The sequence below is a fragment of the Argiope bruennichi genome, chromosome 1 (assembly GCF_947563725.1).
Source record: "Argiope bruennichi chromosome 1, qqArgBrue1.1, whole genome shotgun sequence".
Classification (NCBI taxonomy): Eukaryota; Metazoa; Arthropoda; class Arachnida; order Araneae; family Araneidae; genus Argiope; species Argiope bruennichi.
The window spans coordinates 63,118,165-63,248,184 of record NC_079151.1 but is presented as its reverse complement, the minus strand read 5'-3'; the positions used below and the strand labels follow the sequence as shown (position 1 = coordinate 63,248,184).

Here is a 130,020-nt window from a genome sequence, read left to right as displayed (position 1 = left end):
CTCTAAAAAGCTGAAAATCTTGCGAAATTCATTCTTTCAAGCCAATAATGGTACGGCTTGGCGAATTTAAATTTTAATGGTTGTTGTATTAGAACAGAGAGATTTGGTTCCAGATGGTTGATGGTCTGTGAATTTTATACGCGCAGCTGACTTTTATCGCATTTGTTGCGTTGAGTAAGAACGTTGTTTCTACAAAGAAATTACCAGAAATAGTAGCAAGTCTATTTTTGATAGCTTGAGTTGAAACGGTTTATAATTTCGGATAAATGATTGGAAGAAAATTATTGCAGCTGGAATTTTCAGTGCTGGTGAAAATATTTTTGTGAAAGAAGCTGTCGATGAATATCCATGCGAACATGAGAACTTCTGTTATAAACAAAAATGACAAGTTATGCTTGATTCAAGGAAAAGACATGAAGCTTTCTTGTTTTGAGTAAGTATTCGTTATATTTTGTAATAAAATTGATTCAATCTAGATAAAATGCCTGAAGTTTTTAGTTTGTCGTAATGGGATTTCTGAATGGCTGAAATTTTCAAATAAATGCAATATATTTTTTCATATTTTTTTAAAAATTTTGTTGGTTTATTAATATTTAATCAAAACATATCACAGTTTATAAAGTTAAAAAGTTATCACATTGATTGGATTAAGATTTATAAATTAAAATGCGTAATTAAAAATGAAAATGCTTATTTTTTTATAAAAGCATAACAAAAGACAAATTTATGTTTTTTAATGTTAAGTGATTGTTTTTTTTTTAATTCAGCTTTGAGCTTTCAAACAGTATTAGTATCTTTTTTTATTAACTTATTCTTAGTTGACTTCAAGAGTACGAAATTAAACACAATGAAAGAATATTTTAGTCAAATTATGATAAAGATTAATAACATTAAACTCTTTCACTCGCTCTCAGTATGTTTTTATCATAATTATGAGAAATTTACTTCTTTTTTACGTTCTTATATACGAAGAATAGAGAAAGGAAAATTTTGCAATTGTCAAAAAATTCGAAAACGAGCTTTGCCGAATCTCTATGTTTCTGATATCCCTAAGAACAAAAGTCTGATTTTGGAAACATATATGAATGTTGCTCTGTCTGTCTGTCTATCTGTGAACACAATTACTTAAAAACGTTGTAAGCTTGGATAATAAATATTAGCTAAAAGTGGGTTTTATACCGAATTTGTAGTTTCTACCAAATTTTGAAAGAAATTTATGCTCAGGAAGTCTGTCCGGCTGCCCGGTTTCAAGTCAACATGATAATTACAAAAGATATATAGCTAGATAGATAAAATTTTAGTTCACAAGTTGAGCATGTAAAATATATATTCGTATCAAATTTGGAATGAAACCTATCTGTGGATTGACAATCTGTCTGTCTGCACTGTTATACAGTACTGTGCAAATTAATTGGACAAACAGATTTTTTAAAGAAAATTGTTCCTTTCTCAGGGATTTTCTGCCTCAAACCGTTTTCAACTGCATTTTCTTAGAACGTGTGACTGCCCTTGACTAGTCTAAACCGATTTGACCACGTGATCATGACATGTCGAAAATTTTCCCCTTCAGTTGCTGTAAAAAGTGGCCGCTTGTGTGAATTGTCTCCTTCTGACATGTATTAAAAAAATGGATATCACTCCCAGGAAAAGGACTAGAATTGTTACCCTTAGTTAGCATACTTCTATGGCTGTGAGGGATATTGCTGCAGTAATTGGAGTTGGAAAATCCAGTGTTTCTAGGATTATTAATCAGCGAAAGAATTTTGGGACAGTGTCTCCAAAATGAAAGAGTAAATGTGGACGCAAACGCACGACTACATTTCGAACAGACAAATTTCTTGTACGAAATGGTACAATGCATCCTTGCAAAACAAGTATAGATCTTCAGAGAGAATTATTAGCTACTGGTGTGAGCGTGGATTCATCTACAGTTCGATGAAGGCTTAGTGAAGCTGGGGGAATTGCAAGAAAACTAATTGAAAAACAGTTATTAACACCTGCAATGAAGAAAAACATTTGGATCGGGATAGGAAATATAAATCCTGAACTGCACAAGATTGGAAGAAGGTTGTATTCAGCGACAAAACGCATTTTCTTGTGCAAGAGTTTCGGTCAAGATTTGTCAGGCGAAGTGGTGAAGAACCCATCAGGGAACAACATCTCATTCAAACAGTTAAGCACCCTCAGAAACAGATGTTTTGCAGTTATTTTACTTCTGAAAGACCTGGCAGCTTAGTTGAAGGGATGATGAACTCTAAACAATACATTTCTGTAATAGAAAGTAAAATTGAGCCTATGATGCAAACGTTCGCTGGTAGGGTTGGTATCTTTCAACAAGATTTTGTTCCATGCCATCCTTCTAAGCTACTAACAAATTTTACTAACAAGGTTTTGGATTGGCCTGGTAATTCTCCTGATGTAAAGCTAATAATTCTCCTTCTAAGCTAATAACAAATTTTTTTCAAAAACAGAAAATAATGGTTTTGGATTGGCCTGGTAATTCTCCTGATGTAAATCCCATCGAAAATTTGTAGAGCATTGTAAAGAGACATCTGAGAAAAATGGACTGCTCAACAAAAAATACAATGATTGAGAATGCTATAAAAGTTTGGTTTCGTGATGACGAGATCAAAAATTTATGTTCTAATTTAGTGGAATCCATGCCAAACCGTGTGCAGGATCTCATTCAAGCTAGAGGAGGACATATTTTGTACTAGATTGCTATACCGTGCATATAAGTTGACCTATACTAATTAAACAACATTTGTGAAAATTTTTGTGTTTGTCCCAATTAATTTGCACAGTACTGTATGTATGTAAACGTGATCATTCAAAAACTCAACAGCTAAGTTTACAATCTTTAGCATACAAAGTATAGATCTTTTTCGAAGTTTAAATCAAATCTGTGAAAGGACTGGTTATCTATACTTTCGCAAAGCATGTAAATGAGATAGCTGGGAAAAAATGATTTAAATAAATGAATTTTGATGTGTGAACTTGTGACTACAATTGTAATTTTGTAACAAAATTTAATCTCAATCGATTAAAAAAAACACTTTCGAAATGCATATTTTCAATCGATTTCGTGTTAGCGTAATAACTATAAGCTCGTGATTAATCGCCAAAAAATATTAAAAATCACTTGTAAATAGACACTTTTGTATAACTATTGTTTGCCAATGCCATGCGGTTATTACACAAGTGCCTATTTTGTTTACTATACTAAAATAAGCATATAACTCTCATATATGGAACTCTGAAAATAAAAATCTGAACCTTCGTGACGTTCAGGGTTTGCCCAAGGTCCACAATTAATAAAACTGAAAAATACGGGGCAGATTTTTTGCGAAATCATGCTAAACAGTAGTAAATTGACCAAATCAGAACATTAAAGTTTAGAATATTGAGAGATCAGAAATTTATTAATATTAGTCAGTTTTTTTTTTTTTTTCTTCTTAAAAATGACATCTATATTTGATTATGTTTTCCTCTGTTTTGTTAAAATTTTTAGTTGCCCAAACATTCAAGATACTATACAGTAAGCTGATAGTATGATAAAAAATTATATTTTTTGCTATTAATTAGTTAAAAATAAGATTTAAAAGAAACGTTTTTTTTATTGACTTAACACTGATTGAGTTCTAAACCCTCTATATTTGTGCAAAATAGATATTTTAATTTGTTTAAACTAAATCAAAATAGATCTTCCAAATTATTATTATTTCATTCTTTTTAATGGCAACGAATTCAAGTGCAGCTTTTTGTCATTTTTCGGTTGAACCGGAGTTTAACCCTCTTTTTCGCCATGATGCAATAACGCGCCAAAGCTGGCAACCTCCGTTTTCTCTAGATTGGCAAACCTATTATCTTTCGCCTTTATTATGATGATTGGACATCTGCTTCCTCGCTTTTGAACATTTCGCAAAACGCGGTGCAAGACCGTTGTTGTCGAGTTGGTGATTTTTGAAAATTGCGCCAAGCAAGGGGTTAAACTCCGGTCGTACCCATTTTTCTTCATTCGATTGGGAAAAACGAGTCTGAAACACAAATTCAATTTTTGGATGCTATTGTATTAGCCGCATGCAAGGGATTAATCGCCAAAAAACAAACTCTCCAAGGATGACATGATAGATTCAGTAAAAATAGTAAATTCAGGCCAAAGATTAATATTTTCGTAATTATTGTACGACATACGCCATTGTCGTGCAAGCCTTTCTCTGGGATAACAACTTTATCAGTGAGTGTGCGATAAAAGTTTGCTGAGATTATTCCCGCTAGGTTGAAATTGAATAGGCTTTTATTTAAAGTATGTTTTTAATAAAAAAAAAATTTTTATTACTGTAAAATGTTTATTTTCAGAAGTAATCCAGTGGGAGTAGTTTCACCAAAACTGTCTCGCATACTCTCTGATTAAGGTGTTATCCCAGGGAACGCCTTACTTGACAGCTACGAAATATTTACCTTTGGCATGAATTTAACATTTTTAGTTAATCCATTGTGTCATCCTTGGCGAGGTTTTTGGTGGTTATTGTCTGGCATGACGATAATAGTATACGAAAATCGAAATGTTTTAGAGCCGTTTTTTCCTCCAACCGATTAAAATTAAAATTTGGCATAGAACTACACATGTAGTTACAAAATCCCATACCAAATTTGACATATTTAAGTCATTGTGTTTTTGAATTAAATCCTTTTATATGATTCTGAAAGTACTGATCGACAGACAGTCAGCCCCTTATTGGATTTCGCTCAAAATTTGATAGGTGGCTACATCATAGATGTTAAATCAGTGCACCAATTTTTATTCATCTAGCTCTGTTTGTTTTGTAGTTATCGTGTTGACGTGTATCCAAATAACCGGAAAAACCAACTTGCTCTGAACGGATTTTCCCTAAAATTTGGAAGAAATCTACAAATTTGGTATAAAGACCGTATCCCAAATTTTGTCAGTCTTGCTCTTGCTTGCATTTTCGAGTTATCTTTCCCACAGACAATCGGACATTTTTTTAAAAAAAAAAATGTGTTTTTCGTAGTGAGGGAGGTCTAAAACGTGGAGATTCGTCAAAATCTCGAGTTCGAATTTTTCGACCGATTATTAAACTTTCTCTAAGTTACGCATACGAGAAAGTAAAAAATAAAACGTATCTTCGTTTCCTGATCATCAACAATTGAAATAAAACCCAGGATCAAATATTAGAAGTAACATTGAAAACGATTTAAATTAGTAAGAAATAATATTGCACTTTTCTAAATCAGTGAAAAAATTTTGAATGCAGTAAGATGTAAATAGAAGTTAAATATTTAGGGAAAAGTTATTTATTTACTTTTTCTTTAAGTTCCACCAAAGAAAAATTTGATTGAAATCCCTACTAATTTGTAATGAAATCGTGAAGAGATTTTTTTCTGAAAATGAAAAAACATCAAGAACTGCTTGCAGAATAGATTTTATTATGAATAGCATTTAAATAAACTTTCACTCTTATTTATTGAAATCGACGTAGTACAGAAATTAAATAAGGAAAAAATTTATAAACAAATTGTACCAGGTAAAAGTAAAAAAAGTTATATTTTAGTATTTTGATGCCTTTTAATATCTGTTTCTGTACTCACAAAATTTTACTATCATTTTTTTTTTCATTTCTTATATTACCATTTTATTATCATTTTTGTGCTACTTAATATATACTTTTGTGCCCTCTGTAAAATTTAATTTTATTATTATCATTTAATATTATAATTTCTGTCCTTATCGTGAACAAATTCTATAGATCTTTAGTTTTTTTTATCAAAAAATATGCTAATATATCGAATTTAGGATATTAGTACATTTTATTCTATACATCAAATTAGTAAAAAGAGATAAGATAAGATAAACTAATTAGTTTCTAAAGTTAGTTTAAACTAGTTTCACAGAAATAAACAATAAATTATAACTTCCGAAGCAGAGATTTGGTCTCCGAAGGCCTCAATTTCAGGGGATTTTCAGGTCACGCGGAGTCAATATTTTTGGACGAAGGTCAGACTCCTCATAAAAAAATCCTTTGTTTGAATCCCTGCCTGAGGGTGACCCCTGAGAAAGTCTTCAGGCCATATTTCTTTCTTTCTTTTTTTTTTTTTTATTCCCTTTGCTTAACTTAATATTTTTACTAATTTGGTTAAGTTCATCTGTGTTTTAGTAGTAGCAGCATTAGTGCTCTCTAAATACGTTTGCATCTTTGTTTTGATTCAGACATAATTTTTTAAATTGAAATTTCATAATATTTGTATTTTTGATTCATTTCTGATTCTATACATCTATTTAAATATATTGTATTAATAAGAACCAGTTTTATTTTACAATTTATATTAAATAATATAATTACATTTTATTTCATTTTTAATAATTTTAAAAGAGAAAAGTTGTCTTACGGTTAATCAAAAAGATTTTTTAAAAATTTTCCTTCATTTTAATGCTTTGCATAAAAAGGATGATGGATGCCTCGACTTTCCTGATTCTTGACCAAATTCTCATCTTAAAATAATCTTTAAAAACCCTACTAATCAAAACAGTGGCAGGTTTCAAATAAGGCAAGACCACTGAACTACTGGGGAGGATTAAGATAAGTCGATAAAAAATGTTATGAGCATAGTTGTGGAATAAATTCATTTGTAAAAAGTACATATTCTATGAAAAAAAAAAAAATTCACTTGGTCAAGTATAATTGGTCAGGTTTCTATGTTTTTTCTTTCATTTTGTTATAGTAGTATTTATAATAAAAACCGAATGTCTGCTTGAATTAAATTATGTACAGACGAGGATACGCCATAAAAAACCAAAACACATACATTTACACTAAGTTACTAAAATAAAAAAATTAATCTAATAAGAATCTTAATTTATCGATTGAGTTGAAAATGTATTGTAATAGTTAAATTAGCCAGCTTATTTAAAAGGGATGACGTAATCTGTTCTTTCTAAGACTTGTCACTAGGACTCAATTTGTCACTTATTTAAAATTATTAAGGATAATTCCATTACAAAGTATTCATTAAAGTTAAAAAAGAGTGACACAGTGTTTAACCAAGAAAATTCGGCCCTTGTAGTGTGTCTCAGATTTCGAACACGCTTTCAACATCGCTTTTTACGACCTTAACACTCTAATATCATTTCAAATTTCTAAATCCAGCAATGGGTATTTTTACTTTCTCTTATGCGAACTATAACCGTCACAATCCACACATTTTTTCCCCTCACAATTTAGATTATCCGCGGAACAACCAGGAAGGTATAATACTTGTCATTTGATCAGTATACCAAAATTGTAGATTTCTGTCAAATTTTAAATGAAACCCGTGAATGGGAATTCTGTCTACCTACTCGCCTATAAGCATTAAAACTCAAGATAAATTTGAATTATTAAATATTTGAAATTTGCTATATGATTTTATCACAATTTTATTTTTCAGCTAATTTTTTCACTAAGTATGTGCTATACAAGAGGGTAAAATCTTCAGATCGATATTCCCATTATTTTCCAAAAAATTAACTGATTCCAGGAGGAATGGATTATTTTGACTGAAAATGACTACAAATACGTTTCTATTTTAATTCCCGAATTTAAAAAATCCTATTATAATAGTGTATCTTTACAACTTCAAATAAATTATATAGGATAGCTATTTTTAAAAAAAGTAAAGAAAATGAATTTTCGAATATCTCATGAGCACGAGCCATTACGCTTGCGAGCAGTGCTTTTAATATTTTCTAGAAATAATTGTCACAAGAGTAAATGCCCCCCCCCCCATCCTCGAATTTAGTTTATTGTAACCATATGACCCAAATTTTTAGAACAGAATTTTTTTTGAGACAGATAGAAAGTATTTTTTTCTTCCGATTAATCTTTGCATTATTTTTCAAAAATAAATAAATAAATAAAAAATAAAATAAAAAAGATTTGAAGTTTTTGCTAAATATTGATTCTAATATATATTTCATTGGTTTTGTAAAAAAAAAATGGTTTGCATTTAAAAAATGCACTTTCAAGAACCCTACATATCACATATGAAATATAAAGTGGTTTCAGTGATTATAGAACAGTATTTTTTATGACACATACTTTAAGAATTGTAAAATATATTATGTTCTGAAAATTGAGGGGAAATAAAGTAACGAATTAAATTAAAAAAAAATTAAATAAAAATAAAGTAAAAAATATTACAAAATAAGCATTAGAATTAAAAGCGCAAATAAGTTTAGTTCACTTTATTTTCATGTCGTATTTGCCTTGGAGTAAACCTCAAAATTTACCTCAGACTTTGCCTTGGAGTAAACCTCAAAATAATTTAGTTCTTATACGTTCTTATTGTTAAAATCCGTCCCTGTTTTCTCCGTCCAGGAAACTTTTATCCTTTCTATCTAAGCAGAACTAGATTAAAAAATGGATACAGTTCAATTGATAATCATAAGCAGTATAATGACATGTTTGGACTTAAATGAATGAAGTTTAATAATTCAGTACAATATCTGGCATATTCTGCCTTGATACTTCTCCCAGATATTATGTCTGAAAACTTTGTATACAATATCTCACTGACACTAGCTAAAATCTTGTGCGTATGTTTTTGTGTTTTCCATATCATATCTGTTGCATGATGGATGTTGCTGCTGTAATTGCTTAAGATATATTTGAAATTCTCCAGATTGTTACAGATTAAGCACAGTTGAAGATAGAACTCGAGGAAGCAAGTCTGTATTCTGTGATTTTCTTTTTGTACATTTTGTATACATGTATTTGTTTGTGATTGATCTATCGCATGCTGATGATATCCAAAGCGTTTACTTCTCATTTTCTCTTCACACTTCTCTATTAGCATAAAATGCCCAACAATACTGTTATAGTTTCTTCATAATATTGGACAGGATTCATAATATCAAATAGCATCATGAAGTTATAGTACAATATATTTTTGGAGTACGAAAGCCAAGACCAATTACTTTTTAAACTTTGTGCTGCAACATAGAACAAGTAGATAGAATAATCTCAGATAGAGCTCTTTATATACAGCTGAAAGTAGTTATGCAAATAAGAACAATTACCATTTTGGTTCACTGCATGATTAGAAACTGAAAAGTGGAGAAAATTTCTTATCCAAAATTGAAGCATAGCTTCCAATAGATTCTACAATAGATTACTTATAATAAAATAATGATATTTAAAAAAATGTAGCAATAAAATTTTCACGTAATTATGGGTTGAAACAGCTATATCCCAAAATACATTTTGGAATTACTTCACTGGGTTTAATTAGTTTGCATATTCGCTTTCAATTATAGTAAATATTCTAAACATTTGCGCAAGTTGAGGTTCGAACTCGCAACGTTAGGGTTCATAGCCGAGTAACAAAGCCATTAGACAAAAGTGTATACTCGTGTACGGAAGTTGTTATTTGGCTTATAAAGTTACCACCACACATTTTTGAGTTTTCTCACCCTTTAAATACTTTACACCTAGCTTTCTTCTAATCATAAAATTAAATATAACCCAGAATATCGTTTTAAAGATTTTACAATAACTTTTATTCAATGAATATGTTGTGGAATTGAATTTCAAAACAGTGACCTTTCTGATGGCTAAAATTGCCATAAGGCCATTGTGGTATCCCAATGATTCTGGAGTTCAAGACTACGAATTGTTAATTCTCAAATGCAATCCACTCATTATCAGTTCGGCAGTCCTCTCTCCAGACTTTCCATCTCACCAGTAACAAAGATATTTTGTCGTTTTCCACCATGGAGCCGCCATCTATATCAAGTAGTTGCAGAACATTTCAGATTTTCGCAAGATAAAAAGTGTGCATTTGAAAATGGGACACAGTTGAAAATATTGAAGCGAATACCTAAGTTTCGTTTACTTCAAGAGATCTTGCTGTATAAAGAACTAATTTAATTTAAATCCATCAAATTATCTCCTTGCTATAGTGTGATTGATACTCAATATGAAAAAATTCTCGTCTTTAAATAATATTTATAAGAATTCTCTATTCATGATTAAAATTAATAAGACGTTCATTTTGTGAATAAAAGCTGATTATTGAGCTTATAGATTTAACTGGAATATTTTTCATATCTCATTCAAAGTAAATTCATCGTTTTTTTCGATCTGTCATGAGAAGTTGTATGACACTTGTAAACAAAAACTTATCTCTCCTGAGTATTGTGTGAGGCATATCGTAACTACCGGATAACAAGGTTTTGATATCAGAGAAACCTGCATTCTAATCCAGAATTTACTGAAAGCTTCCTTCAGTTTAAAATTTCTCCAGTGTTCTTTGTTTTTGGAAGTTCAAAATAATTTTTAAAGATGCTCAAGCTTTCCTTAATCAATAGACTAATTAAAAATCCGTTGTTAGTGGCAAAATGCTGTTATTCGGCGTCTGCTACCGGTCCGATTACGCAACCAGATATTCGTTGTACCAAGGTGAGAGTTGACAATTTTCAGAAGCAGCATTAACAACTCTGACAGTATTTGTAGAGCTGTTTGAATTTGTTCTTGGCAGAAAAAAAGTATTTAATGTAGTATTTTATAAAATTGCATAAAGTTTCGAATTATTTTTTACAGTTCTTTTAAATCAAATTACTGTGAGAAATTAAATAATTATTTTAATTTTTATTTCCTAAGAACTAAATGATTTTATCAACATTTATTATTATTATATGCATGAATTTTTGTAATAAAAAATATTGTTTATTTTATTGTTGCATTGTTTAAAAATGTGAAAAATATATTGTTAGCAAAAAAAAAAAAAAAAAAAAAAACCCATTCCACAAGGATTTGCATGTACAAAAAAATGATATGACCTTATTTGCTGTAATCCTAAGTATGAATAGCAAATAAACCTTTATAACATGATTTTGTGTAATTTAAAACTGGAAATGTGTAGTCTAATTTGTTCATCTAATGACACACACACACACACACACACACACACACACACACACACACACACACATATATATATATAATATAGGCTATTCAAACAAAATCAACATTAAAATAAGTATAATGTTGAAATCCAAACATCATGCATATAGATTATATGAAGAGATAGACAAATCTGTTAGAAAAATAAATAAAAGAATTAGGAAACTTGATATATACATTTTGTTACAGTGATATGAATTTGATCATTATATATATTTCAATAAACATATTTTGAAGGAAAAAAAAAGGAAAAAAAAAAAAACTTGCTCTATTATTGTATTGTATATTGTATATGATACTGCTGTCAGTGATCATAAAATGACTTGAAGGTTATATAATATCTTTGAGAAGTTTAATAAATTTGTTAAAATTTAGGGTATGCAGCTCAAGAGTAATGTTTTAGCAATTGATGCCAGTTCCAAATTGTATCACATATAAAAAATGTGGTGCACAAATTATACTTCTTTAATACAAATAAATAAAAGTAATTTAAAAAAATTGAATAAAAAATGTATTAAAATTTTCCAGATAAATGTACTAAAATTTTATTTTATGTTTTTAAAGTCATGATTGATTATATACGCACATTTTGGTTTGGGAAAATAATTTCATACATAGAGCTTAAAGATTTTTTCTTTTCCAACCAAATAAAAGTTTCTAAGAGGATTCACAAAAGTTAAAGAAACTTTGACATTGAATGGTTTAAGGTGTTTATCATACTTCAAGTGATTGGTAATTATCTAAATTAATTTTCTTGAAGAAAAAAAAAATGCAATTTTGGATGTTATGCTAATTACATTCAAGAAATATTTAATTTCATTACATAAAAACTTTGTCAGTGACATTTTGCTATGATTCATTACTCTTGTTTTTGATGCAAAGATTTTGTCACTGAAAAAATTTATTGTTCATTTCTCGTGTGCGAGTAAAAATACATAAAACATGTTTTTCTTTTGATTACGGAAATTGATACTTATGCATCCAAAGTTATGTGTTTTCAGAATTATTTAGTTTTCTGTGTGCAAAAATTTCTTAAGCTATATATATATATATATATATATATATATATGACCTGTTCTCCTTCAAGTATGCAGACAGTTTATTTCCTCCTATTGTTCATTTAGTTAGTTTTAATAGCAATAATGAATATGGTTTTTAACTGCATAAAAAATTCTTAATTTTCAGATTTTTATCAATAATGAATGGCAGAAGTCTATCTCTGGAAAATCATTCCCGACAGTTAATCCTGCTACAGGGGAAACTATTACTCATGTACAAGAAGGAAATGCTGTAAGACTTTACTTAATTCTAAAAAAAAAAAGAGTGTTATTATGAAGATGCATTCCTAATTCATTTCACTTTGAAATGAAGTAAAAAATATAAAGCTATACTTTTCTAGTTAATTTGGAAGGCATATTTTTATGGAAATTTGTTAAGACAGCTCTGCTTGATAGTAGAAAGACTGCCTTTTTTTTCCTTTTGTGATTGATGTAAACAATGTAATTTTCTTTTAAAAAAGTAATAAAATAAAATATTTAAAAATGTCTTTAAAGTATTTTTGTGCTGAATGAAAAATAATTGTTAAATATATCAGTGCTAAAAAATATAATTTGATAATTATATATATATATATATATATATAGTAGTAAATAATTCATTATTTTATTCCATTTATAGGAGGATGTTGATAAAGCTGTAAAGGCTGCTCAACAAGCTTTCCAGTTTGGATCACCATGGCGAAGATTGGATGCTTCAGAGAGAGGAAGATTATTGAATCGCCTTGCTGATCTCATTGAGAGAGATAGAGTTTACCTTGCAGTAAGTCCTCTCTATAGTTTGATATGTAATTTGTTTTTAAAATTAGTTTTTGGAAAAAAAAAAGAAATTAAATTGAAAGAAAGGTTTAAGTTTTGAATTTAGTGATGAAGGCAAAGTAAGACATTCTTAGAAACTTGGTTAAGTCTTTAGTATCAAACTGCTATTAGCAGTAGAGAATTACAGAGAATAATTATTTATCTTTGCACTCATATTAATAAAGATAAATAAATCACTAAAAGATCGATATAACCTTATATTATTTTTGTTCATTTTTATTTTTTTCTTTTGTTTATTTTGTATTAAAAAAAAAAAGAAGTAAAGTATAGTTCGTCAATGGATTCTGAGACGACCACATTTCGATGACACCATCTCATTAAAAGATAAGACGCGGAACGATGAGTGCATTTTCGGTATTCTCTTTGACCTTGGATTTCCCCTATTAGATACTAGCAAATGTAAACATCTCATCCTTTCATCTTTCCTTTCACCCTATTTTGATAAATTAAACCTATCCTAAAAGCACAGAAAGTTTTTCAATCCGTTGCTGAACTGTAATATAGTCCTGTTTTCAAAACTTATTAGAGAGAAATAGATACACATGTGGCCTTTTCTTAAATAGCTTAATAGTCTCAAAAATTGTATTAGATTCCTGTTTTTTCATTATAATTTAGACTTTTGCCAATATTTTTTAAGTCAATAAGAATTTTTTTAGAGTTAAGTTTTTACTTGTTTAGAATAGCTTAGCTCTCTATTTGACTATCTAGTCTTCGAACATTAAATCTCATGCTCTTCATACAACATATTATTTTTGAGCATTATTATAAATATTTTTTTCCAGCCAAGTAAGTCTATTTCAAAATATTTGACTAATAAATAGCAATTTTTTTACTTGTCAACAATTTCTGGGAATAGCTTAATTTGTTTCGAGTTTTATAACCTATTTTTTTCCAGTAAAACCTAATTCTCTACTTAAATTAATATAGTTATTATATTTCTTTCCGTTTCACACATATATGCAAAATGATTGAAAAAAAAGGAACTATGTAAGACTGAATCATAGTATTATTATTAATTAATTTGAATGAATTATTCTGAATCTATTACCAAATATATGTATGTATTACTAGCAACTAAAATAAATAAATAAAACATTTGCTTCTACCTTGAAATTAGCTTTTAAATTGAATAATATTTCCAGATAGTAAGAAAAAAATCCTCTGTATTGTTTTTAAATTTGAGTTGAAGTAGATATAACATTAAATTCAGGTGTAGGAAATGGCTATTTGTGATTATATATATTAGTTTAATGAACATTAGCAAAATGATTGAAAAAAAAGAAGAACTATGTAAGACTGAATCATAGTATTATTATTAATTAATTTGAATGAATTATTCTGAATCTATTACCAAATATATGTATGTATTACTAGCAACTAAAATAAATAAATAAAACATTTGCTTCTACCTTGAAATTAGCTTTTAAATTGAATAATATTTCCAGATAGTAAGAAAAAAATCCTCTGTATTGTTTTTAAATTTGAGTTGAAGTAGATATAACATTAAATTCAGGTGTAGGAAATGGCTATTTGTGATTATATATATTAGTTTTATACATAAAGAGATGTTTCATTTCAAGAAGTTTTATATATAAATTTAAAGGCCAAAATTATTACAAGAGTTTAAAGAAAAAAAATCATAGTTAATAAAATTTTTAAGATGAAAATGAACTTGTGATGCTGTAAAATTCCCTCTAATCACCTTATCTTGCTTTCTTAAATCTCAACCTTTTTTTTTATTATTGTTTTTTAACTAAGTTTTTGTTAGCACCTCCAATAAAGGTTTTAAAATTAGAATTGAAATTAATTTTACTTAATTTAAAAATAATTATGTAAACTTTACGATTTTTACATAATTGTTTTTTACGTTTGAAAGTGAAAAAAAGAATCAAAATGAAACAATTTTTTATAAAAAATAATATAATATACGATTTTGATTGAAACTTGTTTTAATTTTTTATGAAAAATTTTAATATACTAACTGCATGGCAGTTTAATATACTAAATTGTTATTTTAAACTAAATTTTTTTGTAGAGCCTGGAAACTTTGGATAATGGAAAACCTTATTCTGATTCTTTTAACATAGATCTTGATCTGGTTCTTAAAGTTTACAGGTAATATCAATTCATTGTTTGATCCTTTTTGTTAAAAATAATTCTTATTAATAATTATTATTCATAGTAATTAATTAATTATTCATATTAAAATATAAAAATTCTCCACTCTCAATTTATGTATCATTCTTATTTAACAATTTTATGTAATATTAAACTTTTCAATTAGTTCAAAAATTCAGTTACATTTTGTATATTATAGTTTTAATTTTGAGATAAAAGAGTAACAACAACAACAACAACAAAAAAAAAATTATTGAAAGTGACTTCAGATACCTTATTTGAATTATATACAGATGTAATTTCCATAAATTTTTTATTCTGTGTTCTTTCCTTTTTTTATACAAAATATATGAAAGCTATAACTCATTAGATTAGGCAGCATTTTTAGATTACTATGACTTTATAGATGAATTCATCAATGTAATTACATAAATGTTGTAGAAAAAGTCTTCATGTGGTTTCTTAAATGATACACTTTTTATGATATTTATTATGTATCACATGAATTATTTACCAATTAAATTAGAAACGAAAGAAGAAACTAATTATTGGCTGTAATTTATTATATATTTTCTTAGAAAGATTTTTATAACCCTTTATTAATATTCATTATCTTTCCATTTAAAATTTTTTTACAATCCTAATAAATGCATTTTGTTATTCCTTCAGGTATTATGCTGGTTTTTCTGATAAAATTTATGGCAAAACATTATCAGTTGATGGAAACTACTTTTCTTATACCAGACATGAACCTGTAGGGGTTTGTGGACAAGTAATTCCTGTAAGTTAAATTCAGACTTTGTTTTTTGAATGAGCAAAATGTATTCTATGAGTGATGCAATTTAATATAGTGTATCTTTGATATATATATATCTTGTAGAATTTGTTTAGTATTAGGATCTTTATCTACCCATTTTCTTTTTGAATGCATAATGCTTCTGAATTGCCTTAGAATTCACATACAGACAGTATACTTTTTCAGTAAAATCTAGTTATCTCAATTATAAATGAGATTTTATTTTTGTGATATAGTGATATTTCAAATCTATTGTAATAAAAGTCTGAGGCAGTATGTTTTGTCATATATGTTTTTGATGTATCATATGTTATACCCAAACAAGATATTATATGAAAAGATGAAATTAGATTTCTAGATGTGATTTTAGTTCTTTTTAATTTATTTGTTTATTAGTCAATGTATGAAATAAAAATAATTTCGCTTGGTTTTATAATAATGATCAATTTAAATTTTGCTTCTTTTCCTCTAATCAAATGCTAATATCAGTTACAATATAAGTCATTTTGGTAATATTATCAATATTTTTTTGGTAAATATCTGAAATTGTGGGAACAATAATGTAGTCTTTTTTCCTGTATTCCATTTTTTACAATTTTTTAATATGAGTCATTTTTTGCTAGGAACTTAGAGGAAGAGCATTATGATTGAAGTTTTATTTCAAATTGTCTTTCTTATAAGAATTAATGTTATATAAAGAAAATACTTGTGTACCATATAAATAAGAAATATATAATTATATAAGTATTAAATTTATGTATTTATTCCAAATTGCATCTGATAATGTAATCTTTTACTGTAATTTTGTCCTGGAAATTTTTAGACAATAATTGCAGTTATAAAAATTACTATTAGAAATAATAAAATATAAAACAAATAAATAGTAAGGTTCTCAAATAACAATTCTTTATTTCTCTCTCTCACTTTTTTTAAACTCAGTAATTTTTAATTTTTCTGTCTAATTTTTTTTAAATCTCAGAAGAACATATTCTGCAGAAACCAGATTACTTATGTACTGATGTGCAAACCAAAAAAAATTTTGGTTTCTCCACAAATTTTTATAAAAGAATAATTAAATAATAAATAAATTTTTCAGTTAAAAATAAGATGAGTTTTGATCTTTTATGGTATTGTATTAAAATTGTTTCTTTCTGTGTTTGTCCTCTGAAATGAATGTCTTATCTCATTTTTCATGGTGCTTAAAAATAGTGGAATTTCCCTTTGCTGATGCAAGCCTGGAAACTGGCACCTGCTCTTGCTGCTGGAAACACTATTGTTCTCAAACCTGCAGAACAAACTCCTCTATCTGCTTTATATGTTGGAGAATTGATTAAAGAAGCTGGTTTTCCTCCAGGGGTTGTCAACATTGTGCCTGGTTTTGGTCCAACTGCAGGAGGGGCTATTGCTTCTCATAAAGGAGTTGATAAACTAGCTTTCACAGGTTCAACTGAAGTAAGCATTTGGAGTTAATTTCTTTTTATTCACTTTTTTTAGGAATAAATTATGATAACTGAGTGCTTACTTACTGAAATTAAATACAGAATTTTTAAATACATATGCATAAAAGTTAGCTTATGTATTAAGGAAGAATATGAAGTCAAATGAACTGAATTATTGTAAATGAATTCCACTAAGTTTAATTAAAAGATTAATACACACTTGCTTAGTTTGGAATTTTTATGGTACTTCTTGTTAAGATCATAATTTATAAAATCATGTATAATCATAAATGAAAGAATGATCTTGATTTATTTTACAGTACTATCATTTATGTGCATTTATTTTTATCAGGTTGGCCAAATTGTTATGGAAGCTGCAGCAAAATCAAATTTGAAAAGAGTAACTTTAGAACTTGGTGGCAAGAGTCCAAATATCATATTTAAAGATGCGGACAGTAAGTATTGAATGTTTTTAATGGGGAAAATATATAATTTTTAAATGCTATTAAGTTATTTCTTAAAAACTTTTTTAATTTGTTGAAATTAGAAGAAAAAAAAATCAGACTCTTTAGAATGTGTACTTTAATTTTACATCTATCTAATCAAACACTGCTTTACTATTAAATTACTACCTATTTTGTATTAAACCTTTTTATTTTGGAAAATGTCATTTGTTAGAAGATGGAATTTAGTCTGTCCTAAGTAAAAAAATATTTTAAACAATCTGAGATTCAAACTGGCTTTTCCATTTATTTCAAATTATAAAGATGTTTTTATATAATATGCTAACTCTTGTTCTTGCAATAAAAATGAATTAGAAACATTATACATTTTTGACTTCAAAAGTGCTCTAAAAATATTTCTATCTGAACAATTTATTTTTTAAATATAATAAAAATCTGAAAAAGTATTTTCATATTATGTAAAGCCGTATTATTCAATTCCAGTGATTTGAAATCAAATGTTTTTTGTACTGTTGCATACATATGAGAATAATTTATTAATTTGTTTTCTGGAGAATCTTTTCCTATTACATGAAAGTTCTGCTCAGCATGTCTATTTCAAAAGCTTAACAAAAAAGCATGTCTATTTAAAAATTTCGAAAAGATGTGACTACTTCTCCAATTTCAATAAAATCCACTCTTTTTATATACTTAAACATAGTTTTTCATAAGAAAAAAAAAGGGAACAAAAAAAATCATTCCCTCAAAAATAACACTAGAAAAGAAATTAAAATTAATCGTCTGTTTTCCAATGTGGGAAAAAAAGGAATTTCAAAGGAAAAACTTTCTGCCTAAAGCAGAAATAAATTTTATGTTTCACAGTCTCTAATTTGAACTCTATTTAAGAAGTTGCTGAATTAAATTGCTACCATGAGCAAATAAATAAATTAATTAAATTGAAATTAATAGACTTGGAAGAAGTAGATATAATTATTGCTAAGTCCTCAACATTTACCGATGAAGCATTTCACTGTTTTATTTTGCAATAAAAAATAAATAAAATTGCATAGTCATCACCAGAAAATAAATTGATATACCAAAGCAAATACAAATTGTTTCATACCTCAGAAAAAAAAAAGTCTTGTTTTCATTTTTTTTTCTCTCTATTAGATAAGTTTATTGTGTCTGAAATAATAAATTGGAGCTTGTAGTTTCATTACTTAATTTGCTTTTATAAATAAATACCCTTAGGAGTAGTCAATTTTGCTTAAAACAGAGGTGGACCACTTTAGGAAGAGTGGAATAGCCATTTTAAGTACTTCCTTTTTATTTCATTATATAAAAAAGTAATTGTGTTTATCTTATTAATTAAAAAGGATGTGGAAAACAGATGTTTTAGCTACATTAATTTTATTTTCTACTGTAACAAAGCTAAAATTTTGTGGATTAATTTTGCTATGGGAAGTATGTTTTTAATTGATAGTAAGTACAAATATTTGGAATTTTGATCCTTGAAATTTTGCGATTATTTGAGGAATATATTTATGATTAATTTCCATGATGTTGGATATTCAAATTTCATAGAAATTCTTTTACTTGCAAGCCGTGTGTTTACATAAATGAGTTGATGCTTTAAAAATTAATCAATTCTGATTTTTGATAATGTGGCTTGCATCTTTTTGATACCATGCTTAATTTTTCTAGTGGATAATGCCATCCAGTCTTCACATGTAGGATTATTTTTTAATCAAGGCCAGTGTTGTTGTGCTGGCTCTAGAATTTTTGTTGAAGAAGACATCTATGATAAATTTGTTGAAAAGAGTGTTGAAAGTGCCAAAAAGCGCAAGCTTGGAAACCCTTTTGATTCAAAAACAGATCAAGGACCACAGGTGTTTGAAGAAATTATTCAACTTAATGTCTAGTTTCAGATTTTTTTAATTTCATGCAAATTAAACTTTTTCATATTTGTAATGATAATTATAAATGCTTGTGGGAAAAAAATATTGCTTTTAATCAATCAAAACAAAAATTTAAACTTTTTTCAGAATACATTTATTTCAAGAAATTAGTAGAATTACAGTTTCGATATTTTATGATTTATTGCTCGATTTAAAAATGTAAAATGTTATCTGCTTGAATTAGATCTTGTTAGATCTGCAAACATACAGATTCTATTAATTAATAAAATCTGCTAGCACAGTACACTCAATTGAATTAGTTTTCCTTGACACCTAATAAAACTCTTTTTGTAATTAAAAGAATAAAATAAATTTTCATTGGAATTTGAGTCATTTTAATTTTTATCATAATTAAAATTGACATATCTTATTTAAATATGTTTGTTTCCACTTTTACATTTTTATCATTATTTTTTTTTTATTTCAACTATATATAATTGTGAACATATTTTATATTTCATGTTACCATTAACATTATTCCAAAAAATTATATTAGATAAAATATCAATTACAAATTTATTCAAATGTTATCTTATTTTATATACTCTTATTGTGTCTACAAGATATTTATAAGTGTTATTGCTACTGAAAACTCATTAAATTCTAATATGTAAAATAATTTTTTAAAGTAAATAAATATTTTATGATAAAAATATAATTATTTTTCTTTACGTTTTTAATAAAAGTTATTTTGAAGTATTTAATATTTTGCAAATTTTGTAGATTGATGATACTCAAATGAATAAAATATTAGACTTAATCAAAAGTGGTAAAGATCAAGGAGCTAAAATGCTTTGTGGTGGTGGAAGATATGGGGATAAAGGTTATTTTGTAGAACCAACAGTATTTGCTGATGTTCAAGATAACATGAGAATTGCAAATGAAGAAGTAAGTATATTTTAATAAAATAAACTAATAGCTAGTAATTCAGGTATACCTATCTACTTATTCTCATGCACTTTAACTAAATAGGATAAATAACTGTACATACCTACTGTGGTACATTTAGTTATTTTGCAGTAGTACACATTATAAGGAACCTCTTTTTGATAAGATGGTTGATTTGGTTACAAATTTGAACACATTTTCAACATATTACTCAAATTGGATTAATTATTTTTATTGTAATAACCTTATAAACATGTATTTATTTTATTCATGTATTTTGATTCCAAATTGCCTAACATCCACATTTAATAGACAATATTATTGAAACAGATTATTTTATTAATATTCTAATAGCTAAGTGTATGCAATGAAATTTATAGGAACAATTATTTATACTTGATAAAATGTTAATACTATTCTAATATTTTATCATGAATAGAATTGGTATTTTTTTCAAACTTATTTATTTGGAACTAGTAAAATAAAATTCATTAATAGCATGCTTGTGGCCCCTTCTCAGCCTAGCGTTTCTGGGCAGTCATCTAGTTGAAAATCTGCCCTACCTGAAAATATATAAAGAAAGATGTTAAAAACTACAGTATTTTCCTGCTTTTAATTCTCACTTTCCATTCCTCATTGATTAAAATGCCATTTATTGCTTTCTCGTGTAAGTATAAGTGGTAATTAATATAAATGATTTTACTTAGTTTACAGTATTTTTCTTCTAGTTCCTTGAAAAATGTGAAACTCGGGTTATATTGTAACTTGAATTACTTTGTGCAAGGCAAGTCTTGTCATATTAAATTACATTGTGTCAAACTTCTTATGAATTTTTTTTTAATTGTATCTATCTGTCACATAATTTGTCCTTAATGTGTCTTGAATAAAAGAACTATAATATCTAGAATAAGAATTCTTTTTAAAATTTCTGTAATTTTGTGCTGTGAATTAAGAAACTTTTTCTGATCAGAGGATGTATATTCTCCAATTATGTAGGTCCTTCATTAGAGATTTTGAACCTAATGAAACTGTCAAAGAGAGCTGATTTTGTCAGTTCTGGTTTTTAATAAAATAAAAAATTCTGTCACTGTAAAAATGTTGGAATAATTTAAGTTTTATTTATTTAATTAGTGAAGTGCAGAATTATTAGTGTTTAGATAAGTATTGATTAATGTAATTATTCCCAACTAACATGGAAAAATGTTAACTTTAAGTATTATTTTATAAGCTATTAATGTTTGCATATAAAATAACTTACAAGTATTATTTTATAAGCAAACATTAATAGCATAATAACATTCAAAATTATTTTTTAGATTTTTGGCCCTGTTATGCAAATCCTAAAATTTAAGACAATTGACGAGTTGTTGGAAAGAGCCAATAAAACTATGTATGGTTTAGCAGCAAGTGTCTTCACTAAAGATATTGAAAAAGCTATGTACTTTTCAAGTGGTCTTCGAGCAGGCACAGTATGGTTAGTATACAACTTTTATGAATTTCTTTAAAATGGGTTCTTATACATATAAAATGTTAGTGAAATAGTTCATGCTTCATTGTCATTAATCCGATATTTAAATATTTCTCTATACATCTTTATCTTACTTTTATATTTTTTGTTTAATTTTCCAGGATAAATTGTTATGATGTATTTTCTGCTCAAGCACCATTTGGTGGATTTAAGATGTCTGGTATTGGAAGAGAACTTGGAGAATATGGACTTCAAGCATACAGTGAAATCAAAACTGTAAGTCTTATTCCAGCATTAATACTCTATAATTTGAAAAATAAAACAAAATATAAATTATAATAAGAAATTATATGAAAATGATCAGAATATCAACACAATTTTTAAATCTATGTTAGGACTAATTATCTTTGGCTGTCAGTTGTTTCCTAGGAATATTGGTTGAGTTTCTATTAAATATCTTCTTACACTTAACTTGATATTCACGATTTTCTCACATCAAATTATGATAGACTTTAAAGCTTGCTATAATTATTCTGTTTATTGTATAACTGAATCTTCCTAATGGTGTCAAATCTCATGTAAAATGTAACATCTAATTAATTGCATGTTGCCTTTTGTAAGTTTGTATCTTTGTCTTCATTTTCTTATTTTTCACATAAACTACATAGATAAATAGAATCTAGTTTTCAGCAATGGCAGAAAAACACATGATGAAACAATGAAAAGTATCACCGAAAATTATACTTTAAAAAAATTGAAGGGGGGGGGTGACCTTATATAATTAAATTGATATCATTCAAAAAAACAATTTTTGTAGACTATAATTTTTTTGAAGTTATTCCAGAAAAATGCTATTATTTAAAAAAAAAATTCAAATCACTCTTAGATACATCAGATTGACAGACACATGTTCTCCTTTATTATTAGTAGAGATTTGTTATGAAAATTGAATGCTGGTAATTAAGTCAATTTTAAGTGATTAGACTATAAATAGTTTAAAAATTAAAATATTAACACCAAATCTTTTATTTTATTAATATTTAGATGAGTGAAAAATTATGTGGGTTGCTTTTTGAAATTTTAAAATGTATTCATGACACCTATCAGAATTCCTGTATTGTTATATCACAAAAATGTGAGACAGTTTCACCCATGATAGTAAATTTAACATTTCAATGGTCAATATACACAATAGATCTTTAGTAGAAACTGATCATCCTCTTGGCTTCACGATGAAAGTTTACCAAGCACTTATTTCCTACTTCCTGTAGTGGGAATGACAGTTTCATTCATAGTGCAAGAGATCAAATTGCAAAATATTATTTACTGAATGTTAATAAAGGAAATTAGCATGAATGGAGAACATTTTTATCAACCTGACATAAAAAAAATAGAATAATTACCTTTAGATTTAAAAAAAAATATATGTAAGATCATTCTCATTAGATATTTATCAAAGCATTGCTTTTTTTTAAATTGTAACATGGCTTTTGGAGTATTATTTGAAATCAAATCTCAGTCTGGAATAACACTCAACATTTAATGATATAATTCCATTGTGAATTAATAGGTAATGCTACTATCAGTAACAAAAAGAAATGCATTACAGACCAAACTGTTGGACTGATAGATAGAGATAAATGCAAATTAATTTAAATATATTTTGAAATATGAAAATGTGTATCTAGAGGCAAATTTTAATAATTAAAAAATGATAGCATACTTAAACATTACCATTGCAGGGAATAATTTGTCTATTTTTTAATACTTTTCATTGTTGTATGAAATTATTTTTTTAAAAAATGAACCAATTCTAAGCTTTTACTTATTGTCTTGAAAGCAAATTATTTTATCGTGATGCTAATATTTTGAAAATGTTTTTTTTTCCCTATAGACTATACATTTTTTTAACATTTAAATTCCAGTATAAGATAATAGTTAATTAATATTTATTTCTTTTGCAGGTGACAATGAAAATTCCCCAGAAAAACAGTTAAAATTGTTTTAGAACATTTATTTTATAAATAGTATATCAAGTCTTCCAAGTATAAATCATATGTAAATGTGTAAGTTACACTGTATGTACAAGTTCTTTAATACTGCTATTTTTATCATCAAAAAAATGTTAATAATAAATATTTTTTCAATGAAAAATTTAAAATAACTTATTATTTTGCACTGAATTAAGTCTTCCTGTAATTACCTGCCATCCATATACTTTCTTCATTTTAAACCCAAAATGATATAGCATATGATTTTTGTACTTGAAATAACATCACAATCACTATATTATGAATTTGGAAAAAAGCAACTAGAATTGATATGTAGTTTTCAAGATTTGAATCACTGCTTAAATTTGTAAATTTCATGGTATAATCATTCCTTACTGAAAATATATATATATATATATATATATAAATAGTTTTAAATATTGCTTATTGAAATTTGTTAACAATAATGATTTCTTTCAGTGCCTTAATTGGAACTAAATATGCAAAATAATATTTATTTACATAAGTGGTAATATGTACATAGATTAATGTTCTAAAACTTCAAACTGAAACCAGCTCCTTTAGCTGAATGTCCTTCCTGGGCTCCAGCCATATGAAAACCAGCAGCGGCCATCAATCCTTCATCATCTGCTTCTCCCTGTGTTATAATAAGAAATTTTTTTATTGTAGAAAATATGTATAATTTTATAATTTGAACAACTTCTAATTTACAGAATAGGCTTTGACTATTTTATGCTAATTTGAAAGAAATCCTTTCAGAACCTATCAACATGAAATTTTACAGTAATTCTGCTAACAGAAAAATATTCATTTGGAATAACAGTGTTATTTAATTAAGATATCTTAGTTATATCTTTTAATTTGATAAAATAATACTCAAAACAGGTTTGTTACTAACCATTTGTCTGGCATACTGTTTACCACCTGAAGGTGGTTTAGGACTGCTCTGCGCTTTACGATGGCCCTGCTCACTCTTGGCAGGCCATGTGGGAAACATGTTCGGTGAAACAGGTTTTGGTTTCTCATTAAAGAATTCATGTTTACTTGCATCTTCAGCTGTAATTCTCCTTGATGGATTGTATGTTAAAAATCTGAAATGATAAAAATAGCTTACAGAAATCAATAATTAGAACATATGCTGCATGGCAGATTAAAAGATACATTGGATATTTTAATCAATACAAACAATTGAATAACAAGAACTTTATGCAATAAAAAACTTTTCTTCATAATTAGGATTAAAAAAAATTATACCTAAATTAGAAAATATGTAAATGACTGACTCATATAATATAAGTTTTAATAGCGAAACTCATATTACATGTATTGCTTATAAAAGTGTCAATGATTTTGAACATTTTAAAACATATGCTATTTTTCTATTTATTAAAATAAATATACATATACCTATTCAAAAGGTCGAATCCTAAATCTGTGAAGTTATGACCAAAACGACTTCTTAAATTGTTGTATGGATATTCAGTGAATGTTACTTTTTTAACTAATGGCAATTCACTGTAGCCATGCCATATTTTCTCACTGGGTGTTCCCAAGTCCTAAAATTTGTATATCATAATTAATAAATTATACTACATAAAACTGAGCACATTTTGATAACATTTTAATAATTATACAATTCATATAATTACAGCATTAGAAATAACAGATTGTCTAGCATGTATTATCTGATGTGAAACACATGCAAAAATGTGCAATATGTAATTGGATTTACTATTTTCCCTAAATATGCATATATGGACAACAACACAATGTTAAGAGTGAAGAACAGTTTCACTTCTAAAGTCTATTGCATAATACTATTTCTCTGAGAAGAGTTGATTAAATTGAATAAGATTCCTTGCTTCACATTTATGTTATATTCAAAATTAACTCATAATAAATAATCATTCTTTCTAAGATAATTAATTTGAGCATAGCATAACTGACCTATTGTTCTAATAGTCAGTTATGCTATGCTTAAATTAATTATCTTGTAAAGAATGAATACTTATACCATCTACTTCTCAATCTTTTACTGCCGCAAGAACCAGTGAAAAAGGATAACAAAAAGAAAAAAGCTATGCAAGTTAGATTAAAGCAAGGTAGATGATAATAAACACATATTTAAGAATTAAAATTAGGATGTTAAAATTTATAATCCTTTTAGAAAGTGTATGTATAGCAGTATTTAATAAAAAATGGTAAAAGGGAAGAAATATTTACATATTTGAATAACTCACTTTGAAAATCCTATTAAGTTGATCAATTTCGGATTTTCCAGGGAAAAGAGGCTTCATTGTAAGTAGTTCCCCAAATATACAACCCACTGACCACATATCAATTGGTGTTGAATATTGCTATAATAGATAAAACAAATTATTTTAAAAAAAGCATTGCAATAAATACAATTGATTCATTTTTAAATTTTTCATTCATAACATTAAAAAGGAAACATTCAATAAAAACTACTTACTTTTGCACCAAGTAATAATTCAGGCGCTCTATACCAGAGTGTCACAACAACAGGAGTATAAGGTTTAAGAGGGGAGCCATATTCACGAGCTAAACCAAAATCTCCAACCTAAAAATACATATTTGCTTAAGTAATAATATAGTTAATAATATTGAAATTACTCAATGTTTTCAATTTCTTCATTTACTGGGTCTTAAGAAATTGGTATATATTTGCTGCATATAATGATAATTACATTAAAAAATAAGACACGAAAAAACTGAAATCTTCTTAGTATCTTTTTACTTTCATTTAGTATAGGAAGATAAATTATTTCTCTAAATTCAAACAAAAGAAAGTTCTCCAAAAATAATTACAAAAAAAGTTACCTTTAAAACACCTTTATGACTCAATAATAAATTGGAAGTCTTCAGATCTCTATGCAATATCCAATTATCATGCAGATGAGCAACAGCACACAGTAACTGCAACATTAGAGTTTTCACTTCTCCTAGAAAGAGAAAAATAAAATATGCCATTATCTATACTAATAATAAAAATAAATGTATGTGTGTTGGTGCTCTACAGGCTAGACTGTTTGACCTACAGCTACCAAATTTGGCACATGCATACTTTGGAGGGTAAGTATGTGCACTTCAAAGTGATTTTTAATATTTTTTAATTAATTAAAAATTACGCTATTAGAATTTTTCTGCTATAACTTATTATTTTTTAAAGTTAAATATTGAAATGGTACAAAAATAATTTTAACATCATTCCAAAATTAATAACTCTAATTAAATTCCAAAAATTAATTACATTCCAAAAAAAATTAACTTTTTTATTTTTAAATATAAGTTGCATTATTTTAAATAAAAAAAAAATTCTTTTCAATATATTTAGCACTGAGAATTTCCTACTCTTTTCTAGAAAATTCAGGAATCTATAAAAAACTAGCTGCAATCACTGGTAAGAGGACTTGATATTGAGCTTTTACTAAGTAAGGTTAGCACATAACGATTGTTTCTGATTGTGAAATAAAAGTTGAACTTAGCAAAGAATCTGAGCCAAATTTCCATGTAACATTTTGAATTTCCTCTACATTTGTAGTTTTTAAATACATGGGTTCTTCATCAAATGCAATGGATTTCTAAGATTCTGCAAATAATAAGCATCCCTAATGTAGGATCCCTACATTAGGGATGCATGAAACACTTCATGTAGTAAACGTGAAGAAAAAATTTTAAATACAGAAATTAACAAAATTTTACATTTTGTATGCTATTTTTATTTATAAACAGCATAAAATGAAAGATAACCCTATATTATATTAATATAAATAGATAAAGGAAGAAAAACTCACCCACTAAAAATGGCTGCTTCATAGTTTCCATTAAACTTTTTAAATCATGTTCAACGTAATCCATCACTATATATATTTTATCCATATTACTTCCAACAACAATTTCCTGAAATTAATTTTTTAAAGAAATTTGAACTACTCAATACAAACAATGTTCAATACATACATATATTTAAGGTTAAAAATTTTTTAATGAACACCAGGGTACTTAATGATACCTAATTTTGAGGAGGAGATAAATTTAAAGAAGTCGCAATATATATTACATACAAGATATACAAGATACATAAATAAACTCCGAACTTTAAGTTATTGTTTTAAAAAAAGCAACTATTGCATCAGTTAATAGGTTCTAAAGAATGCCATATACAGCAAATAAAACATTTAATAAATTACTTAAATAGTGGTGTCGTGCAGCAGTGATAAAAAAAAAAATATATTTATTGAACATGCCATAAACCTACATACATTCAAAAATATAAAATTTTATTTAAGAATCATAAAATTCTTAATCTGTTGCATTGTTGTTAAGTTAAATATTCAATCAGTTTATTTTAAATAGAAAATTTGAAGTATTTTGTATCAAGAATTTAAATATTTTTAAAAACATAACTAGACTAAGCACTATATATTTGATATTAGTTTTTAGCAAGCGGACATAAGCTAATTATGGAGAAAATGGGACAAAAATAGAAAACAAATTGCACTGCAGTATATTAAAATTACAATATTTTTTTTTATTCAAAACAATATTGATAACTTAAACATTTCATAAGTTTTAGAGTTCCAAATAACTTCTCATAAGATACAGCAAAAAAAAAAAAAAAGCAGTGTGCTGTTTACACCATACCAATTACAAATATATGTATAAGCAACAACTCGGAACAAATTCAAATTCATACAGCAGCATATGACTACTATGCCAAATGTTTAAATTCGAAAAGTAAATGAATTATTCTAATGTAATGTTGTAATCTTCCTGATATGCTTTTATATTACTTTTCCACAATTTATGAATACACAAGAAATAAAATATAGATTGAATAATTCAAGCAAACAAAAAGATTGCAGCATCCATTCAATTTAAATTAGTGTTATAGCATTAGCATCAAACAATTTGTTAAACTTAACCTGAATTTTTCTTCAGAACAGTAATAGTAATCATATTATCATTTGGAATATATATATTGCTTGTTTTCAAGAATGATTTTTGTTAGATTACTGAATAAATAATTTTTAATATGTAATTTCAGGTTTTGAATCACATCATATCTGATTCATCAAATTTTTAAGCATTCATTTAATTTCATTTATTATTTAAATATCTAATTCTGAAGATAAAGAGATGGATTTCTTAAAATTCAACAAAGCAAAATGAATTAATTTTATATAATTTAGTTTTCTTGTGGTGTCCCCCCCCCCCCAATTCTGAATTTGTTAAGTGAAAGATATAAAAATTCACTACCAATTAAAAATGCAAATGACAATTCTTGTTAATTATTAGCAATTAAATTAGTTAATTTCATTTTTTATCACTAAATTTGTTATACTTTATAAATTTGCTAAAAATTATTAAATGATTTTTCATAATCCTAAAATAACCTCACTTTTTTGAAACATTTAAATTAATGATAAAATAAATGATATTTTTATAAGAATATTTTAATTTGCAAAAGAATAACAATGTAAAATCATATTTATATAAATTTTATATTGCTTACAAAATTAAAAAGAAAAAAAAAGCAATGAATAAATGCTTACTCGCACTGTTACAATATTAGGATGCTGTGCTTTTAATAAAGTATTTATTTCTCTCAGAGATGTTATAGGAAAACCTTCCTTCTCCTTTTCCATTTTCAAACGTTTTAGAGCAACAATTTCATCTAGAATAATAATGATATCTCAGTTAAAAAATATTTTATCAAAAATATAAAAGATTGCTCACTTTTTACAATTTTGAAATTCTATTAAAAACAAAATTGTATTTAAAACTAAACAAAATTACACCAATTAATAAGTAATAGATATTTTGAATATTTATGAAACAATAAAAACCCCATACATATTGAATATTAATTAGGAATTTTATAACTAAACAGAGTAGAAGTCTGCATTGTCTAAATATCTTTCTTTATATAATTTTCAACTTTTTTTTTAAATTTACTGAATTAAAATATATTTTTAATTTAGAGCTATTCCTGTTTAAGGATCCATTTTTCACTACAGGAATGGAATTTAAAATATTCGTCAGAGGACTGAGAGTTAAGCGGAAGATTCATATTTTCATTAGGTTAGAAAAATCATAGCACCATATCTAAGTACAAATGTAAAAAAACTGGAATGAGATGTTTATGAAGATCTTAAATAAATCATATATCTTGTCTCAACCAACAAATGCAATTTTGTAATTTAAAACTCTCATGAACTAAATAAAAGTATTAAAGAATGTAATAAAATTGGCAGGTAATAGCTCATTATCACATACAGAAGCTATATAAACTGTACAAATGTAAGTTATGATACAAACATATAAAATACTGATACAAATATATTCATAAATAATTAGATAATTTGACATAAGTTATGGCATAATAAACAAACAATTTACAAATTAATGAGCCTATATACTGTTATATAGAATGAAAATATACAAGCCTTCAAGTTATTCTAATCATTGATTAAAAATGGAATACAATAATTGACAATAAATCATATTCTAAAAACTAAAAATTGTTTTTTGACACATTAGTTCACGGCAAATATATAGGGAGATCGTTCTTAATTATTTTTCGATATCATACTTAAACAAAATAGCTTTCTTCTGAAGTCGTACCTCCAAAATAAACTTTTACTTTAATCAGTTGAAAATTATACTCTTTTCAAAATATATTTTTCAACCCAACCTAACAAATCATAAGATTTTTATTTCATTTAAGAAATTTTTCACTATGAACTATTTTTTGCATTTGTTTTAAATTATATTTTTCATAATTTTAGCACAAATGCAGATAATTAACTCAATGTACTTAATATTAAAATATTTAATGAAAAAGCATGCCGGAAAATAAACAATTCAGACAAAACAAAACACACAATAAATTTCAACTTCCATTAATTTTTTTAAAAGTTTTATCAAACAACAAAGGTAAAATTTTAATAGTTATGCTCTTTGTATTAAAAGCTTAGCAAACAGAAAAATCTATATTATGGATGAACAAGTTGGACACAAAACACAATTAATATTGATATGAAACAAAGTATAGGGTGACAGAAAGAAAAGAAAAATGTTATTTAGAACAAAAATTTTACCTGTTCTCTTATCTCTAGCTCTATAAACAACTCCATATGTTCCTTCCTCAATCCTGTTCAAACAATGGAACTCTTCTACACTTCGACAACCTTGTATTGCTGGTTTGTAAGGGGCAGGTTCAGGAGCTGGAGTAGGAACTTCTTCTTTCACAGGGGATGTACTCTTCTCTGGTTCTGCCTCCTTTTTAACTTCACCCTCTTCTTCTAAAAAAAATGTTTATGCAGTTACATTCAAATTATTTACTATTAATTAAAACAAAAACTTAAAAGGCAATAATATAGATAAAATTAATAATAAAGAGAAAAATGCAAAGAATTCACTTAAAGGGTATAATATTTAAGAAAAATAATGATATACTTTAGCTTCATATAAAAGCAGAATGAAAAAAAAATAATTTCTTGCTACATTCAAATGAAAATGCATTCTAGAGGTAAAATTAAATTTATTTTTGAGAAATAGTAATTGAAATTATAAGAAGCTTAAGTTTATAAAACTTTTAAGATCTTAGCACAGAATTTCTACAAAAATTGGATTCTTGCTTAATTATAATTAAAAATAATACACAATACAAAATTTTCATACAAAAGCAATTCACTGTAATGCTTAAATGAAAAAAAAAAAAAAAAAAAAAAAAAAACATGAATTTTCTAGTGAATAAAATTTATAACAAAAAATTAAAATTAATGCAATAAAACTCCTACATGGATCTTATATAAATTTTAAATAATATAAGAAGATATAAGAAGCACTTTTTTTCCTATACCAGAAGTTTCTTCTACTGCAGCTTCTTCCTCCTCCTCTTCCTCTTCTTCTTCTCCTTTCGAATTATGACTGGAACCTGTAAAATTAAAATGAAATTTATGGTGAAATTACAACAAAATTTAAATAATAAAAATTTATAAATATTAATGCATCATAAATTATTTCAAAATTAATTATGGTTATTCAAATCTTTATTTCTGATCTATTCAATGTTTATGAATATTTCAACTGAAAAGTAGATTAATATAAAATCAGAATAGAATATTTTTTTTTAAAAATAATCTCTTCTCCTTTCAGCATAAATAAATCTATGTTATTATTTTCTTTCAAATAACCTAATAAGTTTAGCATTTGTGTCTTTTGCTTCAGTCATTTATGGGAAATATGGGACACAAAATTCATTATTTATATATATATATATTTAAATTATAATTTGGTAGAAAATATAGAATTTGTTTGTAATAAAAAATCAATAATTTACAATAAAAATAATAATCTTGATAAAAATATTGATTACAATCCAAATTAACTTTTCATTTGGTCTGTAACTCCAGTGATATTTTAAATTCAAATTTATATAAATATGTCATTCAATCTGCATATCTAGGTAAACTGTTTATCACACAAGGAAATATTTTGTGTTTTCTAGGGGGAAGGGGAATCTACATTTGCTTTTGGTTCTGTACATGCTTTCCTTCTCATATTAATAATTCCATACATTTTTTCAAATAGATAATATAATTTAAAGAAAAGTATTTTCAACTAATCTTGTGTATTATTGCCAAACATTAGTGAACTCAATAATTAAATACTATAATGTTATATACAAACATAAAATTTCTCTAGTGAATGTGTAACAGAAGAAATTTCAAAAGTGAAATTTGTTTTATCAAAATACATTTTAGAATTTTGAAAATAGGAATAGGGATTTTCTGCTGCAGAAAAATAGTAGAAGCTCTTCCTTTCTCGCTGCTTATCTATTCACACCCTATCAGACAAAGCCGTAAATTATAAAGAAACCTTCATCAGAAGAAGAAAAATGTGGTCCCAGCATTTCCCATTGTGGTCTCAAACATTTCTTCCACATCTGAATCTTGTATACAGAATGAAATTGTCTGTTGCAACAATATGGCTGATGTACTAAAGTGAACTATAAAATGCCAATTGAATCATGCCAATGAAAAACCAATAAAAAAACCCAGTAATGTTTCCAAGATAAACTGCAAAGATCCATTGATCATTAAAGAAATATTTAGCATGAAAAGAAATATTCTAGTAAGATATACTTACAATAATGCAGCAGCATTCTTTTCATATTTGTTGTTCTATACACATACATTTAAATTTGTCCTGACAATATACTTGTAAAAATGTCTAGTTAAATGTTTCTTATTAGTATAAATATTTTGAAATCAATAGAAAAGCTACTTGGGTTGCAGTTTTCATAATTTTTTTTCTGCACATTAACCATTTATTTCATACTTTTTGCATGTTTTCACTATGTGCATTGTTTTGTGTTGCAATTTTGAATTTCCTCTTTTTTTCCAATGGTCAATCACTTGGTCATTCCTGCCTCTTTTTTGCCTATAGGCTTCTACAGTGATTCAGTGCTGGAACCTCTTTTTTCAACTACCAAGCCTTTTTGATTAAATACTTCTGAAATTTTTAATAATTTCTCTTGTTTAATATATATATATATATACAGTACACTCCCGATTATCCGCGGAATTGGGTGGCGCGGCCGCCGCGGATAACAAAAATCGCGGATAATCCGAAAAAAGCTAAAAACGGATATAGCAAAAGAGAAAACATTCCAACTTTGAAACATCGTTTTATGTACAATAAAAGGTAAAATAAACAACAAGAAATGTTTAACTAATGCTTAATATTTTAGTATATCACTCAAAACTAACTTAAAATGCATTTTGTTAATAAAAACAGAAAAGTGCATTGTACTAACAAGAGGCGTCAAGGATACACAGAAAAATTAATACATATGTACTGTTTTAATACTGTAATGTATTATATAATTACAAAAGCATAACTGTAAATTTGCACCTTTTTGAAGAAATCAGTCATTTGTGTTTGCTTCTTGCTTTGGTAGCATTTTCTCTTTGCTTGGAAGCAAAAAAAAAAAAAAAAAAAAAAACTTAGTGCGGCAGGCGCGGATAATCGGGAGTCTACTGTATATATATATATATATATATATATATATATATATATATATATATATATATATATATATATATATGCTTGTATTTAAAAATTATATTTGTTGGACTGCAGCTTGGCATTATAAGATAGGAATCGTTTCAATATAACAATAGTATAGTTGTAGTTTTTCTTCATATTTCTCACTGATTTCTTAGCAATTATTTCTACTAACACTTTAAAAAATTAATGCAAAATTCAGCATTTATTGGTGATGTATATTTTCAATGGACCCATAAAACAATGAGGATGTCTTTTAAAAGTGTCATCTTCTGTCAAAGCTCAACTATATTTAACATTTTTATTCTATTTAAGAATGTCGGCAATGATATAAATATATTCTTAGAAGTTTGACTTTTAGATCTTGAGTTTCTTTTTTCAAGTTTACACAGAATTTAATTTAAATTCGTATTTTTTTAATACAAAAATACCTGCAGCAGTAAAGTATAGTCTAGCTGCATTTATTGGCAGCAATTATTTACATGAGTTAGGAAATACTTAAGTAACATGTAACTTTTGAATATGACAAGAAAAAATATCAATTCAGGAATTTATTGATTACATCATAAAATAACCTTTCACCCATCCACACAGTAAATCATATTAATAAAATATGCATACCTTCAGTATCACTTCCACTGCTTTCTGTATCACTTTCAGTATCATCTTTTTCATTTTCTTCTTCCTTTTCTTCACTTTGTTGATCACTCTCCTCTTCTTCCTCTACTTCTTTGTCTTCTTCATAATCCATAGGTTCTTCTTCTAAAATGGAAATTAACAAAACAAAATACTTTTTAGAACAATTATTCATTATCTTTTTATATAATTTTTTCTAGCATTTTTCTAAGCCATTTGTTTTTTTCTTTTACAAAATTTTTACTTTTAATTTTATAATTTAAAGAAAATTTTATTTGACACTACTAAACAATAATATAAACCTAATAACACTTTAATGGCAAATACCTATAGTATCTTTAAAAAAATATTCTATTTATGTAACACAGAATAGCTTGAAAACCATGGATAAACTTAGCTATAAAAATATTTTCTTGAAAAAAAAAAAAAAAAACTCTTGCCCTTAATTGCAAAAATTAAAATTAAATATTTCCTTTAACCAGTGATGTTCTAACACATTAATATTTATTATTCCTTAACCATATTGATTAAGTTCCCTTTTTTTTACAATAAAATTACTAATTGTAAGTAATAAAACCTATCAATTAAAAATAATGATATCTTAAAATAAAATAATTTTTCTGATTATGCTTTTAATAAGTTTAAAAAAACTGCAAATGTCCTCTTTTGACTGAGTTTTCAGTTCCGTACTTTCCCTCACCCTTTAAAAAAGTGTTATTTTTGTCAATAAATGTGTGAAAAATTTATGCATTTAAAATATTAATGCAATCAAGAGAAAAATATTTTAATAGTAGGATCTACTGAATTATTCAGTATGATAATAAAATATATCATCATTATATATAAAAAAAAAAAGGAAATGAGAAGGGGGGGGGGAGATTTGCAGAATTACAAACCCATAAATGCAAGTGGGAGAGCTTTTTTATCCTTTTCTATATTTTCAGAAGGAATTTCATCTTGTTCTTTCGGAGATGTACGAAATCTTTCTAATCTCCGTTCTTTCTCTTGCTGTATGCGTTCTTTTTCCCGTAATTTTTCTCTCAAGTCTCTGCCAGAAGACTGGCTATCTAAAAATGAAAAAATTCAAAATTTATATATTTATTGAGCATACAGCAATAATTATTTAATATTAATTCATTAATTTCTCAGAATTTAAAATATTTGAATGTCAATTTTTTAATATAATCCAGATGCAATTAAGACCTTTTCCAAAGTTATTGTTTCACATTTTTTATTTGATTTAATATAGTAATATAAATACAATGCAGAGAAAAACTTTTTAAAGTGAAAATTTCATCCCAAATTATATCTTTCTTACAATTTTTACAACAGAACCACCAAAATTAATTCTTTATTGACAGTTATTTTACAAACATTTATCTTTGTATATTCAGAATGGGTTAAAAAAAATCTGAAGTTGTTTAAAAGAAGAAAAGTCACAAATTAATAATATTAAAAAAAATATAAGAAAACTAATATGAATTACACATCACACAAATCAAATGACTTTTTTTTTTTTTTTTTTTGAATTTTTAACCATGTTCCTACATGTTCAACATTTAATTGCAGATGTTAAATATTCAGCATACTACAGATAAAAATAAAATGTAATGGTCAAAAGCATTGTGTATTCACAAATTACTTTCAAGTGAATTTTAGATTTTCATTATCAACAACTCACAATTCACTTGCAACTTATCTTTGAGCTGCCAACAATTTTATCGTCCTTAATCCTTTAAGAATTTATTTAAATCAGATTTGTAATAGTATATTCTATTTTCTGTACACATACACTTTTTTCTTCCAATACTTGCACATTTATACAAACAGCTCTAAATCTAATACTTCTACTGGTTGCATTTTTGTTTATAAGAATGTTATTTCTAAATAGCAAGCCTCATGACTTCATCTCTTCTATTTCAATGTCAGAATTAACAGCATTTTATATAGAGATATATTTCAAAGGAGGGAAAAGAACCAATAAAAGGTATTATTTATTCTCAATCTTTTAAGAGTATTAGGATCTCTCAGAAGTGCAAATAATTCACATAAGCTTATCTGGAAACAATTGCAATCCCATTTGTATAAGAATGATTTTAATGAATTATTCTTTTGAATTCCTGCCCATGGCAGCACAAAGATAATTAACAGGCCTAGAAGTAGATGACTAACTACATGAAGTAAAACTTCACTTTCAGAGACTTCTGTATTCAGCCGGAAAAAGAAAGTGAATTTAAATATGTAATTGTCTTCACATCTTATGCAAAAATATTTGCTTTTTGTTGAATTTCAAACAATTAGTAGTCTATGGAATATCCTTCAGATTATCAACTGAATGCTTAGTTTTTATAAAGGCAGTATAAAAGTTTAAATCTCTGATTATAACTTCTTTTCTAGTTAGAGACAAACTTCAAGGTAAATCATTCATGATTCTGAAAAACAGTGATATTTTAAAGCAATTTAAATTTATTTTCCCCTTATTCTATATTATTTCAACAAGAATTTCATAGATATTAAATTTCATTTTCATATTTAAATCTTTTTGATGCAGCACATCCTAGGAAAGAATCTTGTACCAGGAAAAATGCACAACCATGCATCTATCAATGCCATCATATTTTATTCTTAAAATTTCAGAATAGACAAAGAAAACAGATGCTGATACAAGAATTACATTATTAAAAAGCCAAACCAGAAATAATCAACAACCTTAATTTTAATTATATAGAAGTAGAATAAAAATTGAATCAAAAGATGAATCCAACCTGAAGATTTTATCAAGGATCAAACAGGGATTCAAAGTAGGAATTTTTTTTTTCAGTATGGGGTCTGACTTTAATCCAAATATTGACCCCTCGTGACCCAAAAAATGGAGGTTTTTGGAAGACAACAATTAGTATGCACAATATAGATTCAAAGGTTATTACTTCTGATTTAGATAGTTGGATAGGATATAATTTGAAAGAAGAAAGACACAGTATAATGAAATAAATATGAGTTAATGAGATCTGGCTTCACTCTTTCTGTTAGTAAACAATGAGAAAGCTACATTCTTAAGTCAAATGGAGAATAATTCTTGTATGAAGTATGCATTTAAATTAAAAGTAGCTTGATGACCTTTCAGTAGCTCCAAAAAGTCTTTCAGATTTTGCAATTAATTTATAAAAATTCAATTATATTTTAGATACTTAATTTTATTAATATAAGCAAAAAAAAAAAAAAAAATTAATAATAAAAGTAAACAAAATAAAAACAGGATAAATAGATTGATAAAAATAAAATTATATTTATACCTTCTCTGTAAGCCCAAGACCTATCCATAGGTTCTCTATCTTGTTCTCTTTGTTTTTCAATGAAGAGTAATCTCTTTTTCCTCCATTCCATTTTTTTCTCTTCTAGTCTTTCACTAAAAATTATTAATAAAGAATGATTAACAACTCATTCAAAATTTGTAAAAATTAAATTGAGAATCAAAGGAACTTACAATTAAAATAAAGTATTATAAGTAATTAACTATTTTATTAATATTTTACTGACAAATGGTTACCCCCCTCCTCAGAATCTCAACCAAAAGATAAAAATATTACTAATGTTATGTGTCAGAAACCAATTAGTTAAGTTGTGGTTTAATGAGCTCCCAGTTACAGAATTTTGCAACATAACAAAAAAAAAATTCAGTTTAAAATGAAGGCAAGAAAAAATAAATCTCAAATCAATAAATAAACCCTGAATTAACAAATAATTTCAACAGCTCCCCACCACCGATTAAAAAAAAAAAAGAAGTCTGGGTTAGAAAAATATTGAATTGTTTTTCAAATGACTACAATATTTTACCTAGAGCAAATGAACAATAAGTGAGTCTTTGCTGATAAGTAAAAAGTCTAACCTGCCAAGCAGATTTCTCATAAGTAGGAAAGAAAATTCTTTTATTATTTCTCTCCATTGCACAATTCAGAAAAGTGAGAAGTATTGGAAGCTCAGTTTAGCAGAACATTTAATCTTTGAAACATTGAAAAACATGGCAATTTATCAGAAACAAAAAAGTTTTTTGTTGAGTGAAAAACTTTATAACAAGAATCTTGACAACAAGAGGCTTTAGCAGAATGCATTGTAATCTCCTAGTCATCATTAGCTATAACCGTCAAACAACAACAGAAATTGAAAAAGCATCACCAGAAAGTGGTGAAAAATTATCAAAAATAAGAATGTTAGTGAAAGCCACTCCCCTTTCTGTTCTTGTATCTAACCTAATAGAATGGCCCCACATCATTTGTGCCATGAAAATAGCTATCAATAGGTCTCTTATTGCAGGAAAAGCTCTTCAACTTTCCGAAAAACATAACGTAAAGACACTGTTCTGCCTCTAATGGTTGAATCATATATATATATATAACACTATTGGAATGAAAACATGGAGAAATGATACAAAACCAATGTTTTGGGTGCTCCATGTTTTATGAGACAATCTTGAGGCCAAGTTTTTAATTTAATTTAGTTACATTAATGCCCTGTTTTAAAGCAACACTAGGGCTATGTTAGCATGGACCTTGTAAATCTGAACCGCAATCAGAAGACGAGGATGACATCTGATCTGACACCCCCCTCTCCAAACTTCCACACCACACCAGCAGGAGGACGTTTGGCCCCCAAAGTATTTAACATGCATCAGACCTGCTTACACAACAATTTTATGGTGGAATCAGGTCTCGAACCTGAAAACCCTTAAGTTCCAAAGCTGAAACCTTGAGACATAAAACCACCATGGCCCCCAAGTTTTTAAATATAAAACTGAAAAATGCTTTCAAAAAGTGGAATTTCCAGTCCCACAAGTATAAAGTATGAAAATAACAAAGAAGTCATCTTTCCATTTGACTATTCAAAAGAAGTTGTATGGAAATATGTTACTCCCGGGATAGAATTTAATGATTATATCACAAGTGATGACAGACAAAAATGATTTATTGGAACTAATGAATATTGATTCTGATGTAGAAATCAATAGTGAGATTAATATTAAAATTCTTACTTTTTATGATGCTTTACATGGTTTAAATAGGTGAAAGCATACTTAATGAAGTAAGATGAAAACAATGTAATATTTTCTTCTCTCTATAAGCCAGGAATCAAAGAAATTGTCAAATATTACTCAGTATAAAATCTAAAATTATAAATTAACTAGTGCTTAATTTCCTTTTTGGCATTTTTAACTGCTGAATAATAAATATACAATTCCTTATAGTGGATATTTTTGTGTAGTTGCTTATTACGGCTGTTTTATAAATGCATAATTTCTTTTTTACTCTGGGGCCTGATGTTATGAATAATTCCGAATTTAATAAATGGAATTTTTGTCCCAATAAAATGGTTAAATTTAAGAGGACTTATGGGAACTACTAAAACTAATTTTCAGGTAAAGGACATGAAATAAAAACTAATCAACAATAGTAATCATTGTAAAATATTAATCCTGCATACAAACACAAAAACATATCTTCAACTAAAAAGAAAAGTTATATATATATATATATATATATATATATAAAAAAAAAAAAAAATAAAAAAAAACAGATATACATATTCTCCTATAGCAAGAAATATTAGAAAATTTTAATAGCAATGAAACACATCACATAGAATGACATAAGAGAAAATGAGGGAAACCTAACTGTGTCAGCAAATTACTTTTTGAAACTATATAAGTTCCAAATATTTTCTCACAAATCCGTTTTTTGCTTTCTGCTTTCCTATTTTATTTGCAACAGTGTATAAAATCTTGACAAAAAATAAAAATTGAACTACGCCAATAAATCATGAATAAACATTGTTAAAGAATTCCACACCTGTTTCGTCAAAGAATTTTTTACATGCATACATGCGCACACACTTGTATATATAGTTCCAATTAATCTGCATACATGCAGAATTTAGTTAGTATCCTAAATAAAGTAAACAAACTTTCTGACTTCACACTGTCCAAAATATCCAAACATAAAATAGATAAAGTATTATCAAAACAATATCATTCTAAAAATAATTTATATAGGGAAAAAAAAACTTACAGGTGTCTTTCATCCTTGCTTTTGTCACTAGATCTATCCCTAGAATCACGGACATCCTTTTTCACCCTAATTTCCCGAATGTCACGGATATCCGATAAATCTCGAACATCCATATTTTTTCGATAGTCTCGTTCCTTTGATCTAGATCCATCATCCCTATATCTTACAGTGCGATTATCAGCATCTCTATCTTTTCGTCCAGGCTCTGTTTGCCAAGTTCGGCCCTCACGGCGAGAATTTCTATCATGACTTCGATGGTGATCCCTTCTTCTTGCTAAAAGATTAAATTAATTTTAAGCCTAAAGATTGCTATTTGACAAGGCATTATCAAACTGCATTTTAAATATAACAAATACCTGAAGTTACAATTTAAAAAATTAATTTATAACTACAAATGCAAAACAAGGATGTGGAAAGAATAAAAACTCATAGAAATTCACAATTCTTTTTAAAATTAATATAATTCAATTAAGCAAAAAAGGGGGGGGAGGGTATTTTGAAATTCTTGATTCACAATGGATTAAAATAGTGAGTGTATAGCTATCAATTGATACCTAATATAATACCATAAATAATACTATATAATAAATGAAAATCTGGAAATAATTTTTAATATTAATTAATATGTATATTTCCAGAATATATATAAACCAAAATTATTTTAACTAATATTTGATACATTTAAAATTAGCAAATAAATAATTTATAGACAAGTAATTTATTTTTCTCTAACAAAAAACATTATTCACAAACTTACAATCATGTTTCCTCGAATGTCTACTTTTCTTTCTGTCATCACGACGAGTGTCCCGTGATTTAATAGATGCCTGAGGAGGTTTAATGTCTAAAGAATCATCTCCTTCATCCTTAGAGCTTTCACTGAAGAGAACATTAATATAATTAACATACATATACAATATATACTAAAGATAATCACATTTGAAATATAGAAATAATTTGAAAGAAATGGAATTACAAGAAAATGCATAATTCTATATATTAAAAGATTAGATGTTATTTGAAATAATGAAAGATAACTTTGAAATTCTTAGATTGTAAAATAAATTATAAAATCCAAAATTGATTTTAACGAGCCCCACACGTCACTAGTGAAATGTTCAAAACCAAAATAGAGTCTAGGAAGAACATTAACTTCAATTTGATTTATATGAGAAGCATATGATGTACAGAAAAGAAATGACATGAAGATGTGCCAATCTATGTCTCGATACCAGAAGAAAGAAAAATTTGTTTCTAAGATTACTAAGAGATTCTGATATAAATTTCTTTGATATGTGTCAACTAACGAAAGGGAATCTTAGTTATCTTTTTAAAAAATAGGTAATATGAATGTAGGTAATATGAATTTTTATTCCTTCGCTCCCAGCATGGGAATCAACGGTCAGCAATTTTGTTAAGCACATGTTAGAAATAACTAAATAAAAAGTGGATATTGAATCAGGAAATAAGAGAACATTTTAGAATGATGTTAATATGGGCTAATCTAAGATAAAATTAGAAAATTAATTTGAACTTAAATTAAGAGATATCTTTACACATACATACGCATGTGATGTCTCTTAATTTCCTATTTTTTATCTCAAATTAGTTTGCGTTACTTTATTCTAAAATTTTCTCTTATTTCCTAATCCAAACCTCACTTTTTTTATTTATTTATTTCCAACAAACATTCCAAAAATTGTTATTTCTTTGCTTCCCACACTATTCTTCCAAACAAAAGAATAAAAATCCCCGGCACCTACAGTGTCAAAAGATTAAGAAAGTTTATTCCATAACATTTCATTCCAGTTGGCTTTCAGTTGGTTTTCATTTTTATTTTCAAGCCAAATATATCCACAACTTGGTATATTTGACTTACTTATACACAACAAATACAAACTCAAATATAAAATTTTATTCGTATAAAGTGAACACTTCATCAATTGAAATTCTATTTCTTGTTGAAAAGAGTAAAAAACATAATTTTCACATTTCTCATCAGTATTACGTTTTTACCTTTTCATAATAATTATATAAATTTATATAAAAATTTCTATCACATTATATATGTACATAAACTTAAATCACCACACAAAGTATATAAATATAAAAAGATTTCTCTTAATCTAATTTAAATCCTACTTAATTTCCTATTTTTATCTCAAATTGATCCATATTAGTTTATTCTAAAATATTCTCTTATTTCCTGATCGAAATCCCACTTATTTATTGAATTATTTCAAACTTGCACACTAAAAGATTAAACATTATAAAAAAAGTTTAACACCTATCTTGCATTTTTTTTTAAGTATTTGAAAAGCACAAACTGCAAGCATAACATTTCACAGTAAAAGGAGTATATATATATATATATATATATATATATATATATATATATATATATATATATATATATATATATATATATATATATATATATAAAGAATAGCATAACTTGTTATTACAATAATTATCAGTGACAGATGTGCTTAGTTCTAAATTGAAAGATATTTATTTTCCCATTATAACTCTAAATTGGATACTAAGTCATTTTATTTTCAGACAAATGGTAAAAAATACAATAATTTTTCATATGTTGGAAAATAAGTATTTGAATAAAAATTCTTTTCTGTATAATTGATAAGAATATGGAATGAAATATAAATAAAATTAAGTACAATTTTATTATATTTGTAAATGAAATTGCAAGACAAAAGGATTATTTCTATTCATACACACAAGTTTCAAAGTAAATAAATACTTGGTAAACATTTTAACTACCACAAAATATGCCAATCAAATAATTTTTTTTTCTTTTTATTATTTTTATGTGGATGTTTCCTAAAGTTAAAAAAAAAAAAAATTGTCTTAATTAGTGTAAGTGTTTTTTTTTAAAAAAAAAATCACATTATAACACCTTTCTGCAACAAGGAAAATTTCTAAATTAAAATAAAATTGTAGACAAATGGATTGTTTCATAGAAATCAATAAAGGGAAATTTAAAAAAAAATGATTGAAATGCTTCACGAGACAACACTTTAAAATGTATTAGTGTAGAACATATAATATTTCATTAGTCTATAAAACATGATAAATTTATTCATTTGTGCATTTTTCAACAATTATAAAATATTAAATTCATTGGCTGTATTTCTTTTTATGTGATAAGAATAATAAATACATACACATTTGTATTAAAAGTACTAATATACTAAAACCTTAAAAATAAAATAATAATTTATCTCCCAGTAAATTTTTCAATATTTTATAAAAGCAGATCTTTTTAGAAAATTTATAAAAAATTAAAAAATAAATAAGTAAAAAACATTTGTAATTCATTATATCTCCTTTTCAACAATAGGAGTTAAAGCTTAAGAATACAGCAGATTTTTTTTTTTTTTTTTGGAAATGGGATTCAAAGTATACCAAACATTAGAAAATTTGCCAAACCTCAAAAATAAAAAATATGGTTGCATATCCAAATTTAACAAATTACTTCCATTAAAAAATTAAAATTTGGAATTCGTATTTATTCTTTAGTCAGACTGACTATACAATTAAAAGAAAACTTGAAGTCCAGAATATCATATTCAAGAAGTATGATATTCTGAACTTCAAAAACTCAAGATTTTCACAATAAATTATTCCATAAAAACTTAAAACAACCATACCTCTCATGGTCTTCTTCATTAATAGTAGGTAACTCTTTCATATCTATATCCTTAACAATTTCTCCATCTTCCTCAGATTCAGATGCTGTTCCAGTTAATGGAATTGTACGTAAGTTATCATGGTAAGCCATCTAATAAAGAAGTTGACATCATAAGGATTAAAACTTAAATTAATGCACAAGAAAAGTTTCAATAATGCCACATAATTAATTTTCAAAATAAAGATGATTACTTTTGAAAAAATTGGACGTAAGATATTCTGAAAATAATAGTTTTTCACCATTAATAAATCTTATTTCAGTTTGTATTAGGGTTAGACAAAGTGATTCCAAGCAAGTTGGAATAGAAATCTGGAACTGTATATTTACATTAAAGCATTTTAAAACATGAGCATATCTATTTTATCAAACACAACGAATGAACTTACTTTGTAATTTTGATTCAAATCTTTAAAAATGTTTATTTTAATACGTTAAAGCATAAAAGAAAGTTCATACACTCCAGGTCTAGGATGTTTTAAACATGTGTCTTGGAACCAGAAAATGGGAAGCAGGCACAACAACGTTAAAATAGCCAAAATTACAATGTTCACTTTACTTTGTCAATCTCTGCACAAAATTGTTCTCTAAGCAAGTATCTTTAATAATTTAATCCATAGATATAAATAAAACCATAATCTCACTTCTACAGACACATAGCAGACACAATCAAATTTCAAAACAAACTTTGAGCGCGGTTGATTTGCGAGTTAACTGTTTGTTGAATGAAACTATATAAATTTTCTATGCAGAAAGTAACTTTCTATACTTTGACTCACGTTCAACAAAAGTTCTGAATATACCATAATAATAAACGTGCAATCGGCATATAATTTATCATTGAGATCGAATATGCTCTATACGTTCCGAAAATGAATTTCTGTATAGTGCGTGGCAATGGTTTATTTCAGCAACAAATAATTCAAAATACATTGGTTGCGCGCGTGTTTAAATTAGATTTTGTTTTTAAGTTTGTGAGTTACATATCAAAGGACTAACATTTGTAAATTAGCTATAGAATTTTATAATTAGCCTGCATAACCATGAAATTTAGAGGCAAAATGGTTGAGATATCAAGTATCCAACATTTTACAAGTAATTACAAAATAAAATACAAATAAATATAATAAAATGTGGGAAATAATTTGAAATTATCAAAAGCAAAAATTCACAAAATGGAAATAAAAAAATCTACTCTGTGGATTTTTTTTATTTTCTATTTTTAATTTGCATTTTTGTATTACCTAGTTGATATCGTGTATTCATTTTATTCTGAAAAAAGCTTATTAAAATATCCTGCTTGTGTGTAAAATCAATCTTATTAACTCGTTAAATTTTAAACGTTTTTAATCTATTTGTCGTACTAACTTATTTTGATATTTTCACTCTTTTCTGTTTTATTGTATAAAACTAGAACAGGTCTGATAGGAGGTTAACAATATCTTAAATCTGTTTGTTGAAGATTAACTATCGAAAGTTGTGATATAAAACATCATGCTGATTGACTAAATGCTTAAGAAATAAAAATTATTATTTGCTGTACATATTAGATATAAATATATAATAATAGAAGTTTTGCTTCCTTGCAATAGGTCCTTCTATTGCATTGGCTGGATGCCAAGAGGTTATCATCAAAATTGAAATAAAGAGTGATCCATTGTTAAAATAAAATATGATGCCAAGTATAAAATTAAAAAAAATACTGTAAGGAAGCATTATAATAGCCTTTTATTTGGTCCATTTCAACATAAATATAAAATTATAAGATTTTAACTCATTAATGTTTGCTATTTCTTCATGCTTCAGTTTATTCACGCACTGTTAGATCAAGTAATTTAAATACAAAAAGAAACCTGCTGCTTGCTAGCTGCCAAAATAGAAACTTTGCATTAAATAATGACACAGATGGGATAATTTTATTTCCACCCTGCATTGCAGAGGATGGTGGGTGATTATACATACTGACGTTGTATTTATGTATTATATATTGAGCTGTAAGTTAAAAAAAGCTCCATCTATAGTGCATTTTGTGCTGTCTAATGAAGTGAAAAGTGTATGAATTTTAGAGCATTGTTTATAAATATTGCATTATTATTAATTTCTAAATGATGCTATATATATAATTATTTCTTAACAAAAAAAAAAAAAAAAAAAAAAGAGATTTATCTTTATAACAAATTAACTTTACTAGTAATAATGGTATCTTTTTTTTTTTTACTTTGAAATTTATTTATTTCCATGCTACAACCACAATTTGTTTTAAATTTTGCTTACATTTTAATATCTTTTGTTCAAAAAAATCAACAAGTATATGATTATAAGTATTATGTATTATAAATCACTAAAAATTAATTTTCTGTTAGATTCGATAAATTTTGCACTTTTTTTGTACTGTCTAAATTTTTATATTGTAAATATTAAAAAAAAAGGTCAAAAATCTTATTCCTAATATGTAGATTAGCTACTCATAAAGTGTTTGTTGAAAGCAGAGATTATCTAGATAGTGCATTGTTCATTTTTTGAGTTAATGAAAAGTTGATTTGTCATATATTGTAAGCAATTTTGAGGTTCTTTATTTTAGTCTTTAATTACCAGTAAAAAAATTAACAATTACTCATATTCATACAATTAGATATTGGAATAAAATTACAAAGTGACTGATAAATTTTATGGCAAAAGTGAAATTATATTACACTTGAGATGTAACATTTATGTATAAGTTGTACTTGGGAAAAGAATCATTTTATTCAACATCAGTTACTCTGCAGGAACAGATTAATCAAAATTTAGTAAACATTAGTAACATTATGCCTTTTTTAAGCATTATTTTTTGTTAAGATTAAGACATGCATTGGAATGAAATTAAAGTAAAGTGGTGTTTCCTAAGAGCTTAAAGAAATGGTATTTATTAAATTATATATTTATTTATATGATTTAGAATATAACTTTCTAATCAGTTTAGAAATATTTTCAGTAGCAGCTCAAAAATGAGCAATTTTGTAAAAAAATATCCTCCAAAATTACTTTCTATGAACCTAAAATTTTTACATTCGCTGTCAAGTTTCCAAATTTTCTACACTTTAATATCTAAAATGATCAGAGTGTACTGCCTAATCTGCTTTGTCCTTAATTTATATTTGAGCACTAGTTTAAAAATGTAATCAAATTTTTTTCCCCCGGAGAACTTGTATTTTTTTTTTTTTTATATAAACTGACTTATTATGAAAAATGATGAATCAATCAGTTATGTTGATATTATCTCCTCCCCTCCCCCCAAAAAAGTTTTTCTTTTTCTTTTTTTTTTGAGAGGGGAAAAAAAAGCATAGAAAAGAAAATATTGTAAAATATTTTTCTTCTGTCTTTGAAGAAATACTGTATTTTTTGCAACAATTTTGATTTGTCTCTCAATTTTAGCATTAAATTATTATTTGTTTTAGGCTTAAATAAATGCAAGGTCTCATATCGGGTTCCTCTAGTTATAAGAGAATTTTCGAAAAGTTCAATCCCTCTCCGCACTAGATTGCAAAAAGTGGACAATTGTTCTGGATTTGAATTTCAGAATTAGTTAAGTTACTGAACATAGCAAAATCTGTAAACTCTCTGATTCATGCTATTGCATGTTATAGCTTGTGCTGTAGTGCGATTGAATTTGAGCCATATAAAAGCATTTCTTCTCACATTTGAATTTTTTTCTATTGTTAAATTATTTTAATACAAGGAACCTACATCATCATTTGCATCATATATTATTCTTTCTCAAGCAGTAGTATATGGTGCAACAATATATATTATTTGCGTTTGCATTCTAGTTAATTTTTCAGATAGTTCTGAACTGCAGCCGAAAAACTGTTCTTAACATTATTTCAACATAAGGCAATACTAACTCTTTACAAGCAAATTGTGGTTAATAATAAGAATTGTGGTTAAAGAATTATTGTTATCTCTAACATCCTATAGTTATTAAAATCCCTAAAAAAATATAGAAATAAAATAAAGAAATGTATATAAATATTATTTAAAAGTAATAAATAATTGTTTGAAATTCTGGTAAGGAATGCTGAAATTTTAAAGATTTTATATACCAGTTATTATTGAATATATTGCAATTTGAAATTTAAGTTAATTTTTGTAATTATCTTTTAGGGATCCTAAATACCATTGGGAAATTGACAAAAATAGCTGTTTTGAGAATAACTCCTTCTCATTTATATTTCACCTTTAATGAAAGAATTACTACAGGTGGCTCCAGTTTGTGGTGTGAAATCCCTCAAGTAAATTGTATTATATATATAGTTTAAAAAATTGATTGTTCAGATCATATTTAAGAATGTTAAAACATTAATATAAATTCTAAGTAGAAGTTTGATATGATATTGAATAATAAGCATTTTAGAATAATATTTTGATTATTGCAATACAATTAAATCATATCTTATATATGTCCATGTAAATCAGATTTTTCTTGTAAAGCTATAAATATCCAGATAGGAAAAATAATATTGTTTTAATTCATTATATTTCTGTTAATTTCACAGATTATGCTGAAAGGAATAAGTTGTATCACAGCTAAATAGAAATGAATATAAATCAATTTATGATAGACAGTCTCATATGGATTCTCTATTCGCTCTGTCTCTACATTAAACTTGGATATCTCCTTTGCAAAGAGCCATGTGATCTCCTAGGTGGTTTGTTTGTGCTTTCATTTCACCATGGCTCTCGAAGTTATGATTAGGATTGTATAAGCCTCTACTTCTCCCACAAAAATTACACTGTCATCTTAGAGATGGTAATCCTAATTAAAAGTTCTGTAGAAGTTCTAATAATTGGATGATCATTTCATGAAATTGGTTACAGAAAATATGATTTATTATTTCCTAAGGAAATAAAATACTATCATCAAGCTAATGACATTGAAATTCAAAACAGATGAAGAGATGATTCTTATATTATTATTATTATCTTCTATTCAAAATTCTGAGATGTTCTTTGATATATAAAATTCATTTAAACACTTTTCTATGTTTATAATTGCTTAAAAATTCTGCATATCATTTCATTGTTCTTACCATCAAATACAAACATACAAAAATTCCAATTTTATACAAAAAGGTCCATGTATATAAAATAAATAATTGTATTAGACTAATTATATGAGAAACTGCAATGAAAATTGAAATTCATATGAACCAGTTATTTTAGAAAATATATTAATAAAATTTAATAATTACTCCAATTTAAATTAATTTCTGTGTCAAAGTTATTGTTTTAAAATCCATGTCTTCTATTTTGGCATAAATGATTTTTGCTTTATTTCGGACCATTTGTTCCATAATGAAAATTGCTTGATTTGATGTGTATTACCACTTCTTGAAAATTTGTATTATCTCTTTTGAAATAATAATAATAATAATTTTGTGTGTGTATTTCTTCTAATCATATTACATTCTCTCTAATAGGATCACTACTTCTGTGAATTTAACATGGAAGGTTTATCATCAGAATATAATGAAATATACTTGGAATTTCAAATTGATAATCTAATTACTGCCTTTAAATCAGCCCAAGCTGCAAAATCAATTAAATTAAAACTAACAAAAAAGCATGTGCCATGTCTTACTCTGGAAGTAGAATTAGTAAGTACTATTTTAAAGTTTCTCTTTTCATCTGATCATTATTGAATAAATGATTTTAATCAGGATTTCATTTTTTATAGCCATCATTACATTCAAATTCTCGATGTGTAGTTCATGATGTACCAGTTTTGGTGATTCCAAGAAGATTGTGGGAGCAGTTTCAAGAACCTTCAATGATACAATTTGATGTAAGAAAGTGTATCGATTTTTTTGAAAAAAAAAAAAAAAAAAAAAAAAAAAAAAAAAAACCTTTTGTAATCTTTTAAGTAAATAAGATGTGGATGAAAATTTATTTATCTGCATTATTCCATTTTATTGATAGTTCTTGCATTTTTTAAAAATTATTTTTAAAGTAATTATATTTATTTAGGACTTTTTTCAGGGGAAAAAATTAACTAAAATTTGATGCAAATTGCAGCTGTAAAATAATTCAATTTTTTTGATTTTCAGTTGTTAAACTATTCTCTTTAAGGGTACGATAAATAAGATTTTGAGGTGAAATATAGTTTAGAATTACTGCCTTATAGTTTATAATGTTCTTTTCTGTTTTGTCCTTATTGTGTAATAAGTGCTTTGCTGGGCACAAAAATGTATTTCTTCTTGAATTTTTATATGTTTTTTTCTTTTTATATTTTCTGATTTTATTTATTTAAAGTAAGGATACTTTTAAATAACTTTTTTAACTTTGAAAGTCCATACTTCAAAAAACCAGTTGTCATTGCTTAAAAAGTTTTTTCTTCAACAGCCATATGTGCTTACTTTGAAAACTAAAGCATCTAATACAGAGAAACTTTCTAAAAGGCCAAAATAATATAAGTTAAAAATAATAGAGACTTTTGAAGCACAAAGTTTTGTAATTATTTAAGATTATAAATGTTTTAGATTTATATATTAAATATTACTCAAAGATAATACTTACTTCTCTGTTTTCCTGTCCGTCCTTTAGTCCTGAAATTTTCAAAGAAGGGGAATTTTGATGTTGATATTCAAATCATAATGTGAGCAATTTTGTATGAATTTCTTTTTTCTTTCATTTATAATTCTTAGGTGCTTTTTGCTTTTAGGTTTCTATATATATGCCTTCTTTAAAAACTGTCAGAAGTGTTGTTGAAAGAATGAAAAACATAGGAACATTCATGGTAAATATCTGAATGCAAAATGTAAATTATATGTAGAAAAGTTTTTTCCCCCTTTTTGTTTAATAAATTGTTGACAAAAGTTGTAAAAAGGAAGAACCTAAGTAATATACTATTTACTAATAAATATCAGTTCATTTTTATTTATATTATATAATTTTCATTAAATATTATTTCAGAATTGCAAATTAAATATTTTAATAAATTGAAAAATTTTAGGTATGAACATTTAAAAATAATCTGTAAATGGTGCATAAAATATTTTCTTTCAGAATTTGATTAAATAAGTGTGAGTATTCAAGCATGATTGCTGATTCGTTAGATCAATGTTTTACAGCTTTTTTGAAAACTCACATATCCTTTGGCCTTTCATCACTTCATACCCCAATTCTGCCCTCTTTTCTCTTTATGTTCAGTCAATCTGTGATACACCCCATTATCTCTGTTTTTTCTGCATGAACTACTTGACACCATTTCATTACCTCTAGGATTATGCATACCACAGGTTGACAAATACTGTGATAGATGATTTCTGACTTCTTTTGGATTCAGGTGCAGATCCTCTTCTTTTTTTAGTCAATTGTCAAATTTGTTCTTTTAATACGAGAAAATACATTTCTGGAATGGATATATTTAGAAATAAATAGTAATTATTACTCATAGAAAAATAAAATTATTTTATTATTGGAGTTTTTAAAACTAATATTAAATCACTGAATCTTAAATATAAAGAAGGCTTTTCATTATTTTTTTGGAAATTGAATCAATATTCTACATATTAATCATGCTAATTTAAAAATATCAAATTGAATAATGTTTTTAGCCTCCCATTTACTTTAAACATTGCAAATTTGTTCAAATCATTTGTGTATATTTTCAATAATGATGATATGAATAATCTATAAATTCATGTTATTAGACCATGTTTGCATCCTCTGATGGAGAAATTGATTTAAGATGTGAGACAGATACTGTAATGATCACTACTCATTTCAAAGATTTAAATTTAACATCTGGTAAGTAAAACCATTTGCCTATAAATTTATTTATTAACAGAAATCTTTAATTTTTATTTTGAATAGATCAGTTCCTAATTATATTTAATCAAAAATTTTATCAATTTTATTTTAATTTAGCCTTAATATTTGAAAACAATAATTTAGTATTCAGTTTCATCAAGATGAAATTAACATCATTTAAATGTATAAAATAATAACTCTTAAAATCTATTGCAAGATACATCCTATTTGTAACATTTATTTTTTGTAAAAAGTTGTTTTAAAAGTGGCAGGATCATGGAAATCATGAAAATTATTAGCTTTGGTTATTTGATTTAGTCTCAAATACACTGGCTGGATAAATATGATTCTTTTTTTTATATACCATTAGTGTTACCATTTGTAATACTAATTGTATGTTTCTGAACTTTGAACTTTCATAATTGAGAGGTTGATTATTAACCTTTAATAATTAATTTATTAAATCTTTTTTCACAAATTAAACAATAGTAATTTCCTTCTATAAAAATTTTAAGTTTCATACCAAAAAAAAAAAGCATTAGCAGGAGACTCGATATTATTTTATCTATATGCTTGGGACGGGGGGTCGCCACTGCTTGTTTTTGCTCATGATTCCCAATGTTGTCCTGGAATTAAACATGTCTTAAGGTTAGTGCGGTTTCCTGAGGGATTGATTCCCTCCCTCCAGAAAACAAAAATAAATGGTGACTATTTTTAAAATGTCATAAAATAGTTAGCATTAGTTAAAATGTAGAAGAAATTTCATCATAATTTTAAATTTTTTAGCAGGAATGAAGAATTAAAACATGGAATTAAAAAAAAATTAAACAAAATAAAACTTTCTTAAAGCCATTAAAGTTGTGATTTAAAGCCATGACTTTGTTTTACTTAATTTTTACTAATAAAGGCATCTTATTCTTAAAGCTGCCTACTTTAGCCTACATTCTAATTCTAGCTCTAGATTTTGCTTTGGACAATGTTACATACAACTAACCATTGGAAAATATAGTAACTTTAATCATTAATAATCGGGCCAATTTCATCAAAAGCCTGACCCCTGCGACTAATTGATGGTCATGGCAAAAGCTAGTCTCACTGGAATTGCAGCATTTTTAGTTTTCCTTTACAAATTAGCAGATACTCACTCGATCTTTCTATAAATTTTTTATTCATCTGATATCGTTGGAAACTTCATTACTGTTTTTTAAAAACAATGCAGGGTTAGTATGTGTATTGCTCAAGTATTCAGTCGATTGCTAGCCAAGAGGCATACAATTTCTGTTACTGGAAAAAGGTAAACAAACTGGAAAATTATTCATTAGTGTTACTAGAAATGGTGTGTCTAAATGTAGAATAATATTATTAATTAAACAGATAATATTATTTTAAATTAATTTGTTGTTAATTTGGTACTAATTAAAGCTTTAACCTTTTCTTTTTTATTACCATTTCTCTATCAAGTGCAATATAAATATTTACTATGATGTAATAATAATTTTCATTAAATATTTTAAACAATATTGTCAGAAACGAACCTGAAATATCGTAGGTCAGTTGACTCACTATCTACCAATTACACAGTGCATAAAATGCATTGTTTACATAAAATCTTAAAAAATAATAGAAAGAAATAAAAGTGAAAACACTTATTAGCTTTATAAATATTATACTCTTTTTTTTTAATAAAAAAGAGGTATTTGTTCCTAAATGGAAAAAAAAAAAAGTATTCAAAATAGGTTTTATTAGAAGTTGCAATGTTTGGCCATTTTCAAAATAAAAAAAAAATTACCTTGGATTAAAATAATTGGTTTTTGGAAGCAATATAGTCATCAAGTCAATTTCATATTCCTGCTTCAGAACTGAATTATGTTCATGAATAGGCACTCTGCATAAAGCAAAACAAATTGGAAACTGAAGGAGCCACATCTGGCAAATATAGCAGGTGGAGCAACACTTGTCAAAAATGTGTTTCTAGAGTTTTATTGACTAGTATTACAACATATTACCGAAAATTGACTTGCTGAATTTCATAAGAGTCCATTTGATGTATTCTGAAAGTTTTTATTTTCAGGGCTTCATTTTAACTGAATATTATTTGTGGTATTCACAAAAAGTTTTCTATCATGGTTGCTAAGTTCATTACAGATTATATCTTTTTATTATTATCAGATTCAAAAATGTAATTACTGTCACGAATTTCTATTTTAACATTGTCAGACCTAGTTCTTATCAGTGCATTGAAATGTTTAGTAATTTAAAAATTTAATTAACCTTTTTTTCTAACCACTCATCAGAATTTAATCCAAAATCTTTTTCATGTGTGCCTCTAAAACAATAAGTTACATATGTGTTTCAAATCCTTTTCCTTCAATTTGAGTAGCAATAATGTTATTGTGGTCAGCAGTGACTCATGACTTTTATCACTAAAGGCTCCAATTCTTCATTTTTTAATCATTGGTTTCTTTTTTAAATGTATTGAAATCATCTTTTTTTAAATAACCTTAATCCTTTTTTATAACTTGTATTTGATTGAGATGCACATTGTTAGTTTCTAAATCACAAATTGAATAATTTTCTTTGCAATAAAATAATGAAATAAAACTTCCTTCAAATGTCATTTAATTAACACATGGAATGTTAATGAAATTGTATATTGTTTATAGCTTAAACATATATTATGTATTTATTACTAAAGGTTGAATCAAAACCTTCTAATTAAGTTACTCTAGTTTTAATAGTATTAAAGTAGTTCTTGGAACATAGCTTGATAAAAAAAAAATGACAGAATCATGTTAATACACAAAATAAAGTGTGTATTTTATAGAAATACTACTGAAACAGTTTTATTTATTTATATATTTATTTCACAAATACTACGAAGCATTAATTAAAGCACATTTTCCATGCATAGAAAGGCTTATCACATCTTTAATGCTGTCATTGCTATAGAATGAAAATATTATAGATATTTTAAATTTATTTATCTTTTCTTACTATTTAATTTAAATTTAAAAAGTTCTTATAAATATAAATAAGAAACTAACTCTGTTCAAGATGTTCTACAAATAAATATTTTATTATTCTGATCATTATAATTGTTGCCTAAATATAGTAAAGATTTAAATTCAATAAAAAAAATCTAATTTGAGAAAGGAAATTGTGATAGCTATAACTGTATTAGCTAAGGGCTGTACAATAATTGTCAATCAGATAAATTAGTTAAATTTTATAGCATTTTAAAAGTTATCAATGACTTTCAAAGAAATTTTTTGTAGTTTTTGGTGTTTTTTTAAAACCAATGGTTCTATCTAATTTTTCAAGAAGCTATAAAATATAAAATGTTATTTGGTGCTACAGATATCTGCATTTTTATTAAAAAGAAAATGATAAAGGAATTTTGCGTATTATATTTTATATAGATGTTTTTGTTTTTTTTACATTACAAAGTATATTTAAAAATACTTTGATTTCCATAAGATTTCTACTGTATATTAAATTTATTCTTATCATATTCATTATATGATATGTATACTGTGCAGTCATTAACTCTGAATTTGATATTGAGAATTGTAAATTTTGATATGCTGTAAGTACTTATTATAAATATTTAAAATTCTGCTGACGTATATTGAAGCATGAGGAACATAGGTTAAAATGAGATTTGTAAATTTTCTTAACTTATTCAACATTGGGTATATCTGCTGGTAGAAAAGAAAGGTACAGATATCATTAAATGGAGGAAATGTATAATAAATATGCTCAATTAAGTGTAAACACACATCAAAGAGCATGAAAAATTGTTATTAATTATTTAATTAATTTGTATTAAAAATTTTATTTTATTTTTATTTATTTGTTGTTGTTGTTGCAGTTTCTGCCCATACTTCTGAGAAAATTAAAGCTGAATGCAGAATTGATATTCGTAAATTCAACCAATTTCTGTTTGGACAACAGATAAATCCTGCCAAAGTTGTTTGCAGTAAGTATATTTTAATTTGTGGATATCATTTTTGCATTTTGAAATGCAATAATGCCTTATTTACTTTTTTATAGATGACTACAAGAAATATACTTGGTTTTATTGAGAACCTTTTGGAACTTTATTCATTCAATAAAAATATGAAATTTTTAAAAAAATCTTCGCATTTTAAATTATCTAAAGATTTTAATTTGTATGTTTTAAAATCATTTTATTGATTATAGATAGTTAATTTAATACTTCTTAAATCTATTTTGTAAAAAAGATTTGGTTTTTCAGCTTTATGATGTATTCATGTATGTTTCTGAAATGTGATGTTTATTTTATCTGAAATGTGAATGAACGTACCATTATCTTTTTATTAATTTGTCTTTACTTTTGAGTATTTTACATTATTATTCTTGAATTCTTAAGTTTTTAAATGTTATTTATTATGATTTTTTTTTCTTCTTTCAGATATAACAAATCATCAGATGGTTCAGTTTTTTCTCCTACATGATGACGTCTCTATCCAGTATTTCTTGCCATGTGTTATTGCATAATACCTGGCATCTTTTTTTTTTCTTCTCCGATTTTGCTTTGTAATTATTTATTTTCTATTACCAAAAGTTTCACTAAAATATATTTTGTATATAAATATTTAAATAAAAAGTCTATTCACTTTCCATAAATGTATATATTTGTAAATACTTATTATAGTAAAGATGTTTTCTGATATAAAATTTATTTTATGTTTTCTTAATCATTGTAAAACTGTCTCTGTAACATTATAATACTTAAAGATTAATAAATAATGAAATTTTATGAGTTAATAAGGATTCTGTTTTGATAATGAAATCATTTACGCTTTTCTTTAATTGAAAATGATGTTTTTTTTAAAAAATCAGTTTTTAAATTTCCAATTGGATTAAGCCCCTAAAGTTAATGTTTACTAATCTTGTCCCTTATTTGCTGCATGATGTAGATCTGAAAATACAGATGCTTCATTACCTTGGAAAAGATTACACACTAAATGCTTTATTCTGCGCTCAAATGGTTAATTAAAGTATTTTTTAATTTTTATATTCCCTTAATAACAAATATTTTGTTTATATCATTTAATGTCATAGCCTCAAAATATATTGCTAAATGAGTATTCACTGTAGATGTAATTCAGTCTGACTATATATTTTATGTCACCTTTACCAGACAACAACTGTAGAGGTCTTAGACCATTTCAGGGGCCACCCACCTCGAAGCCATTGAAACTATCTCATTGGTAAATTATTTTTCAAAGTAGCTGTTTAATAGTTTAAAATAGTGATGGATAAAAAAAGAAAAAAAAACATAAATTTTGAAAATTTATGAAAGTCAGAAAAATTTTAAAATAATAATAATAATTTTTCTACTGTTTGGAAACAGCAGAAAAACTTCTATAAGATAATGTTATTTTCTTAAATCTTTATTTAATGGGAAGATACAAATGCTGGAACCCAAATCTGGAATGCAAATCAAATTTTATGTTTTATGGTATTTTGATGTCAATTACCCTAAATTTGATAATATGGAACAATACAACTTATATTTATTCAATAATTTATTTATTTAAATATACTTTGCTTGACATTCCTAGATAACCTGGATCCATTTGTACATAAATTGATTTGTTGTTTTGATTTTTTTTTAAAAATATGTTTTGTTGAACAAGATATCTTAGATTGTCTTTGATTATTCATTGATTATTTAATTATTTAAAGTAAAATGAATTAATTTAAAGGAAAATTTATTAGATATTCATATAAAAAATAAATTGCTTTTAAAAAATTTGTCAGTTTAATTTTTACTAGAACATGTCAAAATGATTCTGTTTCTGAAAAATATAAAAAAACTTTGGCGATTAACTTGTTTTTTTTTTCTTTCTTTTTTTGTAAAGAAATCTATTTTACCAAGTTTTATTTTAAGTGTTGAAATCTTAATATTTATTTAAAAAATCGAAATAAAAAATGGTTGAATTTTCTGGAAAAATAAAAACCTTTTTAATATGACATAATTTTAAAAGCAATTACTTTTTAACCTTACTTACATAACTTATTTTAATAATACTAATAGAAATCAATCCCTATTTGATTTTTAATTTTTTCCTAGCTCAAAATTATAAAATTTAAAAATTCTGCAAAAGTAGACCTAGAAGTGAGTGATACTTCGTACCGAGCTGAATACTCCTATACCATATTTTTCTGTCGTGCTAGACCTTGTTAATAGTATGGCTAAGGCACATTTAACTAACCGAAAGATCACAGGTTCGAATACTGAGATAGCTTACCATAGGTAACTGAGAAAAAATTATTGTTTGAGAAATAAGTAAGACATATACGAAATTTTTTTTCTCCATATTCTAGTAGGTGGTTTTCTCAGTATTTACAAGATTAGGAACAATGTTATATATCACAGAGAGGTTGCATTATACAAAAATAGAAATCAGTAGTGAACAATATCACTAAGTCTTAATATAAGTCTTAAATATAATTCTGTTCCAATATTGTACATCATTATTACCAGGACAAGGTTTATTGTATATCATTATTAAGCAAAGTTTTTTTTTCCTCTCTTTTTCAAATTTTACAATATTATAAAACGTAAAATTTTATTGAAATGAATATTTTTATCAAAATACAAAATGGAAACTGAAGCAATGAACAGCTTGCTTTGAGAAATTCCAAGCATAGTACAAAAGAATCGGATTTAAATGACTTCTTCTGACACAATATAACCTTGTTAGCTTATTTAACAATATTTCCATAACATAAAAATATTGTATTGATATTGTGTAGCTTCCTTTATTAACATGAACAATTACTCCCAAAAGGTATATAAAAGTACAAAAGTTTCATTATGCTTTAAAGCATTTTTTGTTTGTAAGGAATGCTGTTTTGATACCAATTAATCTTACAAATGATGTTCCAGAAAACCAATATGTTTTGCTTATTGGAAAAATCTTAACCATATCAAGCATTAACATAAGTTATTTATCTGACTTTGTATGCAGTTTCTAATATCTTGCACAGTTATCTTAAATTTAAACCCACTACAAACCACTTTAAAGATATTTTAAACTAATACTTCCTAAAACCTGCTATAGATTTATACCGAATTTCTTCAGGATCTCCCTACTTATGATTATACAATTTTCATAGCTCAAAACGATCAATTTTGGAATTTTCATTTAATCATTTTCTTAATCTATAAATCTAACTAAGAAAAATTTATTTTCAATAATCCCCAAAAGCATAGCATCAAGATCATTTATGCGAACTCCAAACTTTTTATCAAATTAGGATTTTATTTCCAGTCATTTTAAACTTTTAATTTTTGAAATTGAATTTTTTTTCCTCTTTAATCAAATCTTTATAAGAAACTACCTTTCAAATTGAAAAGTAGAATTCTTTTTTCTAAATAAATTCAAAACATCTAATTAAATTGATAATATAAATATTCTCACTAAATCAACACAAACTAATTGATTCCATCACTTCCAAAATTGAATTTATCATTACACTGCAAAGGAAAGAATCTCGAAAATATAATATGGATTCTTGAAAAATATTTACAAACAAACTTGATAGCTGAATGGTACAATTTTGACTTGTAACTTAAGATACTGAATGAAATATCTGAGATTTTCTTTTCAAAATGTTGCTGGTACAAATATTTCAAACCTTTTTCTTAGAACAGATTTGAGCATTAGAAACAAAACCAACAGGTAGTTTTCATATTGAAAATCATTCGACAGTTGCATTTCAATCAATGTTTATGATGAACCAGGATTATACAACATATTTATTTATTAATATTGTTTAAATTAAATATTTCCAGAAAATGAAATAATAAAGCATTTAATTTTTGCTAAGTTTTAAGAGAAAGAATTTTGGTATCTCATTTGTTAGAAAGCTATTTTAATTTTAAAATAAATTTTAACAAAATAGTAAATTATTAAGAGGAATGAAAACTAAATATTACTCTTTTTTTGCTTCACTATATTATGTGAAGAGATGAAGTTACAATGTAATGTAAATCTTTAGAAACTGAAGATTAATATAAAACCAGGACAAGGTTTATATAAAATTAGAGATATTTTAAGAACTGAAATTGTAAAACATTTATTTGATACGAAGATAATCGTCAACAAATGTAGTTGTTGATGGTACAGACTTTACTAGTATTTTAAACAAATTACTAGAACTAACTAAGTGCTATGTTATTTTATTTATTATACTTGTATGAAACTTCTGTATAGCTTACTTTAAATATGCATAATTTCTTAATCCTTTAAAAAAATGTAACACATATGCATTTTAATATCATACGATGATAATTTATACATTTTTAAAGAGTAAAATATTGTATTAAAATTCTAAGTGCATTATATGAGGCTTCCTATATCTTTATAAGGCCTTCCATAAAAGGATTTTAAAATATTCACCTTCACACGAAAAAAGGTATTCAATAGACTGGCATATTTAACCTTCATGGAAAATGAAAGTTTTTGTATTGGATATATATATTATTGAAAGAACTAATTCAAACCAATTTAGAAAAAAATATGGTGAAAATTTTTCTAAAGAAATATAACATGGCAATTTAAAATTACATTATATATATATGTATTGCAAAATATTGAGTAAAATACAGAAAACATGTTATTAGAAATATGCATTTTATTGAAATTTGGATATATTTTTAAATTGTTAATATGAAATAAAGTAAAAGCAGATGGTATTGAAATATTTCAATGTAAAATCACTCATATATGAGTTGCTTGATCTTGATAATTTATACCGAAAGAATTGCACATATTGTCTTGGCATTATAGTTTGAGAAAGACATTTGATTGACTAATTATGCTGAAATTGCTATATAATAGAAATCAATGTCTGAATCTATGTAGTTGATTTTAAGAAGTTAAAAAAAATGGTTTTATATTTTGAAGATCTGAATTTTCCTTTTCACTTTGAATGTGTTCAATATATGAGTATTTTTTTCCCTCCATATTCCATTTGAATGCAAAATAAATATATAAACAACAACAAAAAAAGGTAATGCTTATTACGATTTGTCATGTAGCAATTAGGTAAAATTAGTATTTAATAAGAATGTCAACAATTAGTTGGGCTTAAGGGAATTAAGTGTTATTGAAATAAGGGGGGGGGGAGTAGAGCTGAAAGTAAAATTGAGGAAATATGGATATCTGCAGCAATAAAGTTCTGATAGTTAAATATGAAGATGATGATCATTGTTAAAAATAATGACTCAATACTTGTGAAAACATGATATTGATAGAAAGCATTCTTTGCATGTTCTGCAAGGGAAAAAAATCACTTGAAAATCTTTGAAATAAATTTTTTAAAAATCATTTATCTAAATATACTACTTATTTGGTGATATATACAAATGTACTTTAAATCATAATCATCCCACATGTTACTGAGATTATTGTTTGTAGTTAGTTATTTGTAAGTTATTAATTGTATTGAGTTTGTTGTTGAATATTGTTATTTGTAAGTTAATTATTTGTATTCAGTTATTTGTAAGTTAATGTAAATGAAATAACATTATGTACATGATAAAAAGAACTATATTTTTATGTTTACTATCCTACATATATAAAAAATTGCACAGAAATTCTTTTACATTTCAATGCAAATTCAAACCCTTATTTTAGACGAGAGATAGCAGTGGTTTAAAGATTAAGCAGATATAATCTGACAGATTTGACTGATTGATTGAGGGGGTTAAGGGATTTTTAGCAACAAAGGCATCTGACATACGTTTATTGTTTATCTCCGAAATGTAAACATACACAATCAATCACGTTTGCACGTTAGCTAATCACACATACGAATACATTGCTCATATACATGGATATACGTAGCGGGATACTTTCGCGAGCTGGGATTGGTCAATAAAAAAAGTGAATTTTGATACACATTCCTGAGGACATATTGCACATTCCTCCTCTTTTCCTCGTGCTCCGACTGCAGATCTTGTGCGCAATCAGCCAGGTATGAATTTTTTCACTGATATTTTGTAAATACATATTTATTTCTTATTTAATATACTAAAAAAAATAATTTTTTTCTTGATTGGCTTCAAATTACTTCAAAAGACATGTTATTATTCATATTGATTATCGTTATTTTAAGCTGTCAAGTTTATTGCAAATGATTGATTCGCCATTGATGCAATTATTTCTGTTTTATTAATTGTTTGTTAAAATTATTTTTAGAAAACGTGAATGTGCTTTTTAAATGTTCGCATGATATTTTCACCATTCTTTTGTTTTGATTGAGCTGGACATGCCTGTTGAAGACTTGATGCTATTAAAGGAATCGTTTTATATTGTTGATCGATTCGGATATCTCATGCAAAATTAAATGAGTTGATGACTAAATTTATATACGAATATAAATTATGTTATTGGAGATCTGTATTATTTATGCTTACATCGCGTCATTGATGCAGTTTCAAATTAAGTCTGTCAAAAATTATTGGGACACACTACAAGTTCACAGAATTTTATCATATTTTACTGATATGTACAAATGAAACCACAACAGATAAATAAATATTATTTTGATGTATACAAATCAAGATAATTTAAACAAAATTCTCTTATTAATGAATTATAGTTATAATTGAAAATAAAGGAAATCAAATAAAAAAACATGCTGAAAAAAGTATTGGGACACTTCCCAATAAATCGAGAAAAACAATGCAAATTAAAATCTTTTGGGACTGCCCTTTCTTTTCATGACCTCTTGCAGTCTGTTTGACATGAATTTGACTAAATTTTTACATTTTTTTGCAAATAATTCTGACCCACTTTTCGTTTAAATGTTTTTTTGTCCTTTAGAAATTTGATTCTCGTATAGTTTTTGCTGCAAATAATCCCACGCATGTTCAATGGGATTAAGGTCTCGTCTTTATTCATGAGTCTTAATGACACTAGGACGGTGACAGAGGGCCCATAACTTGCAAATATCAACAGTATGTTTCGGGTCATTATCTTGGTACAATTTAAAATGTCTTGAGATTCCCAGCTTGTTCACACTTTACTTTAAATTTCACTTGAAAACATCAAGTTAGACATATTTATTCATCATCAATAAAATTAGGTTCCTGACACCAGTGCTTTCCATAAAATCTCGCACTATTTGATTGCCATCTCCATATTTGGCTGTAAATTTTTGGCATGCATTGCTGTATTTGATCTCTGCAAACTTTTTACTTGCCATCCAATTCGAAAATTCTATATTCGCTTCTATCGACAAAAATTACATTCTCCCAGTATTCTTTTGACTGCTTTACATACATTTTAACAAATGCCAGCCTAACATGTCCATTTGCTTTGCTGATGTAAGGCTTTCTTTCAGGTACTCTGGCATGATATTTTTATTTTCTTAAAATATTTCTAATAGTTTCAAGATTTACAGATTTTTCAAACTTACTTTTACATTGCAGTGTCCATTTTACTGTGGATTACTGTTTTTGGATTAAAGTGAATTTGTTTTATAAACCACATCTCTTCATGTTCATGAAATGCTCTTGGATGCCCTGATCTTCGCTTGCTTTCAACACTATTTGTTTTTGTGAACCTGCAAATAATGTTAAAAGTAATAGACTCACCCTATTTCGAGATATGTTCTATACAACGTACTAATTTTCCATTTTTCGTATGACTTATTACAAGATTTTGCACATCAACCAATATATCTTTGTTTCTTGCCATTTTTTCAATAAATAATTTTATCTGTTGAAGCATTTACGTTTAAAATTGTAGTCTAAAAATGTAGTAATAAATTCAGTTCTATTGATGTGTTATATATTTGCTGAAATTCTCATTTCAAAAGTATCCCAATACTTTTTTTTTGTTTTAAATTCCTATTTGCCTTTGATTTATATTTGAAAAGCTAGATCAAATTATAATTCTAAAATACCAATAAAATTTTCTTTGCAAACTGTACACCGAATGTTAAAATATTTCTTGATTCATTTTGTTTTTATTTTAATGTGATAAATAGCTATATAAATAGCTGTATAGTTATTTATCACAAGTGTTCCAATACTTTTTTGAGTGACTGTAGATTAAATGATTATAAATTATAGGCCGTATTATTAGGGGGCCCGTTGTCCCTCTTTCGGCGAGAAATTGAGAATTTCATCAAAAGTCTTTGCTTCTTTGGAATGGTTGTGGAAAGCATGATATCAGTGAATATAATATTTAAAAATGTGTTTCATTTAATATATTGGAAACAATCGAAATATCTAAGTAACAGTTTAAGATAGGAGAAAGACAGCATTTGCCAAAATATTTGACAGGATCCCAAGTAAATAAGAAGTCCCATTTTGTTAATAATTTTCAGTTGATCGATTTAGAAATCATTCAAGTAGATGTCAAAGATATTAAGTTCATAGATTTTCAAACATCTTATTCAAATGTCAAATTGACAAAGGCAGCAAGATGATAGGATTTTACCATTTTTGCCAACTGTTATTATTATTATTGTCTTTATTTTGGCTCAGATTATCGTCATGATTATGAAAAATTAAATGTTTATTTTCATTGCTTTTTCAATCATATTTCATTAGAATTGATGAAAAAAATAAGGTAGTTGTATTATACATGAATAGGGGGATAGGTTCTTTTTCTGTGATTCAACATTCACTGAATAGTTCAGAAAGGAATTATTATTTCATTCATCCAATTCTTACTTCGTCATAAATGAAGTTATTGATGGTTCTAATCTGTTATGCTTATTTCATTGTGATAATTCTGACTAAAATCTGATTAATGATTAAAGTAAATATAATAAAAACACAAGCAACTGTTTTTGGCACTTTTCTTCAGTATGAATGCTAAAGACAGATTGCTTTTCGGAAGTTAAATTATGTTAAATCATCAAAAATTATTGAAGTGAGCTGTGTAATTATAAACTAGGAGTATGTAATAGTAAAATATTTTTTTTTTTTGTCAATCTAATTTATTAAAACTACAGTTAGCTTTCTAATGAAATATTACTAACTGCAATTGATGAAAAAAACTGAATATATGTGATATTGTAGCTTTTTAGCTACACTAAAAGAGCTTTTCAAATAATGTGTTAATTTTGCTAAAAAAATTAATTCCAAAATTTTTCAAACTTTACATTCATACTACAGTACTATTTAACTATACTACTGCAGTAACTTTATAGTTGGAGAATGTAATTTTTATATTTTAATATTTCTTTCAATTACTCTTTGACACAAATTATATAATTCCAAGTGCTTCTAAATTTTTAATAGATTTAAGATAAAAATGTCTTAATAAAACAATGATTAAAATATTTAATTGTAGAATATTCATATATAAAATATTAAGAAAAATCAATGCTTGAGATAGGGGGGGGGAAAAACTCATTTTTTGGGAATAATATCTTACAATAGTTCTGAAGATAAATAGTACTTAACGATAACACATGTCTAAAAGTAAAGATAGGAAAAATAACGATTCAGGTTCTAATTGTTTTTTAATAAAATGCATTGATTATTATGTTTAGGTATACATATATACTTGGGATAACCTAATGTTTAAGTAGTTTTTGTTTCCCCCACACGTGTATTTTTCATGTCTTACTGGGTATTACATAAAAGAACAAGTTTGTATATATATTTACAAAATATTTTTTTCCATCTTTCTTAAAAAATATTTTTTCCATGTTCTGCACTGTTTGTGACAACAATAATACATTTTTATTTGTGCACTTAAGCTTATTTGTCTCGGATTCGAAGCACATTTTAATTCTTGCTCATTGCTGCTATCCTTATTTAATATATATATATATATTAAATATTTGACTGTGCTAAAAAAAATTGATTTTTGGCAAAAATATCAAATATTTTAAAAATTAATTATTCTGAATTTTTTATAAAACCATTTACGATTATTTACTACATTTAATTGATATAGTCTCTATTATAAGAGCAAATGCTCATTCATTTAGCGTGACACGTCATCCAGGGGCATTTGATACAAAATTGAATGTGTTCTTTTTTCAAGAATGCATTGACACTGATTATGCTAAAAAACAATCTAGTATAAAATATTCTGAAAAACAAAATTGGGTAGCTTCAATCTTAGAAATGGATTTGAAGATAAGAAAGGATAATATGAGAAACGTTTTATCAAAACTTCCTCAGTTGAAGACAATTGAAGTACTAATATTCTTTAGGGCAATGCTATCAAAGATAATTTTCCTTCTTTTTTAATTGGGAGTGGTTTATAAGAATAAACATGCAATTTGTTTCTTTCACATTTTCTCTTGCTTCAACGGTGTCTTATGCATGAATCCTTTTTGTGTAATTATGCATTTAATAGAAACATTGTTCACTGTCACAAAAATTAACTAATCAAGAAGACTTTTTATGAATTTTTAGATTTAGTTATTTTTTTAAGTATAATTTTGCATATATCATCATTATCTATTATAAGCATTTATAAATTACTGCATTCTTGTTAGATTAATTCATCTTTGTTGTTTTTGGAATTTTTATGCATATTAAAAAGGATTTTTTGTGAAATTCAAAGTAATTAAAACATATTCCTTGTTGATTTTTATGATTACAACAAATTTAGGCAATTTATTGCTATAACCTGTATTTCAATCCATTTGCTAGAATTTAGAAAGCAACATAACCATATGTTTTCTAGAATTTGAAGGTATTGTAATTAAATTTCAAGAGTCATAAAAAATAGGCTCAATTGACAATCTTTTGATGGCCAGTAAAAGAAACTGAGAACAGTTTTTTACAAATATTTTACCAAATTTTTAATAGTGAGAAAAAAAATTAATTAATCTGCATACAAAAGTAAAGAAAGATAGAGAAGAATTTTACTGATCTAATTAATACTTAATTGTCTTTAAAAGAATGAAAATTTAATTATTATGAGTTATTTTGCTATATTAGTGAAATTGGTTTAATTTGCCTCATTGTTGAATTTGTCTTGTTTTCCCTCCCTGTCAATAAATCTTTGCCTCTGTTATAAATTGATATAAATGTAATGCTTTCTGATCTGTACTGATCAAAACTATGTTATTAAATCATATTTTTTTTTAGGATAGCATTGGAAGGAAAATGGTTCTAACAAAGAGAGAAGTTATAGTTAAAAAACAAAAAAGGAGAATTGGAGAATCTGTTTATGATTTCTGTTCTTCTGATGAAGGTAAATCACATTAGTTTAATTTTTCTATATAAAATTATATTTCATTTGGCTCCCTCTATTTTCTTCTTTTTCTTTTTATATAGTAAGAGGGAAACTTTTAAAAATTTTAATATATATATATATATATATATATATATATATATATATATGTAATTATATTTTTAACTCTTAATTTAATCCAAATTAGTTTCCAAAACTTTATCTTAATTTTAGCTCATCGTAACTTCATTCTAAAATAATCTTTTCTTAATCCTTTTGAAAGCTTTAACAAATTGGACACAGCAGATATTGTTTATCAAAAATTATTCCTCGAGCACAGGTCTCATTATCAATCTTTCATTCCTGTTTACACTGACGGATCTAAAACATCTACCCATGCCTCATTTGCTATGGTTTTCCCAGATAAAATGTCATGTTTTCAACTTCCTTCATGTTGCTCCATTTTTACTGCTGAGACTACTGCAGTTTTGCATGCTTTATTAGAAATTTTAAATAGACCTAGTGGAAGCTATATTATTTACATTGATTCTTTAAGTGTTTTACAGTCTTTAAAATCGCTCCAAAATCATGCTCATCCAAATATTTTAAAGATCTTAGACCTATTTTATAAAATTATCTCTCGTGGCTTTACAGTCTTATTCTGTTGGATACCATCCCATGTGGGAAGGAGCAGGCTGATAAGAGTGCCAAATCCGCAACTCGTTTTTTGGAAACACCCATACCTGCATGCGATTTGAAGAAACAGGCAAAAATATGTCTTTACAAAAACTGGCAAACTCAGTGGGATTCAGAAACTCTAAACAAACTTCAGACTTGCAAGCCTATCATAGAAAACTGGCCTTCTTTGAATTATCGAAAACATGACACAGTTTTAACTCGTCTGAGAATCGGTCACACTAGATTCACACATAGACATCTGTTATTAAATGATCAATTGCCAACATGCCCACATTGTGACTGTGAAATAACAGTTTATCATATGCTTGTTGAATGCCCTTATTTTAATGCTCAGCGCTTATTTTACTTCAAAACAACAGCGGTGACTTTGCCCTTGTTGCTTGGTAGAGATCCACATGAGAACCTTTTTGTCTTTTTAAAATCTATAGGTTTTTATTCCTTAATTTGAACTTACCATTTTGGCTTCGTTTTGACTTTTTGTAATTTATCATCGTTTTACCAATGTTTTTTATATCACTTTTATAGAAACTGATTTTATTTAACTTTTAATTGGAAATAAACTTGTTTGGCGCAGTATAACCTTCATATTGGTTCTTGTGGCATAAAACATCAAACCAAACCATTCTAAAATATTCTCTTATTTTGTGATTCAATACCACTTCCTGTTTAATTAATTCCTTTGTAAAAATATTGCTCCATCAGTACTACATATCAAATGAAAGTGATCATTTGATTACTACATATCAAATGAAAGTGATCATTTGATATGTAGGTATCAAAGGTCACCACGTGTATTGGCGCGTGGCCGGAAATCCTATGTTATATAAGACTAGTAATCATTTGTTCGTCCCTTCTGCTTTTGTGCTGCACTGCATCTGCTTGTAAATAAATTGCTTTCCCGAGATGGATATTAAAGAGAATTAAATCTACAAAGTCTCTTCACTGCTTCAACCAAAATAATGTTATGTGTATGTATGTGTATATATATGTCTATGTATATGTGAATGCATATATATATGGGAATTTATGTGAATGTATATGTATGTATATGTGTATATCTACGTATATGTGAATGTATATGTGTATATCTACGTATATATATACGTATATGTGAATGTATATGTGTATATATATACGTATATGTGAATGTATATGTATATATATATATACACATATATGTGAATGTATATGTATATATATATGCCATCAAAAACATAACTTGTAAAAGAAACCAAGTCTCGCAACTCAGTTCTTCTATCGTAAAAAGTTGTGAGATCCATGTAATACCAAGTCGGTCTATTTATTCAGTCCCTACTTAAGGGTCCTTCTGTCTTAAGTTATTACGTAATTAGCTAACCTAGCAACATCTTATAGTGACCATATTAATATAAAAAATCTTTTATGGTTTAAATAAATAGATTGACTTGGCCATCGCATGAAAACACAATGTATCTTTACATTAAATTAGATTACATTAACATATTATATTAAATTAGATTGTTTAGTGCGATTGCCAAGTCAATCTATTTATTTAAACCATAAAAGATTTTTAATATTGATATGGTCACCATAAGATGTTGTTAGGTTAGCTAATTACGTAATAACTTAAGACAGAAGGACCCTTAAGTAGGGACTGAATAAATAGACCGACTTGGTATTACATGGATCTCACAACTTTTTACGATAGAAGAACTGAGTTGCGAGACTTGGTTTCTTTTACAAGTTATGTTTTTGATGGCATCTCATTTCTTTTTGTAGATAGTCCTTTTCTTATTTTTGTATGTAGTCTTCCCCTTTTTCTTTTCCGGTACTACTTCTTGAGATTCGGCCACAGTTTTTCTCAAAGCCCAGTCTTTGTCACTATGGGTTTTTCTCGTAAGCTTTGATGTTACAATTTTTGACAAGTCTGGACGGTAAATGCTTCTTAGTCTGTTGTATTCACAAATTGAGGATTCTTGCGCTTTAATACTGCAAAGTCGACATTTATTAGATGTAAGCCGTCCAGACTTGTAACTCTCGGAAGTACCACGTAAGCTTGACCGGATGTGAACGCTGTAGAACCAATATTCATCAGTGCATTATTTAGACTCAGACCGTGACTTTTGTGTATAGCTATAGCATAGGCTATACATATGGGAAACGGTTCGCGATGAACATAAGCTCTATTAATAATTTCAAATTTAGTTTTGACCGGACTAAGCTCGTAAACATGTTCTTTATTAAATGCAATGTATATTTTCTTAATTATTTTTTGTATTTTCCTGATCAACCTTTACTCTTTGCACTATACCGATAGAATCATTAACTAAACCAAGACTCACGTCAATATTTCGCCTTAACATGACTGTTGCTCCTATTTTTATAATTATGTTCTCTTCCAGGCCTGCAGTCATAGAAGCATTGTCTTCATATTTTTTTATGCATTCACAAGCTCTTTTTGTTAGGTATCTGGGGAAATTTATGCTATCTACAGCTGTAAGTTTTATTTTGGGATGTAGAAGAGTTTAAGCATTGCAGTATTTAATTGTTGACACATGTTTTTTGTAGATAATAAGCAAACGATATCATCAGGAAGTTTCGAGAGGTGTTCAATTATTTCAATTAATTCATTTTCATTTGAATTGGATTTGAGAGTTATTAATCTAGTCGAGAGTAAGTCGCGGTCTTTTTGTGTAGTCACACCTAATCTTATTCTATTTAGCATTTCAACAGAGTCAAAATCATTGAGCTGTCGCATGTTAATTGTAAGTTCATCGTATATGAACAGTTCAGTCCACAGATTCGGTACACTGAGTGAACCTAATAACTTGTTAGTTTCAGCAGTTGAGAGTTTTTCAAAAGGTGACTTTTCTCTTACCGGCGGACGCTGTAAGAGATCTCCGAAAACTACAAGATGTTTTTTTCCAAACTACCCATTCTGATCGTCTCTTGTGTCGAATATTTCAGATAAGCGTAAGTAAATATATGTTAAACATTGGATACCATCGACACTTCGTCTATTATAAACAACACTACTTCTTTCAAATCTGATTTCATAAGGAGCACTTCATCAGAAAGTTGTTTGTACTTCGGTATTTGCTTGTGTTCTACAGGCAGTTGCAATAGTCTATGTATAGTCAATCTATTCTATGTATAGTCAGCTATTCCTGTTGGAGTACTAACTACCATTTTTTTTTTCTTTAAATAAGTCTTAACCCAAATTTTCAGAGTTTTTATTAAAAAGCTCTTTCCAGTGCCACCAGTTCCACTCACAAAACAGCGTAAAACGTCAGCGTTATTATCGGTTGTGTCCATTTTATTTGTGATCATATCGAAGACTCTTTTTTGATCGGCATTGTTTTGCAATCATACTTTGAAGATCAGTTTGCTCTTCTTCTACCAGATTGATTCTCTGAAAGTCACCCATTGCGTTTGCAGCTTCCACAGCTTCAAATTGAATTATTTCAAATTAGATATTGTTAGAAACCTGTAATTTTGAGATTTAATTAATTTTTCCCAGCTAGAATAGTGTCATCATATGAAAGACCGTTTTACAGTAATCTGTATTGGATGCTGCCGGACGCCGAGCCAGTGATACGAGAGCTTGGTGACAAACTTGGCGACGAATTTGCCGACAAAATGGATAATGCTCGAAACTTCGAAAAATTTATCGATCCGTCCATTATTACATGGATATTTTAGTTTTTCCTTGATTTATACACTAAACACTAATTGTATTCTAAATTTGAAGCTTCTATGTCTGCTAGAAGTGCCTTAGAGTTTTGATGATCTGTCAGTCAGTCAGTCAGTCAGTGACAAAATTTACAAACTTTGACTAGTTATAATTCTTAAACTACTGGTTCAAATTTAATGAAATTTGAAATATACCGTGTTTATATAATGCCTGCTTGGTTACTGAAAATTCAGGCTTCTAGTTTTATCCACAACGAAGTTATAGTGGGTTGAAAATGGCCTGAACTGCTTCGAGAAAAGGATAGTACGACCATGCCGCTTGTTTTTGCTCGACTTGGCGGGGGCACTGCCGTGCCCCCAGATATACGTATATGTGAATGTATATGTATATATATATACACACGTATATGTGAATGTATATGTATATATATATATACGTACATGTGAATGTATATGTGTATATATATACGTATATGTGAATGTATATGTGTATATATATACGTACATGTGAATGTATATGTGTATATATATACGTACATGTGAATGTATATGTGTATATATATACGTATATGTGAATGTATATGTGTATATATATACGTATATGTGAATGTATATGTGTATATATATACGTATATGTGTATATATATATGTATATGTGAATGTATATGTGTATATATATACATATATGTGAATGTATATGTGTATATATATACATATATGTGAATGTATATGTGTATATATATGTGAATGTATATGTATATGTGTATATAATGTGAATGTATATGTATATGTGTATATAATGTGAATGTATGTGTATATGTGAATGTATATGTATATGTATATATATGTGAATGTATATGTGTGTATATATATATATATATATATATATATATATATGTGTGTGTGTGTGAATGTATGTGTCATGATTTATTTTGAATAATAATGAAGTTTTCAGTGTAAAGTTCTTTCTGGTTTAAAATTTTTATATTTATTACTTTCAAAAATAGAAAATGTAAGGCTTCAGTATTGCATTAAATTTAAGAACATCTTTCCTGTGATCTTTGTGTTTTCCTTACATTTTTTAAAATTTAAATATTTCTCTTTAAATAAGAATAAACTGTATTCTGCTATCATAAAAACATCCTTATAAATTATTATTTTGAATCTATATTTGCAAATTGCATTACTCTTGAATTATAATATGGAAATTATATCTAGAATCAAAATTTTTTTTTTCTGGCAATTAATGCTAGATTTGTATATTAATTGCTATCTGATTTCGCTTATTTTATTTTCTTTCAAATTACCATTTATAATTTGTATTTTATCGGTGTTCCATAAATATTTAAATCATTCTTTAGTGAATGAATTTTTTTTATTTGTTGTATGAAAATGAATTTATAATGTGATATAAATGATCTGTAATAAAACTGTTGCATAAAAGTGATCTGTAATGTACTCTTCCTAGCTGTGCTTTCTTCTAAAAAGTTCCCAAATTATTGGAAAAAATTGAAGATTGATCTTTTCTTCAAAATATGAAAGCGATGTCAGTGTGTACACCTGTTCAAGAAAATTCAGCCACATGATCCATCACTCATAAAGGATCTCTAAAGGCACAGTTCATTCTTTTCTTTGGTGGGTTATTGTTATGCATGTATATTAACTCTGGATATTAATCATTTTATTTTGGATGTGTCATAATAATATTTACATCAATATCAAGAGGCTTTAAGGTTAGATATTCAGTTTTATTCTCCAAAACTTTTTCAGTTTGAGCATTATCTTTCCATTTTCTTTCTTGCTGATTTGAAAAATATAAATAATCTGTATAATGTTTCTTATATATTTTATACATTTGATGAATTTTAAATTTCTTCAAACAGACTGTTATATTTTTTACTGTAGTATTAATTCAATCTGCTTTATGAATTTTTCATTTCCAAATATTTTGATGAAGCAAAAAATAAAATAATGTTATCATTATAAATTTTATATTGAAGATTGTTTTGATTATATCCAATTTTAAAGATGGTTTCTTATAAAATTGTAGAATAAATATTTAAAATGAAATACAAGAAACAAATACTCATTTAAAATTGGGTGGTAATTTGAAAAAATATCTATTCTATGAATAGAGTTAAATGTGTTATGTTTATTAGGAAAGTATTTGTTATAGAATAGTTTTGTATTGCGACTAAGTAACGTGATCAACTAAAAGGAACTGAAATTCCTTTATTATGTTTCTTTGAAGATGTTTTGGGCAGTGTAATGGCATAAAATAAATAGAGGTGTAATTGAAAATTACAATTCATAGACATATACGAGATGCAATGTTCGAATTATTAAATTTAGAGAAGTTTGATAATAAATGGCAATTTCTTTTGAAAGAAATGAAACTAATAGCAAAATATATAAGTAGTTAGTTAGATTATTGTTTTCTTTGCTTATATGTTGCTTTAAATATTAAGTAATTGCTTAGATTGCATAAATGTGACACCAAATGGATTCATTTATTTGCTTTTTTGCATTAAGATTAATAAAACTAATTGACACCTTATAATCAAAGATAACATTTATATTTAATACAACATTTATAGTTTATAATGAAGTTAAAATGAATATTTTTTAAGTTTGAAACATATACTGAAATAGGTGAGACACAAAGCAGTTATAAGTGAGATGGCACAGTAGCTTAATAATCTGCTTATTGCTAAGAAAAGGAAAAATTTAAATTTAGAGATTTGAAAAATTCATATGCCATTTTTCTCATTTTTTATGCCATTGCTTTGATTTTAGAAAGTTTTCATTTTTCATATTTGTTCTTTTAATTGATCATCATTTATTGCTCTATAAATATTATTTTTAACTAGTGGAAATTAACCTGTTATGTAATAGGATTTTTAATAAAAAATATAAATGAATACTAAAAGTTCTTTTTAATGGGAAGATATCATGCACATTCCAGTAATTGTGTTTTTCATTAGTATTGTGATTGTATGAAATTATTTCTTTTATTAAACATGCCAAGAATATTATAAATATGATATAATTTTAATTTATAGTAATGTTCATATTTTTATATTAATAAATAATTAGCAATTAGTTTTTCTTTGCACAATTTTTTAGTGAATGCTTCTTTCTATTTTAGAAAATTGCAAACGAATGAAAAAGGAAGCACAGACAGTTAATTCTCCTAGTCCTTTAAAGGATATTGTTAATGTTAATCCCTATCGGCCAGCAATTCATGGCTGTCGAAGTATAGAATCATTTCAAAGCCTCAAAAAGATTGAAGAAGGAGCTTATGGAGTTGTTTATCAAGCAAAGGATAAAAGAACTGGTATGGTATCATATTTATAACTGATATTCTATTTTATTTTTCCTGTGAAAATATAATGATATTAAATATGTAGTTGAGTTTTTACAGAATAAATACTCTAAATTTTTAAGACTTTAAATCTATTGTATGGTGTTTTTTTTTTTTTTTTTTTTTTCTAATTACATTATATACATATAAATCTGTAAGTTAAGTAAATTTTTAAATTATTTTTATTTTAGATGAAATTGTTGCATTAAAACGCTTAAAAATTGAAAAAGAAAATAATGGATTTCCAATTACAGCTTTGAGAGAAATTAAGTTATTGCAGAAAGTTCAGCATCCAAATGTTGTGGCAGTTAAAGTATGTTTTGCTTCATTTTCTTTGCCTTTTGATATATTTTATGTATTTAGAAATTTATTTTTAAAAATGATTTTATAGATTTAAAAAAAAAATCTTGTGCAAGAATTTATATAAAGGAATTCTAAAATCTATTTCACATAAACATGATTTTATCAATATATATATTTTTTAATTTTAATATTTGAAAAAAAAAATGGCATATACAGTTAGGGGACTTATAAAATGAGCAGATGTATTGGCTATATTTTTTTCATCAAATAAAAAGTATTAACTTTCCACCATATTTTTATATTTTTAATTCTCCTGCTAAGTTTGATTTATTTATGTCATCCCTTTTTAAATTTAGTAGATTTTCATTTAAATGAATCTTGTTGAATTATGTTTTGTTAAGAACATTATATCAAATGTTGTTTCTAGGAAAAAATTAATCTGAAAAATAGATTTTTTTTTAAATTTATTTTTTAGTAAAATTTTTTCATAAAAATAATTTTGATGTTACCTTCCTTAACTTCTTTCTTCCTTTCTTAACTTTAGAAACTGATTTTTTAAATTTCTTAATATCAAATTATATTATTTCAGGAAGTAGTTTTTGGAACCGATATGAATAATATATATATTGTTATGGACTTCATTGAATATGATTTAAAAAGTGTAATGAGAAATATGGAGCAGCCTTTTTCAATAGGTAAGTGAATCCCTTAATTTATATAAAGGAATCTAAATGAGTATTTTCTTTTTATTCTGTAAGCAGGTATTGATGATATCAGTAGAATTGTTTTTCTAATACTGTGCATACAAAATATCTATTTCGCAAATGTATTTTTTATTCTTAGGATATAATAATGCAGCATAGCAAAAAATAAACAAGTCTGTTGAAAATATTTTATCAAACATTATTTATTAATGGGACATATATGTTAATTTTTGAAAGGACTGCTTTTCCACCCCCTTTTCATCCTAACTAGACGGAAATTTTTTTTCAAAATGTGTGTGTGTATTTAAAATTAAGGCTATAAAGCTAATTTATTTATATATTTTGTAATGCATATAACTTTAATGAATTTTTCTGTTTTCAGGTGAGGTAAAAACATTGATGCTTCAATTGTTAAGTGCTGTTGCACATCTCCATAGTAACTGGATAATTCATAGAGATCTGAAACTTTCTAATTTACTGTTGAGCCAAAATGGTGTTTTAAAGGTAAATGGTTAATATTTATTATTTTTTGCAGATTATATATATATATATATATATATATATATATATATATATATATATATATATATATATATATATATATATATATATATATATATATATATATATATATATATATATATTACTATACCGTTTAAATAGTACATTCATAAACATTAATTGGTCTATTTTACAACATTGTTTTTTTTTGTTTTTTTTCATTTTTTTAAAATAAATTTTTTAATAAATAATTTCATTTTTTTAAATATGAAATATTTTATAAGAATAAAATTTATTTTATTTGAAAGCTAACAGTTTAGTTTTAAAGAAAGTTTCCTTCCAGTTTCTTTACATTCATTTTACAAAGAAAAGTGCCCAATACTCTCTAGGACTTTGGTTTCACTGAATATTGCTAATGTCAAATGAGATTTAATCTGTAGAATATGAACAGCCTTAACAAAGCAATTAATTCATAATTTTTCTTACAAATAATTTATTGATATTCAGCTTGATAAATATTTTTATCTTGTGGTTATAAAACATATTACTGTTTTTACAGAAATTGGTTCATACAATGTCTAATAGAGTTTATTATGCCATTCTAAAAAAAGGGAGGGGAGTAGTAAATTGGTTAATAACATGAGAAAATTGTAGTTATTATTATTATTTTGTATATTAAATTAATTCCCTTTTTTAAAAATTTGATTTTAAATTAACATATGCTTTTGAAATACCGATTTTTAATTGTCTATAATTATGTGTTTATATATATTACTTTTCTATTCTATTACTGAATTATATATATATATATATATATATATATATATATATATATATTTCTAATTATGGTTTTATTTGAAAAATAAAATCATATTTCCATGTTACAAAAAGCACTTGCATATACATAAATTGCCATGTATTAATATTTAATATTCTTTTAATTTTATGTATAATTCTCATTTCATGTTTCACTATACATATTCATTAACAAAATATCCAAAACTGTTGGCATATTTTATATGACAAGAATGCCAAATTCATTTGAAATAAAGTTTCCCCTGACATTTATTGTAACACTAGCCGCCTTTGGCGACCAGCCGGTTCGCCAATCTTAATGTTCGTTAAAATTTTAATAATTAAATATTTTATGCAATTCCAACTTTAATAGATTCTTCAGCAAAATATTTTAAAACTTCAAATTTTGATAGTCATATAATTCACTCATAATATTATAAAGGCCTTCAGTCATAACGTGATATGTATCTCTCTAATTTTCTGTTACCCCTCGTAGAATTTATGCTTTAAATTAAAGTGTAAATCATTAATCTGCAATTAATATAATAATATTTTTTACTGAAACAAAGCAATTTTTTTAATAATATGATTACTGATAATAGAGTCACTGAGCGCTTAAACTTTATGGGCACTAAAAAATATCTTTCTTAATTTATGTAATATCTCAAGAATTTGTCAACAATATTTTCTCAGATTCATCATGAACGGATCGATTCATTAACAATGTTTCATTTTAAATGCATCAAACACTAAGAAAATAAAATGAATCGTTTAAAATAATCTGTCGAAAACAGGTTAATAAAAACTACTTAAAAAACGATGTACTTAAAACTATAAGCATATACAAAAAATATATAACTAACATAAATACAATTTACTTACAAAAGCATACAACTAACCTAAAAGTAATTTAAATCGTCCTTTGATAATGGTTGCCATGCCAACAATCAGAACACAGTGCGCATGCGTGAATTTTCTTCGCCTTTTACGGTAACGCAAATGCGTGAATTTTGTCTACGCCAGTTGGGGTAACGCTATGCTGATTATACATTTTTAATTTCCTTTATTCTGTGTTATTTTAATTCAAAAGTACTTCAGAATGAATCTGAAACATGGATTAATTAACAATGTTTAATTTTAAATGCATAAAACATTAAGAAAATAAACAGAATCGTTTGAAATAATCCGCCGTAAAATGTTAACCCTAGCCTTATTACTGTTGGGAGAAAAAAAAAATAAAGCCTTACTCATTTGGCTGTGGAGAAAATGGAAGAGATTTTTGGTGGAAAAGTTGGCGGTGGGGAAAGTGGAAGATTTTTTTGGCGGGAAAGTTAGTTTTTAATTAATAATTAAAATTCTAATTAAAATTTCAAAAAAAGGGACCCCAGGTGCACATTCCCGACCTCTAAGGTATACATGTATCAAATTTGGTAGCTTTATGTCAAATGACCTGGCCTGTAGAGCGCCAACACACACACACACACATTGAGCTTTATTATAAGTATAGATTTATTCTCATTAAGAATCTCTTTATTTAACTATAAAAAATTATTGTTGAACTAAATTTTTTAATTGAATTTAAAAATAAAGGAACAAACAAAACTTTTAGATTTTATATACATACAGAATTGTTGCGAAGCATGTTATTTTATAAATGTTTTCAAATGTAGATCTAGACAAATGTTTTTCTTTTAGATTGCTGATTTTGGTTTAGCTCGAGAGTATGGGGATCCCTTAAAACCGTATACTCCCGTTGTTGTAACTCTTTGGTACAGAGCACCTGAATTATTGCTTGAATCTGGTGAAAAGGTAATGATAAGAAAGATTATTGATATATATACTACACATAATATTTCCTTAATTTAGTTTATAAATGTCTAAATGTTGCAGATATTTTTCATTTTAAAATTGGATGAATATATAATAGAAATTCTTTCATTTTTGGAACCAATATTAGTGATCAGCTTGCTATAACTTAGCAAAATGTTTAGTTTTTCTTATTATGAAAATGAGTAATTTGTTCTTATTGTATTTTACATTGGAATCAAAATATATTGAATGTTAGTTTAAGTAAATTTTTTAATCTTGTATAAATATAGGAACCTCGCATCACACAGCATTTCTATAACTCAGTTTTTCTGTAGCATTATTTGAGAATTTGAAAAAAAAAAAAAAAATCTTCATCCTACACAACACTCTAGAATAAGGTTTTATCATGATAAGATTAAGAAATATTCAAATTTCTTAATTTTTGGAATTTTGTCTGTTTGTTTTTGAAAATATAGCAAGGTCATCTTTTAGGAAATCCTTCTATTAAATAAAGCATGGAGATTGAGAGGGCACTTCAAAATTGTTGTATACCACATTACAAAATTTACTTTGTCTCAGTAGAAGGCTGACAATCTTTATTTGGGTGTAAACTTGAACTGAATGACTGATCTTGACATTTTTCTACTTTATTTAGACAATCATGCAATATATGATTCAAAATATAAACTTAGATTATAAAGAGATAATACTTGTCAAAGTGAAGTTGGTAAATTATCTAAATAAAAAGAAAATATGCTCATTTAATTGTGCCTATCAATTATGAATAAAATATTTAATGCACATTTATTGTAATACTTCTTAAGTTAGGTTTTTTTTTCCCATGCATTTCATGCTATATCTGTCATCTAAATTGTTGCTGATTCTTACATTGTAATTTATGATTTCCCCTAAAACATTATGTGACTGATGATTAAATGACATAAAAAAACAGGCTTTTTTGAAACTGATATCAAAATATTTATTAATACAATATAATACTATATATGTAAAATAATGATAATGAAATTGTTTAAGTAAGTAAAGCTATTTTATTATACAGTATGAATTATATTATGTTCTCACTTTGTAGGCTGATGAGAGAGAATTAACAGATTGCAATTGAATTTATTAAGAATACATATGACAGTAAATGACTTTCTAAAATTGCAGAGACATTATTGCATAGACAAATGAATTTAAACTCACAGGAATTGCTATTGACTAGTTCAAGAATGTAAATTCTACTCTTGTGTTAGCTGAAAAAGTAGTTTTTCAGGCATATATTGATTTTAACTATTAAAGTTTAACCCCCTTATATGTAATAGTTTGTTGTCTTATATTAATCAGTTTTATATAAATGTTATAAAACATGGAGAAGCTAACAATTGTAGTATATAGGGTGATTTGTATCTATTATGTTGAAACTTATACTTAAAAGTCTTATTTTACCTACTTTTTACTTGCATTACAATAACCCAAACATTCCATTATTGTAATAATAGTAATTTGCCTCCCGAATCTCTTACTTATAGTTTTTGAAGGACTTTTTAGAAATCCTGTTTTTTTTATTGTATATAACAATTTTACAATTGTAAATCATTTTTTATTTTATTTATCATTGCTATCTTCTCATTTTGATTTTTTATAGCTATATTCTACACCAATTGACATATGGTCAGTAGGTTGTATATTTGGAGAATTAATTATGAAGAGACCACTTTTCCCTGGAGAATCTGAAACTGATCAGCTGAAGAAAATCATTAAAGTAAATTATTATTAGAATTCTTGAATTGTTTATTATAAAACAGCATTTAAAAATTTCATTTTTATGTAAGAAAGTACTCTACTAATTTTTTTTAATCTTTGAGAAAAAAAGGAAAATCTTGAAGAAATTTATTTTTGCATTTATATTTTATTGCAAAAATTATTGAATCATAAGACAAATAAACATAGCAAATAAAAAAATAACATTAATTCCAAAGAAAAGCAAAAATGAATTATTTAAACTTTTAATTAATATTACTGTTATTGATTTTTTTTTTTTTTGGCAAGGAATTATATTTATTATTAAGAGTAAATCATATATTAATGCTTTCAGATTATTAGACTTAAAAAAATGAAGGTATGAATTCTCATACTTGTTGTCTTTAAAACTTTTTACATTTAGAAATAATTAAACATTAGTTTAAATTTGCCATGAGATTGATTGCTTTTAAAACAGTATCTAAATAGTGAAGAAAAAATATACCAGATCTTGGATTGTTTTTGTTGTCCCTTTTTTCTGAAGAATTGTTTAAATAATATATATATATATATATATATATATATATATATATATATATATATATATATAAGAGTATTTGAAATTGGTATTGAATTTTATCAATTTCTGTGATTTTGAAGAAAAGATTCAATTTTTTAACAAGATTATTTTTATATTTTAGAAACTCGGACCACTTGATAAAGATTGCAGCAGCAAATTACCATCCATTAAAAAATCAGAATCCTTTAGTCATCCACTAAGCAGTTTAAAAAACAGTTTTGGTCATAATTTTACAGACTTGGGCTTTGATCTAATGCAAAGGTAAGTAAATCAAACTAAGTTTATTTTATTTTTGCCATTTTTTTGTGAAGAAATAGATGATGATTACAGTGTAATTAATTGTTTCAGTGGAATTTCATCATCAAACTCATTTGCAGAATCAAAAAGAAAAGACATATTAATGAAAGCGAAAGTTTGCTAAAGTAAAAAAGCTTAGTAAAGTAATCAATTGTTATTTAAGAAATCATTGTTAATTAAACAGATTTATTTGAATTTTGCTAATTTTTTTTATTATAAATGGTGAAACATTGCAGGAATTTTACTTTTTCAAATAACTATTAAATATTTTATTTCTAATGGTGCTTATGACTTCATTATCCATTTGAAATTACTGAAAAGCTGTAGAAGCTGAATATGAGTAATGGAACTCTACATCATAACCATAACTAGAAATTTAGAAGTTTATTACCAAAAAAAATAAATCTATGCAATAAAATAATTGGGGAGCAAATTAATATTAATAATTACTCGGTCCCCCCCCCTCATTAATGCCTCAATTTTGCAAATCGTCACCTTTTGAAAACAGGATTTTTTATGCCAGTTTTTGGAAATTAATTAATAAAAGTGTCAGCTTAATGAATGGCACTTTTATTACATGTATTACTTAGAATTTTCATACTGACTACTTATCTCAGTGTGAATTCTTTTAGAACTGTTATACATTTTTATGTAACATTAGAAAATAGGTGGTTGTCTATTCAGAAATTCTAATTATATTTTTAGCATTTAGCAATCATGTTTCAATAATTACTACAAATTAAAATAAAATCAATATAGTTAACTTGTAATGTCCCCTGAACTTCAATCTGATTAGCTTATTGGATAAGTAAACCTTGAACATTGTTTTATACAACATTCCTTTTTCTTTTAAATATAGCTGGAGTTGATTCAACAGCTTTGGTTGCAAATCCACTTTCAAATTTCTAATTGTAGTATTTTATATCATTCCTTTTATTTTATTTTTATTGAGTTGTAAAGAAAACATGTGACAGTGAAGTTGATGTTCTGAGGAATAAAATTTTGTAGTTTTGATTCTCAAAAGTAAATTAAAACTAATATTATTTGTGTGTGATTGATTTTGATTGACAGTTTATGGTCAAAAATGTAAAGATTTGTGATTTATAATAACTTTAAAAATCTATACTCTCAGTGTTAGGTAAATACTTTTTCATGGCTGAGAGAACTACTGTTACTTTCTTATTATAATATACTTTCTTCATGATTACTTATAATTGCATTTTTTTTATCAAAGTTTTAAAATCATTTTTAATTACAAAAATACTTAAACTATTTCTATATTATTTTTAATGTCTTATCAAACTTTTATTTACTTGTTATTTATTTAAAAATATCTGTTTATTATTATTTTAGATTTTTTATCTATGACCCTTCAAGTAGAATAACAGCTGATGATGCTTTAAACCATGATTTCTTCAACGAGGAGCCCTCGCCTGTTTCAGTTAATATGCTTGCCATGTGGCTTCCAAAAGAGATTCAGAGTTCCGCGGTTCATTTATATGGCAAGCAACATGTCAGACAAAAGGTTAGTAAAAAAAAAAAAAAAAAAAAAACACTCATTTGTGTACTTAAGAATAAATTTGTAAATAAAAGCAAATCGGAGAGAATTATGATTGGAAATGCCAGTAAACTTCATTTATTAGATTTGATTTCCTAATTTGTGAAATTTTCCTTAAGAAAATACTAAGCATTGTAAAATAAATTCGATTTTTAGTTTCTAAAAATAGAAAGTTTTAAATAGATTTTTTTTCCCCCTTGAATCTTCTATACTTAATTTGAAATTTGAAGAGAATGCACAAATGCATTTAATTTTCTGGAAAAGAAATAAATGAAAAATATATATATTTTTCTTAATTTTGACAAATACCATCTCAAATTAATATACTGAAACAGTGTTAAACTTACTTGCTTATATGTTTTATTGCAACTCCAATCATCGAATGCAAAGTAATGAGGTAATTACTCTGTGATAAATGTTGAGAGTGGATTGTTCCAAGAATGTTACCAGCATCTTTTAGAAGTGATATAAAATTATTACAAAAAATGTATTTATGAACTAATGAAACTCAATATTTTGCAGTGTTGTCTATTAAAGTAAATTTTATTGACTAAAACTGTTTTATTTTCATTTTACTCTAATCCAATCAACCATCTATTTTATCATTTAATCTAATCATCTTCTCTAAATTTTTCCTTTTTTGAAAGAAAATGCTATATTTCTTTTCATTATTTTGTCAAAATGATGAAAATTAAAATAAGAATTTATAAAGGTTTCAAAATGATGTGAAATATAAATTTTAATTTCTTGATAGCTGAACTTTTTATATAATTTGATTCCTCATAGTTTATCCTTCAAACCTTGTACTCAAAGCCAGCCTTCTCTATGAGGGGGCCCAGGTGCAAGAAGCCATTTGAGGCCCTAATTTTTTGTGAAGTAAAAAAAAAAAAAAATTCGAACACGAAAATATTAGTAATGCATGTTTATTTAATGCTGTATTTTGTTTTTGTTATTAATTACTATGGAAAAACTAAAAAATTTTGCAATTTCTTTTTCGATGCTTAGTATAGCAAGTGCATTTAAGTGTTATGCTTACATGCTTGACCGAAGACAATTTTTTATTAATTTTAATAAGTTGAAACAGCTCTCAGTATTTATTTTAATAACTGGCAATGTAAAGGAAAGTTTTAACACAGTTAATTCATTTAGAAATAAATCATTATAATTATTAATAAGCATATATTGCAATACGTGTTGAACATTATTTAAATCTCTTTCATTCAAAATCAAATCCCGTAGCAAAACAATTTTTTGCATTATTTCTACTTTGTTACTATAAAATGTTACAAAGTTTTTGAAGCATTTTTCTAATTTCTGTTTTACTAAAAAAAATTTTCTCATCATTAATTTATTTGAGATGCTTTTAAATCTATTTTCTATCTGTATAATAGCAATATCAATTACAGTGCTAAAAATAACATCTATCCTCTACTGGGTTTTCTGTAACTTCATCTTCAACTATTTCGGAATATATTCTTTTTCGAATTCATTTTTCAAGAAAATGTTCTGAAATATTCAAATTCCGGGCTATCTCTTTTGTTTCATCTAAAACTGTGTTAAATTTTGGATTTCAGTTTTAATTTTATAGATTAAATTAAATCAATCAAGAACTATTGTTTTTGCTTGAAATAGTTTAATCTATTTTGGCCTCCCAACAAGTGTCACATAATGTTTTAAGAGTAATATTTATATGTTTTTGTAAAATTTCCCATATTTTTGTAGATGCAGAAAATATGCAATATCAAAAATAATTTTTTTTTTAACGATATACACTGCTCGAAGTGGCATCACAAATTAATAAATTAAAGGAGTGTGATAGGCAAGGCACATAAATTGCAAGCCAGTTTAGAGAAGGTATTCTAGACTGTACACCTTTATATTTCCCTTTTATGTAGCAACCACTGTCGTAAGCTTGCTTTCTACAATTCATAATATCTAAATCAAGTTCGCTTAATCTTTCCAATCGAGTTATTGCTAGTCCTTCACTAGTCAAATCAGTTACTTCAATAAAGCCTATAAATGATTCATTTATAGTTAACCTTTTCTCTTCAAAATTTACATATCTAATAATGATTGAAGTTTGTTCCTTATGGGAAATATCAGGAATACAATCCATTTGGATACTATAGTATGTGGCTGCTTTTATATTGTGTTTAATTTGGTTAAGTACTTCATTTCCTAACTCAGAAATAATTTGTCCTTGTGACCTGTGTGCTAAATGATGCACAATTCTATTTTTGGAATTTATTATTTTGTTTATATGATCCATTAGTACAGGATCGTATTTACTTAATAATTTGATTAAACTTAAAAAATTTCCATTATTAGACTTATTATTTTGTGGGTTCCTCGAAGTGGAAGATTATTACACACTAAGAATAGAATCACATCTACAATTCTTTGAAACAGTAATTTGAGTCATGCCATTTCCTTATTTATATTAACTTGATTTGTTTTATCAATAGTTGTTAAATTTTAGTTAATTAGTTGTTTTAATAATTCTTTCCAAGAAAAAATGAATTAATATGACAACTGCAGCGTTCATGATCTTGGATTACATTTGACAGCTTTCTCCAGTTATTATAGCCACTAATAAATTGTGCAGTTTGGTCATTTCCTCTTCTTTTGGGAAAACAGTATACAACAAAAACAAAATATGGAGTCTTGCTTCTTAAATTAACCAGCTGTGAAGTTGAGTTTCACCATTTTGCATTTTTTTAAAGTAGTAGGTAGTGGAAAATGACCTTCAGCATTTTTAGCAAACACTCCTTTGTGTTGCACAGGTCCGATTTTAACACAAAACATTCTAAATTTATCAGTTATAATACTTGACCATAAACCAGGATCATTTATATTCTCTTGATCATATTTGTTGTTATTTTTGTCATTATTTTCTGATTCGGTCACATTTGTATAAACAAATGATTCTTCAAAGAATTTCAGCGTTTCAACATTTTTATTGTTAGACTGTGTACTTTGCACAGAACATTCTTCTCCAGTTGAAGCTTGAATTGTAATTTGTGAAGTTGAAGCAATTTCTTTACCAGAATGACTTCGTAGCTAAGAAGACAGATCTACTTGTGATTTCTTAAAGTTTAACTTTTCTTCCTTTTTCTTTTCTGATAATTTTCTTTTTTGACACCCAGAGGGATATATCCTTGACTTCGACATGGTTATATCTAACGGTTTAAGCAGTTTATAGAATGAATTATCAAATTATTTTATGCCATACTATAAACTATTACCTAATAAGTGAGGTAAGTGATTGTAAATCTATTTATCTTATATTAACAATATTTTGCACATTTGCACAACACTATAACATATACTGTGAACTTTGTATACGTTCAAATCTGCCGACTGCTACATTTAGACTTCTTTCTTAATTCTTTTCATTCCGGTCAAGGACGGTGAAGCGGTAATGCAATGTGCATTGCTAGGAATTGGTCGTTTCATTGATCTTTGTTTTACTTTTTGTTTGAGCAACTTAATATAAACAAACATAATAGATGCAGGCATAAAAAATATTGCATTAGATGCAGAAAAAAGTATATAGCTGATGATTTACAAGTCCATTTGAACCTAGCCTCAGCCTGGACTTCTGGCCGCCGCTAGTGCCCAGAAGTCGCCCCACTCTGTCTTAAAATGTCTAAAGAAGATTTCTTTATTCATAAATCAACTTCCTCCCTGCCCACCCTCCCCCCTTTTATAGGGATCAGTGCCTAATAACGGCATCAGTTGAAGCTCAGCTAGCCACATGAAAACAAACTTATATACTTTCAGTACATATAAATGTTATTATTGTTCAGAACACTATTTTAATTCTTAATCACGGTGGAGGGCCCCTCAGCCGTGGGGCCCGGGTGCATACCACCCGCCGCACTCTCCAGATGTCCGGCCCTGCTTGCACTAATATGATATATTCTTCAGTGTGATGGTATTTCATCCTTTGGGATTGCAGAACTGTTTAATTATTTATTGTACGTTTATTTCAATCTTATTTATTATTTTATTTTTTGCTGAGATTATATGATGATATCCAAATAAACACTAGTCAATTTATTAGTGTTATCTTTTGAGATATTACGACACTACATTTTTAAATATGGTGTTTGATAAATGCTTTTCTATTGAAAGTGTATCTAGTAATTCTAATGCAACAGACTATTTGTCTAAAATTCTCTTTAAAATTGCTTGAAAGCATTTTTTTTACCCCCAAATCTCTTTATTTTCTTTAAGACTCAGTAAAAATATTAAAGACTGATGAACTTATGTGCAAAATTTCGTACTATTTTTTCCAATAAATATTTTATTCTTCATTTAAATATTTTATTGGCAAAAATGGAATTCATATATTTATTCCTGAATAAGAATATTACAATATAGTTCCTTCTGTAAAAGGAATAAGTAAAGGATATCAGAGTTCAAAAAAATTCTTCTCATCTTTTGCATAAAGACCATAATTTGATTTCAGTTTCAATGAATCCATCTTTGCTAGTTTTTTTTCTAAAGATATTTCAATTATTTGTAAAAAATTTTGATGTAAATAATACTATCTTTATTATATAAAAATTAAATTATTTGCTTCATTTAAAAAATAAGCAGCAGCACAATCTAACTTGATTATTTCTCTGAAATGTCTTTTCCTTTCTGTTATTTAACATTTCATTTCCTCATAAAACTTCATAATAAATGATTTGTCTAAATTATTATGTACACATTCACCATCTTTATAACATAAAATATAGGCTTGCTTAAGTTAAATAAAAATCTGAAATGTAATGTTGCTATATTGTTTGTCCTAATTTCTTAAAAATTTCCCAAAATTGTCATAAAAATAAGTAAATAAATAAAATAAAAAAGAATTTTTAACTATTACAGTGCATTTGATTAAAAGCTGTCATTCTAAATAGTGTTTTTTTTTTTTTTTATTGCAGAAAGAAACAAAGAAAGAATTGAAGGTTTCTGCTGGCTTTACGCTAAAATTTTAAATAATTGGAGTGATTGATCAATAATGAAAACTTGATGTATAAATGTAATTTTTTGTAAATAAATTTATTATTTTTTTGTCTTTTATCCTACTTATTTTTTTTTAATTTTAAAAATGGTATATTTTTATAAAGGAGTAGGGGTATGTGAGTATTCAGACACTTTGATAAATTTTCCAAATCTTTAATTACATGAGTTTTTTAAAACTCACAGAAATGCTGAATCATTTGTTAAAAAAAATATTGCTATAATTTATCAGTGTTTAAAGCCATAAAATTTTCGTTTTGATATCTCGTAACATATTTTATTGGTTTTCAAATTAGATCTACATTGAATATATTTCTATTGCTTAGTTTTATTTTATTTTTTTAATATTAATTTTTCAAACATAAGAAAGTTGATTTTCAAGTTTTGACCCATATTATGGAAGCCTTTTGGTATATTTGGTAGAAAAGTATAATCCTTTTGATTTTTTTGTACTTATGTAACTGTTGCATTTTTTCTCAAGAACTCTTTATGAACAGGTTAAAAGTTCTATGAAATATAACTTATAAAGCAATGCAGGTTCATCTATAAAAATCATATGGAGATGACGATTAATTAACAATTTAAAGTGAATTTTGAGGTTTATTGTTGTGAGCTTATAAAAACCTTAGTCTTGATAGCATCAATTTGGCTGACTTTCGTGTTTGAATAATGCAATTCCCCCCTCCCCCCATTGAAATGAAGAAAGAAGATTGTCAACTGATGATGAGTTTTGCCTTTTTTGTAAAACTTTAGTAAAAAGGTTTTTTGGATATGATTCAGCATTTTTCATCATTTAAGACTTTTTGTTAACTTTAATTTTATGGTAATTTTAAATAAAATTATATAAAATAAAAATAATTAATAAAAGTTAAAAATTTTATAAACATATGAGCATAATTTATTTGTAGTCTCAAGTTAGGCTTTGTAATGAAAAAAAAAAAAATCTTTTATCTCAAAATATACATATTTTACTCTAATAGTAATAAAAATTAATGTGTGCACGTTTCTTTGTTTTTCTGTGTATATCGATGTTATTTAATGTAAAATTACCAAAATTGGCACAAATATACTTTACAGAGTGGGGAATACATCTTAAAGCTATATATTTTTGGAAATTTTAGTTAAGAAAGTAAGCAGATTTTATGGTTTTTGTAAAACTAATTTTTTTGTCAACTTAAAATTTCTAAAATTATTTCTCTGATTATACTAATTTAATTTATGATATTTTTATTCTAATTTTAGCATTATATTTAAAAAATAATTTTCAGAAAAATAAATTATATTTTGTAGTTATACCTTCCAATATTACAAAGAATCTATTTGTTTTGTTTATTCAAATAATTAATTTTGACTTTAATTGTTAAAAGCTAAAAAAAAAATGTTTTCATATTTTATAATATATTGATTTTTCTTTATTTCATTAAATTTTTGGGTGAAATGGAAATTTGTAATCAAGCTTCTTACAATAATAGGAAATATATCACATAGATATACTATGGTTGATAATTTTTAATTCCTTTTATGAGCATGCTTTAATTAAGCTAACTTATTGTCAAATATTAAATATGGCATGATGTTTTAATTTGAAATGAAATATGTTTATCTAATAAATATATTAATGTGAAATTAGCACTGACAACATTTAGTTAGTTCTAAAATGACATGGACAGATACTTTTCTATAAACAGAGAGGAGAGGTATTTGACTTCATTAGAAATATTCATATAGACAATAAATAAAACAAGTGAAAGGCTACTAAAAAATGCACATCCATTATAACTTGGAAGTTTAAAATTACTTTCTGGAGGAAATCATAAATATCAAGTCAAGCATAAGAGTTTCAATTGAAATTGAACATAATGAGTATTCTAAATGAAGGGGGTAAAAAAGTAGTCGTAGATGGCAGCTGATGAGCAAATAAATGCAGTACATTTTTACAATTTCATTTTGAAAATGTTATAAACAAAAGTTGGATAATCTTAATGACTCAATGAAATATAGAATGTTATGTCAAATACTATTTGGCATTTACAACAAAATATGGGATATGATAGAAATTTTTATTTGTGTTTTTTATAAGCATTTTTATAGTTTTAAAAGAAAATTTTATTCTGTTGTCTAAAGATTCAAATGCAAGTCTCAAATTTTTTTAAAAAAATTATTGATTTTATTTGTAAATAAATATTATTTTACTACAAAATATATGTAAATAATAATTTCAGATGGTACTTTTAAGTACAGTGTAGTTTTATTAAAATCAATGTGTTTCAATAACTTTGAAAAAAAAAAAACCCAGCGAATATAATTATGTTAAAATGCTGACAAAATGACTTTCAAATAATCAGAATAAGTTATTACCAATAAATGATGATTTTTAATATCTATTAAATTTCCACAGTTAGGTAATTTAGAGATTAAATTTATTTAAAATAATATTCCTTCCCCCATAAAAGTGAGACACTTTTGAAATGAATGAAAAAATTCTGGTTGCAGTCTTATCTTCATTGATGAAAGATTGCAATTTCATTAAAAATTCTCCACTATTATGAAATTGGCGCACATTCAATTGTTCCTTTAGTCAAAGACATTGATACAATACAGAAGTTAGCAAAATTAAGCAGCTGGGTAAATACTAAGCAGAAATTAAAAAAAAAAGAAACGTTTTTGATTTCTGATATCTAAAATCATCATTTACAATTGAATTTTAAAAGTTTTAAAAAAATGAAATGATATGTATTTTAAATAAATCTTAGTAGTAAAATGTAATAAAAAACTCATTTTTTAATGTTTTCCTAATTGGTTAATGTTTGCAAATTATCCCACTTCAATGACATATTTATGTATTTTTTTTTTTTTTTTTAATCTGTGAGATTTTATTTGACTTCAAAATAATGTAAATAAAATTTCCCATGTAAACTGGTTTTAAAATAATTTTTTCTTAAAAAATCAAATACATTAACACTAGTTTTTTAGTTTGAAAATAATTCATTAATTCCCTAAAAATGAATTTTTATTAAAATTATCATTGATTGTATGGTATTTATTTACTAAATCAGAATTAATTTATATTTTGATAAAATTATTCATTATATTTTAAAATTATTAATTTATATTTTATATAAAAAAATCATTTGAATAATTTCATCTTCTTTGTTGTATACAAGTTGAAGACCTATTGCTATTCATTAAAATAAAAATTCTGAAAAATGTAAGAATTCATGGACTTCCTACAGGAAACAAACAATAAAGTGCTTTAACATTAAAAAGTTACAACCACACTATTTCTTTTATTTGAATTGTTTTTAAAAAATATTTTAATGACTAAAATTTCGCCAGTAAAAATTAAGTCTAAAATTTTGAATAAAAAGATCTCCACAATAAATTTCACTAAAAGTAAGGAAAAAAAAATGCAGTTGATTATTACATATGTCAATTTAATCATTAAGTTATCTGTTAAATTCGTGCAGTCGTGGCCGAGTGGTTAAGGCGATGGACTAGAAATCCATTGGGGTCTCCCCGCGTAGGTTCGAATCCTACCGACTGCGGTTAAACTGTTTTTTTCTTTCTCCCCAACTTTTTTATTTTCTTTCGATCTTATAGGTCTTCCCTTCTCACTAGTATATGGTAAGAACTTTTTTTTTTAAAGGGAAACTTAATTGTTTAATTCTGATATTTATTTTTAAACAAATATTGATAACTAAATATAATAAAATTAATAAATATATAATTTTAATTTAAACAAATATAAATAACCTTGATTATTGAAATGAATCGTTATACATTATTCAATTAATTATGCTTGTAAATATTATAGAGGTTATACAGATAACAAAAAGTTTCGTTAACAACATTGTATCTTCAAAATTTTGATTACCTGTAGTTAATAATAAAGAATGAAAAGCAAACACATATATAAAATATGATGATAATAAAGACTTTTCTTCGATAATTTTTTTTCAGTGAATTTATTTTAATAATTTTAAATATTGAAGTTTATAAATTAGTGTAGTCAGTTATACGGTTGTGGAAATATTTAACGTTTTTGAAATCTTTATTAGATAACATTTTGTTAGTTTAGTTATGCAAAATTTAAAAAAAAAAAAAAAAAAAAAAAAGTTTTTTTTTGGGGGGGGGAAGAGGAGTGGTATTAAATAATATGGTACAGATAACAATATGTAAAATTTTTGTTTGGATACAGAATTCGAGAGAAATAAAATAATATTGTTTACAACTTAATATTTCTGCTACGACTACTTAGATATTTTTAAAGTCCATAGACAATGGCAAAAAATTTCCGACAGGAAAAGGGGAGAGATTGCATTCCTTGTATTTAGATTCAAAATAACGTTAATTTACTTTCTGTTAAAAGTAAATAATAATTTAATGTTTAATTCGATTATAATGAATAAATGAATATTTGCAATAATTAACTATTTGTGGGACATTTTGGCTTTCAAAATTATCTGAAAGGCAGTCAGTTAATAAAAGAAAATGAACTATCAGGAATATAATCTCAAAGGAAATCTATGATAATAACAAATATTATTTTTAGTGAAGTAAATAAGTTTTTATTTAAAAGTTTTTAATTAAAAATATTTTGGATAAAATTTTCTTTCATAAATATTTATTTATTAACAATTTTAAATAAATTATATATATATTTTTCAATTCCTCATACTAAAACAATTCTTAATTCTTTTAAAGGAAAGAATTATATTGAACAACATGAAGAAGTATTCATACGCTGCAAAATTCATGTGAATTTTTGCAGTATTCCAATTATTTAAAAAGAATTTTATCTTGTCACATATTATGGCATTAAAAATATAAATTATAGAGCCAAATTTAAATTGCAAAATATAAAAATAGCTTAAAATAGAATTTCAATATATGACGATTGAAACAATTTAAAATTACCTTAAACTATTGATCAATCGGGCCTCGTTCTTTAAATATTTATGCAAAGTTGCGATGGTAGAGTATGTATTGAAGCAATATTTTATACCGTGAGAAAATACTTTTCAAATTTAGATATAACGATGAATTAAATTCTTAAAATTTGAATTCATTCTTTCTTCGTATTAAAAAAAAATCTATATGTGATATAACTGATCAAAAAGATAAAATTAAAAAATATTTTCGCTTGATCAAAAACTTATTTGCATCTAAACGTAGCTTACTGATAGTTTTAGTTAAATTGAAACTACTTTTAAAATGTTTCTTATATTTTATAACGTATGCAAATAAATGTTTCAAATAAATAGAATGTTCTAACAAAAAGTACAGTATATGAAAAAATAGAAAGCGACATTGCTAATAAAATGACATTTGTTAGTAAAAAAGTTCTTTTATCTGAAATGTATAAAAAGATTATGATTAATAAAAATATTGGCTACAGAAATAAAAATCAGACTATTTTGTTTACAATACCTTTTTTAAAAAATTGATCATTTATAAAAAATACTTTATAATTATTATAAAGGGACATATTGTTTAATGAACCAATATTAAAATCGAGAGAGAGAGAGAAAATATACCAGAAATTTGTTTGCAAGAACGGAAGCAGAATATTTTATTTTGTTGCAAGGCTGATTTTCGAAATTCGAACTAAATAAGCAAAAAAATAGATTTGGGAAAAACACCTTGGTTTGCCTTTCTTGTTTCACTGAATTCAGCATCTCAGATGTAATTTTATTGGCAGACAGGCAGATCTGACAGATTGCCTTTTATGAGGTTTTTACCATTAATTAATAGATGCAAGAAAAAGAAATAAAATAAAATAAAACATAATACCACTTCTAACAAGAAAAGCGCGACCCATTTCCAATACTTCCTGAAAACTTTCACTCTAGACATAAGATTAGCGATTTTGCAAGCTGTTGGGAAAATTAGTTTCATCTTTACTTCTAATTTATAACACTTTCTTTCTTGTAAATATAAAAAAGTATCATGCTGCATGATGAATAGCCAACAATTAAATCGCAGATTTTACATTAAGCCGTTATATTCGGATAATATTTACTTATTTCAACTGTTTAGTACATAATCGAGAAGGAATTCAAATTATCAGATTCTTTGAAATCTTGCTCTCCATAACTCCCTTCCGAAACAATGATTTTTTACTGAAGTCCCCATTCAAAGACACGTAAGATTGCAGTAACTTGTGAGACCGAAAGTTGTTTCTTGTTGCTGCATCTATTGCTTCTTGTAGCCTCTAGATGGCAGCACAGCAATAGCATGGAATTTTGCAACTTAATTATTACTAAATATAAGACATTTCCAGAAACTAATATTTACTGAAAGATAATCTGAAGTGTATTTTCTGCAGATTTTTTTCTCTTTATAATCATTAATTTTTGTCTACCGTTTTCAAAAACTTGTAGATGTAGTCGTATAACTCACCGATTCGAATTTGAAAATAGACAAATGCCTAAGAGTCACATAACTTTTAGGTGATTTAACTTATATAAATTAACTACAAATATTATTTAAATTGCAGAAAATAATTCATTTTTCTCATGTTTGGAATTTGCTTGCAGATCAATATGATCTAGTGTATTTTGAGGTTAGCTGCTTGATTTAGAAGTCAAACTTTGTTGTACGATATTTGATTTGTGTGAAAAGATTTTGTAATTTTTTTTTCACTATCTTGCTTAAAATTACTTTTAAATTTAAAATTTTGTTTTTTCATATATGAAGTATACAAAGAAAAAATATTGTAAGCATTCGAAAATTCGATTTCAAGATTTGATTAATTCCTCCACGTTTCACTCCTTCCCGAATCTTAAAAATACATTTTTGGAATTAAGTGCGGTTGCCAAACAGTAAAAATGATTACTCAAAAATGCTTTGAGCTGGAAAGATGAAATTTATTACACAGGCTTTACACCAGATTCATAGATTTCTAACGTATCTTGAACAAGAAGGAAAATTGTTTATGTGTCTGAGTGTAAATGAACATGATAATTATAAAACATAAAGAACTAAGCAGATAAAATTTGGTGCAAAGTTTTAACATCTAAAGTGTAGATTTGTATCAAATTTAGAAATAAATCTGCCAAAGTCTCGACAGTTTCCGCTCTATACCTTCGCTGGTATATAAAAGTAATAAATCAAAAATGCAAACGATATAAATAAACGGAATTCGATATGTGATCGTATAATTAAAATTGGAGTCGTGAGTCAAATTTTGGTTTCAATCGGTCACAAAATTGGCATCTGATATGAATACTTTTTCCCCTTCACTATATTATGAAACAAAAAACGCTGACTTGCGAATTCTGAATTAAAAAAATAAATAAATCTGAGGACACCTGGCGTTCACACTGATGTCCTAAGTTCACAAATTTTATTCGAGAATAAAAAAACATTGATACTTTTATTAAGGTGTATATGAGAAAATTTCGAGACAGATGACAGCCCTGCTGGTTAATTTCAAAGATTAAATCAAATATAGTTTATCAACGGAAAGAAAGAAAAACGAATTTAAATAACATTGATTAATTATGGATTTCTATTTTAACACAATGGCTTTGGTTTAACGAAAATTATGATCTAGTTCACTTTCCATGTCTCAATTTGATCGCAATTGGAAATCCTATCAGTTAAAAAAATTTTACTGTCTTATATGGCAAATATGATTAAAACATCGTTTTTTTTTTACCTATGAAATACAATATAGAATTTGAATTATTCATGTTTATCATGTCATCAAATCCTTAACCGAATGAGTCAGCATATCTCTATTCTTTCAAATTCTTTTTTACTTCCGCGGTATCATTATTAAGTGATATTTGCATGGAATAGATACCATTTCAAACCCGAGTACTTCGATTCCAAAATTTAATTATAAATCTTTAACACTGCAAGTTATTGTTAATAATAGAGGCATTTATATGTTTAATGATTCGATAGTTTCACATAACTTTTTTCTCTCTGTTTAAATACAATCGTTCGATTTCTTTTATCACTCTTCAGTGGCAGATTCAGCATTTTTGAGGCCCCTCTTTTGATGAATTGGCCAATTTAAGTTCGCATTACAAAATACATTTAACTTAATACATATTTTAATGAGTTGCTTTAATTTTTTATTTTAATAATATAGTGAAAATGTATATTTTATTTACTATGACATGATTGCGATGCATTCTTTTGTTATATTTAATTATATTGAAGCAGACACTCGGGTGTATTTGCAAACACTATAATAATTAAGTGACAGCTAATAAACAGGTAACAAAGTTGACCAATTATACTTGACAAAGTGTTAGTATTATGTTATCATTTTATAATTCAAAGCATCAGACGTTTTCTTTGTTAATGGATTTATTAGAAAAATTAAGCATTAACATAGTGAATAGCATTAAACAATTGTTATATTCCCAACAAAACATTGCGATATCTGTTATTTCAATGGATTTGGTAATTGTCTTGTCGGAAGTTTGTCACTGTAATTTGATGGTATAATTAATTCTATGAATGCGTCTCAAATATTGGTTCTTGGAGCAGAAAGTATTGTATCTGACAACAAAACATACTTGAAATAAACTTCATTTGCATATGAATGGTATTTTAAATTAACTAACGCAAAGTAAATGGTTTTGATTTATTTATTTGTTCTTATTAGATAAATAGATTATATCATTACAAAAGTTTTATTATTTTTTTTACGTCAATTGTCTTTCTATAGAAATATGAAGAAATGCATTATAAAAAAATGCATTTTCTCGTAATTTTTTTTTACATAAGAATGCCATTTATGAAATGTAATAATAAATTGATGGCAATTATATATTGTACAATTCTAGACTGACATAAATAAAAAAAATTCCAAAAATAACTAAAATAATTATTTTTGATTTTTTGTCTGTTATTATCGATTACACTAGGTTTTATTCGAATTAAAAATGATGAATAAACTACCTTAAAATGCACAAAATAATTATTCACTGAAATTCACTGCTTGTCATGCCATTTGTTTATCTATTTCCGATTTTTAAATTTATTTTTAACTATAACACGTTAGCTTTCATGCAAATGAAAGTGATGAGATCAGTTAAAACATTTACAAATTTATTCAATTTATAAATGCTAATAAAATTTAAATAAATAATAATAATAGTAAAATTATATCATGAAAACAAAAATAAATATCAATTTTAAATGATGACTTTTTTTCTATTTTTATGGAAAAAGCATATTTTTGCCAACTTATTGCTTGCACTTGCGCGAAGGTTATAGGTATAATACAATTATTATATCTAAAATAAAAAAATAGAATAAATATTTATACTTCTCCTTTATATATAATTCAATTTTAATGAATGTATTCATTGTCGACAAGAAAATAAATACCATTCTTTCTATCATTCCTAATTAAATAATATAGCTATTTCAAATTTCAGACGATAGTCCAAAAATTATTTCTTCTGCGGCAGCAACGCGCCGGGTACCAGCTATTTTTTAATATTTAGCATTAAGTTCCTTCGCTAATATTCGATTTACAGAAGTAAATATTTTAAAGCACATGTTTCCGCAGTTCTTTCTTATTTTCTCATTCAATCTTTAAAGTAAATTAATGGACTAAATTTTTAATTAAAATGGGCTCTATTTCATAGAGTTTTATATCTTTACTTTCTGGATTAGCAACAGACAGTAAATAAATGCAATAAAAAAAAATTTGTCTATTATTTTCAGTTACCATGAAAAGCAACACTTGTCAAAAAATGTATAAAATAAGTATTCTTCCTCCTTGAACATTTTTTTACTGTTCGATGAAGTTTTTCATGCACTTCTAGATTTCAAGAGAGAAAAAAAATTAATGTATTTTCCCCATCATAAAAATAAAAATATATATTTAAAAAAATCACTAAATTATTTCATTTCTCTAGGGAATTACTATTGCATTTTAATTGATTGTTTGTTTTTAACGGGTGTCTTAAAAGTGTTATTAATTCTGCCAGTAGACCCATGCGGACTCGACTTGCACCCTCTAAATGAGTCTTGATGAGTTGTTGAAATTAAATAGCGAAGAGAAAATAGCAAGACGAAGCGTGACGAATAGGAAATCGAAGTGAATATATTTACAGAACACAATCGTGCTCAATCTTTTGTTTGCGATTTTGTGCAAGTAATACAAACATATTGTTAGATTTAGTAAGGCCTTGAAAAGGTTGTATAAGTTGAGCGATTTATGCAAGGAAGTTTTGTAAAACAGAGGAGAAGGGCGGGCGAGGAAGCCTTTGAGGGAATAGCACACCCACGATGTCTATGGTATTTATAAAAAGGATAATCGGTAATTTTTTCAAAGAAAACAATAGATGTATTTCATTAATACTTACTTCCAATACTATAATTTTCATTCTGAATAATTGTTGATATTCTTTGTGGCTTTACAAATTTTGTGAGTGTGGCTCCCTCTTTTATGGTTTTTTTTGTTGTTGTTGTTCTTCGGATTTTTCGACACATTTCTTTAACGCATGTATAAAACTAATTTCATATTTATTAATTTTTCATTTATGATTTTCATTCTGGTTTTTAAAAAATGTATAAAACAATCCAGTATCTTTTGGGAATCTAATGTAGTCACACAAGCGCAATGGTTCCATACAAATCCAAACGATTCAAACCAACTGGTATACTTTCAAGTTCATCATATTGCAAGACGTCTGCCGCAGTTCATTTTCCGCCGGTTAGGGCCTTGAGCTGCTTGCGATGGATTTATTCAAGTTTTTGTCGACTGAAATTCCGCCTCATGCTGAAAAATATGTGCAATGTGGGGAATTAAAAATGAAAGTCTGTGTGAACTTTTTAAAAATATTTTTAATTTAAAAAAATCAAATATGGGATCGTAAAAGCGGAACTGTAAAATCGGACAATTCCGATGGAAATATTCTACAAAATTAGAATTTTGATTATTTAAATTTTAATGAATGCCGGGAATATCTCCCTATTTTTCATCGTATCTAATTTTCTTTATAACCGCACATTTTCGATAAATTCTTTTTTCTGTTTTTACTATATCAATAAAACATTTTATTTCCGATATTTCCTATTCTTAAAATTTAATACATTTTGTAATCCTTGATAACAGATATTATGGAATATAAAAATTAATATTTTTGAAATTGGATAATAAATGGTATCACTTATGTGGAATCAATTTTAGCTTCAATATATTAACTGACAATTAAAAGCTCTAAACAAACATTTTCCATTGTCATAGGAATCTATTAACTGTTCAAAATATCGGAACTCTACTACATGAGGAAGCAAGCAAAATTCCATCTTTGCAAATATTAAATATAGAGTTAAAGCGTTTCATCAATTAGTTAAAGGAAAAGATAGAAAATGAATAAACCAAAAGCATTTGAATCAATTCAAATATATCATTTAAATTTATTCTTGAACTCCACAGGCTATCTTACAAAAGTTGAGTGAAATAACTCAAAATATTCAAAATAATGGCAGAAAATATTTAATAAATTGATGAGTTAAACACATAATTAAGTTTGCGATGTCACTCAATAACAAGCGAATCAACTTCCCATAGATTTTACAGCTGTAGCCAACGGGTCACTGAAATTTATAATATGTGAAATTTAAAAGTGTTTCATCATTAAAATTAAAAACACTTTAGTTATTAGATGAAGTATTCAGAAGATAAAAGAAAATTGAATTTATAGACAAAAAAATCATTTTATTAATAATGTAATGCAGGATGTAACAAGCGAAGATTCTATCTAAGATTGTAGAAAGTTGATTGCATATTTAATTGATCGGTGCATCTGCAGGAATGATGAGATTTGTGGTAGAATTACTTCTTGGATTTCAAGAATTCTTTGAACTGCTGAAGAGGAACTTCGTTAATTTCTTTATAAGATGGAATTTCAGATTTCAATTTCTCCATCCAGGCAGTGATTTTGGGATAATCAGCGTAACTGTAATCAGCAGCCTATAAAATAAATTGAGAATTAGAGGGAGAACACATTTCTACGATAAAAGTAAAGTTTAAAGTGAGAAATAAAAGAAAAACACGCGTACCGACGTGTGACTGTAATCACGTGGTTAAAAGACATTCGATCAAAGCGCAGGAAAAGGCACTTATCTATCATCTGATGGCGTTAAGTGACGATTCATTTCCTTCCTTTCTTTCACGAGTTAGAAACTGTTCAAGCGATTCTTTAATAATCAGTGACAAATCGTTTTACAAAGACTATGTTTCTAACCGTCATGCTCAGAAAAAGAACGAAAAGAGAATACTCTAAACTAGATAAAAAGAAGGATACTTGATGATGTAGTGTAGAAATGTTTGTTTTTTTTCTTTCAAAATTCTTAGCATGTCAGCAATTTAAACTTTAGATATAATCAAAAACCGATGTTCCTTTTACAATAAAAGGTGAAAAAAATCTACAAAGAATAAAAAGAAAGAAATGTTTAAGATAAATATATTGAAAGAATCAATAAGATTAGTAATAAAAGTGCTGCATGGCCGATAAAGAACTTTAAATTTTCGGCACTTTTGCTAAATGTAGATTTTAAAAAGTCGTAAAAGTGATGTGTAAAATGTTCCATCATGCACTTTTTGCAAACTAATCGATTTTTGGACAGCTTAGATATAAATAAAATTCATATTTATCGAACAAATCTCAAAATTTTATTATTGAGATGAATAAGCCTTTTTATTATAACACGTTTTCTCAAAATGTGGAATTAGAAATCTGCTTTCTTTTCATTTATTTATTTTCCTTATTACTATTATCATATACTTTTCCATGCCGGTTTCGAAGAGCTACTTTAGTTTCACGATAGTAATTGACAAAAAACCAGCTTCTAAATATAAACAATATAGTCTGATTAAAATTATTCGAGTTTTACGATAGGAACATGTGCAACGCTCTTATTACGAAGTCGAAACCTTTCCAAGATGCCAAGGCGCACAATTTAGAAGTCATTGGGTTAAAGTTAGGGCTACACAATTTGAAAATGAAAAATAAAAGAAGAAGGAAAAAAAAAAAAGAATATTTTTTATAAAAGCTGAGAAAGGCACTTACCTCAGCAAATGAAAGACTTGCAATGATTGAGAAATCAGCAAGAGTAATGTTGTCGCCAGCAACGTAAGCAGTCTTAGTAAGAAATCCTTCCAACAAATTCAAGGCCTTCTTGAAACCTTCAGCTTTCTCGGGATCGGCAGACTCGCCTTTGAAGAGCTGGGGGTACTAAACGGAAGATTGAAAGGAATTGAACACATTTTTTTTTATAAAGCTTTTGACAGGTTATGTTCCTTTTGTCGAATTAATAACAATAAAGTTTGTTAATGTTTTATTAAAAATATCCAAAAATATATAAAAAAAAATTGATTTTTCCTTAATGGAATATTACAATACACTCTCTAGAGAGTAATTTTTACAAATCAAGAACACCCTAATTGGCAATTTGAAAAGAAACAATTTTAGAACCTCAATAACTAATCAATTAATCATGCTCCAAAAGACTTCAAAAACCTTTTGAAAAAAATATTTCAAAATTTCAATAATTTAATTATGATGAAAGATGTCTATATGAAGATGTTTAAATGAAATACCATGAGTATCTGATTAATGAAACATAGATAGCAAACAAATTGGATAACGAAAGATGGGGGAATTGAGAAAGTGGAAAGCCCTCTTGGGCGTTGTCCTCACTATTTAACTTTTTAAAGATAAGAGGCGAGTTCAAAATTAGACTTTGATAAGACCGAAACGGGAAGTTGAACCGAATACAGGAAACATACGAAAAAAAAAAAACCCTATGTAGAACTGCATCTTAATGCTATTTGTTAATCCTCTTACAAGAGGGTGGGGCAAAGGCTACATACTAAACATTTACCAAAAGCAGAAGTAAACTCGCCAAGCGAGCAAATAAGAAAAAAAAAAAACTAATTTGTTTTAAATAAAGAGATAAAACTGCATATACAACCTTTTCTGAGGACATCAATTGACTGACTTTCTTTAAACATAACTAATAAGTGTCCTACGATTTTTTAAAAAATAATATCGCGACGTCTAAAAAGAACGAACTGCCAAATACTGTCGCCTTTTCCAGCGAAATTAAGCAAGATATGTAATATAAATTAGAAAGAAATTTCTATAGTAATTAATCTACAACGAATTAACAAGCATTGCCTTGCATTATATTAAAACTCCCATCACCGGCAGATATGCAAGTATAGTAAATTTATTTTCTCTATGAATATCTTATTTTCTCTATGAATATCTTATTTTCTCTATGAATATCTTATTTTCTCTATGAATATCTTATTTTCTCTATGAATATCTTATTTTCTCTATGAATATCTTATTTTCTCTATGAATATCTTATTTTCTCTATGAATATCTTATTTTCTCTATGAATATCTTATTTTCTCTATGAATATCTTATTTTCTCTATGAATATCTTATTTTCTCTATGAATATCTTATTTTCTCTATGAATATCTTATTTTCTCTATGAATATCTTATTTTCTCTATGAATATCTTATTTTCTCTATGAATATCTTATTTTCTCTATGAATATCTTATTTTCTCTATGAATATCTTATTTTCTCTATGAATATCTTATTTTCTCTATGAATATCTTATTTTCTCTATGAATATCTTATTTTCTCTATGAATATCTTATTTTCTCTATGAATATCTTATTTTCTCTATGAATATCTTATTTTCTCTATGAATATCTTATTTTCTCTATGAATATCTTATTTTCTCTATGAATATCTTATTTTCTCTATGAATATCTTATTTTCTCTATGAATATCTTATTTTCTCTATGAATATCTTATTTTCTCTATGAATATCTTATTTTCTCTATGAATATCTTATTTTCTCTATGAATATCTTATTTTCTCTATGAATATCTTATTTTCTCTATGAATATCTTATTTTCTCTATGAATATCTTATTTTCTCATCGTATATGAGAAAGTAAAAATGAAGGTATTGTAAAAACATTCACACTCGAGGTTTTGACACATCTCCCATATGTCAGGACTCTCGAAGTTCGAAAATCACACTTTCCGAAATTGTGTTTGCGACCACGGATGCTCAACAAATGCATTCATTGAGAGATGAAATTTGGTATGTAGTCAAAACAAAATTTGATTTCTATTTAGAATTATATCCATTTATTTTTGCAGGATTTCTATTAAAATTTGGAAGCAATTTGCCGAAAAGAAGCTTGCCATAAGTAAATATCACTCTTAAACGTAAACAAAATATAAATGAAATTCAGTACACAGATTTAAACTCACTACAATTGTATATCAAATTTTGGATCAAATTTGTCAAAGGGGGCATCATTTGTTGGTCAGTATATAGGAGTGTCTGTAACACAATAGCTCCAAAATGCAACAACTTAGATTAAATTTGGTGCTCTGGTTTTTATGGACAAAATTGTAGATCTGTGTCACATTTTATATAGAAAAGGCGGCATTTATAATGCATATTCTGCCTTCTTTATATTATTAAGAACATTTGATGATGGCCGTCGAGGATTTGTGATTTTTTTATACTACCCAACCTTCGCTATATATTAAACCGTTTCAAAAGCTGTAGAACCTCCACTCTAAAGAATGCAAAAAGCGAACAGAAAAGGTGTAGATTATCTAAGTACACGAGAAAATCGTGCAGAAGACACTACTGTTGGTATTGTTTCTTACCAGATATTCTGCTTCTGCTTTGTAGAGCGTGCCGATATCGAAGTAGAGCAACCTGTCAACGATGGCCCTTTCCTTTGGATCTTTTGGGTAAACTGCATTGTCGGGAGCGTACTTGTTAGCCAAATAAGCTAGGATAGCACGGCTGAAAAAAAAAAAAAAGTACTCCATCACTAACGCAACAAATGAAAATAAAACTTAGATATGCATATTAAAGAAACTTAATTAGATGGCATTTTAATCTTTTTAAATCACCAGGGCTGAATGTATGTATTTTAAAGTTAAAAGCACACGATTCCACCTAAATGCTATACTCGCCGAATCAAATCTGTCAGAATTAAAATCTGTATTAAGAGTACGTCCTAGAAATTCAATAAATAAAAAAATATTCCATTTGATTATTGTCAAATATTTCAAAAATTAAATACCTCCTTTAAAAAATTAAACACTTGAGGCTTTGTTAATGAGCTTTAAATTTTATTAATCGAATATCTAATTTATCAAAAAGCAAAATTATTTTCAGACATCTAAATGTGCCGATGTAAGTTAATAAAGTTAACTGTAGATTGTAAACTTGTAGATAACTGTTAAAAAGTCTCATATTACGAGAATGATTAGATTGTTAGTTTTCGACTTAAATTATTTTAAAGACGATCAGAGTTTATATATTTTTACAATAATGAAAAAAGGGAAAACATTGCTTCATTTAGAAAAGTTTTTAATATACATTTTTAATTTAGCTATCGTTCCGTTTTGAAGATAAAAGGGTATTTTGAAAAAGATTCAACAACTTTATATAGTGAACAAAAAAAAGAAGAGCCTTTCTTTCTCTCGAATTTTCTATATAATGAAAAAACATTTTATCTCAAAGGATATGACGTGCACAGGGTCAACGCAAATAGCAGTATGGTAGAATCGGCTCTCGAATTCGTGACTATCTAGATTTGGTCACGACATTACACCAACTCAATCCATCTCAGGATAATAATAATAAAAAACTAATAAAACAAATGAAAGTTTTCTTTCTATATGTTAATGAAATAAGGCTTAGATGCCTTCGATCAACCCATATAAATGCAAAATCTTCAGGCAATTCTCTCTACCATTATAATAATAATAAGCAGAATCGGGGTAAACAAAACTTGCTCGAAAAAGTTTTTGAAATAAAACATTTAATTTCGTAGAATTAAAATTGCATTCCAAAAATTAGCTCAAATTTGATTTCTAAAAAAATGTTGGGACACATCCTACTGAAAATAAAAAAATCAGTTATAAAATTCGAACTCACCTTTCCCACAAGTAGAATCCATTGTCATCAATAGTGGGAACACAATGCTGAGGATTCATCTGCAAAAGAAAATAGAAAGTTAATAAAACTGGAACGGAAAAAGAAAAGATTTCTGAATTCAACAGAAAGAACCAAGAAAATATTAAAATCTAATAACTGATTTCTTGTAAGCAAATATTTGTCATTTCTAGATATTTGGAAAGAGCTTAAACAGTTTTTTTTCCACAATAATGCAATGTAGGAAAACGCCCATACTTTTTTAAAAAACAAATATTTCAGGAGTAGAAGGTTATATCAATATTACTTTAGCAGTTAATAAGAATGCTTAATGAAAATAGGTTATGAAATGGAAAAAATCGAAATTTTCAGGAAAATTTGACTATAATATTAACAATGGATTTTTAAAAAGGTATTGTGTAACATATTTAGTAGAATGTTTCGTACGCATAAAATTTTAATGAATGATTAATTCTGACTGGCCAAAAATGGAAATGCATTATTCAGTTTGTTTAGTACATTGGAATTAAAATGTAGAAATGCTCAAAGCCATTTAACATTATATTTTTAGTTATATGCAGCAATAATTTATCAAATGTTTTGTTCCTTACCACAATGGAAAAAAAGGGGGGGGGGGGTCTTTGATTTTTTAAGAAGAATCTTAATCTCGAAAGAGTATACAGGACAAGAATGATTGATTGTATTTTGAAGAATCAAGTGAAGAATTTATGAAAGGTATTTTAAGGATAAGGTATAAGGTATATTCTAAAAAGGTAGTTAAGTAAAAGATTGAAAAGTATAATGTCCCGTTTATGTAAACACAGCAGAAGTACTTCAATCTATTGATAGTATGCAAACATTCTTAAGTCAGAATCTCATATCAAGATGCTGGGATTTCGATATTTTGTTCCAAAAAGCATTTTCAAGAAAATATTAAATATATTTTATAATGAATTATTTTATAATAACATCTAAAACTTGGATCAAGGACGCTTAAATATCAGGGGATGCAATAGATACGTATGGTCATTAATATGCTAACTAAACTAATGCAAGTATTTGAAGCCGAAAGTTTCCAAACATAAAAAGGTACAAAAAATAAAAATATAATATGAATGTTCTGATAACAATATTTTCACTGATTGTATTAAAAGTTGAAACTCAAAAACTTGCAAGATATTGCGAAAAAAAATTTCTTGGCGACCTGACAAATCAAACAATGTCTTGACTAATATACAGTGTGCAGTTCAAAATGTAAAGTTTCAATGAAATAATAATTTCCAAACATAAGAAAATATTTTCTGTAACTATTTTTTTTTGATCAAATTAAAAATCTATACCCCGCTTGCACATATACGTAGAAAAATTAAATCAAATAACAGGTGCTAATTATATGTAAAGAAACTAAAAGAAAAATGAAATTTGTTCGCATTAAACAGACTAAATAACACTAGACGTACGAGATATTATACTACTTTAAATCACAAAATTTTTCTACTGAAGGTCGTTTATTTTTGTGATGAATTAGTGAAAGAAATAAGAAAACCTGTTTTAATTCAAATAAAAAAAGTATATTTTTGCAGTTAAAATTCGAAATGAACCCTTTTCCAGTGTTAAAAAAAATCATATTCGATGACAGTAGAAACAGTTCGATAAACGTCTCCCAAATTTAAATACAAAATGAGACGTATATTGGAGAAGAAGTCTAATTTTATTTTGAAACATGTTAAAAGTTATAAAGCTATGCCAGTGTTTGAGAATATGTTGGGAAATATTTTTTCTCCCCCGCTTTTCTCTACAATCAAGCTAGAATTAGATAGTATGGGATATAACAATTTCTCTTGATGTCTCTGCAGCCCATTCCTTGCCTCAAACAGGTTTCAGGCAGAAACTTCTATTATATAACCTTCATTATGAGAGTGGAATTCTTTTATTCCGGGGTTCAATAAACCAGAACAAGAGTGAAGGTCAAGCAGTTGTGCTTCAGACAGATCTCTATCGAAACAATGAACCGTAGTTCCTGTATTCTTTCAGCGTTGATGAAGAATCCACTAAACTTGTTCCAATAGAACAGTTAGAAGAATAATTATTACTGAAAAAAAAAAAAAAAAGATTTAAAAAGCGTTCCGAAAGGTAGATTGAAGCCATCGATGAGAATATGCCCTTAAAGAAAACTACTTATTAAAAGTTTTGAAATACCAACATGAAAATGCGCTAAAGGCAAACTTGTTTGCCACGTGTAACAAAAAAAAAAAAAAAAAAAAAAATATGTTCTTGTTATGTAATATTAAAGCTTATTTTTCTCCAGACTGAATAGAAAATATTTTATGGTAAATGTAATGTTGCTTTTGACTGTAGCTGTGTTGCCACACGAGGAAAAAATATTTCAAGCATTCAATTTACAGAATATTTTTTCTAATGAAACTTATTATTTGGATATGTTAACATTAGTATTCAGCTTCAAACAATAATCAAATAATTTCGTTTTTCTTTATCAGACTAAAAAATTTCTCATTTTGTTAATATAAGATACAAAATTTTATTTCTTTCAACATACACTAGGCAAACTGGCCATGGAAAGTTCATTTATCTTTTAAATAAATATCGCGGTTTCTCACAGTTATAAAAACTGAAAACTGCAACTTTCTATCGATTTGGTAATGTTTCATCTCAAAAATCTCAATAAAGACTTTAAAAAGATCTTTTGTTAATACATTTCTATATTATATATATTCAGAAAAACTGCAGTTTAAAATGCAAAAAGTTAGAAACTACTCGAAAATCAGACGACTATACAAGTATCATCAATAATCTGGAGAAAAAAAAAAGGAAAACTGCAAGAGCGGAAAATCAAGCATCGTTACTATTCTTATTACACTGAATAAACAGAATTTGAAATCAACACGTGAAACGTAATCTGCAGAATTATCAGTTCCTTTCGAAATGAATATTGTGACCGATTGACCAGCAAATATGCTTCTGACAAGTTCAAATTATCTTGAGTAATGACAGACGTATATTCGATCTCACTATAATTAGATAAATCAAACGTCAGCAAATTGCAAAGGAAAATTTCCAAGAATATTGATTTAAGAAAGTTTTGCTGTTCGATGCAAAGGAATAAACTGACAGGAAGTTAACGCCTTTGACCCGAAACTAATTCTCTTTCTCATTCCCTACTTTAGAGTTAATAGTCAAAATATGACTCATTATTTTACTGCTTGGAACACACTTGTCTCTAGATTGACGGCATTTATACTACATTCAAGAACAGTTCTTTCAAGATACAGATCAGTTCATTCAGTCAGCGATAAAAACTGCAGATGTCAAGAAGGTCAATGGAGTGCTTGGACACGAAATTTCACCTGAAGACATTTACTATTGCTGATATAAAGTTGCAAATGCAATAATTTCAAAAATTCAAAAGTGTTATTTAGCTATTAAATATAACTTTCAAAATTGATATAGCACATGAGGGGGGAGGCACGATAATTTACGGGGGGAAAGTATTACGATGTAAGCTTGTTCGACAAAAGTCTGTTTTAATTACGTTTATTTGATTGGAAAATATAACAGAACTGAACGATAATTACTCTTCTAAAAACTAAACACCAGGCATTATTACTAACAGATTGCTTTGTTACAAAACAGCAGAACAATTTATGCTTTTTCTATCGCTGGTAACAAATATATTTTGGAATACTGATCTAATGCCTTGATGTAAAGAAAGCCTAAAACAAAAAAAAAAAAAAGAATTTCCTTCGTATGAAATTAATATTTATAGAAAATTGTATGATTAAAAATGTAAAATTAGAAAACTGGGTGTAAACAATGTCTCATTTTTTTTTACATAATATCCAATAAATATACAAAAACAGAAAATAATCGGGAAATATTTTTTGATGGGTAATAAAGCAAAATTCATGTAAATTCGAACCATAAACAAATAACAATATATTATGTCTATGAATTTCACCATAACGATACACGTTTCAGAAATCAAATTCTATGAGAAAAAAGTTCATCTTTTTGTAATAACTCGAGTGTATCTTGGTTCTTTAACATTAAAGATAGTTTTAAAAAAATATATCTTGCTCACATCACTCATATTAGCTTTACTTTTGTAACGTAAAAAGCTGTAATAAAAAAAGTATGTGGCAATGAAAGGGAATAAAGATTTTGAAGTAATTTATCAGTATGATGAATAAACGTTGTTGTCATTTCTCAAATATTTGATCATGAAAATCATCCTGTACACGGTGAAAATTCCCTTTTTGTTAAAGTATCGAATAACACGGATGAAGTTTTTTTCCAGAATAGATCTTGGGCACTCAGGTCATTATTCTGAATTGCGTGCTGTGTCTGTATCCTCAGAGGTCAGTGGAAGTTGACATTCTTGGCTATGTGCCATTTAATACCTGGTGTAATAAAATCTTTCGTAAAATGACTTTGGATTAAAAAAACTTTCCCCTAGAAGACATTTTCAGCAAGTGAAACATTAAGAAAAAAAAATAATAATCAGGTATATACGAAGAAAATGTTTTATTTGGACTACTGAGAAAATCTTGTTTGCAAGATTTTTAAGCAGCTAATTTGTATTGAATGCAGTAAAAATTAGAATTTCATTAACTGAAAGACATGCACGTGAAACAAATTAATTTCTGTAAAAAACTCATAATTTCAATTATTTTCTATAAAACATTACAAATAAATATTTTATTCTATTTAAATAGCAATCCCAAAACTAGAACCACCCAATTAGCCAACAATTTCTTTTAAGGAACTGATTTTAAAAAAGTGCGAGACAATTATTTTTGAATGAAGTAAATATTTTATCAAATAGAATTGTTAATCGACTGTTTAATCGAATTGCAATTACTAAGCGAGAAAAATATTCAATAATAATGAGAAATTTATGAACGAAAGTTGCAATGCTAGAAGACTACATTCGCATTAAACTGCGATTGAATAACTGATTTTGAACCGGTAGGGTAAAAAATTTCAGCCAAAGTTATCTGGTAATTTTAAATTAGTTGCAATTTGAAAAAAAAATCCAGGTAAGTGACGCCAACGTAGAAACGATAAAATTTTAATCGATACCAAGAATATCAATTAGAAATGAAAATAACATAACTATTTCTATTTTAGAATGATTAATTTCCATTCATAATATCTATCTATATTTTAGAATGATTAATTTCCATTCATAATATCTATCTATATTTTAGAATGATTAATTTCCATTCATAATATCTATCTATATTTTAGAATGATTAATTTCCATTCATAATATCTATCTATATTTTAGAATGATTAATTTCCATTCATAATATCTATCTATATTTTAGAATGATTAATTTCCATTTATAATATCTATCTATATTTTAGAATGATTAATTTCCATTCATAATATCTATCTATATTTTAGAATGATTAATTTACATTCATAATATCTATCTATATTTTAGAATGATTAATTTCCATTCATAATATCTATCTATATTTTAGAATGATTAATTTCCATTCATAATATCTATATATTTTAGAATGATTAATTTCCATTCATAATATCTATATATTTTAGAATGATTAATTTCCATTCATAATATCTATATATTTTAGAATGATTAATTTCCATTCATAATATCAATCTAATCTAGACCAACCTAAAAAAACTCATAAATTACCAAAGATGAAAAAAAAAAAAAAAAAAAAAAAAGAATACTTTGAAACTGACAGTCGACTGAAAAAGACCTTAACGAATTCTCCCGCGTATTTAAACATCCGATTCATTTCTTATATCACGAATAAATAGGATGCCATTACGATACAGCTGGAATAACTTTTGAAAAATACAATACCTTGCCATATTCCGGAGTCAAGTGTTCCTTGCGACTTAAATCAACTGTTTTCACATTAAGTTGAATGTTCAGGTGCTTACTAAACATGAGAACCGATCTGCAAAAAGGGCATCTCGCATAACTGTACAGCGTCGGAAGAGCCATCACGATTAAGAGCAGGCGAACAGACAGGAAAACAAATTTACACTAGACTCCTACTGAGTTGAAACAACGGCAGAAATGGAATGTTCCTTCAGATGATAACACATCACGAGACTAATGGGCGTATGAGCACCGTCAGCAAGAAATTGAACTTCAGATTTGAAGTGAACAGATGGATTATTACAAGTTTATCTTCCTTTTTTAGATTGCTAATTTAAATTTTTTTTTTTTAATGTAATACGAAAATCCAAAAAATTAGACAAGAAAAAAATCCTTAAAATAACCCAAATTATTAGAAAAATTTCTTCGATACATCATTGCAATTAGAGCACGCATATTCTGTAACATCTAAAAGCAAACTTATTTCTACAAGGGGGAAAAGGCCCAAATATTATTATGCATAAAAATACTATAAAAAAAAGGGGTGGGGGGGGACGAAAAAGAGAAGATTAATGAATAATTGAATCCGGCCCAAAATTTTTACCAAGGGTCACTCTAGAGCGAAAATTCAAACTAGCGATTTTTTTTTTCTTCCTCTCTCTCTCTGTCGGGGACCTAACAATTGTCCAAAAATTAATCCCTACTCATCCGAAAATCCCAAGACATTGAGATTTCGGGAAAAAAAAAAGATTCTACAATTAATTTCCCCTCTTTTCTATTCCTCCCCTTTTTTTAACTATTTTTATATACTATAATTTTCAGACTTTTCTTACAGAAATAAGATGTATTTTATATATATAACTGAAAAGCAATGTAAACTTCTAATTTAAATAATAAACTGAATTAAATCAGAAACCACCTAAAATTTATCTTAGCCACGTATTACGCATAAAAAGGATTTTTACAGATTACTGTATAAAGAAATTTATAGAATACTATACAAAGAATGATAAAAAAAATGCCTGGAATATTTAAGAAAAATTTTTCACTTCGAAAATCAGGTGTTGCGTATCGCTGTAGAAATTTCTTTTCAATATAATTTCATTCTTTAAAACCGCTCTCATTTTAGATGACAACTTTGTTTGGGTAAAACATCAATTTGTCTTTAAAAAATAAAAAGCATATAATCGAGAATAATAGATGAATTATTTTGACTGCCTGAATTGAAAATTCTTTCTTTACAAGTTGCATAATTAGAATGGATTTCGAAACGAACAAAAAAAAAAAGGTTCAAAATGAGCAAGAAATGCAATTTATTTTTATGCTTTATTCCAGAAATTTAAAAAGATCGTTTAGACAAAGTAATATCTTTTTCTACTTTATTCAATAAAAATTCGAAGCTTTTAACAGAATTGCATTCTTTTTTTCATCCTAATACTGCAATGTAAAAAACAAAAACAAAAAAAAAAAAAAAACCCCGAATTCTTCTATTTCGCGAGAATAAAACTTAGCAGTTTCATTTTTAGTGAGAAGAATTTGCAGAATTAATCACAAAAATGACCTTGATAAGTTTTTAGAATAATCCATTCCATAAATTTAAACCTGCAACTGCGATTATTAAGGAGATATACAGTAAGTAAAAAAAGATAATTGAACGGGAAAACTGTTTAGCGATGATGTATTGAATAGTTTGCGCTTTAAAGCGAAATAGGTTAATAGACATTTTGAACAATAGATCATCAGACTGACTGCTTTGATATTGTTTTGAATAAAAGATTTCCTGAATAGAACGTCTCTATCTTAAAGCATTTTCCGGTTTATTTATTTTTCATTTACTTAACTTCAACCTAGATTTCCCACTTATTTCAAAACCTTAACATAAACCTAAAAGACTGATTTATTAGCATTGTTATGAATATGCTTTCTTAAATATTTGGCTTTCCTGAAATTGCCTCATGCTTGAATAAGATTAATCCTTTGTGATGTTAGCAAATTCAGATAAAATTCGTTAAAAAACTTAATTTTTTTAAAAAAATTTCAATAGGTAAAAGAATTGAGCACAATTGATGCTTCACGATCAAAAGACAAATAGTTGTTTAGAATCAAAGTACCACCAACGAGAATTTTTTTTCCTTTAACTTACCACACATAGATTATAAATTGGGGAAATTAACGAATGACTGTTTGGTCAACGTCAAAAGAAGAATACCATAAGAAAAGCATTTTTTTTTTTACAATTAGTTTCAAAGAAGACTTTTGGGAAATCAAAATTGAAGATCAGAAAAGATTATAAAAATTGGCAATAACTGTAGACTACGTGATGTGATTTGCACTATAGAAAAATCAAAAACATGCAACAGGGTTGATTATTGGATCAACTGCTACCAAATTTGGCCAGTTATTTCTTGAATATTTAGGCAAGGGCTAAAAATGAATTATTTAAAGTTTAATTAATCGAATTTTTAAAATTTTCGCAATAACTTCGGAGAATAATTTAGCACATAAATCATGTTTGCGCCATTTTAAACTTAAACGAATTTTCAATCCGATACTTCTGTTGAAAAGAATTGATATAACCATTTTACAATACTTCATTTTAAATAAATTTCGCTGACTTTGGCATTCAATATTATTAATAGGGTGGAAAAAAAAAACCATTCTGTGATGCACATTCCGTATTTGCTAGCTTCAAATTCTCATGGGAAAATGGATTAGTTCGATATGCTTAAACAAACTTATGGGAAACAAGTTTTGATTCTAAACCCATTTATCGAAGCTTAAATTCCTTTTCGCAGAAGTTTAATCTTTTCTCATATTTAAATTTTCTTACCTCCAAGAACTCCTTTTTCATGTGATGATTTCTCATAATATCAACATGTTTTAAAATCAAATTGATGTTAAAATGATTCGCAGCCATTTTTACAGCTCTGCAGTAAGGACTGGGATAGAAATCGTACATTATAATCGATACACCCATTGTAAAATATTACCGACAAAATACGATGTCCGTTTTTACCAGATGTACGTCAAATCAGTCAGCAGGAAATGAACAACAAATCTCGACCTGTCTTATATTTATATACGAATTCGTGACCTTATAATGCACAATAATTATAAAAACGAGTAACCGCTGTTCCTTAATGGTCTATATCACGAAAATTGAAGTTTCCAGAGATCAGATTTAAACTTTTGAAAACAACTGACGTAAATTATAATAAGGTACATTAGTAAGTTCTATTATCAAGCACTTTCTTCATAAAATATTATTCTTAAAAATATAAACACTAGTTCACTCCGCTTCTTAATCGAACTCTAAAAGACCATCATAGACTAATCGACATGAAAAACCTCTTTCATTATATGCTACTCTAATGGATTAAATTTATACATTTTCTCGTTTAGGAAATGGGTTTAATTTTAAAAATCTAACCGAATCGTTGATGCAATGGAATAATCTCATTTTTCAGAACAAAGACGTATAATTGTATGGACTCACGAGACCATCAGATCAAAGCTTATACTGAAAAATATTTACTCAAAATCTTCGATTCTATAAGTGAAGTTTTTTTTCTTTTTGAGTTAAGTTTCCTAATCTTCGATATCTAGTAAAAAAAAAAAAAAAAAAAAAAAAACCCCAGAATAGGGAATAAAATGGAAGTTTGTGTCCAAAAGTAATGGATAAATCTTAAATCTTGTTACTTTTCGATACATTTTAAAAGATTCATATTTGTTATATAGGTAACGAGATTTCCGATTATCTCTTCGAAGTTGTGCCAGTGATACGAGATGGGCCTTAACGTTCGTTTGAAGCTCTCTCTAATCTGGAATTTATTTTTTATTTTTTTAAAAAAAGGAAACGAAGTAGTAATGTTTAAACATTCGTCTTCTAAAGTCACAATTTCGGCATGCTGGTTGGCTCTATGCGGGTTGAGGTTCGAACTCGCAACGTTAGGGTTCATAGCTGAGTAACAAAGCCACTAGACAAAAGTGTACACTCTTCTCCGGAAGTTGTTAGCTGGCTTATAATGTTACCACCACAGCTCGTTCTTTAACTGGGATACAAGCATCCTCCATTTCTTTCGAACCACTTGATCAACTCGTTGAACATCTTTTGTTGTAGCAGACCTGTATTCCTCATCACCAAAAATGTGATTTCGAGTTGAGTGATTTTCATCTCTTCCCAGACTGATGAAGAGCTTCAAAGGCCCATCTTGCATCATTGGTAGAAAAACATAGCAATATTCTTAGAAGAAGGGACTGTAAACCTGGTCCAGCGATATGATAAATATCTGAATCTTCACGACGATTATGTTGAAAAATAACAGTGTCTCTACAAAGTTTTTGATATTAAATTCGTTTTATTCTCCACGCTTGTTTTTTTTTAAGTGGTTGTTTATCCGTTTGAATCGACCTAGAATAGGATGCTGAAAAAAGTAAGAAAAGAAATTTAAATTGAATATTGGATACTTTTGAAATCCAGTTAAACGATGAAAACGTTTGGTTTACGTACGTAGTTTTTCCAACAAGAAAATGCAATGCCAGAAGCACAGAAAATGTTAACAACGGACTACTATGAAAAAAAAAAAAAAAGAAGAAAGAACAGTACTGGACGATTATTCATTAAGTTTGTTTACAAGATTTACTACAATTTCGTCATATGAATGAATGAGAAACGATTGTACTTCGTATACGAGAAAATAAAAATTTTAACTGTCCGAAATTTCACCATGAAGATTCATTAACTTCTTATTTCGGATCTCCTTGAGTCAGATAAAACATATGTATTAGTGAAAATTAATTACAAGACACAGTGAGCTATACGAATAAAATGTTAAGGTTTGATCACCAAAATTGTAGTCTCATCTTTTTTAATGTACCTATTCGTAAAAACTGAAAAACGTATCGAGCTAGAAAATTGAAATTTCATATGTGGTCTTCATATCAAAATTATGACTGACGCAATATAGCCTTTTCTGTCTCTTGTGCCATTAAAATCGACAAACTAAATTCATATCAAAATTGTATCTCGTATCAAATATTGGACCCAACTGATCAAAAGGGAGCGATGCAAAATTGAAGCTTCAAGATAGATTCATTCAACGAATGACAATGGTGCAATAATGCGGAAGTACACGAGACAGAGGGGGTAACTCCAGCTAGCTTTTGAAGTATCTAAAACTGCATTTCTGTATTTGTACTCCAAAAGTTTAATAAAAGCTCCCGCGATTGAATGGGGTAGAGGATGCATAAAATGTTACCATCAATCTAAAATCATCAGATATTTATACGAGTCATATAATGTAGCAAATAAAATCACTTGAAATCATATTGATTTGAAAAGTACAGGTGCGATGTCAAATTTCCGCTACCAACAAGTTTCACTTGCATTACGTTAACAACAGAAAAACGGAAATTTCAGTAAAATTTAAGTTAGAAACTAGAAGATTATAATAATTTAATCATTTCATATCAAAAATTGAGGACAGAAAGTCGATCAAAAATGAAGAGTGGAAAAGTTCAGAAAGAAAAGTAGGCGCGATTTAAGGAATTTAAGGGTAGGGAGACGACACTACGTCACTAGTTTCTGATTTAGCATGAACTTTACTGAGACAGAGTGGATAAACGAACAATTTCATTCATTTAATTTTATAAAAGAGTTCAGATTTTATTTATGAATAACCATTACCTAGGATTTATATGAAAAAGTTCCATAATTATTTGAACATTGAAGTTTAAGAGTGAAATGAACGGTCAAAAAACTTTTTCCCATTCATCACAAGGATAACATTATTTTGTAAGAAACAATCTAGTTTTAATATATTTTGTGAAATAACCGACTTTCAGAAGTATTTTAATAAACGATCTCCTACAAATGAGGCATTAAAATAAGTCAAGTTTTCTCAAGTATTTTATGTTCCGATGCATTTTATTTATTTACAACGTTCACGGTAAGTTCGCAGTTAAAATGTCGCTCTCCTCTGATTAATAGAAAAAATATGTATTAAAACAGATAGCGAGATTGGCAGAGAAATAGATTTATTATTGAATATCAAATTTTAAGAGCTTTTAAAATCTATTTTATGCAAATGAGTATCTTATTCGCATGCCTCTTATAAATCGGTTGTCAAACAGCTAGTTTCAATTTTCCTTCTGGTATTGAAAAAGCAGGAAACAAATGCTGCTAGACATAAAGCTTTAACCTTGATATTTAAACTCTTACATTTCATGAGCAAAATGGAAATACAGTAAGGCAAACAAAATAAAACAAACACAGCATAATGTTATAAAAAAACCAGAATGAAAACTTTGCACGAAAATGTTCAGAAAAGTATCGCAAAACAAACTTCATATTGCTTTATTTAGTCATCTTGAATTTCGAATATTATGTAGTTAAAAAAAAAAGTATCATACAACGGTCATCATCAAAATACGCTTAAATAGTACACGTGGGATGTTCTAGTAATAACTGAAGTTTTCGTATGTTCTTCAAATAGGAAAATATGCTTGGAGCAGTGCTGATCAACTGAAACCTTATTTATCTCCTGAAAAAAATCGCTCGAAACAAAAAATAAATATCAAAGAGAAGTCAAGAAACATGAAATGCCACATGGAAGCTTATTTCTAAAGAAGATTTTAGTTATCTATTAGAAATAAATTAATCACGTATTAGAAATAATAAAAAGACGATTTCTAAATTATGCAATTCAAAATATTGGAATGAGAAATTGGGATGGACCTGAAAATAATGTTTCGGTACTGAATTCAGTTAAGAGTCAATCAACATATCAGGTAAAAAAAAAAAAAAAAACATTGCTTACTTTGATGAATTCAGGTTTCATCTGTTCTCCACTAAATAAATCAACTTGTATTTGATTTAATTTTATCTTTAAATGTTGTGCTACCATTATAACAGTGCGGCATGGTCCGCTGGCAGGATACAGATACAAATCAATTGCCATTTTTCTTAAACTTAAGTAAAATTAGCTCAGTTAAAATAAAAGCGAATATTCTAACTTAAAAACAGAAGCAGGGTTACTAAGCGTCTGAAGTAGTTGCAACTGGCGAACAAAGCCTTTTATATAAAATTATCACGAATCGAAGTTCAGTCTTAATCTTCTCAAAGAATACAACACAAAAGATAAAATAGTCATAAATTCCTTCCGAGTTAAAGTTACAGTTCTTAAAATGCTTATCTTTGATAATAAACTTAGCAGAAGAATAATAACGAAAAAAAAAAAAAAAGATTTCAAGCTAAACAGAAATGTTGTTTAAAAATTCTTAATAGGAAGAAAAAAGAAAGAAAAGTAAGAAACTATTCCGGATTCAAAATGCAATGCAATTCCGCAAAGAATTGTATTTTTTTTATATCAGTCTAACATAATTAAATATTTTTATCTATTTAAATAGAATGATTGATATTCTTAACATATTCTGGAAATACATGGCAAAGAATTTCGAGGGAAAAAAAAAAAGACTCAAATTTGTTATTTAAAAATTTTGCGCACGCCTTTAATAATAAATAGAATGCGCATAAATTTTAAGCATGCATCTAAATATCAATTCTAATAAATTAATGATTTTATTGTCATTACATTTCTATATCTTTTTTATAACCGATTAGAAAAGTTTTTCTCATTATTGAATAAAATGTTAATGTCATGCAAAAGTAAATTTTAAAAATGGAAAATGATCCGTATTAATGAATAATAACATCCGTTTTTCTTTATCGTTTTAATGAATAATAATATCCTTATTTAAATAATACAGGATTATTACAATACAATGATAACAGTTTCCCAAAGAAAAAATATGATTAATACTGATAAAAAAAATTGACCAAACAACTGATAAAAATTTAATTCACTTTTCACTTATCAGTTACAATGACCGCGGTGAACTTACCTTTAAATATTCGGGTTTCAATTGTTCCCCTGCCATCAAATTGACAACTTTTTCATTGACATCTATTCCAAGATATTTGGCAGTCATTAAAACAGCCCGGCATGGGCCGCTAGCGGGTGCAAGATACACGTCAATAGTCATAGCGCTCACTTCTTGAGTTTTACCGGCAACTGAACTACAGGAACCCAGGATGAAAATTCAGGTCCACTGTTTAAATACCAGTGAAGAGATAAAGAAAGCTCCCTCGTGATTGGAGAACGGAGAACGAGGAACAAGCGTACAGTCAGCAGACGCTGGCAATCAGTAGACAAAATGTGGCGAAGTGTTACTCAACATCAACACATGAAACAACCCGACATTTCACCCACAGTGAAGAATCAAAACAAGTTAGCAGTCAGTAATTAAGGTTAATCGCACCAGATGGCGCACGAAATGGATTTCCTTTCCACGCTAGGTTTGATCACGGGGATCATACACAAATACAATCTTAACTATACTCATAAATATTTCAAATAAAGAAAGGTTTTAATATTCTTTCCAAATAATTGTTGCATTTAATGAAAGATTTTATATTTATGAAATGTTGAGTCTTCAGTTTATTAAATATTTGTGAACTGTTAGATAGGTTTTTGTTTTGCGATTAATACTAGATGATAACGTTTGAAGTTTTTTTTAAAAAAATTGCCCCGATATCTCCATAAAATGAATAGACCAGATATAAAAATTACTTATCGATCGAATTGCAATGATTGCAATTCCGAATGCTGATTTAATTAATGATTTTTTTAATAATTAATTATTTAATTTACAGCTAGTTAAAGAAACAAACCCTAGAAAAGAGTATTCGGATATATTTTTTCCTGGATGCTGTAAAACTGCATTTTCGGAATTTGGGATAAAAATGTAAAAGTGAATTTTAGATATGTGCTTGCTTTGTAACAATTTGGTTTCCACCAAAATAAATAAATAAATAAAGTGTTATTCACATTGTTTTGTTTTTTGATATTTTAAAGAAAACACATTTGATTTCTTGAAGGGAGAAATTTATAATTCCTATTCATGCTTCATTTTTCCCCATGGTAAATATTTGCTGGTAATGAAAAGTTAAAAATTCAAAAGTAACAGAGTATTAAATTAAAGTAATTCAAAAGTAACAGGGTATACACTCCGAGGGTTTAGAGAGATCCTGAGTCGAGTTCATTTCTTGCACTAAAAAATGATTTTTTTTGAAGAAATTCCTCATTTTCAACGATAGTTTTGCCCTACATCTCAAAATTGAAATGACAGCGCTGCATTCAAATTTAAGTTAAGGGATTGTATTATTCTGGCGAATTTCTGCACTTTGATATCGAATTTTTAGAATTAACTAATCCCAAAATTTAAAGTTTGACATTCTGGAATCTCGTTCGCTAGTGTTTGGAAGATAGCAAAATATTGTATGTAACAATTGTAATATGTTTAATTATGTAAAATAACTTTGTTACTTTTTGACGCATCTTAAATTTGTTTTAGTTAAATTAATATTCCATTTTGAAACACATCATTAAAACTATGATTTAGCATGTTTTGCAATGATTTTGAACCGCACTCAGATGATGAGGACAATATCTGTAGTTGGCAAACTTCACTCCAAACTAGAGGAAACAAACACATCATATTTAGTGTGCACCATGGTTTTTAATAGAAACGGGTTTAGAACTCAGACCCCTCTTGCGTTGAAACTGAGACCTTACTTCAAAGCCACTGTGGTCCAAAATACTACTACGATTTAAGGTGACACGAAAAAGTTGTTGCTATCTAGTAAATTATTAATAAAAATATCTTGTAACATTTTGGCAATGGAACACAAATTTAATTAAGCAAATGATATTCTCATAAACATTTTATTAAAAAAATATTTGCACCTGCTTAGTAACTAACTTAAAAAAGGAATTTTTATTTCTAGCTAAAACCGCTGACCTATATGAAGAATCTGCTGCATTCAGATTTTGTGAAATACAATGCAGCTGTCATTTTTGCGCATTTTAAACAGTCAAATTTCCCTAAATATGCATATATTATGCGAAATTATATTTGCTCAGCAGTTTTCAAAAATACTGTGATCAAGGATTTACTTTGCAATTATAAAATTGGGATTAAAACCGAGGACAGTTTAAACGTTACATTGACAGTAATAATGTAACTAAATATATAAATTTCACAAATGAATATTTTTTGAAACTCTTCCTAATTCTATTTCAGATCCTTTCATTCTAAAAATAGAATGGCATTTTATTTTGTAACTTTTAGTGAAAACTAAAAGCCATGATAAATATTTTATATTCAAAATTTTATTTCATAAATGATTTATCTTTTTATATATTGTACAAAGTGACGAAAGATGGAACACTTTTCCTCAAACCAGAACACAACAGCTAAGTGCCAGAAAACTTTCTCTTACTATAAGATAATTAGTGATTTTACTATGAGATTCGGAAAAGAATTTCTTTGATACACGTTGACGTAAGAAAGTGAATCTTAAGTTTCTTTGTAAGAATGAATGCCATAGGCATTAGGGATATATATCCTTTCCCTTGTAGAGTGGGAAATTCCTCACTCAGCAATATCTTAAAGCACCTGTTGGAAATAATGAAATAAAAAGCGGGATTTGAATCGGGAAATAAGAGAAAATTTTAGAATGATGTAACATGGGATAATTTAAGATAAAAATTAGGAAATTAATTAAAATTAAAATTAAATTAAGATATATCATTATTACAATGCAAAAGAAAAAGGTAGATAAAAATATAAAGATTTTATAAATTTATATTTAGTAATTTTGTATTGTTTAAGTATATAATGTTAATTTTTGAAAGAAATTTTTAGATTTGCATCAGTCTGTATGCCGAGTTGTTTTGTATATTAAAATTTTTTACAACATACTGTTGTAGAAATGCATTATTTAATTTATAAAAAGAAAATACGTTATAAAGTTTAAAGGAATTTAAGAGCATTATTATTAAAAAAAATCATCGATACAATTAATATCAGAATAATTAATATTGATATATTTTATTAATAATCCTAACGAACACAAAATAATTTTGTGACATAAAAAAACGTTATTATATAAATTTAGTTACATTAAATTTAATACAAGACTCTCCAAAAATTAATTAAAATTCTTCTATAAGAATCGAAATTATATTCCTAAGTAAATTTAAACCAAAAATTTGCTGCGAACGGCAAACGTGAGCAATGGATATTAAATATGAATCAGGTCATCAACATTTTTGTGTGTATGTGTGTGGGTATGAAATGGTTCCATCAGTATTACTTTTTAGTGCAAAATATTAGAATTCTAGTAAAAAAAAAACTTAAAATTATTAATTTTCTCTCCTATAAAGTTTATGAAATTTTGCTTATATTTATAGTTTATGAATGGTTAGGAATTATGTTATTACTGAAAACTATTTTCTATTACTCGTAATTAATCTTGATAAATTTTATATTTTCAAAGCAAAATAAAAAACATATTTTTCTGATATTTGTGTTTCATTACGTTAAAAAACGAAATCGTTTGTTTCTGTTAATATCGTTTTTTTTTTTCTTTGCTTTAACTAATCGAAATTATCGTTTGAATTTATATTTCTCTTTCTGAAAATGGCCACATCCGTAAGTTATTGTACTTATTTAGAAAAAAAAATATAGAAGAATTCGGTTCTATTTTATAAAAACTTCTATGGAAATGAAATAATTTGATGCATTAATGGACGAAATATGAAGTTTTTATTCTTGCTTGTTTACTTTTTGAATATCAATGACTTTCTCTGAGTCTTTCATGTATCAAAAAATATGCAGCCGATGTTTTTATGCTTTAGAATTGTTAATACAAACAATATTGAAAGATGATAAAGTAGCTTCAAATTAAAGTAACGTATTTTCAATCAGCACTCTAGTATATTATAATATCTGATTCATCTGATGTCAAAGTTCTGCCTCATGCTTCTTTTGATTTTCTGAAGGAAAAAATACAATGCAACAGCTGAAAAATAATTGAAGGTAAAAAATATTTTGATACTTCTTAAAATTCATTTTTTATTTCGATTTTTATAAAAAACATCATTCTAAAATTACATTATTCAGTTGGTATGAAATAAAACACAAAGTTAAAATAAGGAGGTCTAAAAAATAATTCATTTCATATAAAAATCCAAATATTTGCTACAATGACGATCCAGTTCAAATGAGATAAGAATCATTTTTATTTTCTCGTATACGTAGAGAAAATGTCAAAACATTCGAGCTCGGAATTTTGAAGAACGTCCATGTTAAAGGCCTCCTTGAGTCGAAAATTATATTTGAAATTCTGTTTGTCTGTCTGTGAATACGTAAATTAAAAACCGTTTTGTGCTGGCTAGATGAAATTTTTTTAATCTTATCCTTACACTTAAGTTTTAGATTTCTATCAAATTTTGAATAAAATCTATTAATAGATAATCTGTCTATCCGGTTATCCGAGTATAAGGGAACACAATAATTAAAAAACATTAAGAGTTACACATGCACAGATTTAGCATCTAAAATGTAGATTCGTACCAAATTTTGAACGAAATCCGTCAAAGGGTTGACTGTCTGTCTGTCTGAAGTTTCTCATGCACTTATTCGCAGTAACTAAAAAAAATGAAAAGACTTAAATAAATGAAATTTAGTATATAATATTGGAACTACGTTTATAATTCTGTGTCAAGTTTGGATTCAATCGATCCGAAAAAAGGCGTCCAAAATATATATTCGCCTTTTCGGTTATTTATGTATTAACCGCATGCCAGGAATTAATCATCAAACAAATTGTTAAAGATCGAACGATAGATTTAATAAAAATGCTAGATTCACATCAAAGATTTATGTTTTGGAGCATTTTCTCGCTAATATATTAAAAATTTTCGTATTTAAAGTCTCATTTTCGTTGCTTAATAAATTAAAAAATATAAATTTATTACAAATTCAAAATTATACAAAAAGCAGCTAATTTTTTCAATGTCTTTTTCCAAAATAAGCATTTTTACGTTTTGTTATCTATTTATTTATTTGTTTTTATGTTGGTATTTTAATATATTGTTAAGTGTTTTTGTGCTAATGTCATTGAATTGGCCGAATATAACAATTAACAAAAGCTGCAAAATATTTACATCATTTAATATATAGAAAGAAAAATAATACAAAGTTTCTCACAACATTCACGATCTTATTCAAAGTCCACAATTTTATGCAAGGAGGGGGGGGGAGGTTAATAGAGGGTTGTGCTGGAAAGTTTTGGGTACGCCTTTCCTGTTGATTTAATTATTAAGAATTAATTATTATGATAAAATAATAGTTAAGAAACCAAAACTGAGCGAAAATAATTTGATATCATCTTTTTCAAACTTTGGTAGAAATTTTATAAAGGAAATCTGTTTGTTATCGATTCAAATGGATATGAACACCATCACTGAAAAATGCTAAAAGCTAGATAATTGAAATTTGGTACATCATTTTTACCATTAAAATGGTAAATCGTTATTAAAGTTTAGATTAAATTCATAAACTTGTTATTTTTTTATCGATTTGTATGTTCGTGTATAAGTGAAAGGGATAATTCAAAAATGAAACAAGATAGATGCTTGTAATTTGATATGTGGTCTTGACACAAATATTATAGTATCTGATAGAAATTAACTTGGTCAATCATGATAAAGGTAAATATAAAGCTAAAATAAAATTGAATTCCAGCTCTTGGAGGAGTAGAAATGTTCTATTTTTTCCTCCTTAGCAATCTTAAAGCCAATAAATATCCTGTAATATGTAACAGCTGTTATTACAACAAGAGTAATAAAATATGTTTTAGGCTAGTAATTTGAAAATTGGTTTATTTGAGAATCAATTTTTCACAAAAAAATTTGAACCACCTACCATATTTTTCTTTAGTTTAATCAAATGGATTTGCTCGCAATAATTTTAGATTTCAGAATTTTTCTAGAAGCGTGAAAAATCTATCTGAATTCCGAGAATCAGGACTGATCCGTATGAAATGGCTCTACAAAAAGATTACTTTGATATGTAATTCATTTTCTGAAATTAGAAAGAAAAAAAGTCTCTATTTTACTATTTTATGAAGTTTAACATTCAAATTTTAACATGATTATACTATCTATCTGACATACTATATGTAAATTATAACATTCATCTTTTAATGTAATATCATCCAAAATATAACAGTTTTGTTAAATTGAGGTACGTTAGAATACTGCTCTGTTTTACCGTGTCATAACAGTTATTTAACCTAATGCTTATTGGTTGGATATTATTTGTAAATTGAATCAGACGACTTGAATCATTAAGTTATGCAAAAAAAAAAAAAAGTCCTTCAAGACTCTTTATAGCGATTAATAATTACCAAATTCAGTGCATAATACTTCTTCGGGCTCACTATAAGATGGATAATCAAAATTTCTAGTGAAATTTTTAATTATGAAGTAAGATTTTTAATAATTGAATGCATAATTTTAATGTTCTCTCTCAACAATTTCAGGATAATATTGCTCAAAAATAATTTTTTATGTTTATATGAAATTGAAATAATAAGCTTTTTAGAAATAGGCAATTTTATCTGTGTATAATATTTTCCTTTAAAACAATACTTTTCATTTTTTGATTACTAGATTTATGCACACGCATATTGCGCGATTTTAAGTACATTTGTCTTGTCACATTATTACTGCTATATAACAACACGTTATTATTGCATGGAATGAGTTTAAAAATTAAAATATAGGCAAATCAAACCTAAAACAGCATTAGGCTACGATGTTTCCGACTAGTGACTCTTGATCTTCTGTAAATCGTTCTTCCTTATATAATTGAAAAATGGTGTAAATCCCATTTAAAGTACCTTTTCTTGAATTCAAACCTTTTTAACAATAAGCCCTGTTAATACTTAATATTCTATGAATTTACAATAGAATCATTACAATAGAAGCTTTTAAGCGGGGTACAAAGATATTGTATTTACAGTTAACTCAAAGCTATTACAAGTTTTATGGACTACAATAAATAAAATTTTAGAAAAGTTGCACCACTATAAAAAGAGTAAGCACTAGTTTTATTACTCATAAAAATGGAAATAAAGCTGTAAAATTTACTAAAATGAAACTGCATTGTTTGAAGCAAAGTATATAATATATACTTATCTATATATTATATCTTTGATATTTAATTTTATTTCCAACTTTTTTCATTTCAAAATTTTCACGAGTTCATAAAACTTATTTTTGTAATTATATCTGTCTGTGAGCACTATAACTCAAAAACACTTTGAACCAGATAGATGAAATTTGGTATGGGCTTTACATTAAATTTTCAAAACTTTATCAAGTTTAGTTATGTTAACGTCTCGTTTCTAAAGCTACACTAGGGATATTTTGGGATGGAACTCGTAATTTTGTACCATGGTCATATAATAGGAACGACACTTCAGCTGGCACCCATTTCTAACGGGTGGACATTTGACCCCGGTGTATTTAATGTGCGCCAGACCAGCAAACACGACATTTCTTTAGTGGAATCGTGTCTCGAATCTGGATCTAAAGCTGAGACCTTACCACCAGGCCACCGCCGTCTCGAATATTTTTCATATCTTTGAAAGAATTCTATTGAAAGGAAGTGTGTCTTTACTATTCGAATACAAGTGAGTGCAAAACGTAAAGAGAAAGCTAGATAAAATTTGGTTCAAATCTTCATAATCTAAAATGGAGATTCATATGAAATTTTGAACCAAAACCATTAAATGGTTGACAGTCTAATTGTCCGTACTTTCACATGCATGTCAGTACAATTGTTAAATGATATAATGATTCGGTATGCAATTAAAATTTTAAGTTTAATAGGTTGAAAAAAAAGCATCAAAAATGGCATTGTATACAAGGCACAAAACCCTTAGTGCGAACATTAAAAATATTAGCACTTGTGGGGTCTATGACCTCATTAAGATCGTAGATTATTTATGCAGAGTTATGTTTTATGCAAAGAGGAGTATGGAGATAACGCCTTTATTAGAGAATATGCAAAAAAAGAAAAAAAATGCAGGAAAGCAATTAGTCTATATTTATCAAAGGGAAGATTGCCTATTTATGTGTTTATCAACTCAATACTTAAAAAAAAAAGTAAAGAAAATTTTTTATTGTAGTGATACTTAGCAAACTTAGTGATATTTATCCAAGTTTGGACAAAATCAATTACAGCTAGAGTGTCTACCTCTATTTTTTTTCGGATGTATATTCAACACGGAGCTTCAGGACAGCATCAGATAAGATAAATAAAATTTGGTATTTGATATATTATAAAATATGGTAGGGTTGTATTAAACTTTAGATGAAATCTGTCGGGAATAGTTTATTTAGTTTTCACCGTTATGAGGAAAAGTTAAGCATGGAACGCGAAAACACACAAATTATGAAAGCTTACAAAAGGTCGAAGGGATCGAATTATGATTTTACAAACTTTTTAAAAACTTTTAGCAAGTTAGTAATGGTGAAATTTGGCCACCAAACTATTTACTTTTTTATATATTAGAAATCTGAAATATGGTAGAATTATTTGTTCCCAAAGAAAGTACAAAATTTAAATATTTTCAAAATCTGATTATCAGTTAATCAGTTAATTAATCCTGTTTCCAAATGAGTAAACAAAGAGTATGATTTGACAAAAATTGATAATAAGATTCCAAAATAGTTACAATAAGAAATTTAAAAAAATTATTTTTCTATGTTTTAAAAACATTTAAAACACAGGAAACAATTATTAATAAAGAAATTAAAAAACACTTCTTTTTTAATATATCAAATAGTTTAAATGAGTTATAGTTTTATAAAAAAATATGTAAGTCAGTAAAGAAATTGTAAAATCGAAAAGAATTGAAATGCATTAAGGAAATTAGTCCACAATAAATAACACAAGAAAACCTTCTCGTACGAAAAAAAAACAACAATATATTATAAACGTTATTGAATTTCAATTTATTGCAATTCTTTCAAAGAATGTTGTTTTCTGAGTTTCGTGGCCTTGAAACTTTTGTTTTGATTCCCAGATTTTTGATAAATACATTATTTTATACTTTTCAGTACACTAATACAAAGGTTTCCTTTGGCATTTCTATATTCAGTAAAAGCTATTTAAACGATGCTGTACAGATAATCAATTTTCACATTATTCAACTTTTATTTGCATACATTCAAAGTTATATAAGCAGAAAAAATGGTCATCGTCAAAGAATTCGACCTGGAGATTTTAATGCATATTTAAGATTCCAGTCAGTCAGAATTTCTGTTCTCTTTATAAGGACTCTCTATTTACTTGTCTATTTGTTTAAGAAAATGAGAGCTTAGAGACAAATTATTTTGATAGATGAAATTTGGTATATGGGTTTTGTACCAAAATATATTTCTATTTAATTTTAATAAAAATCCATTTACAGTAAACTTTGACACTGCCGCCAATCTCATTCACAGGAACCGATTTCTTCTATTAATTTTGTCACTTTGATTTCTTTCTTAACTAATTAAATTACTTTAGATTTTAAAATTTATGTAATATAATTTGATAAGGTGTCATGAAAGCTGATTGATATGATTAAATTAGTGTTATTGAATGGTGAACAAATAACTAATCACTGAAGACGGTTATTCTATTTATTTAAAAATAATTAGTTCAGCTAAAGAATCAGTCTTTCAGTCCTAAGTACTGACACGATTTCACTTCTTTTTATTCTTATATTTCTTATATTCTTTTTATTCTTCTTTATATTTATCTTTTTCTCACTTTTTTTTCGTAAAAGCTCCTGACCCTAGATATATCATCAATGCTCAAAAGTACCCTGTTCTTTATCTCATTTCCGAGTGATACCGCAAAATGAAATTTCAGCTGAATGCACTATATTAATATTAAAAGCAAGGTTTTCAGTAATATAGTTAATATTTTGACGATTACAGAATTTTTCTCTTCCTTTTACACCTTTTGATTACTTCTCCGAAAAAGTTTTCTTTTAGTCAGAAACTTCTCAATTTGGCATACAATTAAAGACTTATTGTATATGAATTTATTAGTTCTTGATATGCTGTTTTAATGCTGTAAAATCAGCACACAATATAATGTTATATTCTGTCTAATATTTCATTTTTGTAGATTATATTACAATTCAAGTTTTCGCGGAGATACGTATCAAGATTAAATAAACTACAACATTAAACATTGAAGAATTTATCTAAGTGTTTTTTTCCGGAATCTGTGCATTGAAAATTATATTACAGCGTAAAATTCTCGTGATTTTTGTATTTTTTTTTATCAGTTTCAAAGTTTTAACGAAGATGTAAATATTTCTATAGGTTTCAACTAATATTTATCAATTTTTCACAAAAAAATATTCTTTTAAAATTATGACAAAGACATTTCCAGAGTAAAGGTTATCAAATTTTTATCTAAAGGTAACAAGACAGCAGAAAAATATATACAGAACAAAGCAAAGAATAACTACTTTTAATAACTATTTTTTATCAATAATTTTTAAAATTTGTTAATTTGATTTTGTTTTGTTATTGACCTTTCAACCTTTTATCAGGAACTTTTTCGCTCTGTAAAAATACTTTGACACATTCACTGTAGTAATAATTTCATTGCACAACACTGTTTTATGACTAAGTCCATTCCTGAATCGCTGAAAAGACCTTTCGGCAGTGTTCTTTCGAAATCTTTCTTTTCGTC

The 130,020-nt window shown here is 26.8% G+C and overlaps 5 protein-coding genes and 1 non-coding gene across 11 annotated transcripts; 4 read left to right on the top strand and 2 right to left on the bottom strand.

The window, feature by feature from the left end:
* Window positions 1-10,165: 10,165 nt before the first annotated feature.
* Window positions 10,166-23,970, top strand: LOC129966167 (aldehyde dehydrogenase, mitochondrial-like). Its single transcript, XM_056080566.1, has 12 exons — window positions 10,166-10,457; window positions 12,147-12,251; window positions 12,639-12,779; window positions 14,871-14,950; window positions 15,623-15,734; window positions 16,959-17,201; window positions 17,541-17,643; window positions 19,336-19,520; window positions 20,313-20,477; window positions 21,794-21,951; window positions 22,107-22,221; window positions 23,910-23,970. Exons 1-12 carry the CDS (start codon window positions 10,341-10,343, stop codon window positions 23,940-23,942), a joined length of 1,557 nt encoding a protein of 518 aa, XP_055936541.1. The 5' UTR covers window positions 10,166-10,340; the 3' UTR covers window positions 23,943-23,970.
* Window positions 23,971-24,403: 433 nt separating this feature from the next.
* On the bottom strand, window positions 24,404-54,150 carry LOC129966136 (cyclin-dependent kinase 11B-like). 3 transcript variants are annotated; one of them, XM_056080535.1, is made up of 17 exons: window positions 54,040-54,150; window positions 44,422-44,552; window positions 41,508-41,629; window positions 40,751-41,024; window positions 37,985-38,097; window positions 35,588-35,758; window positions 34,677-34,817; window positions 31,846-31,920; window positions 31,082-31,285; window positions 29,534-29,655; window positions 27,773-27,878; window positions 26,799-26,920; window positions 26,431-26,538; window positions 26,198-26,314; window positions 25,365-25,513; window positions 24,856-25,048; window positions 24,404-24,594 (listed from the first exon to the last, which is right to left on the bottom strand). In XM_056080535.1, exons 2-17 carry the CDS (start codon window positions 44,550-44,552, stop codon window positions 24,490-24,492), a joined length of 2,253 nt encoding a protein of 750 aa, XP_055936510.1. In that variant the 5' UTR covers window positions 54,040-54,150; the 3' UTR covers window positions 24,404-24,489. The 3 variants fall into 3 exon arrangements, with proteins under 3 accessions (XP_055936510.1, XP_055936502.1, XP_055936518.1); XM_056080527.1 differs by lacking the exon at window positions 54,040-54,150 and adding an exon at window positions 44,849-45,124; XM_056080543.1 differs by lacking the exon at window positions 54,040-54,150 and adding an exon at window positions 44,849-45,124 and having other exon boundaries at window positions 31,082-31,282.
* LOC129966156 (checkpoint protein HUS1-like) lies at window positions 45,289-56,877 on the top strand. Its single transcript, XM_056080554.1, has 8 exons — window positions 45,289-45,554; window positions 48,603-48,730; window positions 49,919-50,095; window positions 50,176-50,283; window positions 51,160-51,234; window positions 52,151-52,247; window positions 56,122-56,229; window positions 56,686-56,877. The coding sequence occupies exons 1-8, from the start codon at window positions 45,503-45,505 to the stop codon at window positions 56,769-56,771; spliced, it is 831 nt and encodes a 276-aa protein (XP_055936529.1). The 5' UTR covers window positions 45,289-45,502; the 3' UTR covers window positions 56,772-56,877.
* Window positions 56,878-62,131: 5,254 nt separating this feature from the next.
* Window positions 62,132-88,548, top strand: LOC129971231 (cyclin-dependent kinase 11B-like). 2 transcript variants are annotated; one of them, XM_056084830.1, is made up of 12 exons: window positions 62,132-62,267; window positions 67,363-67,468; window positions 73,287-73,431; window positions 74,967-75,155; window positions 75,374-75,495; window positions 76,075-76,180; window positions 76,572-76,693; window positions 79,181-79,294; window positions 80,943-81,059; window positions 81,739-81,878; window positions 83,268-83,439; window positions 88,410-88,548. In XM_056084830.1, the coding sequence occupies exons 4-12, from the start codon at window positions 74,981-74,983 to the stop codon at window positions 88,461-88,463; spliced, it is 1,122 nt and encodes a 373-aa protein (XP_055940805.1). In that variant the 5' UTR covers window positions 62,132-62,267; window positions 67,363-67,468; window positions 73,287-73,431; window positions 74,967-74,980; the 3' UTR covers window positions 88,464-88,548. The 2 variants fall into 2 exon arrangements, with proteins under 2 accessions (XP_055940805.1, XP_055940795.1); XM_056084820.1 differs by having other exon boundaries at window positions 73,287-73,453.
* Window positions 88,549-91,951: 3,403 nt separating this feature from the next.
* Window positions 91,952-92,033, top strand: Trnas-aga (transfer RNA serine (anticodon AGA)). The gene has a single exon. It is a non-coding gene; the product is annotated as a tRNA-Ser (tRNA).
* An 8,132-nt stretch (window positions 92,034-100,165) lies between these two features.
* On the bottom strand, window positions 100,166-119,560 carry LOC129980837 (glutathione S-transferase 1-like). 3 transcript variants are annotated; one of them, XM_056091271.1, is made up of 5 exons: window positions 119,248-119,560; window positions 105,467-105,525; window positions 104,182-104,323; window positions 101,541-101,705; window positions 100,166-100,441 (listed from the first exon to the last, which is right to left on the bottom strand). In XM_056091271.1, exons 1-5 carry the CDS (start codon window positions 119,386-119,388, stop codon window positions 100,304-100,306), a joined length of 645 nt encoding a protein of 214 aa, XP_055947246.1. In that variant the 5' UTR covers window positions 119,389-119,560; the 3' UTR covers window positions 100,166-100,303. The 3 variants fall into 3 exon arrangements, with proteins under 3 accessions (XP_055947246.1, XP_055947256.1, XP_055947239.1); XM_056091281.1 differs by lacking the exon at window positions 119,248-119,560 and adding an exon at window positions 118,164-118,383; XM_056091264.1 differs by lacking the exon at window positions 119,248-119,560 and adding an exon at window positions 111,325-111,504.
* Between the last annotated feature and the right edge of the window lie 10,460 nt (window positions 119,561-130,020).

Coding starts and splice junctions, on each gene's coding strand:
- LOC129966167 (XM_056080566.1), top strand. CDS start 10,341: ATGCTCAAGCTTTCCTTAATCAATAGACTAATTAAAAATCCGTTGTTA. Junction 17,644..19,335: donor CATATTTAAAGATGCGGACA/GTAAGTATTGAA, acceptor TAATTTTTCTAG/TGGATAATGCCATCCAGTCT. Junction 21,952..22,106: donor CTTCGAGCAGGCACAGTATG/GTTAGTATACAA, acceptor TTAATTTTCCAG/GATAAATTGTTATGATGTAT.
- LOC129966136 (XM_056080535.1), bottom strand. CDS start 44,552: ATGGCTTACCATGATAACTTACGTACAATTCCATTAACTGGAACAGCA. Junction 41,630..44,421: donor AATGAAGAAGACCATGAGAG/GTATGGTTGTTT, acceptor TGTTCTCTTCAG/TGAAAGCTCTAAGGATGAAG. Junction 26,921..27,772: donor GAAGCAGCCATTTTTAGTGG/GTGAGTTTTTCT, acceptor TTCTCTTTCTAG/GAGAAGTGAAAACTCTAATG.
- LOC129966156 (XM_056080554.1), top strand. CDS start 45,503: ATGAAATTTAGAGGCAAAATGGTTGAGATATCAAGTATCCAACATTTT. Junction 45,555..48,602: donor AAGTATCCAACATTTTACAA/GTAATTACAAAA, acceptor ATTATCTTTTAG/GGATCCTAAATACCATTGGG. Junction 50,284..51,159: donor CTTCAATGATACAATTTGAT/GTAAGAAAGTGT, acceptor TTTTGCTTTTAG/GTTTCTATATATATGCCTTC.
- LOC129971231 (XM_056084830.1), top strand. CDS start 74,981: ATGAAAAAGGAAGCACAGACAGTTAATTCTCCTAGTCCTTTAAAGGAT. Junction 75,496..76,074: donor CAAATGTTGTGGCAGTTAAA/GTATGTTTTGCT, acceptor ATATTATTTCAG/GAAGTAGTTTTTGGAACCGA. Junction 83,440..88,409: donor AGCAACATGTCAGACAAAAG/GTTAGTAAAAAA, acceptor TTTTTATTGCAG/AAAGAAACAAAGAAAGAATT.
- LOC129980837 (XM_056091264.1), bottom strand. CDS start 111,468: ATGGCTCTTCCGACGCTGTACAGTTATGCGAGATGCCCTTTTTGCAGA. Junction 104,324..105,466: donor GGATTCTACTTGTGGGAAAG/GTGAGTTCGAAT, acceptor TTTTTTTTTCAG/CCGTGCTATCCTAGCTTATT. Junction 100,442..101,540: donor CAAGTCTTTCATTTGCTGAG/GTAAGTGCCTTT, acceptor TTTATTTTATAG/GCTGCTGATTACAGTTACGC.